The 139240-nt window shown below is 38.9% G+C and overlaps 1 protein-coding gene and 2 long non-coding RNA genes across 3 annotated transcripts; 1 reads left to right on the forward strand and 2 right to left on the reverse strand.

Annotated features, from left to right (window-relative positions):
* Window positions 1-2622: 2622 nt before the first annotated feature.
* On the reverse strand, window positions 2623-84612 carry LOC125261526. The gene is made up of 17 exons (XM_048180083.1): window positions 84542-84612; window positions 84338-84395; window positions 83489-83497; window positions 51388-51448; window positions 51038-51139; window positions 50326-50466; window positions 50049-50180; window positions 49860-49925; window positions 49720-49764; window positions 49524-49597; window positions 49351-49384; window positions 6305-6334; window positions 5350-5439; window positions 4957-4986; window positions 4830-4868; window positions 4583-4612; window positions 2623-3012 (listed from the first exon to the last, which is right to left on the reverse strand). Exons 4-17 carry the CDS (start codon window positions 51440-51442, stop codon window positions 2981-2983), a joined length of 900 nt encoding a protein of 299 aa, XP_048036040.1. The 5' UTR covers window positions 51443-51448; window positions 83489-83497; window positions 84338-84395; window positions 84542-84612; the 3' UTR covers window positions 2623-2980.
* LOC125261528 lies at window positions 14665-36177 on the forward strand. Its single transcript, XR_007183341.1, has 3 exons — window positions 14665-14715; window positions 28474-28563; window positions 35187-36177. It is a non-coding gene; the product is annotated as an uncharacterized LOC125261528 (long non-coding RNA).
* On the reverse strand, window positions 20442-21512 carry LOC125261527. Its single transcript, XR_007183340.1, has 2 exons — window positions 21010-21512; window positions 20442-20917 (listed from the first exon to the last, which is right to left on the reverse strand). It is a non-coding gene; the product is annotated as an uncharacterized LOC125261527 (long non-coding RNA).
* Window positions 84613-139240: the final 54628 nt, after the last annotated feature.

Genomic DNA, 139240 nt, shown 5'->3' on the forward strand with positions numbered 1-139240 from the left:
CAAAACACTGTCCTGTTGTCTAGAATACCACCGTCTGACCACAGCTGCTTCCGAGTAGATTGTTTCACACGTTCTTCGTGTGAGAAGTGTGTTTTCTATGGAGTCAAATTAATGCCTTAAAGTTTTGCACAAAAATAAAGTTTTGCAAAACACAAAAAAGAATTGAGCAATAAAAAAATGTTTTGCAAACAAAAATAAAGAATTGCAAAGGAAAAATAAAGTATTGAGCAGAAAAAAATAAGTTTTGCAAACAAAAATAATAAATTGCTAAATAAAATAAAGTAGTGCAAAAATAAAAATATAATCAATTACAAAAATCAATGACAGCTGTAATCCTATTTTATCTTTGCCACATATTTTTCATGCTCAAACCTACTAAATCATTTGCAACGCTCATTTTATTCTGCGTTTCAGTCAAGCGTGCGCTCACGATACCGGCTTTCGTTTGCGCTGCACTGTTCTGTGCGGATATCTTTATGGCGCTGGTTTGACGTGGGGGTGGAGTCAAGAAACGGGGGCACGTCCCCGCGAAATGCATTGGAGGGGAACGTAATCAGCGACAGGTGAAATAATTCTTTGACATGGTTAAAAATAATGAATGGTTTGTTTTTGTTGGTTTGTTTAGCATATGTTGTCGCCAATTACGACCCATTGTAATGAGTCAGAAAAGACAAGGAGGCAGCATCATGCATTACAAAGTCAATGGAGACGGTTGGATTGATTTTTCCCCCGGTTGGATTGTTTTCCCCCGGTGGGCATGGTTTTCAGATTATAATAAATGCGCTCTGTCTCTATGCTTGATCTGTTCTGTTGCGATCTGCGTCTCCTGTCGATGACGTGTTTCGCGGGGGCGTGCCCCCGTTTCTTGACTCCACCCCCACGTCAAACCAGTGCCATAAAGGGAACCGCACAGAACAGTGCAGCGCAAACGAAAGCCGGTATCGTGAGCGCACGCTTGACTGAAACGCAGAATAAAATGAGCGTTGCAAATGATTTAGTAGGTTTGAGCATGAAAAATATGTGGCAAAGATAAAATAGGATTACAGCTGTCATTGATTTTTGTAATTGATTATATTTTTATTTTTGCACTACGTTATTTTATTTTGCAATTTATTATTTTTGCTTGCAAAACTTATTTTTTTCTGCTCAATACTTTATTTTTCCTTTGCAATTCTTTATTTTTGTTTGCAAAACATTTTTTTATTGCTCAATTCTTTTTTTTGTTTTGCAAAACTTTATTTTTGTGCAAAACTTTAAGGCATTAATTTGACTCCATAGGCATATCATTGTTTTCAGAAATTCATTGGCTATCAGATAAGACTGTCATTTTCAAGCTCTGACATTACTGGTTTGCTGTGCTGTCAGTCAAATAGAAGGCGGTACCTTTCGTCTTACTGGTCCTCTTTGGCTATTTCTGCCTAGTAACAGCGACCAGAGGCTCCAATTGGTCCAAAAGAGGTGTCAATCTTTAGGTTAGAGTTCAGCGGCCATTTTGAGATAGAGAAACGGGGTATGTTGTGAAATGAAAATGAAACTAAACATCTGGAAGTGTAATAGCTATAATAGCATTGCCGGCTAACTTGAAATGATACTACTCTGCTCCATGGATGTTTATTGACATATACATGTGTTATGGACTAAAAATTACACTGAATTGGATAGACTAGACCCTTTACAGTGTAACTACACCGTTTTTGTTGGAATGTTATGGATCAGTGCACTTTGAGGAAGCTTCATATGGTGAGTTCGTTCAATTTTGCGATTTTTTTTGTTGGTTGGTGGTCTGACAAAGACACTGATTGTACCTGCTGTGTTGATTGTATCTTAAAATGGTTTACATCGTTCGAATCACAAGAATCTCAGCTTTCTGTAGATATGTGACATGTTCAGATGTTTTAATTTAAGTTTTTATTATTCTCGTCTTTAAATAAAATGATCAATATCTGCCAGTGTGGTAATAAAAATAATCTTAATGCAAACAAAAAGAAGAGTGTCTGAGTGTCTATTACGAAGTACAAAACTACAGTAGCTCCGCCCACCAATGTCAGACCAGGTTAAAATTGATGCACGTTCTTGTGACTGCAGTGATGTAGGCAGTAGTGTATTGTGTGCGGAGAATTAACATGTGATGAGATTGACTGGGTTCGAATCCGCCTTCTGCTGAGTACGCCATTCTCCCTTATCACATCAGAAAGGCATTTATTTTCAATAAAAATTAAGAAAATGTTCTAAAAGTGTAAGTAAATTGCCTAACAAGTGTTTATTTATGATAAAATCATTTAAATTCCTATTATTGCATCCTATTAAATTATTATTATTTTTTCTTTTTTTTTTTTTTTTGCATGTGGGGAAACCATGAAATTGAATATTAGTTAAAACAACTTACCATTCTACCAGTTTTCACCTTTAATATTATAACAGTGATAAGAATTAAACTTGCATTGACTCAGAAGTATCCGGACGTCCTTTTGTCATATGCTGTTGCCATGGTGAATCGTAATATCGGAGCTCCATTGATGATGGCTTTTAATAGATGTGGTGCACGTGCTTAACTCAGAGTCAACCTACTCAGAGTCGATTGAACTAATGCAATTCAGCTGTTCTGAAACAGAAAACTCAGAGTTTCCCATTTCAGGGTAAGTCAACTCAGAGTTCAAGTTTTAACTCAGAGTTGGTTGAACCTCTTTATTGAAACTGGCCCCTGATGTAACAATTGCTTAGTATATAACGTACAATGTTAGAGACAACTAGACATTCAAACATTATAAAAACAGGTGAACCAAACTGTAGCATATTGAATTCAAACAATTAATAATTTAAAAGCAACTGATTTATACACACTTTAAATAGCTTATTTGCATATCACACACCTTACATTTAACTTTCACAGTGCTCTGCTCTCCACTTTATGAACTGAAATGTATATACTGTAGATTATACATTTTAACATCCCTTCTCATCCTCCTGAACAACTTTGTATTTAACAACTTGACTCCATCTGCAGTGTGCCATCTGAAAATGTAAAACAAGAACTTAAAACATCAAAGAAAAGAGAAGAAAATAAGAAAAAAGGTATAGGTCTATTCTATATTTTAAGTACTGTTACTTTTACACTCACAGTAATTCTCATAATTTTCCTCAATGGCCAAACGGTGTGGCGGTGAGTGTAAAAGTAACAGTACTATATGCCGTTGTTGAGAAATCTTAAAGCCCCCCTGTGGGTAAAATCAAGTATCTAATGTTGTTTATATAAACCATGTGCAAATTCATATGTCACTACCATTCACTCTCAGAAAAAAAGGTACGGCGCTGTCACTGGGGCAGTACCCTAGGGTACAAAAGTGAAAAGGTCCATCTTTGATACCTTACTTACCCCTAAATGGTACATATTAGTACCTTAAAGGTACATATTAGTTCTTTAAAAGTGCATATTAGTACCTTAAAGGTACATCACTTTTGTACCTTAGGGTACTGCCCCAGTGACAACGCCATACCTTTTTTCTGACAGTGTTGCTGAGTATTTTCTCTTTAAAACTGCAGTAAACCAAAGACAGTCTCAAACCTGTGGTTTGAAATCGCTGGTGTTTCTGACATCACAAACTACCTTGTAACCAATTACGTCAATGTGCCGGAGGGCTTTAGCATATCATAACTGACTGCTAAAGGAAGTCTCAAAATAATGTTATCCCGGTCTATTTTTCTTTTTATATGAAAAATCGTGTAGATTTAGCAAAAAAAAAATAAAAAAAAATAAAAGCGATACCATTGTGCAAGCGTTTACCTCAGTAAGTTGACCGGGTGGATCTCGTCAGAGCTTGTGTGAGTGAGTGGAGGCGGGGCTTATTATCATATTCATAGATCCGTGTATTTAAATGAGGCAATGGTGTAGAGTAACATTCAAGCTATTTTAAGGCATTACGTTTTTTTTTCACAGGACAAAAACGTTTAAATATATAATTTTGGTGATCAAAGATATGTTTTAAGGGATAAAATTATTGACTTAAGAGGGACTTTAAGCAAATCTTAATGTATAGATGTATAGCTACCCTCTTGAATATTTTCATGCTTTTTTGTTTACATAATTAATCAACAGATGGATGCAAGATGATTACCAAGTCACTGAATATCCCTTGGAGTAGTTGGTAATTAAAAAATGGAAAAAGTGTGTCACAGCTGTGAATTTAAGCTCAGGTCGTTCTCAGAGGCATGCAGAAGATGACTGGTGAGGGAGGCCACTATGAGACCACTCTGTGCATTCAACGACTGTTACCTGACTGCTCCACTAGACAAAGATTTATAGGAATAAGAAATAACTTTCTCACATGGTTTAAGAACCTTTCATACATGGTTTGCTGCTGAAAATCTTAAAGGGATAGTTCAACCAAAAATGAAAATTACCCCATGATTTACTCACCCTCAAGCTATCCTAGGTGTATATGACTTTCTTCTTTCAGACGAACACAATCAGAGTTGTATATTAAATATATTAAATTATAAATTAAATTATAATAATGATATTAAATAATAGCCTGACCTAACCCTTTAATGTATCAAATATACACTTAACTTTACTCTTTCTCACCTTGAGATTGGGGGATGGGCTCTGCAGCATCTGAAAATGAACAACAGTTACACTACTTTGTTGCTGTTCTGTTATTTGATGTTGACACATCTTTATAACATATACACTTTAACTTTAGTTTTTCTCACTTGAGGTTTGGGGATAACCTCTGCAGCTACTCAAAATAAACATCAGTAACATTACAAATGATCTCTGCTGTTAGCTGTTGACATATTGTACTGTACACATTTTATAACTTATCTCTCACTTGCTTGAGGATCATCTAAGCTGCTGTCTGCTTCAGCATCTGAAAATGAACAACAGTTACACTACTTATTGTTGTTTTTCTGTTATTTGATGTTGACACATCTTCATAAAATAGTTGTCTTTCTCACCTTGATGTTGGGAGATGGGCATTGCAGCATCTGTGAATGAACAACAGTAGCACTACATATTTAGGGGTCTATTGTGTATTGTTATTTTCTGTACAGTGTTAATGTGTCACAGACGAAAAATCGCCTTGGTGACGTGGTCTCAAATCCCACCCACTAATCAGAAATCTGGTTTTGAGTTAAATAAGTGTGAATAAATACATTTATTAAGCATTGATAACATGTGAGTTAAAAATGGCTCACTATTTGGCAGGTATTGCGTTAAAGTCGCCCTTTTTATTCATGCAGTTATAACTGCTTATTAATGATTTTTAATGCATTTGTTAATGACTTATTACTCATTAACAAACACCCTTATAAACCCTTTACAAAGGGAACCTTAATGTAAAGTGTTACCATGAATGTTTACACCTGGTACTCCTAACAGTGGGGCTGTAGGAGGACTGTTGATTGTAGATGATTGTGCATCTCTTTCTCTTTCAATGCCTGAAAAAACAAAAAACAAAAAAACAAAACAAACAAACAAACAAACAAAAAAAAAGTGGGTTGATTTTTTTTTAATTTTTTTTTTTAAATATATAAAATGATTAGCAAAATAAATGTATACAGTCATGTACAATTGATATCCAAAACTTTAGTGTTAGAACCCAAAGATGAATATTTTAAAACAACTGTAATTTGTATCAGATAAATGTGGGAAAAATATATCAACATTTGAGATAAATAGCCCTGAAAAAATGAACAACAGTCTGTTCCCGCCTCCTTGTTTCCAGTTACCATGCCCTCTTGTTTAGTCATTGTTCAGTCCTCGTTTGTATAAGTGTGCTCATCTGTTCCTTATGTTCTCTGCTCCCTTTATATTGTGCCCTCTTTCCCTCATGTTTTTGCCAGTTTGTTAAACCTTGTGCCTCTGTGTACTAGTTGCCTTGTTACTAAAGTCTGTCATGTTTTTGTAGAAATTACTTATAGCCTTTTGTTATTCCAGTCGTGTCTTGATCTGCCTTGTCTTGTCGAGTCTAGTCCTGTTTACTGTGTCTCTGGTCTCCACTAGTCCTGTCCAACAGGCTGAGCTTCCCTGGCTGCTCTTTCGGTCTACCAAGCAGACCTGTGCAGTGCCTGTGAGACCACAAGTGACTATCTTCTCAGACTGTGTGTATCTGCCTGGGCTACGCTGTTTCTCTCCAGTCTTGCACTGCCATACCATCTCTGCTCCTCCCTCATAGATCCCTGACATAAAAACTAAAATAACTAGCTTTTGATTGACACCTAGTAAATCATGGAGTAATTTTCATTTTTGGGTTACCTAACCCTTTAATGTATCAATTATACACTTAACTTTACTCTTTCTCACCTTGAGATTGGGGGATGGGCTCTGCAGCATCTGAAAATGAACAACAGTTACACTACTTTGTTGCTGTTCTGTTATTTGATGTTGACACATCTTTATAACATATACACTTTAAAGGCCTTTGCACACTGAAGGTCATTGCACACTGAGTCCGAAATTCGCATGCGAAACTTTCGCACGTTAAAAAATAAATTCGACCTCACGTTATGTGAATCGCGTTCGCACACTGCCTCCGAAACTTTCGTCCGTCAAAAAAATATTCGGATAAGGTTCGATTTTCTGCGTTTTTCGCATCCGTGGCACGCATTTTGAGAGACGTTTTGATAATTCAGAGCCACCGTACGCGAACGCAGAAATCCAGAATGCCATCTGACAAGTTGATCCACGTCGTCTACAGCACAAAACAGCAGCACTGAATGACAAACAACGTGAGGAATACAAGAGACCGAATATAAAGACAGATTGTGCTAGTAGTAAAGCATCAAACAGAGCCAGTGACATCCTGAAGTAAACTTTGAAACGCTCGGATAATCCCGCAGCTCCTTGATGAGGTGAATTCTTTTTTCTCTCTATGCAATCTCGGGATTGAACGCATCGGACTCAGTGTGCAAGGTCTCTGTGCGTGACGAATTTTTAGGATTGCGAATACGAAAAAACGCATGCGAAAATTTCGGACTCAAGGCCTTTGCACACTGAGTCTGAAATTTTCGCATGCGTTTTTTCGTATTCGCAATCCTAAAAATTCGTCACGCACAGAGACCTTGCACACTGATTCCGATGCGTATTAATGAATGCGTTGCGAAAAAACAAAAAAACAAATCGCAAAACAATACAAAATGAAGTCTTCAAGCAGTGAGCACGATAGTTGTCTCCTCTCTTCTTAAAAAGAGAAAAATAAAGAGGAAATATTGGGTCCATTCAATCCCGAGATTGCATAGAGAGAAAGGAGAATTCACCTCATCAAGGAGCTGCGTGATTATCTGAACATTTCAAAGTTTACTTCAGGATGTCAGTGGCTCTGTTTGATGCTTTACTACTAGCACAATCTGTCTTTATATTCGGTCTCTTTGTATTCCTCACGTTGTTTGTCATTCAGTGCTGCTGTTTTGTGCTGTAGACGACGTGGATCAACTTGTCAGATGGCATTCTGGATTTCTGCGTTCGCGTACGGTGGCTCTGAATTGTCAAAACGTCTCTCAAAATGCGTACCACGGATGCGAAAAACGCAGAAAATCGAACCTGATCCGAATATTTTTTTGACGGACGAAAGTTTCGGAGGCAGTGTGCAAACGCGATTGACATAACGTGAGGTCGAATTTATTTTTTAACGTGCGAAAGTTTCGCATGCGAATTTCGGACTCAGTGTGCAATGACCTTAACTTTAGTTTACTTCACTTGAGGTTTGGGGATAATCTCTCCAGCTACTCAGAATAAACAGTGACATTGCATATCCCTATGGAGCCCCTAAAGTGGTGGTGGAAAACATTTGGGATGGGAGGAAAAACTTTTTTTTTTTTTTCCGAAAACTTTTGTGTTCCCTCACAAATATATTTGCGTTCCCTCGCAAAGATGTAGGCTGCATCCAAAAACCTAGGCAGCTGACTTGTTGCCTTATCAGGCAATAACTTGTAAGTCAGTGTTTGAGCATGAAGGCACCTCACGAAGCTGATTTCAGACAGACTTCTGAGGCAGCTTAACAGTTTAATGATCTACCGCAAAATGGCGTGAGCTTTGGTGAAAACTAAACAAATATTTAATTACTACAGTAGTAATTTCTTGCTAGAAATGACATCAAAAGTGGAAAATGTTGGTCAAAAAAGTACATTTACACACAAACTGACCAGCAAATGCAACTTTCAGATGCCATCTTTATTTTTCTATCTCAACTGTCACAGAATGGAAAGCACAGGATTGTGGGATCAAGGCAGTGAAGGATACATCTATGCTGCCTTCAAAAGTCGATCAGATGAAAGTATCTCAGGAAACAGGAAGTGAAGCTAACATTGAATTCGGATGTGCCTTCATACCTTGAAATGTGTCCTCTGAAGGCAACATTTTCCAGTTTTCAGACACAGCCATAGTTCCCTTACAAAACCTGCTGTAAGCTCGGACAAACACTTCCTGTTCAATGTCCCGCTGACTGGCAGTAGTATTTTAGTCATCTCCGTATGTTAATAATGCACACAAATAATGCGCGGCTCATAGAGTTTGAACTTGTTGGACTAAAATATAAAGAAATGCAATCAGTGCTTAACTCAAGTAGTTCAGTAAAGTTGATATATTCACAGATTCAAACTTTTCGGATCAATAACTCGTGAGCTAAACGTTGTTAATACACAAATGACAGCTATTTGAATAGTAACGCAGACGAGCTACAACAACCTATTTTTCCTCAAACAACCTTTATAATACAAATTGTTTTCTATTAGTAGGCGGTGTTGAGACAAGTCCGTTACACACTAGTGTAATCAAATTCAGTTAAAACATCACTGCTTTCCTGCTGGTTATACTACAACACTTAGTTTGGCAAATAATAGCACATAAAGGCCTTATTTACACAAATGATGTTGGTACATACAACAGCTTTTGCATAATTGCTTACTGGCATTACAATTTATGGTAACGCTTTAGATTACAGCCCGGAAAGTACTGCGTAATTACAACAAATTTACAGCATAACTTTTGATAATTATAGTGTACCTATAAAGTATGTGTAAGTATAGGGGAACAATATGTAATGTGTTGGAAATAAAGGGGTAACAACCAGTAACCAATAACATTATTTGTACTGTAAGTATTTTAGAACTAAGGGGTACTTATACTATTATGATAGACAACAATTTTACTTTTGGGAGTAATTTAGCGAGAAAGTGCACTGATTAAAGCTGTGGACACACTAGACTTTGAATGTGCAAAATTTCTTTGGATGCTGTAACGGTAGTGATATGACCTCACGGTCTACAGTGTCTTTTTTATAAACAAGAATTCAACATAACTTTTAAAGTAATATTCAAAATGTAAAAAATATAGAACATACTCAACTTTACTGCAAAAATATAATTCTTTTAATTCAGTCAAGAGGTCATGCCGTGACGAATCGATCTTCTACTGGTCGCACGTCTTCATGTGATGCGAATTCGCAGGTCAGATTTCACCAAACTTGAACTTTGGAACGCAGCAAAATGCGTAATTTTTTCGCACAAGCTTGCGTTTCCGGTCTGACGCATTCGCATGCATTTGAATGGAAGTCAATGGAACGAAAAGTGCAGTGTGACCGCACCTTAAGTTGTTTCAAGGCAAATAGAAAGAACTATTGCAATCTCTCTTTTTTTTTTATACAAGGGGAAATATACTTTTGTTTCATGTAGTTACAGGGTAAGTATGACATTGCGGCCTGTAAATTAAAGTGGTGCTTGCTACATTCTTATTTCATGTAGTTACATGTAGTGATGGCCGATTTCGAAACACTGCTTCATGAAGCTCCGAAGCTTCATGAATCTTTTGTTTCGAATCAGTGATTCGGAGCATGTATCAAACTGCTAAAGTCACGTGATTTTAGTAAACGAGGCTTCGTTACGTCATCACTGTTTCGAAACAGTTCGAAATGTCAATGGCTCACCGATAGAGGGCGATGATAAAGTGAGCCCATGAATCATGCAGATTCACTGAGAACTATTGAACAAGTGTCTAGGGCTTTACCCTATGGTTTTGCCTGATCTCCGATCAGTTTTATACATTTGTAGATGTTTTAATTATACATTAGAATAATTAAAATTAATAATGGTAGTTATTAATCTCTTATTGGCCTGTTTAGCTTGAGCCATGGAACAAAGAAACAAGCCTTTAAAATTGATAAAAGAACACATATTATACAGACACTCTATATTTAATCTTATTAGATGATTAGTTAATTCCATTTAATTGATTTTACTTTCCATAAAACTTTTGCAATACATTTGTTAAAGGGTATTTAATGCATGTTTGGCCTGAGTTTTGTTGCATTTCCACTGTTCTGACCACTAGGGGTCACCGTGGAGACGGGTGTCAGATTGTTTCGAAGCCTCGAATCATTACGGCACATTTGCTTCAACTGCTTCAGTGTTTCACGAAGCCTCGATCTGCCCATCACTAGTTACAGGGTAAGAAATAAAATAAAAAAGCAAACAATATGATTTCGCTGACTCCGAAACCTTTATTTGAAAAATAACTTAATTAAAAACAGGCCTACAACACTTATTATTCATTTATTCATTTTTTTTAAAAATCAACTTTTCATTTCAAATTCTAAAGTCCTGACAGAAAATAACACGTTTTGTCCCTTTTTTTTTGTTTGTTTCTCTTGCTTCGCTTCCTCCTCCTCTTGTTTCTCAACTGATGAATCTTAAGAAGGAATCCCATTAAAAGAAAATACAGTACACCCAGAAATTTTCTCATGGTTTAGGCTATTCATCTTTTCGCTTCCGACCAACTGTTACCAGCGTCTGCATGAGAGTTGACCTTGCGTTCAATGAAACATATTGTAATGAGCAACGTGAAGCTTTCATGACGTTCTCACAGGAGATTCATGTGAAACTCACGTGAAAACTGCCATCTCTGTTATTCTGTCTTGTTTGTTTCTCATTATCATTATCTGTTATTCTGTGTATTTTGTTGTGTGCATTAATAAAAACGTAAAAAAAAAAAAAAACTGACGGCATCAGACATCCACGTGACTTTTTGTGCGAGTTTCTCGGCATGCTTACGTCACGCTTCAAGTTAAGTCAAGCATGAACTCTCAACCCTTGGGGCAGTTCAAGATGGCACTGTAGCAACATGTGAGTTGATGTGCTCTGCAAACTCCAATGGTGAAATTGATTTTAGTGCCATCAGAATAAGACTATATCACTTTCTTTTAACTTCTAATAGCAATTTATAGACAACGTCCTTCTAGTAAAGAGTGACACAATGGGCAAGTCTGAAAAAAGAAAAACAAAAAGCGCTTCACAGCCTTATACTAATCCTGCTATCAAAACCAATCATGAAATGCTGCAAGCCTCTATTGATCTTCCAACAGAGAATCTGCATGATTACGTCAAGAGAGACTTGGATGCAATTTCTGACTAATTCATGTTGTGCGAGGAGGAATTTCCTACACTTTTAGACACGCCATGCAAATCTCCTGCTGCCAAACAACGAAAGACTGAGCGTTCTGACATTACTGATGTACTCTCACAACTTGGAGCACTTTCTCAATTAATAAACACTCAGTCTGATTCCCTGGAGAAAATTATAGGAGAAAATACACCTGCGATTACTAACATGAAGGAGGTAATAAATAAAAATACCAAGCAAATCACAAGTGTCAAGGAAGCTATCGAATTTATGAGCGAGGAAGTTAACTGTCTGAAAAGCAAGCACGGAGTAGTGGAGGGCGGGCAAAATGGAGCAGACTACCTTTGAGCAAGAGAGAAGACTAGCACATCTGGAAAGTTATTCTCAACGGTGGAATTTAAGAATTTACGGAGTCCCAGAGAAGGAGAAAGAAGATGTTCGACTACAGGTTATTCAGTTGTGTCAGCAACTCCTGCCAGAAGACAGGGACAAACTTCCGAACGCCATTGACATTGTACACCGGCTTGGTCGCAAGCAACTGAACAAAACCAGAGGAATTATTGTTCAATTTTTCTCCGGGGTTCTATTGTGATACTGTGTGGTGTGCAGCAAAGGAGTCTACTTTTCTCAGGGAAAATATCTGTGGAAATATCTGAGGACTTATCTCCAGCAAATAAAGAGATCAGGAACAAATTATGGTCGGCAGAGGAAAAGGCAAGACAAAATAACAAGTGTGCTTACTTTACTGGTGGTAGGGCATTTGTAGAAGGAATCAAAAATATTCCCTCCAGCCTGAAACTTAATGCAACTGACTTGGATATACATGAAACTTGTTTCACTATGTACTCAAACAGTGGGCTAACAAGAGTCTATTTAATTTCGAGATTGTTGCCCTTAAGTGTTTTTTTTTTTTTTTTTCCTTAAAATAAGACAAAGAAAAAATCATTTATTTGGTATTTTGAAGGAATATATTATAATTACTGTCATCCTAAGTTATAATTGTTTATATAATTATGAGAGTATAAATACTATTGAGTATACTATTATTTATTTATTTTCCCCCTTTAGTTATGACTTAGAAGGCATTCTAATCTCAGGTAATTAGGGGGCCAAGCACCGAAGGTGCGGAGGCACCTATTGTATCCGTTGGCGTTCTTTTTATTATTATTCTTCCGTTTCTTCTTCTTCTTCCGCTCTTGAAGTCTATGGCAGCCCATAGAACCGCTTGCGGGAAAGTTGTGAAATTTGGCACACAGTTAGAGGACAGTCTGACCTTTGTCCACAGCAAATTTGGAGTCTCTAACTCAATCCCTCTAGCGCCACCAGCTGTCCAAATTTGCACTTATGTTTATGTTAATAACTTTTGAACCATAAGGGCTAGAAACAAAATTCGACGAATCGATTGCACCATATGACGTCATTTTCCGGCATTTTGAATTTTCTGAAAAACGTACTTTTTCGAACTCCTCCTAGGCCGTTACTCCAATTTTCACGAAAATTGAACCAGATCATCTTCAGACCATGCCGACAAAAAGTTATGGAATTCAAGTTGATTCCTCAAACCGTTTTCGAAAAACACGCAAACGAATTGTACGTAGTGCTTGTGAAAATAGACATAAGGCTGTATCTCCGCAACGCTTTATCGTATTCAGACCAAACTTGGTACATGGCATCACAAGCATGACCTGAGGTACCATGCAGTGTTTCGGCGCAGCGCCACCTACTGGTGCGGAGATATGAAAAATTGATATTTTTGCTTATAACTTATGATGGGTTTGTCCAAAAATCATAAATTTGGTCTCGTTGGATTCGGGGAGTCATGCCGAGTCGAATGTTATCCAATTTTCCAATATCAGACATTTTGGCCGTCGGCCAGTTTGAATTTTGTGCTAAAATGCTGTATTTTATGAACGCATTAACATATCTTTACAAAACTTGGTATGGGTCATCAGAACAAAGTTCTGAAAGAACCTGAGAAGTTTCGGAACTGTGCCACCTTGTGGTCAAAAGTTATAACAAAATTTACAAAAATGCTAATAACTTCTGACTATATTTACCTATTGTAATGAAACTGGTGTCAGTAGATTCCTTGGGTGATGGTGAGAATAAAGATATCAAATTTGCCATAGTCAGCTGAACTTCCTGTCCGCCATATTGTTTTTCTTTAAAAACCTACTTTTTCGAACTCCTCCTAGACCGTTGCTCCGATTTTCACCAAAATTGAACCGTATCATCTTCAGACCATGCAGACAAAAAGTTATGGATTTCAAGTCAATTCGTCAAAGCGTTTTCGTATACCGGAGCAATGAATTTGAGGCATGATGCAAAAATTACTCTTGAAGCTGTATCTCTGCAATGCTTTGATATATTGACACCAAACTTTGCAAGTGTCATTGTCAACTCTCTCTGACCATACCACATTAATTTGGTCACAGCGCCACCTATTGGTCGAAAGTGATAAACCAGTAAAATCCTCATTTTTGATCATTTTTCAGCTCTTTTGCCTAAAATGATCTTAATAGGTCTCTAATTGCTCACTGCTGCTGTTGGTCTGATGCTCCCAGCCATGTTGGTTGGCTTCTTGTGCCGTTTTTATGCTTGGCCCCGTAATTGCTGCTTGCAGCTATATTTTTTCTTGTAACTCTCGTTCCTTATGGGAAAAAAACAAGGACTTTGATGGTTCTATTATTATATTGGCTGAATATGGTTAAGATGTCTTATAATATGTCTTAATGCGGTTAATGTCTTATACAGATAAGACCCTTATTCCTCGTCTGGTATCGTTTAAAGCCCTTTGAAGCTGCACTGAAACTGTAATTTTGACCTTCAACCATCTGGAGGCCATTGAAGTCCACTATAAGGAGAATAATCCTGGAATGTCATCAGAAACCTTAATTTCTTTTCAACCGAAGAAAGAAAGACATGAACATCTTGGATGACATGGGGGTGAGTCAATTATCAGGAAAATATTATTTTAAAGTGGATTAATCCTTTAAACTATGTCAGAGCGTGTACACACTTCATGCACCGGATGCCGTGCGCAAGGCAGCTGGACATAGTGGTGTATTAGAGGTAAAACAATTATATAAATACTGTTTGGTTTCTTGCACATACTGATTGTTTCATGTCTTAGGACATCAAAGTGTTGTCACGAGCCGCAGGGTTTAATTTGGATTTGTCTGTGCATGTTTTTTTTAATCTTATAGATGGTGTTCCCATTGACATGCATTATACGACTGACAAACTGCAACGGTTGGAGTTAAAAATCATAATTTGTGTTCTACTGAAGAAACAAAGTCACCTACATCTTGGATGCCCTGGTGGTAAGCAGATAAACATAAAATTTTCATTTTTGGGTTTTAAAATATACTTGAAGTATACTTAATAAAAATTCCACTTGAAGTGTACTTATGTTTTGCAAAGGCAAAGAATCAGTGGGCGTGTATCATTTATCAAATCAGATTTATCAAATTGTTTGATGAATGTTGAATGTGAATAAAAGCCTAAATTGAATTTATTCATCCGTCCTTCGGATGAGACGTTAAACCGAGGTCCTGACTCTCTGTGGTCATTAAAAATCCCTTCGAAAAGAGTAGGGGTGTAACCCCGACATCCTGGCCAAATTTGCCCATTGGCCTCTGTCCATCATGGCCTCCTAATCATCCCCATACACTGATTGGCTTCATCACTTTGTCTCCTCTCCACCAATAAGCTGGTGTGTGGTGGGCGTTCTGGCGCAATATGGCTGCCGTCGCATCATCCAGGTGGATGCTGCACATTGGTGGTGGTTGAGGAGATTCCCCCTTCAATATGTAAAAGCGCTTTGAGTGCCCAGAAAAGCGCTATATAAATGTAAGGAATTATTCATCATATAAAGCAATGCGCATGACATCTCCTCTGACATCTCACACTTTTGTCAAAAGGTGCTGCTATAGAGGCCCTCCTCCCCGCCCATTTCTATTGTTTTGCCCATGTCTACTGGTAGACATCTCTGACGTGTGTATCGAGTTTCATGTATGCTAAGAGTCTTAAAAGCATCCAAAATGAATATTACATTTTGATGTGTTGCCTTGGCAACAGTGTTTGAGACATCACAATTCTTTTTACAGGAGTACATTGGTCATGTCTTGATTATTCTGATGAAATTTGAAGCAAATCGGGTAAAAATAAGAGGGTGATCTCAAAGCATTTTGAAAGTGACACGCTGCCAGTTGGTGGCGCTATAACTTTGACTGACAATAGTCACACCCATGTGATCAGCCTAGTACAACGAACACACAGCTGAAGTTTCATAAAATTCAACCAATGTATGCAGAAATTATGACACACTTCCTGATTCGCTTTTCTCGCCATAAATTTGTTGCTTCGCCACGGCCAAACCGTTTGAGATATCAAAAATCTGCTTGCATTGTGTATTTATCAGTGTCTTGACTTCTTGCTGACTGAGTTTGGTGATGATCGGATTAATCGCCTAGGAGGAGTATATCAAATTCCAGAGCATGCATTTTTCAAACAACCCATAATAACTGACTTACAGTTGAGCTGACGTATAACTTAGAGCACGAAAGTTTTTCAGCCCAATGAGGTCTATATGTCTACCGAGTTTCATACTAATGCATGCAAGCATGTTTGATATATGGACCAAGTTTTCAGAGCCCATTCAAGGGGGCGCTGTCGAGCCCCCCTGCCATGCCCGGGTACCAGCTTCTGCCCGGCCTTGATGGCCGCGGATTCCGATGTGTGTGCAAAGTTACCCCCACATTTACTGCAGCAGCTGATGCTCCTATGATCACAAACCACAACAGCCACATCCATGAGGTCATTTAAATCATGTCATAGGATGTCATAGGTCACTTTGAAATGAGTGCAGATATCTTTTGCAGCTCAAAATTTTGTAAGTCTAAATCCAGTGTAAATCTCAGTCCAGTGTTTATCTTAAGTTTTTTATATATATTTTTCTAAACCATTAAAAGTGTCACTGACACCCTCCCACAAACACACACACTTAACGTGACATCACACAAACACACACACACACACACGCACGCACACACAGACACACACACACTCACACACACACACACACACACACACACAGAGAGAGAGAGAGAGAGAGAAAGAGAGGCAGAGTGAGATTTAAGAACCAGTTGAACATAATTCAATACCATTTTAAACAATAAGAATAAAATCTATACTGTGACAGAAATTAGTCTTTGATAATCTCTTATATAAATATAAATATATAAAAGAGCTCTTTTCCAAAACGCTATAAATCCATTTTTAATAGTTTTTTACCTAGACCTATACATTTTAATATTCAATTTATCCTGTTAAAATGGTCTATTGGCTCAGTCTGAACATGTTAAACAATGATTGTTAAATGAAACAACATTTTGTTTATTATAAATTCAAAGTTTTTTTTTTTTTGTTTCAAAACGCTACAAATCCATCCTTTTTTTTTAGCCTTTTTATATAAAAACATCTAGAATCTCAGTATTGAAAGGGTGACTATACGTTAGTTTACTGAACTGTTTGATCACCTGATACGATGTCTCACACACACACACACACACACACACACACACACACACACACAAGGCGAGCCTCTTAAAGCAGCCGTGAGTTGAGCGCCTCTTCTTAGCCTTTTTATATAAAATCATCTAGAATCTGAGTATTGAAAGGGTGACTATATGTTTTAAACGGTTTACTGAACAGGTTAATCGCCTGATACGGATGTCGATGCGATGTCGATTAATCGCCTGATACGAGCCGAGTCGAGACACCCTTATATTCAACGAACCTTATCTCGGGAACCGAGCCGAGTTGGCACTCCGGTCTCCGGCCCCCAGGTGTAGGTCTCACTGGCTCATCTGGGCCATTAAAAGTGTTAATAGAGTTTAAAGCACTCATTTTGAAGACTGAGCAAAAACAAACTCCCTCGCTTCAAAGAACCACCATGTTAGATTGCATCGAACGCTCGCCGGATTCAGATTGGTTGAGAGGACATATCGCATTTAGGCTAAAAACAGGTTCGGCGCTTATAGCAGTTTGGAAAGAAACTGCATCTTGCAGTACATTTTAAACAAGGAAATATAGCGATTTGGCATGAACATTGATGGAGCAAAGAATAGGTTCAGTACACAGCAAAATGGCATGACGAACTCATTTTTTTTAAAATATGGCGTTTATCGCGTTTTGGAAAAGAGCTCTTCACACATATATATATATTCAAATGTTATACTAACTAAAGGCATTTATAGCAAAGTCATCATTAGCAGTTAGAAATGTTATACGTCCAGATGAATTTATCTTAAGGTCTTTTATGTTATTATTAACCAGATTATTAAACTAATTATATAAAACTATATAGTCAGTGCACTACAAATGAACTGGTTCTATGCCTTTATTTTGTTATACAAATTTATAGAAGAGAAGGCCTAAGAGATTTCTATCCTATAATGCAGTCAAAAGGACACAGCAATGAAAGGTTAAACCTGCAAGACTCTAAAAACACACACACACACACACACACACACACATACAGAGAGAGAGAGAGAGAGAGAGAGAGAGAGAGAGAGAGAGAGAAAGATTTTGAGATTTTACAAAAACTTTATTAAAACAGTTATAAAAAAACAACAACAATCAAATAAATATAGCTGCAAGCAGTGATGATGGGCCCAAGCCTGGTGGCACCGCCACCCCAGTGGCTTCATGGCAACTGTGCATGGCGGGCAATGGGTGTTTAAAATGGTTAAACATAAAAGGTCTATGTCAAATACACACCTTATTTACTGCAGCAGCTGGTGCCCATATGATCAAAACCACAACAGCCAAACCCATGAGATCATTTAAATGTATATGAGTCATAGGTCAATTTCAAATGAGTGCAGAATACCGTCCTAATCTGCCATGTTTGCGTTTTTCTCAGACAACCACTATAAAAATTCCAGAGCAAACTACCTACTGTTATTTGTTCAAACTCAATAGTACTCTGAGAAATTTAATCCAGTGTAATGTGAATGTCTGTGATTGTTGATGTTGAATTACCCTAACATACATCCATGTGTTTTTTGACCTCCCTGAGCTGTTGTTTGCACAATAATCTTATGCACCAAAATCATGCTTTAATTTCATTTCAGTATGGGTAGTATTTGATGTAAAAATAAAAATAATATAAAATCACTAATTAGAGCCAAATCAAGAACCTGCAAAGATGATTTTAATATCTGTCTTTGGTAAAAGTACAGTATGTGTCTAGATTTTTCTGCTCACTTATACAAGTTTGTTAGAAACAGCCACTTTTATAAAATCATGAGAAATTTATGTAAATATGGGTTTTGAATAAACTAGAATTATATAAATAACTAATTTAAAGACATGCGTCATACGTGATGCTCGCAAACACAGCACATGACCTTCTGTAATGCCCATGTCTACAAAACACAAACTCTCCTCTATTTAAAAAAAGTTTCGTCTGAATCAGTATATCTACTGGTTGACATCTCTGACGTGTGTATCGAGTTTCATGCAATTTGAAGCATGCTAAGAGTCTCAAAAGCATCCAAAATGAATATTAAAGTTTGATGCGTTGCCATGTCAACAGTGTTTAAAATATCAAAAATCCTGTCTCAGGTTTACATCTGCTGTGTATTGACATTACGCTGATGAATTTTGAAGCAAATCGGGTAAAAATAAGAGGGTGATCTCAAAGCTTTTTGAAAGTGACACTTCCTGCTGCCAGTTGGTGGCGCTATAACTTTGACTCACAATAGTCACATCCAATAGTACATCAGCCTCCTATAACGAACACACAGGTGAAGTTTCATAAAAATCAATCAATGTATACAGACATTATAACACATTTCCTGTTTCCCTTTTCTCGCCATAAATTCATTGCCTCGCCACGGCCAAACCGTTCGAGATATCAAAAATCCGCTTGCACTTTAGCATCATCAATGTCTTGACTTCAAGCTGACCGAGTTTGGTGGTGATAAGATTAATCGCCTAGGAGGAGTATATCAAAATCCAGAGCATGTGTTTTCCAAACAACCCATAATAGCTGACTTCCTGTTGAGCTGATGTATAGCATGAAAGTTGTTCGACCCAATGAGGTCTATATGTGTACAGAGTTTCACACAAATACGCGCAAGTATGTTTGATATATGGACCAAGTTTTCAGACTCTACTCTTACTTTTCGGACGCTGTCGAGCCCCCCTGCCACGCCCGGGTACCAGCTTCTGCCCGGCCCTGATGGCCATGGATTCTGACCTGTTTGCAAATTTCCAAGAGTTTTAGAGCACGTTAAGGGCCCAAAAACTTAGGAAAAAAAAAAAAAAAACGTAAAGAAAACAAAAACAAAAGGGCCTTCCCCCTTTTAGGGCTTGGGCCCTAATAATAATCCTTAAGGGACCAATAGGGCCCTGTGCCTTAGTGGCTTGGGCCCTAACAATAGGGCCTTCGCCCTTTGGGCTTGGGCCCTAATAATCCTAAAGGAAAACAATAGGACCTTCGCCCAATCAGTTGGGGTCCTCTGGATGCTGCATTATCATGCTTACTGTTATTACCTTGTCAATTCATAATAAAAGACCCATGTTTGCAGTTGTGCCACCCTGACATATGAGAATATGCAAAAGTTTTTCAATTATTTCAACAGCTTTAAAACTACTGATAGTTGTAGATGAAAGGTTTAAAATATAAAATTATGGCATTGTATTTTATTTTGAATTTATTATCATTAAAACACCATTTTAAATACTTTTCTTAGTTTGTTCATTTGTGTGGATGGTTGCACCACCTGACATTTTGGGGATTTAAGATACCAAAACATAAAATAATATTTATTATTTGAATGTACTGAAAATTAATTCAAACTAAATAGGTTTTATAGAATAAAATGATACATGTTATGAAATTATCAAATTATTTTAAAATAAATAATGCACTTGGACACAATAATATGCACATTATGTCATTGACCCTTGTATCAAACTTCATATATTCACACCATTATATTTTTGTGCTGTAAATATTTGTGCTACATTTCATTTGTGTTGTTCAGAGTGCATTTATTTGAGCCAAATAAAAAGTGAATGCTTTTAAATGCAAAGTTGACAAGATCTCAATGAAAGTTTATTATTTACAAATGATCTATTTTATATGATAAAAGCTGTTCATAGCAGTGATGAAAACTAAGCTCACTCTTTATTCCAGAGAAATATTTAAAGCTCCAGTAAAACTTCAAATGATTAAAACTTATTTAACAGATCATTCTACAAAACCAAATCTCCAAAGTCTGACCAGTAGCAATGATGATGATTAATCACATACACACCCTGAATTTTTTACACGTTTGTTAATCTGCACAACGCATATTACACCAGGTGATATGGAGAAAGACAAAATAAAACTGAACAACAAAACATGAACATCAGCCCAAAGTATATTTTGTTTCATTTTCATCAGTCTGATCCCCCTTCAAGTCCTTAAAGCCAAGTTTTTCAAGGGGTTCCTTTGCCATTAACTGTCTGTGAAGGAAATAAAATGTTTACGATTAGTTCCTAATGTATTTGACCTTAATTTTCCAACTTCAGGTTAAATCATGTCAGGAAACACTCACCTGTCCATCCTACACTCCAGATACTCCTTTGACTCTATCCGACAGCATGAGTTGTCAAAATGGTTGTCTCTGAGGCATCGCATGTATATCTCTTTGAATGATTTACATTCACCTATGTAGACAAAATATAGTATGATTTTCATAATAGTATTATTGTGAAAATAATAAATGTGAATTCAAAGTCTTATGCTGCGTCCCAATTTACGTACTATCCGTCTTCTAGTATTAGTGTCCCAAATCACAGAATGTTAAAATGAGTATTCAAAAGATACCTGGATGGTTTTCCGGTAAGAATTTGAAGTGCAGATCCATGCACACTCTAAAGGCTAATATTGCCCACAATCCACTGCACGTTGAACGAGGATTCGATTAGAACTACAAACATGAATAGAGAGTTAAAAACTAAAAACATTGCAGATGGTTTACGCCGACTGTTAAGTAGAAAGATTTGAGCTGTGTTCATGCAATGTTGTAATTACCTTAATTCCGCAAGTGCATTAGTATTGATAAAAAACAAAAATAAAAAANAGAAATTCAAAATATCTCACTTCCTGTTGGGTTTACAGATTTTGCACACAGGCACTTTTTTATGTATTGGGCTGTTACATCTGTCTACCGAATTTCATACCTGTACGTGAAAGGTAGCACGAAGGCCGCTTAATTGAAACCCATTTCAGATGTAAATTTTCACCACTTCTGATGCATATGCAAAGTTTCATGAGTTTTCGAGCATGTTTAGGCCCTCAAAAATGCGATTCATTCGGAGAAGAAGAAGAATTGGCCGAGCAATTACAATAGGGTCCTCACACCATCGGTGCTCGGGCCCTAATTATAAAGTGACGAGAATATTTTTTAATTATTTTTTATAAAAAAACAACTTATATAGTGATGGCCTATTTCAAAACACTGCTTCATGAAGCTTCAGAGCGTTATGAATCTTTTGTGTCGAATCAGCGATTCGGAGCAGCAAAGTCACGTGATTTCAGCAGTTTGGCGGTTTGACACACGATCCGAATCATGATTCGCTCCGAAGCTTCATGAAGCAGTGTTTTGAAATCGGCCATCACTATATAAGTCGTTATTTTGTTTTTTTGGCGCAACAAAAATATTCTCATATTTTCGTATTATAATATTAATATTGAACCACTGTACTCACATGAACTGATTTAAATATGTTTTTAGAACATTAATGGATCTTGAGAGAGGAAATGTCATTTCTGGCTATGCAGGCCTTACTGAGCCATCGGATTTCAACAAAAATATCTTAATTTGTGTTCCGAAGATGAACAAAGGTCTTATATGGAAGTAAATTAATGCCAAATGTTTTTGGAAAAAAAAAAAAAAAAAAGCTTGTTGAATTGCACTAATTGAAAAAAAAAAAAGAAAAATGCATTGTATTTTTAAGGCTTGCATTTTTATGGGCTGAAATTCAACATGGTCATATATTTAAGCTGTGAATATTTCAGTTAAAATATTTCACACACATTTTCATTATTAAAAATTCAATAATTTATATTCACCTTTCAGATTTCACTTCCAAAATATTAATTCTGTTTAAAAATACAACCTATAAAATTCGACTAGCAATTTTCAGTCCATTTTATTTCACTTTACAAATTCACTTCCACAAATTCAGTGGTTCAAATTCGGCAGAAAAAAAAAAGCAGTAGAGTACTGATGCATTATCTCCATCTGCTGTTAATCGACCTCACCAGCAGGTGCCGATAGCGGCTGTTTATGAAGACCAGAGCAACCGAACGGCTAGTAAGTGATCATTCATTCATAAAAATGGATTTGCAGAAATAGAACAAGCGGTAAGTGCATGTGTGATGATTATCAGGGCCAGTATGAATGCAGAAAAGCTGATAAAGACACAAAAGCTGCATTTATGTTTAATTCAGTGTCTTTACGGTTACTTTCCCTGTGTAGGCTACAGCTTTCTCTACATTGAACGAGATTATAACGTTATTGCCCGATGCTGGTGTACAGATCAAACGTTAAATCTGAGGTATATTTCTCTCTGTTGTTAAGTTTCCTTAACTTTATATCGCGGCACTGTGTTGTAATACTAGGGGTTCCCTCATAGGTCATAGGATTCCCCTGCCATCAGGACATGTAAAACACTTAACACAGCGTAATGGACTCGTACAGTGATATAAAAGACCAAACACAAACCTTTTGTGATGTAGGTTATACTATATAGGATCCAAGAAAGCAGATACTGGCATAAAGTTAGTTTGACGCTGAACGTTTGATATTCGCAAATTTAGGGACCGTCTCTAAAGTTACGACATTGGTATTCACATTTCTACCTTCAATAGTGTTTAAAGAGAATGATTTACAGTCACAAAACCAACTGTCAAGTGTTCATCTAGGTATCAGGTCGAACAGTGATGCGCCCTACTCTCTCTCTCACACACACACACATTTCTCTTTTTTTTACACGTTCATCACACAATTCGTTCTATTTTGTTCATTTTTATTTTTCCTGCTCATATATTATCCTGCTTATACAAATTTTACATTGCGGTGCCAAAGCATTTATATGAGCAGGAAAAATAAAATGAAAAAAGTAGAACGAATTGTGTGATGAATGTGTACAAACCCGATTCCAAAAAAGTTGGGACACTGTACAAATTGTGAATAAAAACAGAATGCAATGATGTGGAAGTTTCAAATTTCAATATTTTATTCAGAATACAACATAGATGACATATCAAATGTTTAAACTGAGAAAATGTATAATTTTAAGGGAAAAATAAGTTGATTTTAAATTTCATGGCATCAACACATCTCAAAATAGTTGGGACAAGGCCATGTTTACCACTGTGTGGCATCCCCTCTTCTTTTTATAACAGTCTGCAAACGTCTGGGGACTGAGGAGACAAGTTGCTCAATTTTAGGAATAGGAATGTTGCCCCATTCTTGTCTAATACATGCTTCTAGTTGCTCAACTGTCTTAGGTCTTCTTTGTCGCATCTTCCTCTTTATGATGCGCCAATTGTTTTCTATGGGTGAAAGATCTGGACTGCAGGCTGGCCATTTCAGTACCTGAATCCTTCTTCTACGCAGCCATGATGTTGTAATTGATGCAGTATGTGGTCTGGCATTGTCATGTTGGAAAATGCAAGGTCTTCCCTGAAAGAGACTACGTCTGGATGGGAGCATATGTTGTTCTAGAACTTGGATATACCTTTCAGCATTGATGGTGCCTTTCCAGATATGTAAGCTGCCCATGCCACACGCACTCATGCAACCCCATACCATCAGAGATGCAGGCTTCTGAACTGAGCGCTGATAACAACTTGGGTTGTCCTTGTCCTCTTTAGTCCGGATGACATGGCGTCCCAGTTTCCAAAAAGCATTGGGGGAATTGGTGATCCTCTGCCCATGACTTCTGAGAGACACTGCTACTCTGAGAGGCTCTTTTTATACCCAATCATGTTGCCAATTGACCTAATAAGTTGCAAATTGGTCATCCAACTGTTCCTTAAATGTACATTTAACTTTTCTGGCCTCTTATTGCTACCTGTCCCAACTTTTTTGGAATGTGTAGCTCTCATGAAATCCAAAATGAGCCAATATTTGGCATGACCTTTCAAAATGTCTCACGTTCAACATTTGATATGTTATCTATATTCTATTGTGAATAAAATATATGTTTATGAGATGTGTAAATTATTGCATTCCTTTTTTATTCACAATTTGTACAGTGTCCCAACTTTTTTGGAATCGAGTTTGTAAAAAAAGAAAAGAAAAAGTACATGTGTATGTGTATGTACTTTGAGTTGTGTGTGTTTGAATGTTTGTGTGTGTGTGTGTGTGTGTGTGAGAGAGAGAGAGAGTAGGGCGCATCACTGTTTGACCTGACACCTAGATGAACACTTTACAGTTAGTTTTGTGACTGTAAATCATACTCGTCAAATGCTATTGAGATTTAAATTATGGCATTTTTTGTATGATCCCATACAGTAGTGAAATACATAGCAATATTTACATATTACTTGACAGTTTATTTGGAAACACTTTACAATAAGGTTCATAATGTATTAACTAATGTGAATTATCCATGAGCAATACATTTGTTACTGTATTTGTTAATCTTTGTTAAAGTTAATAAACATACAGCAGTTCATTGTTAATGTTAGTTCACAGTGCATTAACTAATGTTAACAAATACAACTCTTTATTTTTAATAATGTATTTGTAAATGCTTGAATTAAAATTAACAAAGATTAATAAGTGCTGTAGAAGTGCAGTTCATTGTTATCTCATATTAACTAGTTAATATAAAGTGTTACCTTTTATTTTATAAAAAAATCTAAAAGTTTTGCATCATACCGGATACCTAGATGAACACTTGACAGTTGGTTTTGTGACTGTAAATTATTATCTTTAACCATCTGGGGTCTGAGGATTTTCGGGGCCCTGGAGAAGTTTTGACATGCCCTGACATTTGTGCTTTTTTCAGTTGTTCATAAACATATTAATGGAAAAAGTGTCATTACACTGTATTCAGCACAAAGTAGGCTACAATAATAGGTGAGGAACATGTATGTACATGTTTGTGTTTTTGAAGGAATAACGTTTATGCGGTGGTTATTGAAAAAACAAAAAAAGTCACTGAAATAAAGCCAAAAAATGTATATCAAATCTGTGTTCACAAGCCTTCTGGGTATTTGAGGTTGTAGACTAGAGTTTTTGCTTCAAAATGATGTAAGAATTATCCTGCCTACTAGTATATTTATAACAATATATTGATTTCGTTTTTGTAAGACACAAGACAAAAGAATCGCATAAAGAACCTCTAATGACCTGCATATTAATGAGGCCTTTCAGTCAGGTAGGCTGTGAAAAACCCTCTGTGATCATGTCTCAAGCTCATCATGGTGTACATCAAACATACAGAAAAAACAGCAGTACTGTGAAATATTATTACAATTTTAAATAATGGTATTCTATTATATACTTTAAAATATAATGTATTTCTGTGATGCAAAGTGTCTGAATTATGTTACCTCTATGGCATTTCATATAGCCTTTTAGATTAAAAGCATGCACATTTGGAGAAATATTGATGGATTCTCATATGTTTATGTCAATTTTCTATACAGAGGAGTAATATTTATTTAATATTTATTGTCATCACTATGAGCGCTGAATACTGTGTTTTCAATTCATACTTGCAGCCGGAGGGCGCTCTGAGCACATTTAGTCCACAAATTAATCTAAAGAAGAACAGGATATTCCAGGAACTAACAAAGGCTTCCAGAGGTCACTAACCATGGCTTTAACATCCAGATAAACACTTTTCAAGACAATTAATACATGATTGAGACGATGTATACATGTATTGCCTCAGAATTTGCGTCTGAATAGCGCTGGCTCTGTGGGCGTGGCTGCATTAGCGGATAATGAGCTGAATCACGGGCGTCTGACATGTGTCTCTTTTCATACAGATTACATAAACACAGAATTTTTTTTTTTTGATTTGACTTACACGATTTAAAACCTGACATTTCAACGTTTCTTTAGACATAAGTCTAATTTTTTTGTGATTTGTATTCACTAAGTTACAGTAATGAACTGTAACTTAGTGAATACTAATCACAAAAAAATTAGAAATTGAGAACTATCAGATTGGACTTCGTTCAGAGGGAGACGAAAGATCACACAACATGTTAGTTTTCTTTATTTTGCAAAAAGCACAACATTTTGTTGTTACTCTGAGTGTACACAAATAAAAGAAGATATTCAACAGATTAAAATGGTGTATAACTCTTAATTGTATGTGCAACATTGACGGAGTACTTTGAGTCTCTTTCACACTGGTAAGAAAAAAAACGAGGTGGTATCGCCGGCGTGACTGCCGACCTGAGAGAGTTAAACACTATTGAAGGTAGAAATGTGAATACCAATGTCGTAACTTTAGAGACAGTCCCTAAATTTGCGAATATCAAACGTTCAGTGTCAAACTAACTTTATGCCAGTATCTGCTTTCTTGGAGCCTAAATAGTATAACTTGTATATGTTCTGATGGCAGGGGAATCCTATGACGTATGAGGGAAACCCTAGTATTACAACACAGTGCTGGGATATAAAGTTAAGGAAACTTAACAACAGAGAGAAATATATGTCTACCCCAGATTTAACGTTTGATCTGTACACCAGCATTGGGCAATAACGTTATAATCTCGTTCACTGTAGAGAAAGCTGTAGCCTACACAGGGAAAGTAACCGTAAAGACACTGAATTAAACATAAATGCAGCTTTTGTGTCTTTATCAGCTTTTCTGCATTTATACTGGCCCTGATAATCATACCACATGCACTTACCGCTTGCTCCATTTCTGTAAATCCGTTTTTTATGAATGAATGATGACTTACTAGCTGTTACTCTGGTCTTCATAAACAGCCACTAGCGGCACCTGCTGATGAGGTCAATTAACAGCAGATGGAGATAATGCATCGGTACTCTACTGCTTTTCCTGCAGTTCCCGGATGTGAAATGCTGAATTTTCTGCCGAATTTGAACCACTGAATTTGTGGAAGCAAATTTGTAAAGCAAAATAAAATGGACTGAAAATTGCTAGTCGAATTTTATAGGTTGTATTTTTAAACAGAATGAATATTTTGGAAATGAAATCTGAAAGGTGAATATAAATTATTGAATTTTTAATTATAAAAATGTGTGTGAAATATTTTTAATTGAAATATTCACAGCTTAAATATACGACGATGTTGAATTTCAGCCCATAAAATGCAAGCCTTAAAAATACAATGCATCTAAATGCAAGCATAGCTAATGTAATGCATATATATATATTTTTTTTCAATTAGTGCAATTCAACAAGCTTTTTATTTCAAAAACATTTGCCATTAATTTACTTTCCTAGTCTCACGGGTGTAGAACGATGTGAGGGTGAATAATATAAATTTTGGGTGAACTAGCCCTTTAAGCCTTTAACTAAAGGGTGTCTTAGATATAAAGATTAATTTCTAAATTGGGTTTCAGAGGTGTATGATCATTCATACTGTGTACTGTACCTTAACTGCAACCTTTCAACGGGGTAAAGTGCTGAAACGCTTTTATACTGTATTTAATGGAAACTATATTAACCTGACAATATATTAAACAAAGAATGATAACAAAAAGCTTACACAACAACTATTGCTTACTGATATGAACAAGTGATTTATCTTTCATCCAAAGCCACATGAAGCAATTTTGGATTTAGAATCATAGTTACAACCATTTAATGGACACTTTTCACATTTCTGAAGTTCTCAGAACTGATATAATTTTGGCTGGGTAAACATAGATACTGTTTAGTGGAAGTATAGTGGTAATGTAGCGGGAAACTACAGCAAATATAACTATGTGTTATCATTTTTCCCCAGCAGCTACAGCTCCCTTAAAATAATAAATCAAGTTAATATAGTATCTGGTTGTCACTGTCTGTAGCATCTTCCGCGGACTCCATTTGCCAGCATCCCTCTGGTTCCTCACCTGCACTCACTCGCCAATCACCTGCACCTGAAACTCATCACCTTGGTTAGTACTCTTCAGCACCACTATTTAAGCCCCATCTTCACTCCACAACATTGTCTGGTCTCATCTATGGATGTTTCTATGTATTCCCTTACCTTATGGACCACTTCCCTGTTACCCACCTGTGTCATACCTACCGCGCACTTCTGATGCCGCGGCCGCGCAGAAAGAATAATTGGCGCACAGAGGATATCAGACATGAAATCACGTGTGGGCAAATCCATTTGATTTTAGTTTAAATGAGAAATAATTGCAGTGCTCTGGACAACCGCTTTAGAGTTATTGTCGCTATAAAGTTAGAACCGGTTAATGCGGTTTACAGGTTTCATAGAAAGAGAACGATTGAGCGCGTGTGAGCTGGCTGGCTCTGAGCCAAATCAGTCGCGGGAACAATACTGTCATGTTTGCGGACCAAATACCTCAATACGAGAGGCAACGCAAAACGAAAAGAAGTGTGAAATAAAACGTCATATTTTAATGAAAAGTGGTGGAAATAATGGATGATGGGCACAGAATGCTAACAAAACTCTGAGACATTTACAATTACACTCCCACCATACCACAGGTGTGGCTTGCAAACTCAAAATACATCAGTTAGCCTATATACCTCAGTTTAACCCTTTGAGCGGTACGGTCCCACATATGGGATTTTTATTTCTGTGCCCCTGGGCGTACGGTCCCACATATGGGATTTCGAACGTTCAGCGACGTCACATAACTGCCAGATTCAAACTGCTCTTTCGCGCTCTGGCTGAGAGACGGATGCGCGCAGCTCTTGTCATATATCACAACTATGCAGTGTTTTCAGCCACATAATGTTTCTTTTAAGGTTTCAGACATTTAAATACGCATAAGCACCATTAAAACAATATATTTAGAGTTATAAAATACACACTTATGTCAGACATCAGTGGAAGGAGCAATAACAATCCATTCATATACAATTTGCCGACATTTATTCATATCAGACACACACACATAATGGGCCTAAGTAACTACAAAGTTTACTCTATTATTCTTCCAGTTCACCAGCCACTTACTTGCATATATTTCGGGAGAAAATGATGAATTCACTTGCTGTAAATCCGACTGACAGGACTCTGCGAACTGCGGGGCAAACTAAGATGGTGGCGCCCATCTCGCGTTATAGATCAAGATAAAGATCATTTATAAAGGCTTTTAAACGACAAAACACACTCACTTACACATATTTGAGGATCGGAATATCAGATAGTTGATGACATGGTAAGCAAGTTTGTGAATATTTTAAATAAACAAGGAAAAACAAAATAATAGCGATCCATCTGTCATACAGTGTTATTGTGGCTGCGCTCAGCGCTCGTGACACGCATGACGCGTCGCTATGGAAACATTAAAGGCAAACGTTCTAAAATAACGGTCGCCTTAAAAAAACTCACTCTGGGGGGACAGTTAGAATATTTTAAACTCACGCTCGAAAGGGTTAAATAGATTATTGTGTGTGGTGGTGGGGTGGAATGTTTAGATAACTATAAAAGAGTTAACATGTTCACTTTTCTATTAATATTTAGCTGTCAGATCTGTTTAAATGCTTCAGTTTGTTTTCATATTATAATATATTAAAACAAATTAATAATAATAATAACAATAATAATAATAAGAAGAATACCTTTATTTTATATAGCGCCTTTAAAAGTGGCTTTCTTAAAGCGCTTTACAAGAAAACATAACAGAGAAAACAATACAAAAAATACACATCAAAGAAATAGAAACAAAATAAAATGATAAATCAAGTAAAAGCAATCCTAAAATAGAATGTCTTAAGAAGAGATTTAAAAGTCACTAATGTGTTTGCTTCCCTGATGTCAGCTGGGAGAGAGTTCCAAAGCCTAAGAGCATAAGAAGAAAATGCTCTATCAGCCCTGGAGCAAAGCCGTGTCTTAGGAACAACTAATGCCGAGTTCAGACTGCACGATTTTAGCCCCGATTTTGGCTCGCCGACAGGTTTTGAGAAATCGCCGACAAATGCCCGAAATCTCAGGCAAATCGGTGCTCGTTCACGCGAGTGACAATCACGCAGTGTGAATGAGCAAAGACGCGATCTGAGAGAATCGCCGACGAGTCGCCGACGCCCGTGAGATATTTGGCATGCTAAATATCTGGACCTGTCGGCGATTCAAAATCCTGCTGTGTGAAAAGTGTTCTGACTGAAAACTACATCGGCGATGACCGTCAGCCAATGAGAGAGCAAGATACAGAGCAGCGGGGAGTTCGGGGAGGAGTTATAGACCACAATATCAGCAAGCATGGCTTCATTCACATAAACATTACAATTCTATCAAACTGAAACAAAACACAAACATTTGCTTGACCATCCGCAACAGCAGCACATTGAAAAGTTATTTATTTACCTCCAACTCACGATGCAGAACACACAATCCACAGTCTCCCCAACTATTTCCTCCTCCATATTCTTCTTTTCTTTTTCTTGTTTTCGCTGCAAATCCGCACACAGGCAACTCGTATTGCAAGCTTCTTGTGGGCTACCGTTTTTAATAATAATAATAATAACTCCGGTCCTGCACGCGTGATATCGCGTTGTTTCCTTGTCACATCTCGCGTGTGTTTGGTTGTGAAACGTAGTTTGCGTGCCAGACAGAGTTGTCGGCGATTCTTCCTATTGTAAAGTCATGCAGTGTGAAACCCTCTGTCGCCGATCCATCGTGCAGTTTGAACACAGCAGCGACTGAATGCTGGCCAAGATAGTCATGCAGTGTGAAAAGAACAGTGACCCGACTACTTTGAAAATCGTGCAGTCTGAACTCGGCTTAAGAGTCCACTCTGAGAGGAACGCAGATTTCGACATGGAGTGTAAGGCATTAAAAGATCAGTCAAGTACTGAGGAGCCAGATCATGCAAAGCCTTATATGTTAACATAAGGACTTTAAAATCAATACGATACCTGACAGGAAGCCAGTGCAAAGACTTCAAGACAGGGGTAATATAATCACCAGCCCTGACCCCAGACAGTACTCTAGCAGCCGAATTTTGTAAATACTGAAGTTTGTTGAGTAATGATTTAGATACTCCAGCTAAAAGACCATTACAATAGTCCAGATGTGAAAAGACAAAAGAATTTATCAACTGCTCAGCCACAGCAAAGGACAACATAGGACGTAAAAGCGCTATATTCCTGAGGTGAAAAAAGGATGTCTTAACCGTATTCTGAACAAAAGGCTCAAATGACAGTGTGGCATCAAAGATGACACCAAGATTTTTTACTTTGCCTTGAAACTCCAAGGTGACACCATCAACAGACAGATTAAGAGAACCACCAGCATTTCGCAGTTGATGAGGAGAGCCTAAGAGCATAATGTCCGTTTTAGAGCCATTTAAAGACAGAAAATTATTAGACATTCAATTCTTGATCTCAGTGATACAGTTGGAAAGATGCACAATGTCCAAATGCTGACCTGGTCATGAATGGATATAAATCTGTGTATCATCGGCATAAAAGTGATAATTAATGTCTAGAGATCTGAGTAGTTGACCAAGTGGATAAATATACACTAAACAGTAATGGACCCAATACTGACCCCTGTGGGACACCAGTATGTACAGAACCAACTTTGGACCTATAGCCACCCATAGAAACAAATTGACTGCGGTCAGTAAGATAGGACCTAAACCAGTCAAGAACTGTCTCTGACAAACCAAATACAGTTTCCAGACGATTAAGTAATAATGTATGGTCAATAGTATCAAAGGCAGAACTAAGATCCAAGAGAACGAGAAGAGACAGGGAGCCTGAGTCGGAAGCTACTAGCAAGTCATTAGTGACATTAACCAACGCGGTCTCTGTGCTGTGCAGTTTCCGAAACCCCGATTGATGGGGCTCAAATAAATTATTTTCAATTAAGTGATCGTTCAGTTGGGCTGCAACCACACCCTCCAAGATTTTAGCCAGGAATGGAATATTTGAAATTGGGCCATAATTTGAAAGAGCGTTCACATCAGAATTTTGCTTTTTTAAAATGGGAGTGACAGCAGCAGTTTTAAGTGCTGCTGGCACCACACCAGTTGACAAAGAGTCATTTATTATAGCAAGAACTGAGGGACATAAAGGACCAAAGCAAGGCAAAGGATCAAGTATGCAAGTGGAAGCTTTCATACGAGAAACATGCTTGCAGAGTAACTCAGGTTGTAATGCAGTAAATTTGGAAAATGGAGTGCCAGAAAAGCTTGGTGTAGTATCTGTTTGAACAGTAGATCCAGAAGAACTACGAATATTTGTGCGAACATTATCAATCTTCTCACTGAAAAATTAGAGAAACTCATTGCACAACCAATCAGATGAAATCAAAGAACTGACACCATCTACATTAAGTAGACTATTAATTGTGTGAAAAAGTTGTCTAGGATTGTTTTGATTATTTTCAATAATATTTGATAAATATGTTGATCTTGCTGTTTCAATAGCTACTCTGTATTGTGTCAAACAGCTTTTCCAAGCTTGATGAAACACATTTAGACCAGAGCAACGCCACTTTCGCTCCAATTTCCGACATGCTGCCTTCTGGGAACGCAAATCATCATTATACCAAGGGGATGACTGTACAAATGAGACATTATGTGTTTTTATGGGAGCAAAGTTGTCCAAGTTGGCTGTAAGGACATTGTTAAATATAGAGATTTTATCCTCAAGAGGAGCAGAAGTCATAGCATTTAAGGAAGAGACAATTGAATTAGCAAAAATAGCATGATCAATTGATTGCCATTTACGGAATGAAATAGATTGTGAAGTTTCTCTACTAGAAAGTGATACCTCAGTATTAAAAAAGATAGCAAAATGGTCCGAAAGACCAACATCCACAGCAGAAAAATTAGAGAGAAAAGAGTCATTTGCAATGACTAAATCCAGTGTATGCCCCTTACAATGAGTGGGAACATTTACAAACTGAGAGAGATTAAAACAGTCCAAGAGTGACAGAAAATCCTTGGCCATGCTACAAGCTGTCTGATCTACATGTATGTTAAAATCACCCAGAATCAAAATTATCTTAAATTTGACAGACAATATGGACAGTAGATCAGCAAACTCAGACAGAAAATCCTTATTTGGTTTTGGAGGTCTATAAATAGTGACCATAGCAGCACTGTGAGAATGCCTTGTTTTAAATGTATCTGACATTTAAAACAAGGCATTCAAATGTTTTAAAAGGAGGCACGGACACAGGGTGTATCTTGTATTGTAGTTTATAGACCACTATAATACCCCCACCTCTACCTGTAGTCCTGGAGACATCAAAGAGTCCATAGCCCGCTGGAGTCAGCTGATTAAAAAGAAGACCATCGTCCTGTTTGTGCCAAGTTTCCGTAAGAAACAATAAGTCCAGTTTTTTGTCCATGATAAAATCCGACAGAAGCAAGGGTTTATTGTTCACAGAGCGCACGTTTAATAACGCGGCATTTAAGGGGCTTGCAGTCACCGCACCAAAGGTCCAGGCCAGCACCAAAAGAAGCAAAATCCTGGCGTACATAGGTATAATGCACCGCATCGCGGCAAAAACGTAAGATGATAGAAGATGTTTACATAGCACATATTCGGGGAGCGGAGCGGCAGCCAAACGCGCCAGCGTACCCAGCTCAACCGGAAGTCGGAACAACATGAGGGTGAGGCATTTAAACTGATAAAATACTGTATATCAGTTTAAATCCTTCAGGATTATATTATATTTTATTATATTATATTATAATGTAAGCCTAATAAAAAAAAATCGATCTCAAGGGGATTGTTTATGGCTCCTTGCCACTAAAAATCTTAACTTCCTGGTATAGAAAATCTGGGAAATTCATAAGCAATAAACATGTAAATTTTGATGGTTTAACACTGTCTGTTGCTAATAATTTACGGTACAAAAACACATTATGGTTGTCCTAAACCATCAGTGTAACTGCTCATATTATTATAAAGAATAACTGTCCTGCAGGAGATTTTTAAATTATTTTTAATAGAATTTCTTGGTAAAGACTGGTACAGTTAACACAGCAATGTGAAAAAAATCTCAAGTAACCTAAAATGTGCTTAATTTAGTGACTGTGACTTAATATATCACTCAGTTACATCAAGGGTCAAATAAAATAGAAATGGCTTAAAGTTAAAAAGTTACAGTTGCATGTTAAATCTTATCCGTCCCCGAACTTGGTGGCCGAGCCTGGGGTCTGGGCCAAGGCCAAGGAGCCTACCCCGCCGTGGCCTCCCGAGTGGCCAGCACCATCCTGGAGACGACCTTCCCTGCATCGTCCTGGATCACCCGTCACGTCTCCAGGACGCCCGCCCTCCCTCCTGGTTATCTATCCATGGTCGCGCCTACCGGGAAGGGGGAGTAATGTCACAGTCACCGTCTGTAGCACCTTCCCCAGACTCCATTTCCCAGCATCCCTCTGGTTCCTCACCTGCACTCACACTCCAATCACCTGCACCTGAAACTCATCACCTTGGTTAGCGCTCTTTAGCACCACTATTTAAGCCCCATGTTCACTCCACCACATTGTCTGGTCTCGTCTATGGATGTTTCTATGTATTCCCTTACCTTATGGACTTCTTCCCTGTTACCTACCTGTGTCATCCGTCTTCTGTGTTCCAGCTACTGTCACCCACCATCCATCTGCCAGTCTTCCATCCACTCTCCACTCCTGCAATAGAGACATTGTTTACCATTCAAGCTAAGTTCCATCTCAAACGTTCTTCAGCATCTCTACTTACCTGTATTCTCCTCTGCCAGATCCATGCCTCTGTTTAAATAAAACTACCTGTTATTCACTTACCTGCCTGCCTCCATCTGTGTTTGTGTGCCTGACACTGGTAAGGACATATTATAATAATGCAATAAAGTTTAACTCACTTGCATCTGGTCCATTGATGAAGCCATGGCTGCGTTCAGCCCTGACAAAATGTTGCAAAAAGATTTTTAAATGGAAACGGTGATGTGTTGAACACCCTGTTGTGATGACGCAAGAGTTGCAACTATGGCAGCTGAGAAGGCCATTCTTTGTGTTCTTTCAGAAGAATTTTCTGAGCCTGATGAAATCGGTATAAATGTGTTTAATACTGCAAAATATGCTTTGTTACAGTCAGCGCAGAGGTATGGCAAGCCAAAAGGGTCCGAATTATGCTATAGATTAATCACGTCTACAGTCAAACGCTGTCAAATAGGGCGTTTTAAACCGTATTTGTGCCGCAAAATACGCCGTTGTGATTACAAACGCAGTAAAAAAAATGTGTGAAAATACGTCAAAGACGCCAAATTTGGCGGCGTTTTAGTGTGCATGAAAAGCGCCACTTTATGCCATCCATCTTGCCATATGACACAGGGGGAAAAAAAACAGTGCACGCGTCTTTTACGACGTTTGCTTATAGCAGGGATGGGCAACTCCGGTCCTGGAGGTCCAGTGTCCTGCAGAGTTTATCTCCATCCCTGATAATTCACTTGCCTATAACTTTCTACTAATCCTAAAGACCTTGATTAGCTGGTTCAGGTGTGTTTGTTTAGGGTTGGAGCTAAACTCTGCTGGGCAGTGGCCCTGCAGGACTGAAGTTGCCCATCCCTGGCTTATAGTATGAGTTATGCCCATGATTTCCACAGCCAGTAGGTTTAAACGTTTTCCACCCAATCAATGGTAAACTGAGTCAGACCAGACCAATTCAGCATGGATCAGTTTAGCCAAAGGAGTGCCTATGAATTGATAGGATATATACAATAGCCTATAACTTTGTGGATATTTTCATTTAACATTAAACATATTAGGCCTAATTAAAGATCACACCTCTTTTTTAATGTAATTGCTAAGATTTCATGTTCAGCAGTACCTATCCCATTCTATGTATTCAACTTATTACACAGATACTTTTCACGCTAATAAAAAAAACTGAACACTAGCTTTAAGTAATATTTTACAATTAAGGAATTGTCCCTTGTATAACAGAAGATAGTGTTTAAAAGTTGTGCAACATATCATGTGGTAGCCTAGTTAATAGCCTGCTTGTTCCGCATCGATCGCTGGTTCGTGGTCTGCTCTTAGCAGGTCTAGTTTGAAAGAATGTATTTGCTATGTTAAAGAAACAAAAAGAAAAGACCCTAACCTTTTGTTGTGAGCTGATTTTTACGATATCCACCTTGTTTTGTTTATCTATTAACATATTGTAGAATTTGGTGTTTCAGTTACATTGTCAATATTTAAAAATAGAACATCGTAGTAATTATTTTTTATTTGATAAACATATTCAAAGGCCATCGAAAGACAACATCCAGCTGATTGAGCTATATCATAATATCCATTAGAACTCATTTGAAATGTGCAATCCCAAAATAATAACGTTATGAAAAAAAAATAAAATCTAACGTTATATTTCCATTAAGAAAACTTTCCAAAAACAAAATTCAAAAAATAACGTTTTGGGAACCAAAAACCAACATTCTGGGAACCAAAAATTAATGTTTAGGGAACGTTCTGACAACCAAAAATTGTTCTCTGGGGAAAACGGTATCATCCGTCACTTGGTCAGTTGCTGGGGGAAGAGGATGACCTCATCCAGGAGTACAAAATAAGTATCAAGAACAGTTACTGTTCTGGGATGCGTTTCTCAAAAGCATTGCGAGTTGATCGTGGAGATTATTGTTGCTAATTGGTGCTACAATAGCTAAAATGACAGCGAATATGCTATTTACGATGCTTTTGAGAAATGCACCCCTGGATGCATTTTGTACCTATATGTTCCCTTTCAAAAGGGAATTCGCTCTGCGTTTGCAAAAACGCTACGGGGAACGTCACGTGACCCAGGTGTCTGAAAGCAACTATCCAACAACTCCAATCCCTATTGGCCAGCGACAGCCTATGACGTAATATGGCGCGACACGGACGTATAAAAGGAGCGCCTGGAGAAACAGAAGACAATCTCATCATCTTTCGGTCCTGTTCTGTCTGATCGTGACTATATCAACTCCGGTAGGGTTTTTATATATGCCTTACAAACGTTCAAGAGAGTGTGTTTTTCCGTGTCCCAGGTTTTGACACTTGATATACACATTTTTCTGGGCGTTTTCTGTCTGGAGAGGAGCACGCATAGACAGTGCTTGATGGCGCTGGCTCTGTGTGTGTCTGTTGTTTACTGTGAGCGTCTCCCTATCGGGATGCTCCGTTCTCATTGGCACTCTTTCAGAGGGAAGAGGTGTCTGCATCGATGTCTGATGATTCTAGCACCGTTTGTGCTGAGGCACAGCGGTGGCTGCGATCATAGGGCTCGCAGATGAACTCGTTGGGAGGTTTGAGAGAATTGTATTCTTTCTAACTTCCCCGTGGCTGGCGAGAACGAGTGGATGACGATGACGTTCGTGTTTGATGTCATCGCGTCCGGCGGCAAGCGCTCCTCTGGCTGTTGTGTGTGTGCGGAGCTGCTGTGTGTTTGGGACGCGGCTCTCGGCGGGCTGCAGCTGCCGTGAGAGCGCGTTAAGAAAGGGGCCGCGCGTGGACGGCTTGACGAGCGGTTCCTTTCTGTCCATTTATGCAGCGGCTTCCATGACTTTCCATTCCTTTCTGATCTCCGCCATTGAGATCGGGAGGGCATGGAAAAACCCTTAGCCGTTCAGATTTGTATCTGAACCCAGACAGACAGGAGGAGGAAGAAGAAGCGAAAGTGAGGTGGGTGATCGATTGTAAACACTGTTGTTTATAATCAATTCCCCAGCTATATAGGGTGATTTTTATCTACCCTCTCCTCTTCTTCTTCCACCTCCTGTATATATATATATATATATATATATATACAGTATATATATATATATATATATATATGTATATATATGTATATATATATATATATATATATGTATATATATATATATGTGTGTGTGAATAATATATTTATATGCATGTGTATATATATATATATATATATATATATATATATATAATCATATATCATGCTCAGATGCTTCTTATGGTCAGACTGATGGCTGGGCCCATAGTGATTATGTCAGCCTGCTGTTTCTGTTTGATAGTAAGAGGATCTTTTAGGCTTAAAAGAACCTTAGATTCCATCTTTTCATGTAAAAAAGTAGCATTAGGAGACTTTGGTCTTTGAGCCGCAGGAGGGTCTATATTTTATGTGTTTAAAATAAGACCTTATTTTCCTGTATAGTTTTCTGAGCATGTAGTCAAGAAAATTAGGAGGTTTTTGGGCAAACTGAAGTAATGACAGACTGGCTCGAGTATATGTTGTGCAGGCCACAAAATGGCCGCCTCTTAGCCACCTGTTTAGAGTAGCTTCTCATCTGCTGTTTTCTAGAGTAGTTTGAGTTAGCACTCGTCACTTCAGTTATATGTAAGTTTAGGTCGGCCCTAATCGGCTGCCTGACATTGTTTGCTTGTGAGCTTCACTTTCTTTCTCTTATTTATGAGATGTGGAGGTGAAACCCAGGCTTCACTAGGCTTGTGGCCCTGTAAGAAGGCCCGTAGCTTAGCGGCCAGGCTAGAGCTAGGTTAGGTGTGTTATTTACATATAACCCTATGTATATCCCTTGTCAGGTTGTATAGTTCCTAGTTCTGGCCTCCTCCCGAGGGAGTTGTTGGGCCAATTTGCCCATTATCCCCTTGCTATGTAGGTGCAATTGTTGAGTTTAACAGCTAGGTTGTAGACTGTTTTAGACTTCCTGATGCTGTTATCTCAGGTGGTAGGCCCTTATCTTTGCGTAGATAAGTTATGCAGTGTTGCTAGGCCCCACTTTCTAGAACTTTTATGCTATGGAAAATGTGTTCTTTCCTCTGAGCTACTTGTTTTATCAAGTTTGAGTTGACGTTGCTAGTGTTTAGCATCCGTCCTCTATGGTTCAGTACAGATTTGAGAATCTTTTTCAAAAAAATTATTTGCTATGTTAAAGAGATAAATAATCTTTTTTTTTTAAAAATTATTTTCCCTTAAAAATAGCATATACATCAAAGCATTGTGTAAAATTGCTTTGAAGTTCTAGACGTTTGCCCTTCATTATATATGAGCTTACTTATGCTGCCACAGGTTAGCACCTGTTTTCATAATAGCAGGCTTTTTCATGTAGCTGCTTTTGGAGACATTGGTGACCTAATATTCCCCATTTGTAGGTTTATTGGTGTTACTGAGTGCATCACCTGTTGGATTGCATACTCAGGGTAGTATAGAACCACTTTTTGAGAAAAGCTGGTTTCTATTAGCTCCCTTTTTGTGATCTTGTTAACAGCTATATTGCATATAACTTTGATTGTAGGCTCTTATGTTAATTAGCCTCCTTCTAGTTAGCAATTGTATTTCTAACAAGTGCTGTTAGCTGATCATAGTTTGCTCACATAGTTTACAGTATTTCACGAGCTGAAGCCACGTGTCATTAGAATGGTAGGCCCCAACAGGCCTCCTTTCTAGTTCACATGTTGGCACAGTTGTGTTTTATTCTGCAAGCAGGCTGAACGCCACTTGTTGCTGAGATTGTAGGCACCGCGGGCCTCCTTTTTTAGCTGACTTGTTGGCAGGATGCCTGGGAATCCGAGAACCCATATCACCATCGGCCACGCCCCACCTCTGTTGAGTAGGCCTTAAGCAGGCCTCTCGTGGAGTATGGCGGCGTAATGTGCATTCCTTCTTTAAGTAGTGCGTGAAAGGTTTTCCACTGAATGCATGGCCTGATGGTTGATATGGTCTTGGACTGGCTGATGCCACGTGTTTACTATGGTAGGCCCTAATAAGGCCTCCTTTTAGTTTACATGTTGGCACAGTGTGTTTTATATGAACAAACGGGCTGAATGCCACTTGTTGCTGAGATTGTAGGCCCTATAGGCCTCCTTTTTAGCTGACATACTGACAGGATGCTTGTGAATCCAATACCACCATTGGCCACGCCCCACCTCTGTTGAGTAGGCCTTAAGCAGGCCTCTCTTGGAGTATGTGGTGTAATATGCACTCTTTTTAGAAACTAATCTTTGAATGCATGGCCTAATGGTTAGTATTGTTATGGTCAGTATATGCTAGGCCCTATGGGCCGCCTTTTTCAACATAGTGGTACATGTTGACGTGTATTTTACTCTGAGAACCTTTGTATACACTTCTGGTTGGCCAGGGGCCCAGATATTTAACCTCCTTTGTGTCGGTTATTTATCGTTCTTCGGTGCCTAAGAACACTGCCACAAGCTGATGCAACATGTCTGTTGAGGTGATAGGCCCGCACGGGCCTTCCTCGACTATGTGTTGGCGTATGTTGTACTCCTCTTGCTTGAAAGAGTAAAAAGGTGCTTTTACTGAGTACACTGCTCGTTGGATTGTGTTGGGTAGATTATCATGCGGGCGCTTTTCAGCCTCTTATGCTGTCATTGAAGTTGCCTGTCTGCTGCCAGCAAGACAGGTGTTCAGGGTGGCCCCTCCAGGCCACTTTCTGGATATACTTTCTGGATATATAATATACTTCTGTATCATATTCAGTTATTTTCATGCTGTAGGCCCTCTTGGCCTCCATGAGTATGTGCTCATTGCATGGTCTACCTGTTAGGTGAAGCTTAGTACTTCCCTTTCGGGTTATGTACGTAATAGTGCTTAGCTCCCTAAGCTGATCATGGTGGTAGCCCTAATAAGGCCTCCTCCTAAGATTCAGCCGTAGGCTGGTTTGTGCTCCCCTGAAGCATCAAGTGTTCTCCTCAGTGCATTAATTAAGTGCTGAGTAGATCCTAGGATGAGTGGATCATACTCCCCTCAATATGAGGGTTCATAGCACTCAGCTGAGTTCTGCTCTCCAGGATGACCGTCTCTACGCGTGGGTTTGAGATGTTCCTGCCTTTCTGCAGTCACTCTTACCTGCTCTCTTCTTTGAGAATGCGTTTTGGAGATTCTGTACTCAGACAGGGTTGCCCAAGACTAAGTTTGTCCTATGACAGACCAGGTCGGCCTCCCTGGTGACATTGAGGGTTGACTTTGTTCCCCTCTAGTGACTGGACAGGGTTCCCTTCGGTTCCCTGGCCTCATTCCCTAGAAGAGACCACTTTGTCTGCGGAAAAGTTGGTCTCAGATGCTCTAGCGGCCTTATTAGGCCTTCTCTCTCTATAAAGGAAGGCCTTCTGTAGGCTCAGCTTGGGCTGTTGGCCATAGGGAATGCCGTCACTGACAGCCTGGTGTGACCCGAGGGTGAGTTGCTAAGCGTTTCCTTCGAAACTGCTCGACGTTTGTCAGCCATATTTTTTGGTATGCACTCTCCTCAAGCATGGCGGCGTGGGTATATCGTTCTCCATAGCGTTTTTGCAAACGCAGAGCGAGTTCCCTTTCGAAAGGGAACGTCTCAGGTTACTTATGTAACCATGGTTCCCTGTGAACAGGGAACGAGACTCTGCGTTTCCTTGCCATGCTTCAGGTTGCCTGCCTGCAGAACAGTCCCTCAAGACGATAGATGTCCTCTGTTTCTCCAGGCGCTCCTTTTATACGTCCGGTCGCGCCATATTACGTCATAGGCTGTCGCTGGCCAATAGGGATTGGAGTTGTTGGATAGTTGCTTTCAGACACCTGGATCATGTGACGTCCCCTGTAGCGTTTTTGCAAACGCAGAGTCTTGTTCCCTGTTCTCAGGGAACCATGGTTACATACGTAACCTGAGACGTTTGTTATTTTCTATTTTTGTAACATGAAGACTAAAATACTTTTGCCCTTTCGATCATCCAGTTTAAAGTAAAACAAATGACTTGAAACAAGTCCACCATTTGTGGGAGAAATTCGGTCTGAACAAAGCCGTTAACCACATTTTGAAGGATAATGCAAAATAATTTCCATAATTTTAAAAGATAAAACATAAGATTTCTGGTCTATGACAAGGTCGGCTTGGTCTTTGGTCAGACAAAGACTGACTGTGAAGGGAGAACTTATATAGTGACTCAAACAAGATGATTAATGACGTGCACCTGAACGGAATGAACTAATAATGAGGATCAGCAGAACTGAACAAAGGAACACGTGACAAATGTAAACAAACTGAAAGTTTATGGTGATTAAGAATGAATATATCTGTGTTAATAATATTAGTAGTTTCAAGCTCCAAACTATAGGCTAATTTTGCTGCTTGTTTATACCTTACTGTATCTGCTTTTTCCTGATTAATCTGCTTGCTTGACTGCCCCATTAACATTAATCGTTTGGGATGATTCCCTCAGTTTTTCTGTTAGTTGAAAATATAAAATTAAGCTATAGGCTATTTCACATATTTGGATAATTATTCAAAACCCAGCAGATCTTCCATTTGGTGTCGCGGACACTCTCAAAGCCTCGAATTCAACATGAATTTTTTCATTTCATGTCATGGGATTAGCCTATGAATGTATACATCGACCAATGTCATTTTGATGGTGTTTATCAACCACGATACACCTACCATTGCAGGAGGATGCTTGCCTTGAGAGCCCCGCAGTGTAAATTTTTAGTTTCCCGTTGTGACAGTGGAACACTCAAGTTTACTTTAATATTCTAATCAAATCACAATAAACTATAGGCTATATCGTTATGTATAGCCTACAAGTCTCAGAATACATTTTTTACAATATAAATTATGTAGGAACATTATTTGATTAATTTCTGACAAGAGTGTGCATCTAAAAAAAAAAAAGCTTAATGTTGTATGAAATAATGTATCCTATCCTCATGTCTTGAATCAGAATTATAATGTTAATTTTCTAATTAAATTTTAAAAATATATATATTGCAATAATATACTAGTTTCTATGTTGATGGAGTTATCTGGTCTCTAGCAGCTAAAAGTTTCTCAGAAAAATCATTTTTTACATAAAACTTGGTTAGACTTGATATTATTTATTTATTTTCGGGCTAAAACACACATTATATATATATATATATATATATATATATATATATATATTTGCCAAATGTCTTCTTTTAAAATAGACCTTAGATCTATATTCCAAAGCATTCATGAATTACAACCATTTAGTTCGCATGTCGTCTACACTAGGAAAAAAAAACTTAAAAAAAAAAAGATTATTTATCTCTTTCTTTAACATAGCAAATACACTCTTTCAAACCAGACCTGCTAAGAGCAGACCACACCAGCGATTGATGCGGTTTGGGAGTTGGGCACTTTAACAAGCAGACTATTAACTAGGCTATCACATGATATGTTGCACAACTTTTAAACACTATCTCTCTTCTGTTATACTAGAGACGATTTCTCGTTTTGGAAATATTACTTACTGTAAAGCTAGTGTTCAATTATTTACTAATGTAAAAAGTATCTGGGTAATAAGTTGAACACATAGAATGGGGTAGGTATTGCTTAACATGAAATCTTAGCAATTACATTAAAGTATGATAAAGAGGTGCCATCTTTAATAATATGTTTAATGTTAGTAGAGATGAAAATATCCAAAAAGTTATAGGCTATTGTACATAAATATATCCTATCAATTCATAGGCACTCCTTTGGCTAAAATGATCCGTGCTGAATTGTTCTGGTCGGACTCAGTTTACCATTGATTGGGTGAAAACCGTTCAAACCTACTGGTTGTCTAAATCATGGGTGTGAATCATTATACTATAAGCAAAACACCATAAAAGACGCGCGCGCTGTGCAACCAAAATATTTTTTTTACGGCGTCATATGGCAAAATGGACGCCGTAAAATCGGTGCTTTTCATGCACACTAAAACGGCATTAAATACAGCGTCATTGACGTATTTTATGTATTTTCATTGACATATTTTTTACGGCGTTTGCAATCACAACGGCGTATTTTGCGGCGCAAATACATTTTAAAACACCGTATTTGACTGTAAACGAGATTAATCTATATTGTAATTCTGACCCTTTTGGCTTCCCATAGATCTGTTATCCTCTCGTGGAAGTGATTTACTGTGCGCGTAACCATCAGCTGTGCCCTCGGTTATTAATTGCATTAAAATGCCGTCATACTGAGGATTATGTTATGTTATGTTTACCGAAGTAGATCCACTCTACAAAATCAAAGTAAAAGCTATTCTTGCTGTCTATTAATGGCTTGTTTACTCAGAAAACCCAAGTTAAGATCAATTAATTTGATGTTGATTTTCCTAAAAAAAAAATATTTTTTTTCTTTTTTTACTTACCATGATGGTTATTCATGTTCCCTTTGGTTAGGCACTTGGAACTTTGTTAAAGACTTTATAATTCTCTCCATTTTGGTGCAGTCATGCATCAAGAAATCACAGTTTGTGGTTTCAAAGAAAGATAAGTAATAGATAGACCACTTTTAAGAGGTGATCTGATTTCTAACTGAATGTTGTTTAGTTAGATGTTTAATTTTCTTATTCAATAGTGATGCTTTAAAACGTTTGTACTAACACTAATGTTATCAACATCTTGTGAAACTTTTAACTGAGGTTCTGCAACACTAGCTTACAGCTGACCACACTTGAGCCACGCACAGATCTCAACATTCAGCATGCAAACCACAACAATGGTAACAATAAAATTTTATTTAAAGTAAATTAAGAACTTTCTACAGTTCTTTTTTAGTTAGTAGTACTCTCGTGTAAGTGAACTAGGCAATACTAACAAAGCTTTTGTCAGTACAACATATACTATTCCTCTTTCACTTTACTTGAAGAAAATGTGGAACCAATTGCACATAGTTTTCTAAATCTCCATATCTTAAGATGGCAGATTAAAACCATGTTGAGATTAATAGTATTTAAGATGTTTGCAGAACACAAAACACTGTTAGTTAAATGGAATTCCTCCAGTAATCTTACTGTTAAATCTTAAGTAAGATTAGTAAATATTCTAGAGAATGTTAACTAGAATTGACAATAAACTAACTATATATTTTTTACTTAATTTACTTGTGAAGAGTTTGCTTTCTTTACTTTTAGCAGATTATTAACTTAAGTTTTCCCTTTTAGTTTACTTTGCAAAAATAAGGCAATCGGTTTCCAAACTTTAAGTAAACTGAACTTGTTAGAATTTACAGTGTACCACATTAAACTGAGTGCTATTATACTAATGATTATGAATGATACTAATGATGATATACTAATGATTAGCTAATAGTGAACTACCACATTCAACTGAGTGCTATTAACACTTAAGAATAACTCACGCTATGAAGCATTAGTTAAGCATTAGTAAATAGTTAATTCATCATTTATAAAGCATTAACAGACATTAGTAAGCAGCGTATAAATACAGCTATAAATGCTTTGTTCTTCATTTATAAGCATATCCATAATGTGTTTAATAATTGTATTTTCATACTTTATTAATGAACAATTTATCATTTCTAAATTATGTATTACAGTATTTACAAACCAGTTATTTAGGAGTTGTCAGTGGTTCATAAAATCATTTAGAAAGTGTAAGTAAATGATTAATAAACTATTTAAATGTACATTTATGCATTTTATTATTTAGACATATAGTAATAGTTACTCAGTGTTAATAAATGCTTTATTAACACATGTTCCTACTGTAATTCATGATTGATTCAGGTAGTTATAAAACATTTAGTAGTTGTCAGTTAACTATTTTTGTGAGCTCATCTAAAGTGAGGACTATTTATGCCTCGTAAAGTTTTTATTAAAGGAGATTTAAAGGATACAGAACAGAGAAATATTTAGTTCAAGGAAAAAAATGAAACTTTACAATGGGTAACTTGATATAAAATTAAAAAATAAACCTGTGCAGTTTCACAGAAAATAAAAATCCCTGTACTCCTCCAGAAAACATAATTGTGCAGTAAAATGAAACTAAAAATTTACCAGTGCCAACACTGGAATAAGGAGTGCCAAAATACAACAAATAATGTTTTTATAAAACAATAATAATATAATAAAATATTTCACAGTGTCAAAACTACCTCAGTATTAACTTTAAAACATTAGAGAACAGCAGTGCAGAAGATAAAAGCTTTTGAATCTCCTTTATAAAAGCTTTACGAGGCATTAATTGTTACAGATCTAGTAGCTTAGAAAACTCACAATAAAGGTAATAGCAGAAAATACAGTCTTTTAATCCAACAGGAGAGCATAACGGGTTACACCAGTAACATCAAATATTAAACAATGACTGACAAAGAACACAGAACAGGCAGGAACTTAAATACACAGACAATGACTACTAAACGGGAACAGCTGATGAGACTTAATTAGAAATCATAATGACTAATGAGGACTAATGCAGACAAGACAGAACTGAGGTAAACAGAACATATACGTGACATTACGCCTTCGGTGGAGGGTGTGAAGCTGGTGACAGACAGCAACCTGGAGGAGTAGACCACAGGCACCATGGTGGAGTTGACGGTGGGAGAAGCCAGGGTGGGGTCCTGACTGCAGGGGCGGACGGAACCCTGGGACCAATCAGCGGTGACGGAATCATGGTGATTGGAGGTGCCGGCGAAACGTAGCAGCTGACGGACCTAGGCGACATCGCAGGCCTGGAAGCCTGGTGCTGAGCTGCTGGCTTACGGGACCGAGGCGATGACGGGGACTCGGATGACCGGGGTGACGATGGGGCAAGCGAGCACGACGGGGAGGTCGGAAGAAAGGGAGGAGCCCGATGTCACTGTAGGGGTGCAGGGTTCCGGCGCAGCTGGAATCCCGGAAGCTGGGCGTCGACTGCCGGAGACCGACCTGGAGTGATGAGTGAGCCCAGTGGAGCATCCGGACAGACGGGCCACGGAGACGTTGAGGGAGCAGTGAGCCGAGGCGATGGTGACGGGCTGACAGGTCGAGATGGAGACGTAGGCCTGGAGGCCTGAAGTGGAGGTGGGAACTCTGTCTCGAGCCAAGCTGGTGGAGGTGATGCCCGAGGCGAGGGTGATGAGCCGCACGGAGTGAGCGGCGGAGACAGAGCCAAGGAGCTTGACGACACCCGTGGTACCAACGGATCCTGGGGACTGGCCGTGACCAGTGATGGAGACGGGATCAGGAAATCAGACAGGGGAACAGGCAGAAGATTTCCGGATGGAACCGGAGCATCCAGATAACCGGACAGGACCAGCAAAGACAAGGAGGATTCGAGGGTGGGGACTTGGGTGGGAATAGAATCCGCAGACCACAGATCGATCAGGTCTAGATCTGCTCCTGGCTCTGTGGGGGACTGACCCGCTTGCATCGACTCCGGGGCTTTGATGTTCTCTGGTCCTGAAACGACCTCGGTGGGCGCCTCGGACTCGCTGGCTGAGGGAAAAAGGCTGCCGTTTCGGAGGATCCAGACCATGTATTCTAAATACGGCCTGCTCTCCGGGAGGAGAAGGAGATGCAGCGCTGGTGAGTCCATCTTCGTTACTCAGTTTGAGGGTCAGTCATTCTGTTACAGATCTAGTAGCTTAGAAAACTCACGACGAAGGTTATAGCAGAAAATACAGTCTTTTAATCCAACAGGAGAGCATAACGGGTTACACCAGTAACATCAAACATTAAACAATGACTGACAAAGAACACAGAACAGGCAGGAACTTAAATACACAGATAATGACTACTAAACGGGAACAGCTGACGAGACTTAATTAGAAACCATAATGACTAATGAGGACTAATGCAGACAAAACAGAACTGAGGTAAACAGAACATTAATAGTCCTCACTTTAGATGAGCTCACAAAAATAGTTAACTGACCACTTCTAAATGTTTTATAACTACCTGAATTAATCATGAATTACAGTAGGAATATGTATTAATAAAGCATTTATTAAAATACTGAGTAACTATTACTATATGTATAAATAATAAGATGTATAAATGTATGTTTAAATAGTTTATTAATCATTTACTTACATTTCCTAAATGATCTTATGAACCACTGACAACTCCTAAATAACTGGTTTGTAAATAATGTAATAATTTAAAAAGGATGAATTGTTCATTAATAAAGTATGAAAAAACAATTATTAAACACATTATAGATATGCTTATAAATCAAAACAAAGCATTTATAGGTGTATTTATAAACTGCTTATTAATGTCTATTAATGCTTTATAATTGATGAATTAACTATTTACTAACGCTTAACTAATGCTTCATAGCGTGAGTTATTCTAAAGTGCTACCATGATGGAACAATGTTTTAAAGTGTTACTGGACATGACATTATTCATGTTACTGTTGTTTGCTGTTGACGTTGCTGACATTTGCTGTTGCCAAACTGAACTGAATGGGCCAGAATTGCAATTGTTTTACCCCTGATTGCTTTCAAATGGTAATATGGATTTTGATTTCAGTCAATAAGATTTTTCTATTTATGAAGTCTCATTTAATTTTGTATTTCCAACTTCCTAGGCCATTGATCCGATTGACACAAAATTTGGCATATATGTACAGTATATAAGTGTGTTCTTAGGGGACTGAACTACAAAACTGTGACTACATCCATCATTTTTTAAGTTACATAACCTGTGGGGACAGCAACAATTACACCTTTAAAAATTGTATAGGCTAATTATATCTAAGCTTTCAGAGGGTTATCACTACCCCTGATCCAAACCCCAACCCTAATCATAACTTGATTTTGGGTTTAAAATGTAATTTAACAGGCATTTATTTAAGATGGATCTCAAAATCATGTAGGTAAAATATGTGGTAACATTTCATCAATTTCATGTTGTCATATAAAGAGCTAGACAACACCTATAATTATATTTAAAATGATTATAAGAGTCATTGTTTTGAGAGTCTAACTGCACATTAAAACCTTTTTTCAATTACAATGAAACTTGTTAACCCTTTTGTAAAGTTCCAACAATAACAGGCCACATCTCAAAATAATCTTACCTTGTCCATACTTGCAGATTTTACATTTATACCTCTAGAATTAAAACAAACAAACAAACAAACAAACAAAGCATTAAATTCTGTGGCATGGCAAAAGACACAATTTTGTGTTTGACTACTGTTATATAATAATATAAATGTATTGTTACTCAGAGATAATATGTGCATCTTACCCAACATAAAACAACAAGAAAAACTGCTATAAGAATTCCTAGAACTCCAACCACAAATCTTAGAATTACAGTTTCTAGAAAACAGAACAGCAGAATGAAAATGGTGGTGGTGGTTGTGTTGGTGATGGTGGGGGGTGGGGGGTATGTTTTTCCAAACATATTTGGAAAAAAAAAAAAAAGTAATTATGTATATCACCTAATCGTTTATCGGTGTTTGGACCAAGATCATTGTTGCTTGCAGCTATTAGGAACAGAAATTATTGAATTTGAATGTTACATTTAAACATGTAAACCAAATCAAGGAATATACAGAATACTATGGTGTAACAAACATACTTGCAGATTTCATTGTGCAGTTTATGGGTCCTTGAAATTTTCCATTTTCTTTAATACATTTAGCAACTGAATAAAGAAGACATCAATTAGTATAATGTTATATCATATAGATATTTGCTTTATAAAGATATAAAATATTTGATTTTTTTTTTTTTTTTTCTATTATTATACTGCATAATAAAACCTCACTGTTATGATGGAATTTGCAATATCTCTTGTTGTGCTTGCTTCCAGACAGTATGTGGTCGAGTTCACATTCTGCTTTTTCACATAGGTATATAGATTGATTACATGCTACAGCAAGGCTACATTTTACCTCTCCTAAAATAAAATAAAAACAAACAAATAAATAAATGTAATTCAGGAATTAAAACTTTAGGATACTTAAAACTGAAAAGGAAAGGTTTATTGAGATACAAAAAAAAAAAAAAAGAAAAGAAAAAAAAGTACATTTTAATTTATGTACCATCTGTGTTTTTGCAGGTGATACTACCAAGTAGAGTTTCTATAAATTTCAGACCCTTTTTCAGGCCACATTCCTCCAATGAGCTGCAAATTTTTTTTTGAGATGATTTTCCAACAGTCTTCAAACACTGTATTTGTAAAGCTGAAAAACATCATGATGAAAAGTTATAGGCCTACTACAATACATGGGCAGGTTTCCCGAAGCAACATTTACGTTAAATAATGTAAACTGTAGGGATCCTTACAGTTAATTTCCCAGCCCTTGTAATTAAAAAGGAATTGTGGCCTTGTAGATCATTTTTATGCTTTACACCTTTCCCTGTCTCCTGTCTTCTATCTGTCTGCATCATAACATCCAATGACTGAAATCACATATGTGGTCAAAAATGGATGCTATGCCTGTAATGGTTCATTCGACTGCTGTTTTACTTGGAACTATTTTCCTCGATGGAAAGTATCATCAGGTAAGTTACTCAATATTAACTTATTGCTTATTGAACTGTTGTTTAAAGCTACATCACACTGGTAATCATGCTGTTGATATTTGTATATTTGTATATTGCTTATACTGTATATGCAACTACGTTCTGCTTCGGGAAAACCTAGCCCAGCATCTGATTGATATTTATCCCTTAACCTTACCCCCACAACCATATAGGGACTGTTTAGAGTAATAATCTTTAATAATCACCAGCTGAAGCCACAATACTTACTAGAACACATTGCTAGGCTATTATTCCATTCACATGAATTTGTGTGGTTGCAGTTTTCAGCGTGACTCTGAGTTGTACAGTTGACCACCATTTCCTTAAAGTCTAGACAAAACAAAGAGTTTATAAAACTGTGTGATATAAGTAATAAAGTAGCTACTACAAGCTTGTTTGATGAAAAAAAATATTTTATCATTTTAGAAGAGAGAGAGGACAACAACGAACAATATACTACAATTGGTACACAACTTCAGTTTGAGCAGTTTTGTAGATGTAATAATAAATGTAATTTATCTGTCAAAACATATCACCATACAAAAAAATATATATATTATAAAATTTGAGTAGCTTACCAGACATAATAAGAGAAGGCAGACATAGAGAGGCAAATAGAAACAGAACCCTCATTCTGTACTAAAAGAAAATAAAAAAATAAATACAATTTATAATCAGAATTTATGATTTAGTAAAACTAAAAGTAAAAGTAGAACTGTTGTTTTTGTTCATGCTTTCATGTCTTTTATTTTGAAATTTGTCTTGGTCTTGTTTGCTGGTTTGTCATGTGATTCCCTTGCCTGCCCCTCATGTGATCTTTTCATGCAATAGCGTCTAGCTGCAGCCTAAAGGGGCGAGTGGAGCTCTACTCTCGAACAGGGAATACGTCACCTCCACTAGTTAAGTAGATAGCTACAGCCGCTGGGCATGCACACTTAGTCATTTAGCAGCCGCTTTTATCCAAAGTGACTTACAAATGAAAATAGTACAATAAATTCAAATCAACATGAGAACAACAGTACATAAGTGCTGTGTGAAATCACAGTTATGACAGTAATGTGCTCGTAGCAAGGATTTTTTTTTTTTAAATAAATAAATACACAAATATATGGAAGAAGAACAGAAATCAAGGTAAGTGCTACTATTACTGGGTTAAGTGCTGACAAAAAAGATACGTCTTTACCATTTTTTTGAAAATGGCTAGAGACTCAGCTGCTTGGATCGAGTGTGGCAGGTTATTCCACCAGCCAGGAACAGACCCGGAGAAGGTCCATGAGAGTGATTTTGTGCCCCTTTGTGATGGCACCACAAGGCGCCGTTCACTTGCAGAACGCAAGCTTCTGGAGGGCGCATAAGTCTGAAGTAGTGAGTTAAGGTATAGTGGTGCAGAGCCAGCGGTCGTTCTGTAGGCAAACATCAGAGCCTTGAATTGGATGCGAGCAGCTACTGGCAGCCAATGCAGACTGATGAAGAGAGGAGTGACGTGCGCTCTCTTCGGCTCGTTGAAGATCAGTCTTGCTGCAGCATTCTGGATCAGTTGTAGAGGCTTGACAGTGCATGCTGGAAGGCCAGCCAAGAGAGCATTACAATAGTCCAGTCTGGATAGAACAAGAGCTTGGACAAGAATTTGTGTGGAATGCTCCGATAGGAAGGGTCTAATCTTCCTGATGTTGTACAAGGCAAATCTGCAGGACCGGGCCGTTGTTGCAACATGATCTGTGAAGCTTAAACAATCATCCATCACCACTCCAAGGTTCCTAGCTGTCCTGGAAGGAGTAATGGTTGACGACCCAAGTTGAATTGAAAGGTTATGATGAAGTGTTGGGTTGGCACCGACCACAAGCAGTTCCGTTTTTACAAGGTTGAGTTGAAGGTGGTGGTCCTTCATCCAGGCAGAAATGGCTGTCAGGCAGGCTGTGATGCGACCAGCAATCGTCGGATCATCTGGTTGGAATGAGAGGTAGAGTTGTGTGTGGGGTAGGTGTACACGTTAATAAAACTTGTATTTGCATTATTGTAAAGGGTAGGTTTAGGATTGGGGTAGGTGTAGACGTTAGTAAAACACAAGTGGAGGTGACGTTTTTCCTGTTTGAGAGTGGAGCTCCACTCGTCCATGGTCTGCAGCAGCTAATGCTCCGCCTCTGGCGGTACGCAGATAAGGAGACCAGAGGTCGTTTTTTGAATGGATGTCAATGGATGAGAGGCTTCACTATGCTGATTAAACAGCTTTTGTGGGGAAATAGCTAATCATTTAATTAATCGACAACCTGTTTGCTAATCTTCAGCATGTTTTACACTAAACAATACTTTCGTTGGGAACTATATGTAGATTTTAGCTTGATAAAAATGTATTTTTTTAAGAGAAGGCAGACTAGAAATGTTGCGACTGATGTCACTGCCATTTCATGATGAGAGGTGCTGCACGTGATTAAGTTAGCCGTTACGCTTTCTCCAATGGTAAGAGATACAGACCCTCTCATCTCCCTATAATATACAATCTCTGTCCTTAGTACTTCTATCATGTTCTGATAGGTTCAAAAAGCGAAACTCAATAGAACATCCCATTGCAACACCGGCGCCCAGCAGCAGCCCTACGCTTCCACCATTTTGGGGTGAAAGCGACTCACAGTCCACTAGTTTCTATGGCAATATCAGCTGCTTTAAAAAAAAAAAAAAAAAAAAATCCAAACCTCAATGATGACAACACAGAATAAAATACTATCACTAGTGATCATCAAATCCTTTTAACAGTTTATTTTTCAGACTTTGTGTTTAAGTCTTCCACTTTTTTCACAAAACCTTTGCTCTCTAGAAACCCAGTCAGTTAAAATTATTTTAAGTTCAAGTATTATACACATTATAGCATTATAAACACTGAATTAATACCAACATATGAAATTAAATTAAGGACATGCATCAGAAAAATTGGGAATATAGGACAATAAATATATAACAATATAACAGCTTGACATTAAACTGTTTTTGCAGTGTTGTCTTATATTAATGTCCGTTAAAGCAAGACTATGTAAACAAAACAAAAACAAAACAAAAACAAAACAAAAAAAAAAGTCAGGGATCTGTGAGGGAGGACTCAAATGCAGGATGAGTGTTACAGGTTTATTGACAAGACTTAAGATATTGCATGATTGCGTCATGAAGGACATGTTAAATCAGTCCAATGCCGTGACGGAACGTCATAGGCGGGTGACGTCATTACCAGAAAACTACAAACCTGATTCAAAAAAGTTGGGACACTGTACAAATTGTGAATAAAAACAGAATGCAATGATGTGGAAGTTTCAAATTTCAATATTTTATTCAGAATACAACATAGATGACATATCAAATGCTTAAACTGAGAAAATGTATCATTTTAAGGGAAAAATAAGTTGGTTTTAAATTTCATGGCATCAACACATCTCAAAAAAGTTGGGACAAGGCCATGTTTACCACTGTGTGGCATCCCCTCTTCTTTTTATAACAGTCTGCAAATGTCTGGGGACTGAGGAGACAAGTTGATCAAGTTTAGGAATAGGAATGTTGTCTCATTCTTGTCTAATACAGGCTTCTAGTTGCTCAACTGTTGTAGATCTTCTTTGTCACATCTTCCTCTTTATGACGCGCCAAATGTTTTCTATGGGTGAAAGATCTGGACTGCAGGCTGGCCATTTCAGTACCCGGATCCTCCTTCTACGCAGCCATGATGTTGTAATTGATGCAGTATGTGGTCTGGCATTGTCATGTTGGAAAATGCAAGGTCTTTCCTGAAAGAGACAACGTCTGGATGGGAGCATATGTTGTTCTAGAACTTGGATATACCTTTCAGCATTGATGGTGCCTTTCCAGATGTGTAAGCTGCCCATGCCCCACGCACTCATGCAACCCCATACCATCAGAGATGCAGGCTTCTGAACTGAGCGCTGATAACAATTTGGGTTGTCCTTGTCCTCTTTAGTCCGGATGACATGGCGTCCCAGTTTTCCAAAAAGAACTTCAAATTTTGATTGGTCTGACCACAGAACAGTTTTCCACTTTGCCACAGTCCATTTTAAATGAGCCTTGGCCCAGAGAAAACGCCTGTGCTTCTGGATCATGTTTAGATATGGCTTCTTTTTTGACCTATAGAGTTTCTGGAAGTATTCCTGAGCCCATGTTGTGATTTCCATTACAGTAGCATTCCTGTATGTGATGCAGTGCCGTCTAAGGGCCCGAAGATCACGGGCATCCAGTATGGTTTTCCGGCCTTGACCCTTACACACAGAGATTGTTCCAGATTCTCTGAATCTTTGGATGATATTATGCACTGTAGATGAGGATAACTTCAAACTCTTTGCAATTTGTCTCTGAGAAACTCCTTTCTGATATTGCTCCACTATTTTTCGCCGCAGCATTGGGGGAATTGGTGATCCTCTGCCCATCTTGACTTCTGAGAGACACTGCCACTCTGGGAGGCTCTTTTTATACCCAATCATGTTGCCAATTGACCTAATAAGTTGCAAATTGGTCCTCCAGCTGTTCCTTATATATACATTTAACTTTTCCGGCCTCTTATTGCTACCTGTCCCAACTTTTTTGGAATGTGTAGCTCTCATGAAATCCAAAATGAGCCAATATTTGGCATGACATTTCAAAATGTCTCACTTTCAACATTTGATATGTTATCTATATTCTGTTGTGAATAAAATATAAGTTTATGAGATTTGTAAATTATTGCATTCCTTTTTTTATCCACAATTTGTACAGTGTCCCAACTTTTTTGGAATCGAGTTTGTATAAAGCACACCTGAACCAAACAGAGTTAGCGTCTGTGTCTTCAGTAAGCACTCTCTGTGAAACTGTCTGTCTTATTTACTGTTGTTTGTCTCTCACATTATTAAAGCATTCAGAAGAAGACATACATACATATATATATATATATATATATATATATATTACAATGGCAAGTAAGCAGCAATTCAAGCCGTGTGCTTCTCCCTGCCCTCGTTATATCACGGGTGGGGATTCACACTTTGTGTTGTGTGCTTGGGAGCGGAGCATGCCCAGGCAGCCCTCGAGGGGGCAGGGTGTGTGCATTGCGAACAGATGTCTCTCAAGACGCTCCGCTCCCGTGGGGGGCTTTTTGAGGAAAGCGGTTCGGCTCGCGTTCCCCGCGGCTCGGGTCCCGCTACTGCCGAGGCACAGCAAAGGCTTGTGATGTGGGGCTCGCAAATGGATCTTGCAGAGGGGTTAGAGATGGGCCCCGCCCTTTCTCTGCCCTTACCTGCTGGATCCAGCGCTGCATTTCAGGAGGTAGAAGCATGCTCTGCGGTTTCTTCTGCCCCTGGTGAAACGCCGGTGTAGCAGCAATCTAGTTCTGAGGAACTGGACGTTGTTAGCATCAACCCTTGTGATATAAATACAATACAAATTTCCAATTACAGCAATATTGTAGGGCTGAAAAGGCATGGCTATGGGGAGTTGCCTTGGGTGGAAGAGACACTTGCAAGCTATCTCTCCCCTGAATCTGCATCTTCCCTTAAAGCCCCGAAGTTACCCACTAAGCCATTAAGAACATCATCTGCTTTAGTGGGTAAAGCGTACTCGGCAGCAGGTCAGGCAGCGGCTTGTTTACACACTATTGCCGTCCTACAAGCATATCAGGCTGACCTGCTAAAAGACCTAGATGAGGGTGGGGAAGTCAGTCGCGAGGCATTCGCTAAGCTCCGGAAAGCTACTGATCTGTCTCTCCGCGCTACCAAGGAGATTGGGCGGTCTATGTCAGCCCTGGTAGCCACTGGCTCAACCTCGCAGACTTGAAAGAGTGTGACAGATCTTTCCTTTTGGATGCCCCTTCGGCGACTCAGTCAACACAGACATCGAGAGGTTTCAGGAAGCTAAGAAACAGGTGGCAGCATTCCAAAAGTTCCTTCCCCACCGCTCTCAGGTCTCAGGGACTGCTGGGCGGGAGCAGGGAACGCATATCTCAGTGTCCACCCAGCAATATAGTGGCGCTAGGATGTTCCTTTCGAGGAGGGATTAAAAGTGGCCAGTTCAGTTGCTCCCTGACGGTTCGCCGTTTCAGGGCACTGGGCTGGACACACATCAAACACCAGAGACTCTCAAGACTGATTCCCTTAGTAGATTTTTTGGCAGAATGGAAACTTCTGTCAAATACATCTCAATGGGTCCTCCACACAGTAGAATTTGGGTACAGAATTTAGTTTGGATTGCAACCGCCCAGGTTCAAAGGGGTTTTGTTCACCGAGGTGAGCCCCGAGCAGGCTCTGGTTATGTAACAAGAAGTACAGACTCTCTTGCGAAAAGAAGCTATAGAAAGGGAGTCAGGGTTTTACAGCCGGTACTTCATAGTTCTAAAGAAGGATGGAGGGTTGCGTCCTATTCTAGATCTGCGCCTACTAAATCACTCTGTCAAGAAGCTCAAGTTCAGAATGCTAACTCTGAAACAAATTGTGTCACAAATCAACTCCGAGGACTGTTTTTTTCACGAGAGATCTGAAAGACGCATACTTTCATATATCCATCCTTCCTCAACACAGGAAGTTCCTAAGGTTCGCTTTTGGAGGCGAAGCGTACCAATATCGGGTTCTTCCCTTTGGCCTAGCTTTATCTCCCCGCACCTTCACAAAATGCGTGGATGCAGCTCTGGCTCCATTGCGGCTCCAGGGCATCCGCGTATTGAATTACATAGATGACTGGCTGATACTGGCAAAGTCAGAGGAGTTGGTGGTTCAGCATTGAGATGCTGTTCTCGCCCACATGAAGTGTCTGGGGTTACGGCTAAACGCAAAGAAGAGTGTGCTATCTCCAGCTCAGAGAACCTCTTTTCTAGGCATAGTTTGGGATTCGGTCTTGATGCAAGCACGTCTATCTCCGGCTCGCGTAGAGGCGATTCTCACAGCCGTAAACAAGCTGAAGCTAGGCCAGTCACTCACTGTGAAACAGTTTAAGAGACTGTTAGGTCTGATGGCAGCTGCATCCCATGTGATACCTTTTGGCCTGCTGTACATGAGACCTTTGCAGTGGTGGCTAAAACCAAGGGGTTTTCCCCGAGGGGAAATCTGTTTCGCATGATCAAGATCATGTGGAGATGCCTTCGTGCTTGTGTCATGTGGAAAAAAAAACTTGGTTTCTGTATTACTGTTACTAAAAAATAAAGCTGCATCTGATTATGCTATGTTAGCTACTTGACAAAATAGTGTTTTTCTCTGAGGCATGGTAAAGCATGGTACTCGCAAGAAATCAAGAAAATTAGATTTAAACAATAAGACTAAACGTGTTGAGCTATATAACAAAAATTCGTTTTCTGTCTATAAACGTAACCAAACAGTTGCTCCCTTGTCTATTAAAATATGTAAAACTTGTAATATATTAAAGCGTCTTTGTTGTTTCCATGGTTTCTACAAAATAAAACCGGAAACCGAGGGTAACGCGGGTATGACGCAATTGACAGGCGACTCCTCACATGTCCTGGAGCCTTGGTTAAAATTGCAATTTTCTCATGATTTACAAATAGTTGCAAACATTTGGGATGTTGTAAGTACTCAACTGAACAAAATATATAACACGGGCCTAGTGGTTTTTGGATATCTTACTGCAAAATATATTAAAAAACAAATATATATATATATATATATATATATATATATATATATATATATATATATATAGGTGCTGGTCATATAATTAGAATATCAAAAAGTTGATTTATTTCACTAATTCCATTCAAAAAGTGAAACTTGTATATTATATTCAATCATTACACACAGACTGATATATTTCAAATGTTTTAATATATATTTTGCTTTTACTTTAAAATCAGTTTGCTTTTAATATGAAATCAAATACACTGCTGAACAATAACCAATATCTAATATTTTTCCCTATATTTTATGACAATTTTATGATTGGTTTATGTACTACAAATACTTGTGCATTAAATCCTCATGGATATTATACAATGTAAAATAAATAAATAAATAAAGATCACAGAATAAGGCAGAAAATACAGTACCTATCAAAAGTTTGGGAACATTGCAATTGTATTTGTACAACTGAAATATCTCTGTCTGGGTTTATTTAATTGTGAAATAGTATTACAATTTAAATAGCTGTTTTATATGTGAATATATTGCAAAATATACAATATATGTGGTCAAAGCTTAATTTTCAGCATCATTACTCCAGTCTTCAGTGTCACATGATCCTTCAGAAATCATTCTGATATGTTGATTTGCTACTTAAGAAACATGTCTGATTATTATAATACAAATGTTGAAAACAGTTGTGCTGCTTCAGATTTCAAACATTTGTGGTAAGATTAAACAGAGATAAATTAATACTTTTATTCATCAAGGATGCATTAAATGTATTTGAAATGACTGTGACAATAAATGCAAATGCTGTTCATTAAACTTTCTATTCATCAAAGAATACTGAAAAAATAAATGTATGATGGTATCCACAACAATTTTAGGCAACTGTTTTCAACAGATAATAATCAGCAATCTTTCTTGAGCATTAAATCATCATATTTGAATGATTTCTGAAGGATCATGTGACACCGAAGACTGGAGTAATGCTGAAAACTCAGCTTTTCATCATAGGAATAAATACATATTAAAGTATATTCACATAGAAAACAGCTATTTTAATATGTAATATTTCACAATATTATTGTTTTTACTGTATTTTTGGATTAAATAAATGCAGCCTTGGTGAGCATAAGAGACTTTCAAAAACACTAGTTGTCAAATAGCACTACATTATTCATATACACTGTAAAAAATGACCGTGATTTTAACAGTAAAAGACTGTAAAAATGCTGCGGTGAAAAACTGTCAATTGGTTTACAGAAAGTTTCCGTACTATATACGGTGAATAACTGTAATAGATTTAACTGTACATTTAATGTAATTTTACGGTAAAATACCATTAAATTCACAGTTTTTGGAAGTGAAAAATAACAATTCATTGTAAAATTTACAGTGAAAAACCGTATATTGACATTCCCACAATTCCCTGCGTGACACTTCACATTTGATATATTTTCGTTGAAATAACTCTGTTTCTTCTTAGTTTTTCTAATTTTTTTCTAATCAGTTACGTACATTAGGGTTTTATGTTACATCTAATGTTGTTAAATTAATGTTTATTGCATTTTTAAAATGTCATGCATGTTACCATGATGGTGTTTAGTGTGTGTGTGAATGACACTGTGTGCACCTTCTATATGTTAGTGTTGTTCTTGTCAGCTTGTGGAAAAGCTGCTTGTGATGAAAATCAAAATGTCTGCCACGCAACCGAAGAATTGGGATAGGACTCGGGAAGAAATCATGTTCATGGATGCGATTATTAACATTACTGTAGTATGATGCAGAGCAGGACCGTGTTGATGAATGGCATGCAATTAATTTTAAAACGTATTGCATGATGGAGAAAATGCTGTATTACTGTTACTAAAAAATAAAGCTGCATCTGATTATGCTATGTTAGCTACTTGACAAAATAGTGTTTTTCTCTGAGGCATGGTAAAGCATGGTGCACCTTCTATATGTTAGTGTTGTTCTTGTCAGCTTGTGGAAAAGCTGCTTGTGATGAACTTTGATTCATCATGTGACTCTCATCACCACTGTGTTTGGTGACTGTCAGTATATTATAAAGGTACAAAACAGATATTAGTACTTCATTAGGTTGGTAAATTAACATTATATCAGTTAATGAAATATGTTATTTTACCGTAAATTTAACAGATTTGTTTTACGTTGCTACTGTATTTTTTACGGTAAAGTTCTGGCAACCACAGCTGCCGGTTTTTTACCGTAAATTTTACTGGGATTTTTTTTTACAGTGTACTTTATTGTCAATAAACTTGATATAGCTTGAAAAACACACATAATCCATATCTTGTTGCAATAGTGTGTTTGTTGTCTTCACGTTTCATCAGTCAATACGTTTCTGCATTTTATTCAGCAGTTGCTACAGCGAATAGCTAAATTACTTCTATGAAACTATTTTGGACATTCTGCAAGAGAGCGCCCTCTGGCTTCCAGTATGAATGAAACATATATTGCATGTGAGTGAGCGCTCCATAATGTTTAGATCGCCTATTTTTAGTTAAGAATAAAACGACAGGTCATGCATAGACTGTCTTGTCTCTTTGAATTTAAATCAAGATTTATTCAAATTGGCCTATATGTGAACACACCTGCAGGGGATGAATTTACATTTTATTAAAAGTGCGGGGGACATGTCCCCCGGTCCCCCACGTATTCTATGCCCATAGGTCCGTTTCATTTGCAGATCCTTTATGTTAAAAATGACAGACCAATATTTAAAAGCCTACATCTTGAATAAAAACGGAGTGCGAGATGTAGTTGACTTGACATTAGTACAGCAAGGTATTTTTCATCCTAGGCCTAATGTTGATGTTGGTATGAATGCTGGGGCAGATGACGAAGTTAAAATTGATGCTTCAGGATCTGATCCTATTTTGCGTTCACTTAGTGGTGTGAACTTGGAGGATTTGAAATTAGCTATCTAGTTAAAGCAGTTAGATCTTGAGATTAAACCTCAGGAGCACACTACTCAACTTTTACGTTTTAGGCAATGCGAATTAGAGATGCAAGCTGGCTGTGTTTCAGGGTGCTGCATTGCAGGCTAAATTCTCTGGAACCTACATCATTGATAAGAAGCTGAGTGACAAAAATTATATTGTTCGAACTCCTGATCACCAGAGAAAAACTCTTGTGTGTCATGTTAACATACTGAAGCTATATGTTAGTCGTGAGGAAAATATAGGGTCAAAAAGCTCTGTTACCACTCCTGTAGCTTCAGTCGTGACTGTTTCTGACAGTGATGCCGATGTTGATGAAGATGGGCATAATACCCTAGTTTCAGGAGGTAGACTGAATAATTCCAAGATTTTGGAGAGCTTAAGTTCTCATTTGGAACATCTGTCTGACCCTCAGCAAACTGACATCATACAGTTGATAAATTCTTTCCTGGGATTGTTCTCAGATGTTCCCACTCGCACTCATGTACTGAAACACAATATTAATGTGGGTGATCATCCACCCATTAAGCTTAGTGCTTACAGAGTGAACCCTGTTAAACGTAAAATCATGGAGTCTGAGGTAAAATATCTTGTTGAGATTGGACTCGCAGTGCCGAGTTCTAGTGCCTGGAGTTCACCATGTTTATTGGTTAAGAAATCTGATTTTGTAGTGCTGATGCAAAATCGCATTCGTTTAGTTCTGAGTAAGTCTACTATACATAGATTCTTTGGGTATGGGAGTGTTATGACCTGCGTTCTTGTATTTGGTATGTGTTGTTTGTATGCTCTACGACCATATTTCATCTAGTTTCTAACAAACTAAAGAAAAATCACTAAAAATAATAAATATGTGAAATAATGTAAACTTGTTAATCTCTGTTTTTTTTTGGGGGGGGGGGGGGGGGGGTTGCAGGTTTTTTTTTTTTTTTTTTGCAGTTTTTGCAGTTTTTAAATAGTTTTTTTATTGATAATGAACACAAATTTACGGAAGCCCTGAACCGCATTGTGAAAAAAAAAAAAAAAAAAAAACTTGGTAGGGAGGAAAAAAAAAATCGAAAAGTTATCTCGTTATTTCAACATAATAAGTCGTTATAACGACATAATATCTCGTTATTTCAAGATATTAAGTCGTTATAACGACATAATATCTCGTTATTTCAACATAATAAGTCATTATAATGACATAATATCTCGTTATTTCAAGATATTAAGTCGTTATAACGACATATCTCGTTATTTCAACATAATAAGTCGTTATAACGACATATCTCGTTATTTCAACATAATAAGTCGTTATAACGACATATCTCGTTATTTCAACATAATAAGTCGTTATAACGACATATCTCGTTATTTCAAGATATTAAGTCGTTATAACGACATAATATCTCGTTATAACGACATATCTCGTTATTTCAACATAATAAGTCGTTATAACGACATAATATCTCGTTATTTCAAGATATTAAGTCGTTATAACGACATAATATCTCGTTATAACGACATAATATCTCGTTATTTCAACATAAGAAGTCGTTATAACGACATAATAAGTCGTTATTTCAACATAATAACTCTTTATTATCTATCAAGTATGATAAAGGACGTTCCCGTGATAATGTCCCCAGTGGCGCAATGCTGAAATATTGGACTGCCAGTCTAGCTAGCTTTTACTGCGATCGCCGCGGTTCGAATCCGCCTTTTGCCGAGTTCGTTCTTCTCTAGTTTCACATCACATATCAAAAAAGGCATTTATTTTCAATAAAAATTAAAACTATGTTATAAAAGTGCAAATAACCTGCCTAACGAGTGTTTAATAACATTAAAAGTATTTATTGGGCAGGGTTAGCAGCATGTTCGATATTACCCACTAGAGGGCAGAATAAGACAGGGAATCAATTAAAGAACGCAATAGTTATGTTGAACTACTGTTACAATTTGGTGCTCCAAAATCCCAGAGGTTTATCATGGGAATTTGCGTTCATCCAGGCTAACCTTCATTGAGGTTAAATTTATTAGACCATAGTAAATAAAACAATTTACAGTGCAAATGTCAGGGGTGTCAAACTTACAGCCCGGTGTCCAATCTGATTTGAACTATAATAAAACATAGAGATGCACTAGTCCAGGGGCCAAAAACGTTTTTAAGCGGTTTTTTTTAATTATTATTCTGGGTTTGCAAACAAACTGCTTTGTAATATTTTCTAAAGATATAAAAATCAAAATAGGTGCTAATATATTGAAATAATAGGACACGGAGTGTCTATTTACAGTAAGTGCAAATAGCGTCCCTTGTTGACAAACACTCTTTACAGTATAGCTCCAATGTCTGGTTGGGCCACTGAAGTTTAAAAAGGGACAGTTGTAATTTGATGTATTCAGTGGCGTAACAATAGCATGAAGGGTTTCAGATTTTGGCTTTTACAGCGATCGCTGCAGGGTCGAATCAGCATTTTGCAGAGCTCACCCAATAAAAGAGCTCACTCCTATTTTCTCATCATATACATTTTCAATAAAATGAAAATAATGTTCAAAAAGTGGAAATAAAATGTGAACAAGTGTTTAATAATATTAAAAGTGTTCATTGAGTAGGGTTGGTGGAAAGTGGAGGGGTTTTATTCTCCCAATAATGCAGCATCCATTTAATAATTTTAATAAATATAATCACTCTATATGATATTATTGCATCCTGTACAAAAATACTGAGGTACAAATAGTATCTGCCAATACCAGCCTACAGCATCTAAATACTATTTACACTTCTTGCAAAGAACTGATAGGCTACTTTTACATGGTGTCAATAGAATATATCGCTATTTTCACCTAGTATAAATAGCATATCGTGAAAATGCTGCTATTGTCATTTAGTATAAATAGGATGTCTAATAAATTTATGGTCTAATAAATTTAACCTCAATAAAGGTTAGCCTGGGATGAACGCAAATTCCCATGTTAAACCTCTGGGATTTTGGAGCACCAAATTGTAACAGTAGTTCAACATAACTATTGCGCTCTTTAATTGATTCCCTGTCTTATTCTGCCCTCTAGTGGGTAATATCGAACATGCTGCTAATCCTGCCCAATAAATACTTTGAATTTTATTAAACACTCGTTAGGCAGGTTATTTGCACTTTTATAACATTGCTTTAATTTCTATTGAAAATAAATGCCTTTTTTGATATGTGAAGTGAAACTAGAGAAGAACGAACTCGGCAAAAGGCGGATTCGAACCGCGGCGATCGCAGTAAAAGCTAGACTGGCGGTCCAATATTTTAGCATTGCACCACTGGGGACGTTATCACGGGCACGTCCTTTATCATACTTGATAGATAATAAAGAGTTATTATGTTGAAATAACGAGATATTATGTCGTTATAACGAGATATTATGTCGTTATAACGACTTAATATCTTGAAATAACGAGATATTATGTCATTATAACGACTTATTATGTTGAAATAACGAGATATTATGTCGTTATAACGACTTATTATGTTGAAATAACGAGATATTATGTCGTTATAACGACTTAATATCTTGAAATAACGAGATATTATGTCGTTATAACGACTTATTATGTTGAAATAACGAGATATTATGTCGTTATAACGACTTATTATGTTGAAATAACGAGATATTATGTCGTTATAACGACTTAATATCTTGAAATAACGAGATATTATGTCGTTATAACGACTTATTATGTTGAAATAACGAGATAACTTTTCGATTTTTTTTTTTTTTCCTCCCTACCAAGTTTTTTTTTTTTTTTTTTTTTTCACCATGCGGTTCAGGGCTTCCGTACAAATTAAGCAAGACAAACCTAATTAATTTAGCCTATACAATAAATGAAACCACAAAGCTGGTGGTCATTTTAATAAGTTGTGTGACAAAGCCGTTTCTGTTACAGCTCCAGCTCTCCAATGTAGTGTATATGTCAGTGTCCGAATTCAATCACTTCATTTTATTCACTCTGCACTCAAATGCCATACAATATATAGGGATTAGTGAATGAGTAAAGGAGTGAGCGGTTTCGGGCACAACTTATATTTACATGTAATCTCTCAACCAGTGTTTTAACCACATCAAGACATCAATGAAACAGATTGAGAATAATATCTCACAAAGCATTACCTCAGGCAAGTCATTTAGTGTCCACAGTTTGTCCATACCAATATTAACAAAGAATTATTGACCAATACCGATATTTGTCAATTCCTCTCTTATTTGAAATTTTGTCATCAAAATAGATATACTAGCAGTTTTATTGCTGCATCATCAAATAATTTTTAATGAACATGGATTGGATCCATTTAACATTCAGTAGGCATACATAAAGACAACAGAAAGATGCATATGAAATAAACTGTGCTTTTTAGGTAGGTTTAATAGTTTTCAGATACAGAAATAAAGTAAACAAATGTAAAATAGCACTGCATATTTTGAAGAATGTGTTAAACTGAATAGTTTTGGGGCACATTTAATTCCATAGTAGTTTTTTTTTCCTACTATGGAAGTCAACGGTGCCCCAAAGTGGCCTGGTTACAAATTTTCTTCAAAATATCTTTGTGTTCAACAGAACAAAGAAATTTATACACATTTGGAACAACTTGAGGGTGAGTAAATGATGACAGAATTTTCATTTTTGGGTGAACTATCCCTTTAGGAAAAGTCACCACCAATTTATTTACACCAATAGATATCCCCCCTACAGGGTTCTGTTGTGCTAATAAGGCTGCCATGAACACCCTTAGAGTCGCTGGGGACTGTTCAGTGTCCAATAAATGTTGTAAGATTTCCAGTACTGGACTAATGGCACAAGTGACTGGGTTAAGAGACGGCTCTGTACACCACGAAACCAAAAATATCCATTTACTGACATAAGTGCGACGTGACGATAGAGCTCTAGCATTCATGACAGTGTTCTTCACTCCAGCCGAACACTGCAAAAGCTCTTGCTCAACCCCAGGGGCCACACACACAACCTCAACTTGCTCGGTGAGGGGTGCCAAAGTGTCCCGTTCATTTGCGATAGCAGGTCCTTCCGAACTGACAATGGTTGGTGGGGGACCAGTCGTAAGGGCCAACAGCAGACTGAACCACGGCCTTTCTGGACACCAAGGCGCCACTAGAATAAGCCTGTGGTGTCTCTCCTGCACATGCCTCAGGACAGGCCAGAGAAGTGGAATTGGAGGGAAGGCATAGAGGAAGAGATCCAGCCAGTCATGGGCCAGGGCATCCTGGCCTAGTAATCCCCGCTCCTCCTGCGCTGTGAACCACAGCGGGCAATCTATTGTCTCTCTGCTGGCAAAGAGGTCCACTGCTGCGGTCCCATAAATTCCCCAAATTGACTGAATGACAGCTTTGTGCAGACACCACTCCCCTGGCCTCGGACCCGATCGAGAGAGTGAATCTGTCACACTGTTGCAGTGACCGGGGATGTGTGCCAATCTGATTGACAGAAAGTGCTTGCTCACCCACAACAGCAGCACTCGTGAAAGTCGAAGGCAAGATAGAGACCTCGTGCCCCCCAGTGGTTGATTAAAGGTGCCCAAGAATGCTTTTTCACAAGATGTAATATAAGTCTAAGGTGTCCCCTGAATGTGTCTGTGAAGTTTCAGCTCAAAATACCCCATAGATTTTTTTAAATTAATTTTTTTAACTGCCTATTTTGGGGCATCATTAACTATGCACTGATTTTTTCAGCGCGCTGCCCCTTTAATTTGCGTACTCCCTGCCACACGAGCTCTCGATTATATTACAGCACATTTACAAAGTTCACACAGCTAATATAACCCTCAAATGGATCTTTACAAGATGTTCGTCATGCATGCTGTATGCATGCTTCGAATTATGTGAATAAAGTATTTATTTTGATGTTTATATTTGATTCTCTATGAGTTTGAGGCTATGCTCTGTGGCTTATGGCTAATGCTACACTGTTGGAGAGATTTAAAAAGAATAAAGTTGTGTTTATGAATTATATAGACTGCAAGTGTTTAAAAATGAAAATAGCGACGGCTCTTGTCTCCGTGAATTCAGTAAGAAACGATGGTAACTTTAACCTCATTTAACAGTACATTAGCAACATGCTAATGAAACATTTAGATAGACAATTTACAAATATCACTAAAAATATTATGCTATCATGGATCATGTCAGTTATTATTGCTCCATCTGCCATTTTCGCTGTTGTTCTTGCTTACCTAGTCTGTTGATTCACCTGTGCAGATCCAGACGTTACTGGCTGCCCTTGTCTAATGCCTTTCATAATGTTGGGAATATGGGCTGGCATATGCAAATATTGGGGCGTACACCCCGACTGTTACGTAACAGTCTGTGTTATGTTGAGATCCGCATGTTTTCCGGAAGTCTTTTAAACAAATGAGATTTACATAAGAAAGAGAAAGCAATGGAGTTTGAAACTCAATGTATGTCTTTTCCATGTACTGAACTCTTGTTATTCAACTATGCCAAGGTAAATTCAAATTTTGAATCTAGGGCACCTTTAAGAACACCACTGTGGTGTTGTCGGTCTGCACCAGAATGTGCCTCCCTGATAGGTCCTGTCTGAAGTGTCTTAGGGTAAGAAGCACTGCCCACATCTCCAGGACACTGATGTGAGATGTCGTGCAGTATAAATTACAGTGAGAAGGTTCTAAATAGAAATGATGACATATATGTTTGTTCAACTGTATTATTTTGATAATGAACAATCTGCGATGGCACGTTTGCAGTGCTTTGTTGTGTGTGTGTGAGGCGCCGGCGCGATCAAACAGCAGTCTTTGCAAGGGACTTGCTCATCGTCATGGCAATGGTTTGTGGCCAAGTCAGATTACGTCAGAGTTTGTCATCGTTTGTCATCGTTTGTTGGAAAATCATACCATTGCTCAGACATTCTCCGACCCAACATACGCCAATTAAACATGTTCAGTCAGGTGAAAACAAACTCCGACCAACGGCAACAGACGCTGTCAAGGGTATCACACTAACTGCGTCTCATTTCGGAGGCTGTGTCCTGATCTAACAAACTCCAACAGACGTGTTTGTTGGCGTTTATCTGTGCAGTGTGGACTGGCCTTTAACTTTACCTGCATTCGTCATGGAACTTGCTAACTAGCACACTATTAGGAGAGATTCATAAAAAAATCTATAACATTACTCATATCTTCTGGAGTTACTGATCCATCCTTTAGGAACTTTTTAGCAAAACAAACTTTTTAGCACAGACGCATATAGGTAGATCTGGGGGCGCATTCCCTTGAAAAAAATTAATTCACTGCGTCTTCAGCGGCTCAGATGTCAAGAGTAAAGGACGACTGCCATGTTCATTCTTATATACAATAACAAAACACCTCAGTTGCTCAGGAGACATTCTTGTCTGCACCTGTGCGGCGTCAAAACAACAGCGTACTATTTACAGCTCACTCAGGGCGGGTCTATCCTAAAACAGCAGTGTCCGTCAAGAGTCGTGGGAGGAGCCTGTGCAAATTTACATCACTTTGCCAAGAATCTGTGAATAGCTTGATCTGACAAAGTGCTTATGATTTGTGGGGATCTGGGTGGATTTTATCATTATAGGGTGGTTGTGTAGACACACTGCAAAAAAAAAAAATACCACTGAAGAAGCAGCATCCTGAAGGCCAGAGCTGTCGTCGCTATGGGAACATTGAAACTGGGAATGTGAAGGCAACGTCTCATCCAAGGGTGTATAATAAATTTGCTCATCCCTATCTAATGAGTCAGAGGCCACAAGAGACAAGGTGTCTGGTTCCCCTCTGGAAAACTGGATGTTAACTCACACCTGGACAAGGGAGAAGCCGATACACATGCCCTTGTCCCCTGGCTCACATTCCGATGAGTAGGGGGTGCTGATAATAAAGCTTTAATGCCCTGAACTGTGTTTGCAAGCTCAACTACTTGATGGGCCAATGTATCTGACTCTGAGGATGTCCGCTTCTTCTTTGAAGGCTTTTCAACTCCACTGGCCGCACGCTTGCTACCCACATGCAATGCTGTCACCGCTGGTGGAGCAGAATTTTTAAATTCAGGATCCAATTCAGCCAATCGATGCTGTCTCGTCTTCAAGGACATTAAACTACACTCAGGACATGGATCTATGAAAATGATCAATGCCTAAGCAAGTGGGACATGGTATATGAGCATCCATAAGATCCATTGGACTTGAGCAGAGAGAGCATGAAGCTGCCATAACTTCCCACACCAGTAAATGATAAACCCCTGGTCAACCAATAGGGTTATAACAAAAATTAGAGGCAGAGAAAAACATCAAATTTGAAGAATACGCTGTTACAGTTGGTATGGTAACCCTTATCAAATGAGTATTGATCTGGTTCACCAATGAGTGCTCATATAAAGTAGTCGTCTAAAGATAAACAATACTACATGCAGTCTGACAGAAACCTGGTTAACCACAGTTCAGTTCAGTTCATCTTTATTCATTTCCCGAAGGCAATTTGGTTGCAGCACACAAGCATTTCACAATATAAACATTAAATGTCCATTTCCTTCCTAAAACGTTCTTACCTTAAATTTAAAAACTTTACTGCTGAGGGGATAAATGAATGTTTGTTTTACTAATCGGAGTTCTATAACGAATGCCAGAAGGGAGAAGGTTAAACTCGCGACACATTGGGTGGGAATCATCTAGCAAAATGCTCTGGGCTTTACCCAGAACCTGTCTATGATATAACTGGGCCATAGACACATCTGCTTACTCCCTTTTATTTTACTTCCCTGATTTACAATCCTATCAAGACAATTCTTATTTTTCACATTTAGAGATTAAACCAGCACAACAGTGAAAAAGATAACAGTGACTCAATATAGGATCTGTAGAACATGCTCATCAATATTTTGTCCACATTAAATGACATTATTTTCCACAAACAATACAACCTTTGCTGCCCCATCTTAAATATAACCTCAGTATTGGGAGAAAAGGACAATTTATTATCCAAAACAATACCCAAATACTTGTACTGTTCAACACTCTCGATACCTACTCCATTAATGCTTGTTTGCTTATCATGAATAGATTTCCTCCTAGACTTAAAATCAATAGTCATCTCCTTAGTTTTAGAAACATTAAGTTTTAAGAAAGTATTCTGACACCACATAATAAAATCATCAACCACAAGACCATGCATAGAGTCCTCCTCACTCATTAAGCTAATATTTAATCATCGGCAAATTTTGACTACTATAACTACTCTTACAGTCATTTGTGTACAGGATAAATAATAAAAGAGAAAGGACACATCCTTGAGGTGACCCAGTAGATGACACCAGCCATTCAGAAAAACATTTGCCATTTACTTTAACTCTCTGAGTTCTCTGCACAAGTAAATTTAAAATCCATCCTACGAGACTAAAATCCAACCCAAATTCATTTATGAGCTTCTCAACTAAAAGATGTGGCTGAATGGTATGAAAGGCAGATGAAAAATCAATAAAAAGTAATTTAACAAATGTTTTCGGCTTATCCAAATGCTGAAGTACTAAGTGTAAGAGAGTCGCAACTGCATCCTCTACCCCTCGCTTAGACCTATAAGCAAATTGTAGGGAGGCAAGAGAACTCTGTGTCCTTTTCATAATTACTTTCTTAACTAATCCTTCAAAACATTTCATAACTAGGGATTTAAGCGCCACAGGTCTAAAGTCATCCAATACCTGTACATTATGCTTTTTTGGTACTGGAATCACTTTAGACTGCTTCCAGAGTGCAGGTACTTTTTGTTGTTGAAGAGACAGAGCAAAAATTTCATAAAATATTGGACCTTACTGCTCAGCACATTCCTTCAGTAACCTACCCCCTATATTATCAGGCCCAGGTGCCTTCCTGACTTTACACTGTTTAAAAACTTTCATCACATTGCTCTCATTAAAAAAGATTTACTTTACATTTACTTTACATACATTTTTCAACCCATCAGTTTCCTCTTTAAAATCATAAGCATCAAATCTTAGATAAAAATTATTAAAATCCTGCGACAAAACTGCATCTGAACTGAATCAATTTAAACTAATACTATTTTTACTTTTCCTACTATCCTGACCTGTTATCAAATACATCCCCTCCCAAGCAGAACCTAAATTTCCCATTCTCAATTTTACCTCAAGATCTTCCTTGTAAACTGATTTAGCCCTCTTAATTTCACACTTAATTTCTTTTTTTATCCTAAAGTACTCAACTGTTTCTCCCTCTTTAAAGGCCCTATTTCTTTTTGACAGAAGAATCTTGAGTGATTTTGTGACCCATGGTTTGCTGTTTGGAAATTTCTTAAAAGATTTCACAGGTATTAACATATCCTCACAAAATGTCACATAACTACAAATTACATCTGTCAATTCATCAATGTCCAAACCAGAGTCCATAAAAACGTTCCAATCTGTACATATTCTTAGCGTCGCATCTTCAGACCAGTCCTTCCTCTTAATTAACTGCGCTTTTTCACATTTCAAAATACGTTTTATATGTAGGAACAAGTAGTACTGTATTGTGATCAGAAGTTCCTAAAGGTGGCTTACCAAATTATATGTAAGCTCCTTTGATCGATCCATAACACAAGTCCAAAATGTTATCCTTAAAGGTGCTAAAGAGGATGTTTTGTTTTATACATTTTTGCAAAATTACTTGAAATTGTCTTTACTAACTGATAAAAGACTATTTATTAGGTGCACCGAAAGTAAAAATATTAATATACATCATCTGTGCACGAGGTAGGGCCTTAAAAACATCAGCCAATCGTTTACGCGATCATCGCGTAAACGATTGGCTCTCTGGCTTGTCAATCACTGCCGTGACGTTCCTTGTGAGAGACGTGCGCGGATTGGCCCTCTGGCTTGTCAATCACTGCCGTGACGTTCCTTGTGCGAGACGTGCGCGGCTGCGCGCTCCAGTAACTTTCCACACTCCACAGGCGCCGCATGCAATGTTTTTGTCAGAAGACAGGAATAACAAGTGCAGATCATGAGTTACCTGCGGTGAGTCCGACATAATGAATCCAAAAAACACCACACAGCGAATGCCGATGGTAAACACTTGTGTTCCAATACTCGTGCACCAGTTTTGGGAGGCGTTCCTTTGAAATGAGCAATGAAGGAGGGGGGCTGTTCTTACGCATGCGCTCATTTCAAAAACTCAGTAACAGTCTTTGGATTCTCAGTTGACGAAAAAATCCTCTCTATCACCTTTAAGTGTTGGGCAAGTTACATACTGGTTGAAATGTCCCAGTGATTTCTCCAATGTACAATTATTAAAATCTCCCAGGATAAAACTGGGTGCTTCAGGAGATACAGATTGCAGTTCATGCACCACGCGTTCAATCTCCCTTGCTGCATTTTCCTCGTTTGCTTGGGGATGAATGTAAACAACCATGACAAACAGCTCATCAAGCAAATATTCTTGTAGTCATTCACATGAAACACTCACCTCAGCACTGCAAGTAGTAATCGATTCCAGTCAAACCCTGGATAACCAGTGGGAATCTGCTCCGATGATTAAGTCCAATGCACGTACGATAATTCAATATAATCCAATATGAACTCCCGAGGCAAAGAGACTGACCGTGACATGAACGGAATGGATATGCTGCATTCACGCGACCTCGTATTTACTGGAATCTTGAGATGACAACATGTGACGTTATATAACAACGCCTAAATGAATATACAGTGGACAGGTGGCACAGCGGCCACGTGGTACATGTGGGAGCTTTCAGAAAACTCCCAGCTTACAAACTGTAATTATGAGCTCTACGAGGAAGTGAACACTTTTTACGAGCCAGAATCTCATAGTTACAGGAATTATGATATAGCGTGAACGCACCTATAGCTTCCGACACATCACTGGTCAAGGTCACATGTGACAAATTAATGTGGGATTCTCGATATGGCTCGCAAGACGCGACTCCTTCCACTATGTTTGACTGTCTCTGGCGGTCTGTAACAGTGAAATAGAATGGTGGTGAGATGTCATGATTGACAGCTGAGGTTGACAGCTTCTCTGAGTGAAGTAGTCACTGAGGCTCCAACAGACTTTTTTCTGGATCTTCGCAAGATGACTGGAGCTTTAAAGGTCCTATGACATGCTACTTTTTGGATGCTTTTAAATAGGCCTAAGTGGTCCCTAGTACTGTATCTGAAGTCTCTTTCCCGAAATTCAGCCCTGGTGCAGAATTTCAGCCACTACAAGCTAGTCCCACAATGACCTTTCCTCAGGACGTGCCGTTTCTGGGTCTGTAGCTTTAAATGCTAATGAGGAGGAGAGAGGCGGGGCAAGGTGGAGGGTGGGTGTGCCCTTAACTAGCTTGCGGCCACTGTACCATGCGCTAATGTTGACAGTGGATGTATCGCAATGGCTCGTAGACACGCAGTTGTTCAAGCTTTCAGTTTGACCCAGAATCTGATCCCGATGAAGAAGTTGCAACTCAGCGGCTACAGCAGGATGACTCCAAATGGTTAGTTTAAAACATTGTGTCTGGATACGGTACTTTAGTTGATTTATGTATGCTGTTACAGTTATTATCATGTAGCTAATGCTAGCCTACATTGTTGGCTCTTCATGTTGCTCTGATTTGCTATCGTATATATATATTATATATATAATTATCAGCTATAGACACTAACCAGCGCAACTAAATTAGTCCTCTGCCATTATTATGTTATGGTACACAGGAGGCAGACACAGATGTAACAGGTATTGGTAGTTTTATTGACCACAGTAGAGCAGGAGATAACAGACAGGTGAGTGAACTGGATGAAGATGGTATAGAACTGGTAGTATGAGGAATAGTTACTGTCTTTTCTGTTGCAGGTAGAGATACGTTGGAGCGTGGAGATCGCTGGATTAACTTGGAGCTGGCTGGAACACACAGCAGACGAGGCACACGAAGGGAAGGAGACACGCCGGAGACAGGTGAGTATACGAAGAGGAGTCCTTGAGGTAAGCATAACAGGAAGTATATGCGAACGAGACCGAACATAGAGTGCTGTGTGAGTGTGTGCTTTATAGTGCTGTTGATGAGTGGGGTGATGAGGTGCAGGTGGCGGTGATCAGTACTCTGGTGATAGCGTGCGTTGTGATTGGGTGATGTTGGAACCTGACGTGTCTGTGACAGTACCCCCCCCTCCACGGCCCGCTCCAGAGGTCCGAGGACCCCGACGCCGTGGTGGTTGTCCTCTTCCCCGCGGTGCCGGTTTCTCAGGGTGACTGTCGTGGAACGTCTGGAGTAAGCTGGGGTCCAGGATGTCGTTTCTTGGGACCCAGGAGCGTTCCTCGGGGCTGTATCCTTCCCAGTCCACTAAATATTCCAGCTGACCACCACGACGCTGGGAGTCCAAGATCTCATGAACCTCATACGCAGCTCCGTCCTCCAGGATGAGTGGAAGGGGGGGTTCGGCGGGAGCCACGTCAGGTCCTGTGGGAAGAACAGAAGGGTGGTGAGCTTTCAGCAGTGACACGTGGAAAGTGGGGTGTATACGATACCCTTGTGGGAGTTGGAGTTGGTAGGTGACTGGGTTGACCTGCTTGACGATGGGGAATGGGCCAATGAACCTGGGACTCAGCTTTCTGCAGGGCAGATGCAGTCTGATATCCCGGGTGGACAGCCAAACCATCTGACCAGGCCGGAAGACCGGAGTGTTGGAGCGTCGAAGGTCGGCTGCCATCCTGCGTCTGCGCAGGGCTCGTTGCAGTTGATGGTGTGCTGAGTCCCAGACCCTCTCGCTCTCTCGGAACCAGTAATCCACTGCCGGAACGTTGGAGGGTTCCCCGGTCCAGGGGAACAGTGGGGGTTGGTAGCCGAGTACGCACTGGAACGGTGTGAGTCCTGTAGTCGACTGCCGGAGAGAGTTTTGGGCATACTCGGCCCAACCCAGGAACTGGTTCCAAGAGTCCTGGTGGTCATGACAGAAGGTACGGAGGAAGCGGCCAATCTCCTGCACCTTCCTTTCCGTCTGCCCGTTCGACTGCGGGTGGTATCCGGAAGTCAGGCTGACGGCCACACCTAGGAGGGAGTAGAACGATCTCCATACTCTGGATATGAACTGGGGTCCTCGGTCAGAGACTATGTCTTCTGGTATTCCGAAATATCTGAAGACTTGGTTGAAGAGTATTTCGGCGGTCTCCATGGCAGTGGGTAATCCTGGGAGTGGAATCAGACGGCAAGACTTTGAGAAGCGATCCACAACGACTAGGATGGTGGTATTTCCTTCTGAGACAGGGAGATCAGTGATGAAATCCACTCCTAGGTGTGACCATGGGCGATCTGGAACGGGCAGCGGAAGGAGTTTCCCAGCTGGCAGATGACGAGGACTTTTGGAGATGGCGCACTCCCGGCAGCCCTGCACGTACCTTCTGACATCCGAAGCCATCCCTGGCCACCAGAAGCGTTCTTTTAGCAACGAGAGGGTTTCATTGACCCCCGGGTGACCAGTGCCAAGTGACGTGTGAGCTGAGTGAATGGTGGGAGTGCGTCGTGTCCAAGGGATGTACAGCAAGCCAGGTGGACAGCCTGGCAGAGGGTTCGTGGAGGCATTGGAGGAGGGGATGGTCTCTTCTGACCAGGTAATAGGACTCACGATGAGAGAGCTCGGGATGATGGGTTCAGGTTCTTCGATCTTTTCCTCAGGAGCATGGAGACGGGAGAGAGCATCCGCTTTAACGTTTTTGGTACCTGGACGGTAGGAGATGGTGTAATTGAAACGGGAGAAGAACATGGCCCAGCGAGCTTGTCTTGGGTTCAGCCTCTTTGCTGACCGAAGATATTCAAGGTTCTTATGGTCTGTCAGCACCAGGAACGCATGTTTGGCTCCCTCCAGCCAATGCCTCCACTCTTCCAAGGCAAGCTTAACAGCAAGAAGTTCCCTGTCACCGATGGAGTAGTTGACTTCCGCCGGGCTGAGCTTGCGGGAGAAGAAGGCGCATGGAGGAGTCTACTTGGCGTCCCCTGCTGCTGTGACAACACCGCTCCCACTCCAGTAGTCGAGGCGTCCACTTCAACGACGAACTGTTTCTCTGGATCTGTATGGACGAGTAAGGGAGCGGTGGTGAAGGCTTCCTTAAGGTGGTTGAAGGCGTTGGTGGCTGCCGGGTTCCAGGACAGAGACTTGGGCTTATTACGGAGCAGGCTGGTAAGTGGATGGGTGATGGAACTGTAACCTTTGATGAACCGTCTGTAGAAGTTGGAGAATCCGAGAAAACGCTGGAGCTCTTTTATGGTGGTGGGTTCTGGCCAGTTGGTGATAGACTCCACCTTCCTCTCGTCCATCCGGATGCCACTGTGGTCTATGTTGTAACCAAGGAATGAGACCGAAGGTTGGTGGAAGGAGCACTTATCTGCCTTGAGGAACAGGTTGTGTTGTCAAAGACGGGTGAGGACCTCCGCAACGTGTTGGCGATGTTCGGCCTGGCTCCGGGAGTATGAGTATGTCGTCGATGTAGACTAGGACGAAGCGATGGAGAAACTCCCGGAGCACCTCATGTATGAAATCCTGGAATACGGAGGGGGCGTTGACCAGACCATACGGCATTACAAGATATTCGTAGTGGCCAGTAGGGTGATGAAGGTGGTCTTCCACTCGTCCCCCTCACGTATCCGGATGAGGTTGTACGCGCTGCGGAGGTCCAGCTTCGTAAACACAGTGGCACCACGGAGATGTTCCAGGGCCGCTGGGACGAGAGGAAGGGGATACCTGAACTTAACGGTTATCTTGTTGAGTGAGCGATAGTCAATGCATGGCCGCAAGCCTCCGTCCTTTTTAGCCACGAAGAAGAAGCTGGAAGCAGCAGGGGAAGTAGACGGCCTGATGTAACCTTGGGCGAGGGCTTCCTTGATGTAATCGTCCATTGGCCTTCTCCTCCGGGATGGAAAGTGGGTATATCTTACCCTTTGGCACTGGTTCACCCGGAAGCAGGTCGATGGCACAGTCCCATGGCCGGTGTGGAGGCAGCTTGGAAGCCCGTTGCGGGCAGAAGACATCGCTGAAGGGGGTGTAACACTTGGGGATGTTGACGGAGCGTTGTTCGACTGGACTTTCGATGGACGTGGCGCAGAGAGAGAGGTCAGGCGAAGGAGATGGTGGAACAGGAAGTTCAGCCAGACAGCGAGAGAAGCATGTGTCGCCCCACTTCAGGATTTCGCCCGTTTTCCAGGAGATGGTGGGGTTATGCTGCTCCAACCAGGGGCGCCCTAGAACCACGTCAGCGGTGGAATCCTCCAGAACCAGCAGATGTATCTCTTCTTGGTGTAATAAACCAACTTGAAGTGTCACTGGTCCAGCCACGGTGCGGACGCGCTTACGACTCAGGGGTTTGCCGGTTATTGAGTTGATCTTGTAGATGGTCGGAGACGGAGAGGTCTTGAGACGTAGCTGCCGGCAGATGGCGCCGGAGACGAAGTTGCCGGCTGACCCTGAGTCGAGGAGCGCGACCACTGAAAGGGAGACAGTAGCGGCAGTAAGATTGACGACAGTGGTGAGTGGTTTCATTTTATGAGTAGCAGGAATAAAAGCACTCACCAGGGGTCAAGGTGGCCGTGTGGGGCATGCTGCAATCACATGCCCAGGGCCTCCACAGTACAGACAGAGATGCAGGGTCAGCCGACGGCGGCGCTCTTCAGAAGATAGACGAGAGTTTTCCACTTCCATGGGTTCTTGGGCTGGTTCTGGAGTGCTGACGGGTTCGGATCGGCAGAGGAGCATGTTGGAGAGGGACTGGTCCTGGTGCTCTTGGATGCACGCTTGCATGCGAGTGGCGCAGCGAATGGAGAGCTGGATGAATTTTTCAAGGCCGATGGAATCCTCGCATGCAGCGAGATGCAGCCGTACCCGAGGTTCTAATCCTTGACGATAAGTTGTTATCAGGGCTTGTTCATTCCATCCGCTCAGTGCTGCAAGCGTTCTGAAGTGCAAAGCATAATCGTAAATAGACATTGATCCTTGTTTCAAATTATAGAGTTTCTCACCAGCTGAAGAATCTGTGATCGGTTTCCCGAACACTTCCCGGAAGTGGGAAATAAACGCAGAGTAGGATTGGGTTACAGCGCCCCGCTGGGACCAGATGGAATCGGCCCACTTCAATGCTTTGCTGCTGAGCTGAGAAATGATGAATGCAATCTTGGACGTATCGCTCGGGTACAGGTGCGGCTGCATCTCCAGGACCAGTGTGCATTGCAGCAGGAATCCGCTGCAATCCTCCGCCGATCCTGAGAAGGGCGCCGGTTTGGCCATGGGACTGGCGTACGGCGGTAGTGAAGGAGAACCGTTGGCATTGGTGGTGGTGTTCGCTGGTGCAGGTGAAGGGACAGTGACTGGAGATGGCGGTGGTGGATTGGTGGTTAAAGTTCGCCGAAGCGCTTCCACCAGTTCCTGAAATGGATCCGGCTGGCTCATACTGGGTCTGCGGTGTGGGTCCGGTCTTCTGTTACGGTACACAGGAGGCAGACACAGATGTAACAGGTATTGGTAGTTTTATTGACCACAGTAGAGCAGGAGATAACAGACAGGTGAGTGAACTGGATGAAGATGGTATAGAACTGGTAGTATGAGGAATAGTTACTGTCCTTTCTGTTGCAGGTAGAGATACGTTGGAGCGTGGAGATCGCTGGATTAACTTGGAGCTGGCTGGAACACACCCACACAGCAGACGAGGCACACGAAGGGAAGGAGACACGCCGGAGACAGGTGAGTATATGAAGAGGAGTCCTTGAGGTAAGCATAACAGGAAGTATATGCGAACGAGACCGGACATAGAGTGCTGTGTGAGTGTGTGCTTTATAGTGCTGTTGATGAGTGGGGTGATGAGGTGCAGGTGGCGGTGATCAGTACTCTGGTGATAGCGTGCGTTGTGATTGGGTGACGTTGGAACCTGACGTGTCTGTGACATATTACAAATACCTTTTCGGATAGGTGCCGTTGTGGAAAATGTGCTACCATGCCAACATCATTTATCTGTTTACATATTTTATATTTCATAAATCTTAAAAGTTTTTACAAACTTTTTACAATTACATCAAGCTCTGCAATCTGGAAATGTGGATATCGCGTGCGCCATAACAGCACAACGGTTTCAAACAACAAAGAAATGTACAACACTTGCGTTACAGTGTGTGCATTCACACACATACTTGATGCTGTCTACCTTTACATTAGCGACAGTAACTGGGCTGTATTGGCACACGTTGAGGAAACTGTGGTCGGTGAAATGTGTGGCGCAGACATACAAACTATGGTAAGTTGTATCGACGTATTACCAGAGAAAATAAAATTAACCCACTATTTCTTCATAGGCTCGGATGAAGGAACTAAAAAAACTAAGGTGTTCATTTGTATATCCAAACACTGAGCAACTGCCATGATTCGCTCGTTTACAAGGCATGATGTCTCTCGAGGAAAAAAAAAATATTGTGCTCGAATCACACTGTAGTAGCTCATTTTCTCATGGGTGGGCAAAGCAGAGAAAGGTGAGGTAACCTTTCCCCTTATGACGACATATGGGGAAGATTCCAGATTGGGTCGTCTGAGCTTTCATATTCTCAAACGCGAAGCAAAACACCCAGTGCTCAGTTTACACCCATCACCTTTTCTAGCCACTGGGGGACCATATGCAGGCTAGGGGATCTCATATTAATGTTAAAAAACCTCATAAAGTGAAATTTTCATGCCATGGGACCTTTAACTTTAATTTCTACTTTTCCATAACTGTTTATTTCACAGCGAAATAATGAGTTGTTCTGAGTTTGGGTGGAACCTTGACATAACGGATCCATTTCGTGCTCACTACTGCGCAGACTCGGGTTTCAAGTTCTCTATGCGTAGACTTGAGACTCAAGATGTCAGCACCATATAGACACACTGGCGGCTTCAGTTACTACAATGGAAGAGAGGGAATGTGCGTCATCCATTTTTTTTTTTTACATTCTATGGCTGGGACCGGGAGCTGAAACGCTACTGTTGCGCCACTGAAGACATTGAATTGTACGCGTCTTTTATTAAACCTAATATACAATAACGAGTTATGTCGAAATAATGACTTAATATGTTGAAATAATGAGATATTATGTCAAAATATTGACATCTCAAAATAACGACTTTATCTCGAAATAACGACTTAATATTTCAAAATAACGACTTAACTCGAAATAACAACTTAATATCTTGAAATAACGACTTCTGTCGAAATAACGACTTAATATCTTGAAATAATGACTTAATATCTCAAAATAATGACTTGTTATCTCGAAATAATGACTTATCGTAATAACGACTTATTATATCTAAATAATGACTTAATATGTCAAAATAACGACTTAATATCTCAAAATAATGACATGTCGAAATAACAAGATAAGTTTTCTTTTTTTTTTTTCCCTCACCACCATAAGTTTTCTTCTTTTTTTTCCAACATGCAGTTCAGGGCTTCCGTATGACAGTAATTATGTAAATGATTATATTTAAAAAAAAAAAAAAATGAACTGGAGTAAAAAAATAATTGAAAAATAATTTTATAATTAGATTTAGAAAGTTAATGCAAAACCTGCCTTATGTGCAATTTACATTTTATAATTTAGTGTTGATTATTATATCTAAAAATAAATAGCAAATGAATTGAATAGTTTGAGCTCTGTTGTTAATTGTAACCTTTAATATTACAGTAATGTTGAAGAAATGACTCACTGTATATAGTTTACAGCATTAGCTGAGCATTAGCTTTTTTTTATCCTTCAGAAAATGTTAATTATAATTGAATTCATTTAAAGAGACAGAATTTGTACAATAAACCACTGTTTAATAAAAAAAGAAGAAAAATTAGGCAATTTTACATTTAGTTTTCTCCCCTGATGTACCGAGGAACGTAATGAACAATCATGTTTGTGTACCTTTATACCCATATAAGAAATATCAGTTTAAAATGTCCAAGCTGCATAAGGAGCTGTTTTGTACAGCTAAAAAACTGGAAGCGGATGACACTAGAAGCCAGACACATTGAATTTACAAATGGACAAATTAATTAACTTATATCTTTGCAATGCTTCAACAAATCAAAATGTGTGATTATTTACTGAGATCAGCACAAATGATGAAACAGAGGCAAGCAGAAATAAGTGCAAGTATTTTCAAACCATTCACTAGAATTGCATTTCAAAAAGACCCTAGTTTGCTTCTGATGATCATGACGTTTTAATGGGAGGTTTTGTGCTTTTTTGTCAGTTGTACACATATGGCCGCACCTATGCTTACATGCCTATTTTGGTAAAAATTGGACCAGCAGCCTATGAGGAGTTTGAAAAGTTAAGACAAAAAAAAAAAAAAAAAAATCATGTGTGTTTTATGAAAGGATTGGCTAATCAGGCAAAATAAATGACAGTTAACTTACTATTCTTCCTTTTTTTATTATACAGATGTGTCATTAAAAATGTCTACATTATAAAGCTGATCCCCAGCAATGATCCATAGAAATTTTGAAACATTTATGACATAACAAAGTCACATTTACTAAAATTACATGACTTTGGCAATTTGATATGCACTCTGAACATTCTGAATTAGAATTGTTTCTGTTTTGCTTACTGTTGATGCATAAATATCCTTGTGGGTGGTAGTATTTTCTTTGATCATTTTATATTTTTACACTGTTTATCTGGACATGGAGTAAGGGACGTAAAAACAATCCTTTATGTTCGAATTTATATTTTATAAACAAATTGCAGTTAAAGGTAAGAGATATTAAAGTTTTTAAAGTTAAAGATATTAAAGTTTTAATGTCCTTTCGTCTAAACCCCAACCTCCAAAAATTAACCGTGATATGTGTGTTGTTACATTTAACATTTTAAGCAGTAATTTAATTAATAAACTGATAACTGACTTCATTTTGACTGAGGTAGGTATCAGTCCTCCATAGTAAATGGCAACATTAGAAAATCACATTCTGTGGTGTATTAATTATAATAGCAACATATAAATAACTGATTATGCCTTGTGTCTTGCATATTTTATGCTTGCATGCACCACAGTCCTGCCTAAACGGGCTTACCATACTGGGTTTAATTCCATGGGAAGCATTTTATAGTTACACTATACTGTCTCCATTCTTACTATGCTAGATTTTACTGAGATCAGCACAACTGATGAAACAGAGGCAAGCAGAAATAAGTGCAAGTATTTTCAAACCATTCAGCAGAATTGCACTTCAAAACAACCCTAGTTTGCTTCTGATGATCACATGCCGTTTTAATGGGAGGTTTTGTGGTTTTATGCTTGTTTGTACCAGTTGCAACTGCTCACAAGGACAGAGGTATCTCAGACTACAAGGATTACATATTCAGATGAGGAAAAAACCATGCTTTTCAGATCATTGTCATTTGTGTGTTTTTTTGGTGAGACTAATACCTATATTTACCTAAATGCTTTATTTATTTAAATGTCATAATTCAATTATGTTAGCATTTTTTTATATACAGAAATTTCAAGACTGCTATTCATTACATGCCATTGATTTCTGTTTGTTAAGTTTGTGGATTATGAAAAAGTATGTTTGTATGTGTCCTTTAAGGTCTTGGATTTGCAGCAGTAAACACAAACCAAGGCTCCCTCTACAAGAAATATGAAGTGGGTGATTCAGCAATTCTCTACTGCAACATTACCACTGATAAAGAAATCGTAACAAGCTGCACAATTATATGGGAAATTTGGAACGAACCTACAAACTATGGTGAAGAGATCACAAAAATACCAAAATATCACCACAGAGTCAAAGTGATATCCCAAGACATTTCTAGCTCCATGACCATACATGATCTAATGGTCACTGATACTGAAGAGATATTGTGCACAGCAGTATGTTTTGTTGATGGGGATCTCCAGTACATCAGTGGGAATGGGACAACTCTAACAGTGACAGCAACAGCAACAGTAACAGGTGTGTTAAAAATATCATGCCTATGTATTCTCCGTGTGCAGAATTGATTTTCTGATCATATTTTTTTTTTTTCCAGGCACATTTTACCAATTCCAAACTACATAAATCTTAATAACTACTATTAATTTTGTATTTAATCATTTATGAATCATATATAAGTGATTTATTTTTTTTATTTAGTACTTACCTGAATAAGCTATTTTTAGTTTACGCACACACACACAAACATAGAGAGAGACAGAGAGAGAGAGAGAGAGAGAGAGAGAGAGAATTAACAATGATAATTTGTGTTGTTGTTGTTTTCAGAACAAGAGGAAAAGTCTGGACTTTCATGGTTGAAGTACCTGATATTCTCAATCAATTGTCTTATTTTCAGCATTGCAATGGTACTCTGCATCTTCATTGTTAAAAAACGTAACCGGAGTAACCGGAAATGTCTCCAAAATGAATGATAGCTACTCTCTACATTGGTCTTCGCCTTAAATAAACCACCAGAATATTTAGCCTAGTGATTAGGCCTATGTTTAACCCGAAATTTAGATATTAACCATGACATTCTAGCTGATGTTTCCATACACGGCTACGATTAAAATGGAAATAGTTCAACAACTTTAAAACCTTAAATCCACTGTCATCGTTCAAATAGGCTAATTTGTATATGTGCAAGATGAAATGAAATCGAAACTGAAAACAGCTACAAAAACATTTAGATATCTACGTTGTTTTACAACTTATTTTGGTTTGTCATTTTACCCAATTAACAGTCTTTTTGATTTCACTTGGTCCAGTGCATTTCGCTGATTAACCGATCAGGGGTGCGTTTCCCAAAGCAAACTATGGTCGTAAGTTCCGTCGTTACCAATAGAGATTTCAATGAGATTTACAACCATGGTTTGCCAACGATGCTTTCGGGAAACGCACCGCAGCTTGTTTCTGATCATAACATCATAAAATATTTAATCCTCATGAGTAACTTTCTCTTTTTATATTTTATTAAAGTATCAAAGTAATATAGATTTCTAAAGCAATATCTTACCTCTATAAAGTAGCTGATGAGTTTATATAGCCTCCTTCCAGCCGTCTTAAGAAATAACCTTAAAAACAAACAAACAAACAAACCTAAACTTGCTTTTAAACAGTAAGCTAAGCTACCATATTCAAGTGTGCAGTTATTGCAGTATATTCAAAATTCAAAATTTGTTCCTCAAAAGAATATATGAAATGTCTTGTGTCAACTAACCTGCTTGTTCGGGTTTCGGAAACGAAGTAGGCAATATTCCAGAAGTTTGAAGGCGGGATCAGTCGGTTGTAGGCTTCTTTTTTTTTCTTTTTTTTTTTTTTTTTTCTCCTTTGGTCAAAAGATTGTAAAGCCTTTTTGCCTAACTGACTGTTTCACATGATTTCATATCACAGCTAGTTTCATGTTTCTTAGAATACTTTCTTTCTTCTCATATAATAAAATAATTAAATCTAAATGGGTGTTTCATGTCTGTTTATTTGATTTAGCTAGTAGTAATGTGTTGTATTGCAAAATAAACCCATTGATGGTGATGACATTATCTTTTGAAGGTATCATGCGATCTAAAGTTTAAAAAACACTTTCCATGTATAAGTTAAAAAAAGGTATAATGGGCCGAATGCCCGGTTTTTCAACCCAGTCTCACGGCAGTTCGTGACATAGTTATTTTTTAAATAAATCATCTGGGAACGTTTTATAATGCAAGCTTATGTGTTCCTAAAAGTCACTTGGGTAAAGTTGGTTTTATATTCGCACATTCGGACTTTCCAATAAATGTGCAATAAATTAATGTTTGCAAATTTTAAGCAGCGACATGATATTGACAACCAACGATTGTCAACTTACAACATTTTTCACAGTCGATAAAAATAGGCAAGTATTGTTTTAATGGCATATTTACTTGTGAATGTCCACTGAATGTCCAATGTAGTGTGATTAACAAGGCTATTGAATACGGATGTCCGAATGTGCGAATATAAAACCAACTTTACCGAAGTCTAAAAGTCGAAGCATCAAACAACAGCAATAACTACAGTAATCCATACGACCCCAATGGATGAATCAATGTTTTCTGAAGTGAAACGATACGTATTTGTAAGAAAAATACCACATATTTTAAAATTTTAATCTTTGACCAACTGTCACCTCGCGTATATGCGAGGGTTGAGAGTTAAAGGTGATAGAGAGGATTTTTTCGTCGACTGAGAATCCAAAGACTGTTACTGAGTTTTTTTAAATGAGCGCATGTGTAAGAACAGCCCCCCTCCTTCACAGCTCACTTCAAAGGAACGCCTCCCAAAACTGGTGCACGAGTATTGGAACACGAGTGTTTACCACCGGCATTCGCTGTGTCGTGTTTTTTGGATTCATTATGGCGGACTCACCGCAGGTAACTCATAATCTGCAGTTGTTACTCCTGTCTCCTGACAAAAACATTGCATGCGGTGCCTGTGGAGTGTGGAAAGTTACTGGAGCGCGCAGCCGCGCTCGTCTCTCACAAGGAAGGTCACGGCAGTGATTGACAAGCCAGAGGGCCAATCGTTTACGCGATGATCGCGTAAACGATTGGCTGATGTTTTTAAGGCCCTACCTCGTGCACAGATGATGTATATTAATATTATTACTTTCAGTGCACCTAATAAATAGTCTTTCATCCGTTAGTAAAGACAGTTTCAAGTAATATTGCAAAAATGTATAAAAGAAAACATCCTCTTCAGCACCTTTAATAGGCTTGTTTGAGATGCGCCTAGCCTCGCCTGAAGTTCAGCCGAGAGTAGGCGGCTGCAGTGAGGGGAGGAGTGAAAAAAGTGCAGGACAGACGGAAAGTTCTCTGTTCTCGTAGTGGATCAGAACCTACGAGATCAAAGGCGGATATCGCGGGATTCACACTCGTGCGCTGTGTTGCTGATAAACTGGATGTAATTTAAACAAGTACAGGTCTCTGCGGAACAAAAGAGTCTCCCAATTTTGGGGTGATTTCTAACTGGGAGAGGTGTTTTTAACGATCCAACCAAAAAAGTACGGAAGCCAGGATAGGTGTGTTTTTTTTTTTTTTTTTTTTTTTTTTTTTAAGTATGGAATTTTATTTTTTTCTTGTTTTCTCATGATCATGAGATCATGAGAAACAACTTATGTCGAGATAATGAGAAATAAATAAAATATTGCTGCATGCTTGACTTCCGTAACAGGGAAACTAGATACTTTTTTCCCAGAGTGCCTGCCTAGATATGGAATTTTACTATTAATATATTCACATATTTTGAAGAGTATGAACTATTATACAAGACCTGTAGCTTATAGCTCGATTAGGCTACTCGGTTTTTTTTTGTTTTTTGTTTTTTTAATTGCTTATTTAATTATTTATTTAGCATAAACTACGAATTATAATGACATGGGATGTAATTTTGTCACAATATGGCTACTATAGTCTATTTTACATAGGCTACACATTTCGTAATTTGTCTGAACTTATCCAATCGGCGTCATTTGAGGTTGGACATGGCTCATAGGTGAAAAAATACTATAATAATTGATAGTATACGTGTTTTTGAACCATACTAGTAAATTGTAGTACTGTATTATAGTATTTACAACACTTTGTTAATGAATGCTAGACAGCATAGGCTGTAGTATAGTTTTTACTACAGTAAACTTCGTATATTGTAGTATAATATACCCTATAGTTTAAAGAAAACTAAGTACAGTATTGGGTAACGTAATTTGTTTGTATTACTATAGTTGTTATATTACCACAGCAACTAGCCGAATTACCACAACAAATTAAATCAAGTACTTTACTACACTGTAAGGGATTACTGTAATTTGAACAGTATTTTACTGTAATATGTACAGTAAGATACTGTAAAATGTGTATACAGTATATTACTGTAAACAGCAATGGATTATGGGAAAATATATGGTCACTACTGTAATTTTTCTGTACTGTAAATCAATTTACAGTAGTGAATTTGCCCACGAAAAACTGACCAATGGCAAGAGATTACGTTTTTTTTTTTTTACTCGGTGGTGGAAGTGGCTATTAACGGAGAGAAAAAGAATGTACCAGTAACTCACTAAAAGGTTAGTATATTATTTTAATTTTATGTAAAACAAACACAAATGTTTTCATTTGTAATGTTAACAGCAAAATAATCGTGTCGTTTTTCATGTCGGAAGGGTTTGGTGCCTTTTTTCTTGACTGTCGGCCGGATCGCCGTTATAACGGTGATAACATGAACTAAGTTCACTTATTAGCTGAAATAAACTTTATTTAAACTTAAAAAAACATAACTTTTGCATGTTTCGCTGTCTCTCATGGAAACTTAACGTTAACAGCAGCGAACTAATGTGACATATGGCACGAAATCAACAGCCCAGGGGCGGATCTAGAAAATTATTTATAGGGTGGCAAAGAGGTGGCATGAGGTCTATGAGGGGTGGCAACACCAAAGCAAGCGCCCATGCATAGTTTTTGGAGATTTATGGCCTGACATACACAATTGTGTTCACAAATATTGCATTACCACAAAGTAGTCATCTATATACTGTTTAAAATGAAAAAATAAATAACAAGATTTCAATATCCATCATGGCACCAAGTAAAGACACTTTATGAAAAAACATCAACAGATTCTAAATGAGTCTGAGCTTGTATCACTAAAGGAGATGAGCAGTTTTATTAATATTACACAGGCTACTTTGATGGTATGAATCACATGTTTTAGTGCAAGTTAAAGAGCAACAAAACATTTTTTGAGTTTCTGTTATTAACAGAGGTGGGAATGTCTGTGTGTGTTCACCCAGAACACCCTATCAACTACATAGGCTACTCTAGCAATACCCCAGCAACTGCACAGCAAGAGCCTAGCAACCACCCAGAATCTCCAAGCAACCACCTAGCAACACTTTAGCAATCACCCAGAACATCTATATTCTGGCCTAACTGACCAAAGTTTTTTACGTTTTTAAACAAGACTTTAAGTTGACTTTATGACAAGCCAACATAAATTTATCTTTCAAACTTTTCAGTCTTATTGTTTTTCTTGATTGCTAACTCACAATTCATGAAACAATTCAACATTTTCTCACAACTATAAACACACTCTCAAAATACACCAACTTGTACAAACCACAAAATCAAACTTTGGCATCAGATGACACACAAAATGTAACAAATACACAGACTACTGCACTGCCCAGTGAACACTAGTGAGATCATATAACACTGTAACAAAAATACCTCTTACTGGGATTCAGGAATTATTATGCATATAAATTTCATTTCAGTATATACAGTACTATAGCAGTATACTGGTCTTCTGACACAAGACTATATCCCTAGGCAATTATTTCTCAGTTCTGCAAAAATACAGTAGGCTATACATAACAAATGGCTACAAAAAAAGTTGACAATCACAACATTAAGGTTGTACAACGTGCTCCAGTTTACTGTACATAGAATAGTGAAATTTCCCTCATCTAAAGTACTGGTAGCCTACTGTGTAGCCTACCCCTGTAAATAATTCATTCAGCTCTCTCTCAAATTTTGACTGGTGTGTCATCAGTTTTGCTACCAAATGTTATCATTGTTAAACATTTTGAGAAATGTGTCTTTATTTTGAGAACTGAATGAATGGTTTGGGAAACTGGGCCAACTGCATCACTTATAATGTGTTAGCAATCGAGAAGAGCTAAAATACATAGATTAATACATAGATTACCTAACTCTGCTATTATTTTCTGTGATCAGTATCCTCTAATTGATTTCATGTTATTGTTTCGCCGGATGACAAAAAGACCTTTATTCATGATGAAAGTGGAGCGGGCGGTCGGTGAATCAGCTCGCCAAAAAATTGCGAAAATGAATCTCAGACATATTCGGATGGGATTACATTTCTCACAGGACTTCTGAGTTTGCCGAGAAGCAGTAATTTTCCGATTCACGTATAAATAGGGGAAAAAATCGTAAGTGAACTTGGCTGCGCTGTGTTTTTGACTCTCAAAGAACCGGTTCATAAGAGTAATTTGTTAATGAAGCTGAATACACTGGCCGCGCTGCGTGCGCGTGCAACCATCATGCACAGTTTATTGAAAGAGGTGTTTTCTTGCCATTATTTTGCATTACGCTAACTTTATTTAGGTCATCACATTGAAGCGCCGCTTCTGAAGAAGTACTTGAAACACTGCTTAAATTTATATTTTATTCTGTGATCATTTTGGGGTGGCAAAGCTTTTTCTTAGGGTGGCAGTTGCCACCCCGTGCCACCCCAGGAGATCCGCCCCTGCATCTTGTCTGGAAAATCCAGTTGACTTTATGACAAGCCAACCACTGTACCAGCGGATGAGTCTGGTCGGCCAGTGAATCAATTCGATTTTCTAGGGTTAGGGTTAGTGACGCAAACACCGCACTAGAGTGATGCTGTTTGCGTCACTGAAATAAACAAATCCGATTCGTTGGTACGTTTTGATGTTTGGCTCGAATCGCGACGGATGGCAGACTGACCAGACTGATATATCTTGTAGAATATATATCAGTCTGGCCTTGCCAGGCAACCCTGCAACAGCCTATTTTATTTAAATCTCTTGCATTCCAAATTTCACGTGCATAGTGTAAACCTTCGTCATAAAAGCTATTAAAGTGACACAACTACTGCACTATATCAACAGACGAGCACAGAGAGCCGAATAGGTTTAAGCTAGCTAGACAGTGCTTGTGATTTATATATTAACTTTAATATTAAGTGTAATTGTTTTTTATAGGCTATCAACCACACAGAAACACATGACTGCCTCAGCGAATATTAAATATAATATAATATTAAAAGTGTGAGCTTTATTATGTGCATTAATGAGACTATTTACTGACCTCATGTAAGCATTAAAATAAAGAAAATATGTTAACCTGAAATGATGACTCTGAAGACTTTAAACTTTATAATCATTTTATTGATCACAGACAATGTAGCCACAACCCTTATGGTAAAACTGTTCTGTTGTTTAATAGGTACAACGACAACCTTTGTAATGGAGGACGATGCGACAGCCAGCCATAACTTCTGATGACTTCTTCATTCAACTTCCCACAATACTGTAACACACTCAATATCAGTTCCACACCTGGTTAATGCAATATTATGTTACCGTATAGAACCTAATACTACATCCCCCTTTCCAAATAAGATTCTTTCTTTTTTTTCCTTTAGGGGAGCAAAATAAACTTAGAAATATTTATCTTCTTATTAGACAATTAACATTTTTATGCAAAGCAGTTCAATTAACAATTCTGTAAATTTTGGACAATTCAACAATGTTTTTTTCTTTTTTTCTTTTTCTTTTTTTTTTTAACAACAAAATGATAGCAAAACGTTTTTTGTATGATTATTCTTCTAGACTAGAAGGATGGGGTGGACTACCCAAAACCTTCAACTGAGTGTGGGGATTATTCTGCCCCATTGATCACTCAGTGTTTCTCCAGGGCATCTCTAACTACAATCAAAGTCCTTTAGATACCCAGGAGGAGCTCTAATCCTGGAAAGATACCATTTCTTGCATGGTGAAGTCTGCTGGCATATCTTCTGAATTTCTGGTGTGACAGGTGGACTTACAGAGCGTGGAGATGAATGTACCTCTGTTGAGTCTGGAAAAACAGATGTCACAGGAGCTTTTGGAGTTGTTGAGAGGTGAAACCTATTTCTCCTCATGATACCTCTGGGTGTCTCTATGAGATAAGATCTGGGTGTGCCAGCTGTGGAAAACAATACCCCTTTCAGAAGTGTCTTTGACCCCTACATGTTCACCTGGTTGAAAGTGCTTCATGTTGTGTGCTTTGTGCCTTTTGTCGAAATTTTGTTTCTGTTTCTGTCTGTAGGTCAGTTCTATCTTTTTCAGCTTTTCCAAATCTACACATTTTGGACCAAGCTGTGATGGAATCACAGGAACTTGTGTTCTTATTTTCCTTCCCATGAGGAGCTCGGCAGGACTGTACCCATTGGCAAGAGGGGCTGCTCGGTAAGCCATAAGTGCAAGGTAGGGATCCTTTGACTTTTTGAGGAGGTTCTTGATTGTCCTCACCGATCGCTCTGCCTCTCCATTGCTCTGCGGAAAATGAGGACTCGACGTCACATGGTCAAAACCCCAGTCCTGTGAAATCACACAGAAATACTCTGAAGCAAACTGTGGCCCATTATCTGAGCGCACCACCTCGGGCATTCCATGCTGAGCAAAGATGGACTTGAAATGCTCTACTACAGCTTCTGCAGTTGTTGATGTCAGTTTTGCAACCTCAAAGAATCTAGAAAAGTAGTCCACAATGACCAAGTAATGTTTGTTGTCTTTTTGAAACAAATCTGGTCCTACCGTAGACCATGGCCTTGTTGAAATTCAGTGGGCAGCATTGTTTCTTTGAAATTTGTTCTCTCACGTGCACATGTGTCACAGTTCTCAATCATTTTTGTGAGGTTTTTACAGAGGCCTGGCCACCAAACTGATTGTTTAGCTCTCTCTCGACACTTCGATATGCCAAGGTGTCCCTCATGCAGTTTTTTCAGAATCTCAGCTCGGAGAGACGTCGGAATAACAATCCTGATTCCATTCAATAACAATCCGTTCTGCACAGAAAGTTCTCCTGAGAATGACAAGTAAGGCTGGAAAGCTTTGTCAATGGAGAATTTATCTGGCCATCCTTCCACACAGTATTTTTTTTTAGCTGTTGGAGTATGGAATCCATGTCCTGGTGTTCTTGAATCTCTCTGAGCCTTTTTTGTGTAGCTGGAAGACTTGCCACGACGGAGTCAACATACAGATTGATGTCTTCTTCGGAGAGCCCTTCTGCTGTACTGCTCATGGGCACTCTAGACAACACATCTGCTGTTGCAATGTTTTTGCCAGCCACATGTGATATAGTGTATGAAAACCTCAGAAGACGCATACGAAGGCGCTGAATACGTGGAGGGAGTTCATCCAATTTCCTTGAACTAAGCAGAGGAACTAGAGGTTTATGATCGGTTTCGATGTGGAAACTTTTCCCAATGAGAAACTCTGCAAACCTCTCAAAGGCCCATGTGGAGGCCTGCGCCTCCTTCTCTATCTGCGCGTATCGCTGCTCCGTATTACTGAGAGCCCTTGAAGCATACGCCACGGGTTTCCATACATTGTCTGCTTGCTTCTGAAGGAGAACCGCTCCCAGCCCATATGAAGAGGCATCTGCAGAAACAACTGTATCCTTGTTTGTATCATACAGCGCCAAACCTGGGGGTGTTGTCAGTTCCTCTTTGATTTTCTCGAAAGCCTCTTGCTGATGTGACCCCCAGACCCACATGTTGGATTTCCTCAATAAATCTCTGAGTGGTTGTGTTTTTTCTGTCAGATGTGGTAAGAATTTACCAAGATGGTTGACCATTTCTAAAAATCTCCTCATTTCACTGACATTATGTGGTTGTTTCATGGCTTTAACTGCCTCCACCTTTTCCGGATCTGCACTCACCCCTGATGCCTCAACGATCTGTCTGAGGAACTTGATTTTCGTTTTCGCAAACTCACATTTGTCATTGAGTGTGACCCCTGCTTCCTGAAGTCTTGAGAGCACCTTTCGCAGCCTCTTGTCATGTTCACTCTGTGTTGACCCCCAGACGAGCACATCATCCATTTGACAAACAACACCGACCAGTCCCTCTAGAATTCTGGACATGCGCTTTTGGAAGTGATCTGGTGCAGAAGAGATTCCAAAGCACAGACGGTTATAACAGTATCGGCCAAATGGAGTTATGAAGGTGGTGAGTAACGAGGATTCCTTTGAAAGTGTAATCTGCCAAAAAAAACAGCATTGGCATCAAGTTTGGAAAACACTTTGGCTCCTGCAAGCTGTCCTAAATGTGCTTTCCACAGAAGGAAGGGGGTGTTTTTCTCTCATTACTGATTTGTTCAGTTCAGTGAGATCTGTGCAAATTCTCACTTTGCCTGTACGCTTTGGCACCACAACCATGGGAGCACACCATTCAGTTGGCTCTTCCACTTTTGAAATTACACCCTGCTGTTCCATTCGCTTTAATTCTTCCTTCACCTTTGGTAAAAGAGGGAGGGAAATACGCCTGGGTGTTGAGAGAGAAAAGGGTGTTGCATCCGGCTTTAGCACAATGCTGTACTCACCCTCCATTTTACCTAAACCACTGAAGAGTTTTGGAAACTCCTTTTCCACTTAAGCTATGAGGTTAAGCTGACATCATCCAGCCTGGCTACCAGCTGAAGTGCTGTGACTGCTGGTCAGCCTAGCAGTGGCATGTACAATCCGTCAACAACATAAATGTCCTGTTTTGTACATGGATTGCGCTTGCTAAGGGTAGCTGTGAATTTTACCTTCAGTGACACACCACCTGGCCCCTGGAGGATTCTTCCTGGAGGTTTCAGCTTGTTGAACTGGCCTTGGTTGTACAGCGTAACAGGAACAGCTGTAACATCTGCTCCAGTGTCTATTTTGAACATCGTTTCGAAATTGTCCATTTTTATTTTAGTCATCCATGGACTTACAGCCTCATCAGTCATTTGTGAGCCAAGGAATGCAATGTCCTAATTTGTGTTTGCAGATATCGTGGCAATATTCACTTCATATACCATCCTGGACTTGCACATTCTAGCATAATGTCCCTTTTTATGACAACGATTACATATCGCATCCCTTGCGGGGCATTGCTGCAGATTATGGATTTTTGTGTCTCCGCATCTTGTACACAATATCCGCTTTCTAGGTCTTTCCTGAGGTGATTTCCTTGCTAGCTGTACATATTGTGGCTTCACTTGTTTTGATTTCACATTACTGTACTGTTTAGCCTGCACACTATCCAGCTGTTCATTTGTAATTTCCCCTTTGAAGTATGACTTGTTCTTGTTGTTTTATTTTATTAGTTCACTATGTCGTACTCGTACAACAGCATTCTCAAGTGTTAATTCAGGGTCAAGTTGTAACTGTTCTGACAGCCTCTTGTCTGTCAGACCCACGACGAGTCTATCTCTAACCATCTCATCGTGCAGATCTCCGTATCAACAGTGCTCGGCTAGACAATGCAGTTCCGTTATGGGTCATTCCACGAAATCTGTGTCAACTTTGAAAAATTAAAAAATAAAATAAGTTTAATTTTTTAAAAAATTCTATCTATGAAATGAAGACAACTTAAAATTCTTGCATTGTCAATACAAGATCTTAACCAAAAATGTATGTACCTCCTGATGGAAATGACATCAGAACATTTATTTCCATCAAGAGGTGGTTAGTCTTACATTGACCTTAAAGTCAGGACTCAGAAGTGCCCATTCATGTGTGAAAATGATTCTTTGTGGACTCTGAACCATCCTTTAACCCTGATGAATATTGGCAATGTCATCTGGAATATGGCCATGATACAGTACATATTCCAACATGGTTGTTTAAGAAATGAAAAGCTACACACTCTGTTAGGGTTAAGATATATTAAATTTATATAATACATTTAAATAGTTCATACTTGAATTACGAGATTCCTGTACCAACAATAGTACACAGCAAAATCTCCAGAGTTAAATCAACTCTGCTCAGAGTACATATGGTCCCTCTCTAAATAGTGTTAAAATAACACTAAAGCAGAGTTAAAGTTAATGAGATAATTTATTCATTTATTATGAGATTAGTTCGCTCAAAAATAACATTTCGAGCTATGAAGTGATCATTCAATCTGTTCTTTACAATTTCGTAGTCACTCGCTTCTTGAGGACTTAAATGCAGAGAAGTTAATGTCTTCTGCTTCCTCACCCATCGTGTAGATCAAGGCATTCACTTGATTTCATTGATACATTAGGGCATTGAATGCACGCATGCACTACGTGATGTAGTAGGTAACTTTAGACTAGTGTGCGTGCATATTTAGTGCACGATTTCACTGCGTGATTTAGTCAATTAAAATGCCCCCAGGATTCAAGATATGGCCCCCAGGATCCGCAAGACGTGTGCAGTTCTGTTTATTAACCGCTAGAGGGCCAAAAATTGCAAACTGCAGCTATAAATAAAGTTTAATCTATAGTTAATACAGATTACAATTTCTGTACCTGAAACAGGTAAAAAGCCTAACCTGAAAACCATAACTAGGCTTATTTTATAGGCCTTTTTTCTTTTCTTTTCTTTTCTTTTCTTTTCTTTTCTTTTCTTTTCTTTTCTCTTTTTATTATTTTTTTATTTTGGGGCCAGTGAAAATTTTGGCAGGGCAAGTAAAAATTTGAATCAGTGGAATTTTAGGAAGGTGGTCATAATGTTATGCTTAATCAGTGTGTGTGTGTGTGTGTGTGTGTGTGTGCGTGCATATATATATATATATATTTTGTGTGGCCACCATTATTTTCCAGCACTGCCTTAACCCTCTTGGGCATGGAGTTCACCAGAGCTTCACAGGTTGCCACTGGTGTCCTCTTCCACTCCTCCATGATGACATCACGGAGCTGGTGGATGTTAGAGACCTTGTGCTCCTCCACCTTCCATTTGAGGATGGCCCACAGATGCTCAATAGGGTTTAGGTCTGGAGATATTCTTTAGCAAGGCAGTGATCGTCTTGGAGGTGTGTTTGGGGTCATTATCATGTTGGAATACTGCCCTGCGGCCCAGTCTCTGAAGGGTGGGGATCATGCTCTACTTCAGTATGTCACAGTACATGTTGGCATTCATGGTTCCCTCAATGAACTGTAGCTCCTCAGTGCCGGCAGCACTTATTCAGCCCCAGACCATGACACTCCCACCACCATGCTTGACTGTAGGCAAGAAACACTTGTCTTTGTACTCCTCACCTGGTTGCCACCATACACGCTTGACACCATCTGAACCAAATAAGTTTATCTTGGTCTCATCAGACCACAGGACATGGTTCCAGTAATCCATGTCATTAGTCTGCTTGTCTTCAGCAATCTGTTTGCGGGCTTTCTTGTGCATCATCTTTAGAAGAGGCTTCCTTCTGTGACGACAGCCATGCAGACCAATTTGATGCAGTGTGCGGCGTATGGTCTGAGCACTGACAGGCTGACCCCCCACCCCTTCAACCTCTGCAGCAATGCTGGCAGCACTCATACATCTATTTCCCAAACACAACCTCTGGATATGACGCTGAGCATGTGCACTCAACTTCTTTGGTCGACCATTATGGCGTTATTTTACTGTCAAATGTCGAGAGCACATTATTGTGATGCGAGAGCATATCAATGTAATGCGCGAGCGCAAATCTGTCCGCTCATGCGCGGATTTCCTTTGCTCTCGCGCAAACCTGGACGCGCGCTTTCAAATATACAGTGCTCTCTTATGAACTGCCTCTCCTCTCGCTCAAATATTGCGTGGACGCTCAAACTGTTTCCTGCATGCTCAAACGTGTCCTGCGCGCTCAAACTGCACCTGTGCGCTCACGAATCTCTCCGTGCTCTTGCAGAAATGAATATGCTTTTGGATTAAACGCTGTCAAAAGTTATCAACCAATCAGAAGAGACGACTGATCCATGAAAATGATACGTGGAATCTTATTGGCTGAGAGTGAACTGCGCCTGGAATTCTTTCTACAAAAAATGTATATTTCATTTCTTTACAATTTAATAATATTTATCAAATGTAACCTATAAATGCATCACATTACAGGTCAAACCCCGATTTATCTAAACAAACAAACAAAAAATGTTTCTTAAAGTTATTGTGGTCATACGTTTTGTGCTGAAATTTATATAAAAAATAGGTAACATTTTACAATAAGGTTTTTAATGTATTATCTAACATGAACTAAAAATGTGCAATACATTACTGTAATTACTAATCTTTGTTAATGTTAAAAATACAGCTGTTTGTTGGTTGTTTACTTCACAGTGCATTTACTAATGTTAACAAATACAACTTTTGATTTTAATAATGTATTAGTAAATGTTGAAATTAACATTAACAAATATTAATAAATGCTGTAGAAGTGCAGTTCATTATTAGTTAATTAGTTCATTATTAGTTTAACTGCATTAATATTTAATGAAGTTTAAATAATGTTAATGAAACCTTATTGTAAAGTATTACCAACAAATATCTTCTGATTTAAGACCGAACAAGATCAGGGTCAAATCATCATTCCCTTAATACTTAAAATGTGGAGATCGCATATACCACCATAGTCAATGAGGTCTGGTATAAAACATGACATACAAAAATACTTAAGCTCTTATGTATACACAATTAATCAAAAGAACGCAATCTTATTCCTAAATGACAACGATTCAGTTATGTCTATTAAACCTCTGAAATTACAATTATACCGGAATATTTAAACCTGCTTTTGAATTGCCGCTGAAAGCAGTGGTCATGTAAGCTATATGTTTTAAACAGCTTCACAAAGTATTTTCAACAACACACTATTGCTATTTCTGTGTTGCAAACATTAAATAATAATGCAGGTATTGCAATAACAATTTATAGTCCGAATATACACTGATTTCAGCAATAAATGACCTTTGAAACTAATGTTATTACACTGTTCTGCCAGTAGGTGGTGACCAGTGACTGTTAAAATGTATTTGATGTATCAGAATCATTCATTCAAGAAATTCGTTTAAAAACACTGGACGAAACATGTCATCATTAATTTCAAACGATATTGTAATTAATTCATTTAAATTAATACATATTTTTCAATAGGCTTTATAACATTTTACACATTTCTAAATAGACTGATTTATAACATTAAATTAGTAGTTTAATCTTTTGTTTTTAATTAATGTTTAATTTAATGTTTTGGTCCATGATATTGGCTAATATGATGGTTTTGGATAAATAATTCATAAATCAATCGAAGCTTATTAGTATAGAAAACATCCAAGCGCCCTATTCCAAGCCATTTCTAAGATATGACCTGCATTTTGATTAATATGATTAAATATTATTAAAATGTAAAGAAATGAAATATCCATTTTTGTCGAAAGAATTCCAGGCGCAGTTCACTCTCAGCCAATAAGATTCCACATATCATTTTCATGGATCAGTCGTCTCTTCTGATTGGTTGATAACTTTTGACAGCGTTTAATCCAAAAGAGCATATTAATTTCTGCAAGAGCACTGAGAGATTCGTGAGCGTACAGGTGCAGTTTGAGCGCGCAGGACACGTTTGAGCACACAGGAAACAGTTTGAGCGTCCACACGCAATATCTGAGCGAGAGGAGAGGCAGTTCATAAGAGAGCACTGTATATTTGAGAGCGCGCGTCCAGGTTTGCGCGAGAGCAAAGGAAATCCGCGCGCGAGCGGACAGATTTGCGCTCGCGCATTACATTGATATGCTCTCGCGTCACAATAATGTGCTCTCGACATTTGACAGTAAAATAACGCTATAGCCCATGGCGAGGCCTGTTCTGAGTGGAACCTGTCCTTTTAAACTGCTGTATGGTCTTGGCCACGTGCTGCAGCTCATTTTCAGGGTCTTGGCAATCTTCTTACAGCCTACGCCATCTTTATGTAGAGCAACAATTCTTTTTTTAGATCCTCAGAAAGTTCTTTGTTCTTTGAGAGAGTGAAAGCGATAACACCAAATTTAACACACTGGCTTCCCATTCACACCTGAGACCTTGTAACACTAAAGAGTCACATGACACTGGGGAGACAAAATGGCTAATTGGGCCCAATTTGGAGATTTTCACTTAGGGGTGTACTCACTTTTGTGGCCAGTGGTTTAGACATTAAAGGTGCCCTAGAATCAAAAATTTTATTTACCTTGGCATAGTTGAATAACAAGAGTTCAGTACATGGAAATGACATACAGTGAGTCTCAAACACCATTGTTTCCTCCTTCTTGTGTAAATCTCATTTGTTTAAAAGACCTCCAAAGAACAGGCGAATCTCAACATAACACTGACTGTTACATAACAGTCGGGATCATTAATATGTATGACCCCAATATTTGCATATGCCAGCCCATGTTCAAGGCATTACACAAGGGCAGCCAGTATTAACATCTGGATCTGTGCACAGCTGAATCATCAGACTAGGTAAGCAAGCAAGAACAATAGCGAAAAATGGCAGATGGAGCGATATTAACTGACATGATCCATGATTACATGATATTTTTAGTGATATTTGTAAATTGTCTTTCTAAATGTTTCGTTAGCATGTTGCTAATGTACTGTTAAATGTGGTTAAAGTTACCATCATTTCTTACTGTATTCACAGAGATAAGAGAGCCGTCGCTATTTTCATTTTTAAACACTTACAGTCTGTTTAATTCATAAACACAACTTCATTCTTTATAAATCTCTCCAACAGTGTGTAACGTTAGCTTTAGCCACGAAGCACAGCCTCAAACTCATTCAGAATCAAATGTAAACATCCAAATAAATACTATACTCACATGATCCGACGCATGCATGCACTATGCATGACGAACATCTTGTAATGATCCATTTGAGGGTTATATTAGCTGTGTGAACTTTGTAAATGCACTGTATTATAGTCGAGAGCTCGGGGGGGCAGGGAGCGCGCAATTTAAAGGGGCCGCAGCTTGAATCGGTGCATAGTTAATGATGCCCCAAAATAGGCAGTTAAAAAAATTAATTAAAAAAATCTATGGGGTTATTTTGAGTTGAAACTTCACAGACACATTCATGGGACACCTTAGACTTATATTACATCTTGTACAAACTGGTTCTAGGGCACCTTTAATGGCTGTGTCTTGAGTTATTTTGAGGGAACAGCAAATGTACACTGTTATACAAGCTGTACACTCACTGCTTTACATTGTAGCAGTGTGTCATTTCTTCAGTGTTGTCACATGAAAAGATTTAATAAAATATTTACAAAAATGTGAGGGGTGTACTTCTGTGAGATACTGTAACTGATAATATGCTTATAGATGCTGAACAGCTTCGTTATAGATATCTTGGTAAATTTAGACATAAAAGATTTATCAGCCACCCTCCTTGTGATTTTTGTGACTATATCGGTACAGGTTCAGCTAAGTGCTGACATCTGTTAAACTAGTCATAGTTTTTCGGAAAGAAAGATGAAGGCAAGTGTCAGAAACTCACGAGAGACTACAGAAACCCATACCAATGGAAACAGATGTGGAAAGGGTTAAACGGAGCCACGACTATGTGAAATAAACCACTGTCGAGCCTGATGAACAGCCAATTCATGAGATGGCAATTAACAGCCCAGCAAAAATAGCAGTAAGAATGGAAATGCCTAACAACACCCTGCTAGCTGCAATCAACAAGATTGGAGAAACACAACAGTAATTTCTGGAGAAATTAATGTCTGTTGAGAATACCATAAAAGAAATTAAAGAGCAAGTGACTGGCATAAATGACAGATTTGAATCATACCAAAGACGCTGGAATCTCAACATATCTGGAATCCCAGAGCAGGACGATGAAAATGTCAAGATGACGGTAACTGATCTTCTGTCGCGCATCTCTCCTGCCATCACGGATATTTTGCAAAGCCCTTTACAGTCATTGTACTAATCATTCTGGTGGTGTAGTGTTGTGGCAAAAATCAAAAGGACTCTTACTGCATAAGAGACAAACACGTCCAATTGTCTTTCGACAGTCATACAGAAACACAAGAAACACAAGTAGCTGCAGAGTAGCTGCTATCAAGTGTTTAATTGGGAGATCAACTTAAACTAGGCCAAACCCACAGTCACTCTCCAGATATCAAATCTTTTATCATATCTTCAATCATATCTTCTTTTTGCTCTGAATGGTATGTAGAAAATACTTGAGGATTGCCACAGACTTGTCCCACCACCTACAACACAAACAAATGTTTCTTCAAATGCTTCCTTGCTTGAAAAATGCGCAGAAAACTACTTTTAAACAGGAAATAACAGAATTTTACCGTACATATTTACAGCGGGTCTATTCGAATTGGATTAGTATTACCTGAGGTTATTTTTCCGGACCTTTTTACAAAAGGTAAAAGTCGCCATAATCTTTACTGACATTGTCCGTACTGATTACCGAGATGGCACATTCGGACAGGACTAAAATCACAGAGAAGCTCTGGTAATAATTACTTTACCCCCACCTCCCCATGTAAAACTAATCCCGTCCGAATAGGGCTTTAGTTGTATAACATCTTTTCACAACAGATCCATTTTGTAGCCCACGATGTGTCATCATCGAACCAACCGTTAGAAAGGATAGAAGACATTTCTTTACAATAGTTCAACATGTCATGTTCACACAGTTACGGTTGGTTCACACAGTTCCTCTCCCGTGCATGTACTCACTTTAACTTTTCAAAAAAACATCAGTTATTTGTAACTTTCTGTTATTTAAAGTGTCAAAATATCATGTAGTGCGACCATCCGGCTATAACTTCTGTTTTGGAAAGGTCTTTGAAATTACTCTAAATTTATTCAAATTAATTTTTTGCATTATTTGGCATGAATTCTAACATGTTTTGTAATCCTTTACAAAATTGCAAAGCATTTGTATTTATATTTCCATCATAATATACAAACAAACTTTGTCCATTTTATGATATATCATGTGGTGTGACCATCAAAAAACTACCACTTTGAGACTTTCATGTTGAAATTCATTCAAAGACAGGAAGTTCCATCATATATCAATTGGCGAAGGACCAATGGAAGCAGCGAGCGAGTCTTAATTTGGTGAAAAAAAGAACCTTTTTAATGGCTGGTATGTAGTTCCCACATTTGGGTATCATGTGGTATGACCTCAAAAATACAATGAATATTAAGTTATTTCTGCAAATATATACTTTTATTACAAATTTCATTGTGACCTTTTGTGGGAAGCTAGCTTGTTTTGTTTAGGTGGACAGTTCTGAGTTTTGGGTACCGTTGGACTCCGAGGAGCCAGCAGCGGAACAGAAACAAAAGGAAATAAAAAATTCTCCACCCAGCCCTCCTCTGGGGGAGGAAGCAGTGCCTTCTCCTGAAGAGCCATCTCCACTTCCTCCAGGTTGCCCATCTTAGGGCGGCTTATAAGATCTTTTGCCACCTGGCTTGGCTGTGGGCTGAGCAGGCTGGGCACCACGTCCACAACCGGCTCCCTGCTGGCTGCTACTTGGCAGATATAGTGGGAGTGGAGGACAACAGAGGTGGGCACCCTCAGTGATGAGCAGGTGGAGGGGCTGCGGCCGGTGGATGGGTGGAGGCAGTAGCAGTCCGTCAGGGCAGGATGTGCCGGAATGCCTCCGTCTGCTTCTGTGTGACCCAGAACTGTTGAGCAAAGCTCTTGACCGCATCACAGAACAGGCCAACCTGGGAAATGGGGAAGTCCAGGAATAGATATTTATCAGTCTCCCTCATATCTGCGAGGTTAAGCCATAGGTGGCACTCCTGGACCATGAGTGTGGCCACAGGCACTGTAAGCCTTTTCTATTTAATGAGTTTGTTTGCCCATATAATCTTTAGGGTATTAGGTTAGCTAATTTGGCTTGCTGTCCACTGAGGAGGGGCTCGATGAAGCAGCTTCAACTCCAGCTCTGATATACCCCCCAGTGAATAAATAGGATATGATTACATAGGGCAAGGTACCTGAGATAAAGGTGGAGTTTGGGGAGGTGGAGGGATGCTGGAACAGCTGAGACTGAAGAGAGGTAAGCAGCTGCCTATATACTCTGGCTGTTGATTGGAAGATTAGATGGGCTCGCTCCTCCTTAAATTACGTTTAGGAACTTCACTTAACGAGTTTGTTTGCCCATATAATCTTTAGGGTATTAGGTGAGCTAATTTGGCTTGCTGTCCACTGAGGAGGGGCTCGATGAAGCAGCTTCAACTCGAGCTCTGATATACCCCCTAAAAAGTGCCGAATAAATTTGGGACAGCAAGTTGTATTTAGCATGGTTGAAAATGCTTAAGGATATAAAGTATACGGGATACCCAGATGCTTAATGCTTGTTACCCCCCAAAAGGAGTGAAAGATTGAAGCGGTATGAAGAATAGAGGTGAGAGGTGTCGACTGGCACTATTGTCTCCTACGCCAGAACACGAGGAAGCTGCGTTTAAATCGGTCTGCATTCATGAATGAACACTGCTGCGGCAGTGAGATTTAACAAGGCTCCTGTGGGAGCTGGGCTGGAATGCTTCGCCCTACTATGTCCACCATGTGGAGCTATGAGCGGGCTTCTGCTGCGGCAGTATTATTTAAAGAACTCCATCAGGAGCTTGCGTTCATTGCTCCGAAAAGGGAGAGCTCTCACTGCATCAAGATGAATATGAGCCCTGCAGGGGCTTGGTAAGTGGGGAGATGCAAAAATAGTAGGGAGAAGCGGTCCAGACTCAGAAAGATGCTAGTGTTTGTGATGTAGATCCGATCGAACATATGTTGTTTTAAAGGCGTGTGACAACCATCGACGGGTCATTTTAATTTGGTGTTCAGGATAAGCCCCTCTGGGCTGCTGTGTTGGCTGCACCTATGCAGAAAGATGAAGAAAAATGGATGGATAAAGGTTGTCTGGTGTTTGGCTGAGGGGGATTGGTTTTGTAAACCTTTGATGAGGAGGGATATCTGAGGACTTGAAAAGTCGGGGCACTGTTGGCCATGGATGAACTTGCAATGAGCAATGTATGCCACTGAGGTAGACTTTGATTGTTCCTGGCTGAATTTAATTGGTATGATGGAGGTAAGAGATGAAGGAGGATATTAAGAGGAGGGAAAACTCTGGGGAAAACCATGTTGTGAGCTCTGTGGAAATTTTTTGATGGAACTACAAGCTGTTCGGTAGGTTTGCAGTGTTCTGGGAGAAACGGCTTGCAGTATGGTACTTGTGGATGTGGTATGAAGATGTCTTGAGGGAATGAACCAGACAAATGTGAGTTCTGAATCAGGAGGTATTGGAGTTGGATTGGAGTCTGCTTCCAGAGCCAATGTTCTAAATTTGAAAAATGAGATGTGACCTGGGATATGTTCATCTATGATGATGAACTGGTAACAGGCAGAAATTTTAAGGGGCATTTAGCATTTCAGAACCCCATAGATAGGCTGCTACTACTATGGGATACAGGTTTATGAGAATGATTGCTTGGTCTATGTTGTGGTGGTGGAAAATTCACATAATTTGGTTACGCCAATTTATATGCGGAATAATTACAAAGGTGGAGAATCAAAAGGGGCCGATCATAAGTCCGGAACCTAGTTCTTTTTGATGAGGCCTTCCACTATATCGGGTCCAGCTGTTGCAGATAAGTTATTGCAGATCAAGCTGGAGTCAGGTATACTTTCCAGACTGTGGCTGAAATGTTCTGTCAGGCCTGAAAAAAAGAACTGGTTGGAAATTTTTGTCTGGATGGTGTCCATTTCACTAATTAACTGGGAAATAATGATTGGAGAAGAGAGAGACTGCACACTTAGCTGCAAAGCTTGAGGTAGATATAAAAATGACTGCTCCGAAGGAGGAAGATCAATGGCTGCACCTGGAATTAGGGAACGGTTATGGGTTGAGAATGGAGGTTGTTCCATAGTGACTGCATTGGGAGGAGCTGGAAGAGGGACCGCTGTTGTGAAAGAATGAGCTGGAAAGTGGCTCGGACCTGAAGAAATGTTTAGTGTTGGAAAAAGATGGATGCTGGGCGGAGGGCTCCATTACTGACTGGTGTCCAAGATGGCTGAAGTGAGAGAAAGGGGTTGGTGGGCAAAAGGAGTGTTGAGATCATTTGCGGAAACAACCTCACGCTAGGATCTGTGCTGAGAAGAATGTTAGAAGAAATTGGGGAACAGAAGGGAGGAGAGGAATGAGGTAAGTTGTAGTAGAAGGATAGAGGGAGGGATGGTGAGGGACCAGTACGGGATATAGAAGTAAGTTTGGATAGTTCTTGCCTGAGGAGTGGAACTGCATATGTGAAGAGCTGGAAAAGCAGCGGGACTGTTTTCGCGGCCGCTGTTGTTGACCTGGTGGAAAAACGGCGGACGAGGAAGGGTCTAAACCTTGGCCACCCTGCCATTCAGGATCGTGAAGGTGGAAGAAGGACCAGACCAACTTCTGACAGAAAAAAGGGGTCTTCCAAGATCTGGTCACCTCCTCATGCACTTCCGGAAAGAATGGTACTGGGGCGGAGCACTGAGAACCAGTGCGAGCCGGCCCGAGAAACCAATCATCCAACCTCGAGGGCTCGGGACACGGTGGAGGGTTCCACTCAAGCCGACCCTCTCAGCGGCCCGCGAAAGCATAGTAGTCAATTCTGGATCAGGCTCGGGCAACACTACTCTCCTAGGAGGCAACGTAGCCGAGTCTTCATCTCCAGATGACTAAAGCTCAACTTCGGATGCCGCGATCGACATCTGATCATCAGCAGGTGCACCAGTAGAAATGGCTGGTCACCCATGTGAAGGATCAGTGCGATCCTCTGGAAGCACCACAGGCTGTGATGTGTGTGAGAGGTGAAGGGCCCATGGAGATTGCCTCGGCAGGGAAGCCCTGACCATAATTCTCAGGTCACCCAGCCTATTCGGCAAAATAGCGCTTCTCTGATGGCCAAAAGAGAAAACGCTAGATTGGGGCATAGGGGAGGGTGCTTGACCTTGAGAACCAAGGTAAGCAAGCCTAGACCTTAACATCACAATAGTCATGTTCCCACTATCCACAAGCGCTGCTTCAGCGTGCTGAACGCCAAAACACGTGATGCAGTGACTGTGAGCACCAGCTGGTGTCAGGGAACGACCACAAGCACATTGCTCTTTTAGGAGAAAAGGAAATGCTCTTTTTAATGTGCTGAAGAACACGAGAACAACCGCGGCGCTTACTGTGAGAATAGTGCAGCCTGCAGTGCGCTCTCACTGTCAAACCGGCCCAAATCAGAACACTTCACACTTGTTGGGGACTTGCAGATAAATGCTGCTAAAACAGCAGCTTAGAGCTTGTGAGCTCACGGCCGCCGCTTTAGCTCTGTCACACCAACAGACAAAGAGTTTCTGTTCTCTAAAATGAAGTAATATAAGTTTATTAACAAAAACATTTGATGTTGGGGGCAGGGGCGGATCTACCGGGGTGGCACAGGGTGGGAACTGCCACCCTAAGAAAAAGCTTTGCCACCCCATCTGCCACCCCAAAATTATCAGAGAATAAAATATAAATGTTAGCAGTGTTTCAAGTACTACTGCTTTTCAGCAGCGGCGCTTCAATGTGATGACATAAAAAAGACAGCGTATTGCAAAATAATGGCAAGAAAACACATCTTTCAATAAGCTGCATGACGGTTGCACGTGCACGCAGCGCGCCCAGTGTAGTCAGCTTCATTAACAAATGACTCTTATGAACCGATTTTTTGGGAGTCAAAAACACAGCGCAGCCAAGTTCACTTACGAATTGTTTTCCATTTGTTCGTGAATCGGAAAATTACTGCCTCTCGGCTAACTCAGAAGTCCTTGAATTTTCGTAATTTTTTGCGAGCTGATTCACCGACCGCCCGTTCCACTTTCATCATGGATAAAGGTCTTTTTGCCATCCGACGAAACGGTAACATGAAATCAATAAGAAGATCCCGATCACAGAAACTAGTTAGGTAAGAATCTAAATGTATTTTATCTTTTCTCGATCGCTAACACATTATAAGTGATTCAGTTGGCCCGGTTTCCCAAACCGTTCGTTCAGTTCTCAAAACAAAGACACATTTCTCAAAACGTTTAACAATGACTACATTAGGTAGCAAAACTGATGACACACACCAGTCAAAATCTGAGAGAGAGTTGAATGAAAAATTTACAGGGGGTTTTAAACTTACACAGTACCAGTATTAGATGAGGGAAATTTCACTATGTACAGTAAACTGTAGCACGCTGTACACCCTCAAACTTGTGATTGTTGTTCTTTCTCTGTAGACATTTGTTATACTGTATTTTGCAGAACTGAGAAATGACTGTCTTGTGTCAGAAGACCAATACAATGAAATAAAATAATAATAATAAAATTTGGCCAAATGTGCAGAGGATGCTGAATTTAGTTTTACTGTAATTAACAGTACTGTATTGTGGTGCATACCAAGTTCATACATATCTACTGCCAGATCAATTTACAATAGTATAATGAAAAAAAAAGAAAAAAAAAATCACTGCTGTATTTTACTGTATCCGTAAATTTATTTTTGTATAGTGTAGTAGACAGTGAGATGCAAAATAATTCCTGAATCCCAGTAATTTTTGTTACAGTGTTACATGAATTGATCTCACTGGTGTTCACTGGGCAGTGCAGTAGTCTGTGTATTTGTTAAGTTTTGTGTGTCATCTGAGGCCAAAGTTTGATTTTGTCAGACAAGAATAAGTTTTTGACTAAAACATTTTATTTTGACCTGGAAGTTTGAGGTTTGTACAAGTTGGTGCATAGTTTTGAGATTGTTTATAGTTGTAAGAAAATGTTGAATTGTTTAATTTCAACTAGATTAAAAGTTTGAAAGACAATTTTTTGCTGGCATGTCATAAAGCCAACTTACAATCTTGTTTAAAAAACATAAATAGTTTGGTCAGCTAGGCCAGAATATATATGTTCTGGGTGATTGCTAAAGTGTTGCTAGGTGGTTGCTAGGAGATTCTGGGTGGTTGCTAGGCTCTTGCTGTAATTGCTGGGATGTTGCTAGAGTATGTAGTTGATAGGGTGTTAGCTGGGTGAACACACACAGACATTCCCACCTCTGTTAATAACAGAAACTCAAAAATTGTTTGCAAAAAACAAGTTTTTATTGTTCTTTAACTTGCACTAAAATATGTTTTATGCCATCGAAGTAACCTGTGTAATATTAATAAAACTGCTCATCTCCTTTAGTGATACAAGGTCAGACTCATTTTAAATCTGTTGATGTTTTTCATATAGTGCCTTTACTTGGTGACATGATGGATATTGAAATCTTGTTATTTATTTTGGTAATGCAATGTTTGTGAACACAATTGTGTATGTCAGGCCATAAATCTCCAAAAACTATGTATAGGCGCTTGCTTTGGTGTTGCCACCCCTCATAGACCTCATGCCACCCATTTGTCACCCTATAAATAATTTTCTAGATCCGCCCCTGGTTGGGGGGTTTGTTAGTCTCTCTACAGTGACAAAAAGAATGCGGGTGATGTTTAAGTTGCTGTTTATAATATTTGAGAAGAAGGTCTGTCTAGCTTTTCCTAGTTCCACATTAAAAGCATGAAGGCTCTTTATAGATGTTATAGTGGATTTCAAGTTTTGTCTTTCGCCACATACGCCCAGATTTTCTGCATTGCCTTTTCATATTTTGCACTGCTGTTGAGTTTCTCACTCTTCTTCCTGACTTTTACAGGAGCAATACCACCAATTACAATCTTAACTTTTGAGTTAAAAGAATCAAGGAGAAAATCAACAGAGTCTGCAAATATGCTTGGTGTTAAAGATATAGTCTTCATAAACAATACACTAGTGTTCTCATTTAAAGTATATTAAAATAGAAAACCATTATTTGGTTAGAGACTTAAGACTTCTTTTAAAAACATTTGTAATGCGTCCAATCTTTTGACTGGTACTGTAATTTAACATAGGCCTATACAAAATTTTCTTCATATCATGTTTTTTGTCAAGAGTGGACATTAACCCTCTGGAGTCTGAGGCTGTTTTGGGGCCCTGGAGAAGTTTTGACATGGCCTGACATGTTTCAGTTGTTTATAAACATAGTAATGGAAAAAGTGTCATAACACCGTATTCAGCACGAACTAGGCTACCATAATATGTGAGCAACATTTATGTACATTTTGTAGTTTGTTTGTTTGTTTTTTGAAGGAATAACATTTATGCGGTTATTGAAAAAAAAAAAAAAAAAACTTAAGTCACTGTAATAAAGCCATAAAACTAATGTTATATATGTGTTCACAAGACTTCTGGTTATTGGACGTTGTAGACAAGAGTTTTTGCTTAAAATTATGTAAAATTTATCCTGCCTACTCATTCATATACAACAATATATTAATTTAAATTTTGTAAGACACTTTTTGTCAAGAAACACAGTATGGTGTGGAGGCGTGAATCTTCATGAATAATGCTGTGATTCGCACCTGAGAAGACAAAAGATCTGCATAATGACCTGCATAATGAGCCACATAATGAGCCCTTTCAGTCAGGTAGGCTATGTGAAAAAACCCTCTGTGATCATGCTGATAACAGTGTTAAGCATCGCTTTTTGACCGAGATAGATCAAGCTTCAATAATAGGAGAGATCACAATATATCAAAGGAAATACAGATATGATCAGATAGAGCTACATCCTTAATAACTATTGATGAAATGTTTAGACCCTTACTGATAAGTAAATCTAGAGTGTGTCCACGATTCTGTGTGGGTCCATGTACATGCTAAATCAGATCAAAAATATTCAAAACAGTTATAATTTCTTTTGCTATATTGATTTCTGCATTATGCTTTTTCATTAATTTTTGTGTCATCTGACAAGATCAAGCAATAAATCTGACATGTCTACAAAAAATCGACAAGACATATAGACAATTTGGCAGCAGATGTCACAGTTACATACTATGGTGGAACAAAAACAGTAGTAGAAAGTGGAGAAAAATGGGCAAAATCCATGGAATAAGGAACTGTTGTGTTGTTGTACCTTTGAATGTCAGATTCGGAATGCAAAAAATGATGGTCTTCTTTTTTATAGAATACTGTCATCAAAGACGCCCTTTGAAACTGACGTTTATGTTTGCAAGCCATTGAATGGACAGACTAGATTGATGAAACCTGCGATGATTACCCTACTATTAAAGCATGAATTTGATGTAAACAATAGATCTACATAATATTCACATATTCAGTTCATAGAGGGCATAATGTATTATCCCTACAATTACAGCATGAAATAATATATAAACCTATAACATTTTACATAGATAACATTTAAACCTATAACATTTTTTTTCTCAAAATTCTGAGAAAGAATAAAAATCTTTAGAAAATATACTTTTCTCGCAGTTGTAACTTTACATCTCATAATTCTGAGAAAAAAAATCAGAATTGCAAGATATAGTCCTGCTGGTTTCACAGACAGGTCTTAGATTAAGCCAGGATTAGGCCTTAGTTTAATTAGTACATTTAAGTAGTTTTATTGCCTTAGAAAAAAATGAAAAAGAAAAAAAAAAAAAATGTGCATCTTGAGACAAAACAATGGCACTGACATATGTTTAGATATGCCAGTGCAAGTTAGTTTCTTTCAATTAAAACAGCTTAAACATGTATTTTAGTTTTGGACTAAGCTCTATGGAATTACATTTGATCCAAAAATAATGAACGTAACTTTTCAAAAAAACTAATAAAAATATAAATTGAAACTGAATAAAATGTCTTTGAAACTTAAAAAAATAAATCGCAGGCAAAATGTTTGACTTTGTTTTTAATACACTGCATGTTTTGCTAACAGTTTCTTTTCTTTCTTTCACTGACCTTTACTTACAAAAGCATTTCCAGAGTTTTCATTTATGCTTCTGAAGTTTTCGTTTACAATCCCAGAGTTTTCGCTCGTCTTTCTGGCACAAATCTCTCGCAGGGGCGGGGCCAGCAGTGGTGTGTTCTCATTGGCTACTGAGTTTTTGATTGACAGCTTCTTCTTGACTTGGAAGTGAAGATGTCAGCGTTGTGTTTACAATTACATGTGTGGAGGTGAGCGTCTGTAAGCGGCTTCTTATTTCATTTAAAGATATGAGTTTTGTTTTTGAATTTTATCTGTATTTATCTGCGGCTTCTATTTTGTCGACATAAACTTTTAGGAGCGTGAGAGATCAAACGCGAGAGAAAATGAATGTCTTGAAGTTTAATTGTACATTAAAGGTTATAATACTGAAGATATTGCATAATGTCCATTGTTTTTGGAGAATATTTGATTATTTCTGATGATTCTTCTCTATTGTTGGGTCTGATTAGGTTGTACTGTTACAATTTAAAGAGAATACTAGTATCATATACATGTATATATTCAGCCGTCAAGAAAGTCTCACTCCAACCAGGTAATCAAGGTTGGCAAGCATGGCCATCACTCTACCCATTGTTAGCATGCACATACACCATCACAATTAATGATCACTCAATTCTGAAGGATTCAAACAATATGAAAATAACAGTCGTGGCTTAAGACGGTATAGACCTCAAAGGGCATTTCAGTACTCCACACAAAGAATGATCTTGTTGCCATTTTTTATCATTCTAATAATTTTATTTAGTTATTTTATTTAGTTAATATTATCATATAACATATAAAAGTAGATTTTTTTTTAACAATCATCAACAGTTTCAATTGTGACATATATATATATATAAAAAAAAAAAAAAAACAGTTGAATAAATGTAAATGAAAATATGAATCAATTCAAATAAATTTAAATTCTTTATTGTCACTACAGCATACACACAGGTATTAAAGTGAAAGTGTTGGATGCAATTATGTTGTGAAAGGAACGACCAGAATCCACAAAACACTAACTGCATATTCATGTAATGCACAGTATTCTCATGATATACAGTACATTACTATAAAAATGCACAAGCACCTATTATAGAATACACGTGTAAAATTCATAAAATTCATTTTATTACCATTTTTTTAAAATATAGTGAATAAACTGTATTAATGAATGGAATTAAATGTTCATGCTGTCTTAATACATTTTTGGTTTGACTGTATGACTTTCATTCTCCACATAAGCACAAATATCTTTAAGAAAATAGTCCATCTCTGTGAGCCCATAAGTGGACTGTAACCCATACACGTATGATGGTTGGTGGGAAACGATTGTTAATAATTAAAACAGTTTAAATTATTAGTATTTTTCTCATCTATTGTTTCACTTTAGAAGACATTGATTCATCCACTGGGGTTGCATGGATTACTGTGTCTTTCGGACTCGAAGACATGTATTATTTTCCTAAAAATCCTAATTCATGTTTATCTGTAGAAAGAAAGTAATATGCATCATGGACGGCATGAGGGCGAGTAAAATATATGAGAATTTTTTTGGGATGAACTATCACTTTAACATTCATATGTTGTTGGTATGCTAATCCAAGATCAGTATGGACTAATAAGAATAAAGTACAACCTCTTGTGTGTTTGTGAACTGTGTCTTGTTTTAATCTAGAGCTCCAAAAAAATTTAAATATTTGCATAATATCATGTATCTGAAGATCAAGATCCCAGTCAGTCAAAGGTGATGTGTCTAAACAAAATAAGATTCTTGTCTGATGGGGACAGTGGATCTCTGGGGCTACCACTCCCTCCTCTGGGTCAGCATCAGAATTTTGTTAATGGAAAAGTTGCTCCACTCCCTGGAAAATAAGAAATCAGATGCATTATAATCTAACAATACAAACTGCTTTGAATTCCCACATAATAAATTATGCAGACTTAAAATATTTATTTCAAACTAATTATATAATTTCAGCCATAATTACTTTCATGTATTAGGTTTTGCATTTGGCCATACAGTACTGCGCAAAAGTCTTAGCTTTGTTGTTTTAGCAATGTTTTAATGACCACCCATGTTTATTTGTTGGTCTTTATTACAATGCAAACAATAAATACAGGAAAAATGCACACAAAAAAATCAGAACAAAATTGATTCTATAAGCAAAAATCAGTATTTAACGTGACCTCCTAGACTTCCAGTTTTTTCAAAGGAGAAACTTCTGATCAGATTTTGAAAGTTTTCTTTTCTTTTCTTTTCATTTCCCATTCAATTTAGGTTTGAGAGAGCCAGGTTCTCACTATTACTCAAGTGTAAGGAGAGGTCACTAAATACTTGCCACTTTAGCCTGTAGAAGTCTTTTTTCTGTTTTTCAATAATGTTTACAAATTTAAAGTATTTCCTGGTCACATTCTAATAAGAAGTCTGAAAAAAAAATTATATGGTCACTATACCATTGCTAAAACAACATCTAATGGTGTCCTAAGCAGTGGTGTAGTCGGGGCGATACGCACGCATACGCCGTATGCTTACTTTTTGCTCAGGGCTGTTTGCGTATTACAACTTCTAAGGATCAGTATTTGGGTATACCCACTTGTTCCCTTTCGATACTTCACTCGTACTGCGTATGGGGAAAGGTCTCCTTTTTCCCCGTTACTGAAGCCTTTTTCAATAACGCAGTGTAACTGCATCGTCATTGGTTCACTCATAGACAAGTTGTTGAACCAATGACGGCGCGGCATAGCTGCGCGACCTATGGCGACAGAGCGCGCGAATATTCCCGCCGAAATGGGCGGGGTTTAGGGCTATATAAGCGGGCGTTTCGCCATAGGATATCAGTTCTCTCTCCTTCAGCGACGACTTCACATCGCTCCTCGCTGATCTCTGAGCGACCTCATCTCTTTTGGCGGTTCTGAGGACGAGCCGCTTGATGACGTCATGTCTCTCGCGGCCTCTGAAACCGAAGGTTGGACCGGTGATTCTGACCCTGCCCGCCTTCCCTCGCTGGAGCCCATTGACTGCAAGCCGGGTATGGATGCCGAGCTCTTCCGCATCCTCTCGAAAGCAGTAGAGGTTTTGGACCTCGAATGGGCTCCGCCAGAGGAGCCATCACGAAGCAGGCTCGATGAGTGGTTCCTGCCGGGTTCCCGCCAGGCCCCTCGTCAACGCGCCGCACCGTTTTTCGCAGAGGTTCACAACGAGCTGACAAAGTCGTGGCGTGACCCGTATTCTGCCCTCCTATGTACTACGCATTATTCAGCTCTCACCTCTGTGGATGGCTCTGAAGAGAAGGATTACGAGCATCTACCGCCCCTGGACGAAGCGGTGGCGCCACCCAAGGAACAGCGCCATCGTAAGCGCTCCTCCTTCCCGAGGCAACGTCAGGGACCCCGGCCTAAGATTACGCTGGACCCGATGCCTCCTAAGCCCTCCTGATGTTTCAGGAAGGAAGAGGATGGGGCAAAGTCTCGCCACGGCCGGACCACCCCAAAAGCTCTTTCGTTCCACCCCCCTCCGCCTCGTTCAGCTCAGATATGTTCAGTGTTGTGCTAACTGGGCCCAGTGCTGCGTCCATGCAAAACGCTATTCTTATGGCGAACACTATGAATATTCTACCTTTTCTAAGAAAGAGCGAAGTTCCTCTTCCACTCTCTCCGGTGCACGGGCTCCCGATTGGCGGCCCGTCACCCGATACCATTCAGCCCCTTGTCACGCGGGCCGAGGCCTGGCGGGCCATCCCCGGAGTGTCAAGCTGGGTTCTGGGAACCATAAGTCGAGGCTACTCGCTTCAGTTCGCCCGAAGGCCCCCACGCTTCAGCGGGGTGCTTCAGACTTCAGTCAACACGGACGACGTTCATGTCCTCCGAGCCGAAGTCACGTCTCTTCTGAGGAAAGGAGCTATAGAAATAGTCTCCCCCTCAGAGAGCAATTCGGGGTTTGTAAGAATTGAAAATATCCAAAGATATTTTAAAATGAACAAAGACATTTGCTTTACTGTTTCACACCCCTCTCTCTTGCCAAGGGCCATTTGGGAGGCACAAAGGTAATAGTGATCAAGGCCTGTAGGCCAAGATGTGTGTACATCGGGGTCTACAAATGGTCACACCTTTAGTACAGTGGGGGAAGTTTTAATCTTCTGATTGGTCAGTTTGAATGTCTCACATTTGAGTTTTGGTCACATGGTCAAGGAAGGCATAAAAGAAGATTGTAACTGTTGCTCTGGTCTCTTTGATACTCTGCTCTTCTTTCTTGGATTCTTGGGCACTCTCTGGCCCTCTCTCTCTCTCTCTCTCTCTCTCTCTCTCTTTCTCTCTCAGGTAACTTTTTCATACATGCTGTGTACGATTAATGGTATATGATTTTATCATCTCATACATCTATTTTGTGATTATTTTAAGTGTAACCATAATCAGATATTGTCATTAAACCCTTTCAATTACAAATGATGTGCTAACTAGTTTTGATTTAGTATGAACATGAATGTTCTCCCTATTGCAATACAATATTGTCACACTATAGCAACGCTCTCCCACATATTTTGCTATTGTAACTGCGCTTATTTCCGTCTTTGGTATAAGTTGCAGTGGGTGGTAATAGACAAGAAATGTACAGTATTCTAACATCTTACTGATAAAGTTTCTTTAGTCGCTCGGCAAACCTTACAGTCTGAACCGCTGTAGGAGTTCCACCCTTACAGATGGTGCCGAAACCCGGGATCCCTTGCAGTGAGTTTTCTGAAATCTACTTTGATCGGTCGTCAGAATGAGGACATTTTTTCACAGTTGATCTTGTGAATGGATTAAAGCTGACCATCTCACCAAGGAATGGGTAAGTCTGTTTTAATTGTTTAATGGTATGATATTCAGATCTCCTCAGGGATGGAAGGGAAAATTTCTGGAAAGAGTGAAGTATTGTTTGCTTTATGGAGCAAAAAAGTTGAGCCTACCTTGTGCAAACTCAAGAAACAATACATTGGGATTAAATGTTCAGATGATGAAATGCTCAAATGGTGGGACATAATTGGCAAACACCAAAAGAAATCAAAGCGTGGTGAAATAATAGAGGCTTTAAACTTCATAAGTTGTGTGCAGCTGCGTGATGTGACAACACATCTATTTTCATGTATAGATGCTAAATGTAAAGAAGTGCATTCTAAAAATGCAGAGGTACAAAAGTGTGAGGCAAAGATTCAGGATCTTCAGTCACAGCTAGATAATTTATTAGCTGAGCAGTTAGCTCTGACTGAAAAGTGTAAAAAATACAAAGAGACCATTGCAGATCTCAAGGCTAAGCTAAATGCTCAAAAGTCTCCCAAAACGCTTAACAGCGATGGGGCTAAAAAGCATGTACACTTCTTAGATGAGGTGAATTGCTCTGATGAATCTGGAATGTTTTTTTCAGAGGTCACTGCTCAAGAAAGTGTGCCTATTTCAGTTCTTAAGGTGATGCAGCACCAGAATAGCGCAGAGTCATGTACCAGAACGCATGGTGTTCAAGCATTAGAGAGTCATGAAAACCCTCAAACTCCAGGAGAACACAGCAAACAACCCTGTGGCAAAAAGAACAGGTTTTGCAGTTCCTGTCAGAAAATAGGCCATACAGAGGACAAATGCTGGTCACTGGGTAGGGGTAGGCCTCCACCTTATTTTCAGAAATATAGGAAACCACGTTTTAAGAGCAAAGATCAGAGCTCATTTGCAGGTAAAACTCTAAGTGAGTTAACTGCATTGTTCATGCAAGGCCTCCAACTTTTGACTTCACTTGCTAGTGGATTAGCAGCCCAATAGCAATGATCCTGTTTGTATTTCCAAATTTGTAATTGTGCTAAACACATTGTGCGCATAGAACACACATTAAAGTTGTTTGTGATACTATATGTACACATAGACTAGCTGAGTTTATTCTTTAAAACACATGATTGCTTTACTGTAAGTGTTGTATGAAACACTTAGGTTAAAGGTTGTAGATGTTATCCATTCTAGGCCATGTATCTTGTGTAAATTGGAATAATAAGTGTAGTACTGGAATTGTATTGCAATTTCTAGTTGCATGTGTGACTATGTTGAATTTGTTTGCCCCCTAAATGGAAAACTCTGCTGTTTTCCATATGGCTAGAGTAAAACCATGTACAGGAGCACAGAATTGCCATGTGGCCTACAATGTGATTCACAATTGTATTAACCATGAAAATGCTTTCCTCACAACAGGATTCAGAAACTCTGAACTTTGCACTTTATCATGCTCCTTAATGAAAACATTGGTGTTGAAGGATTTTGAGCCAAATCACACCTCATACTCATATTCTCATGCTGGCTCCCTGTTACAACAGGACCAAATTTGCATCACAATTGTAAAACTCCCTCACCTTTGTTGGAGCATGATTGAATTTACACATAGCCACAGCTAAATGCAGCCACATAGATTTGATCTTCACACAAAGTCAAATCTACATCTACCTATGCCTCATAAAATGTATACATATAATGTTTTTTTTTTAAGTCTTTAAGTCTAGACTGCAATATAACTGTGAATTTCATCCAGTTGTTGTTGTTGTTGTTTTCCTTTGGACTTACTAAATCACTTAGTTATTTGTCTCACCAAATTAAATATCAAAATGTATGTTAGTATTTCTCATTCTTACTTAAGCACAAAATTTGTATTATCATTAATGCATTTGAAACAATTCTGAAGCTTATTTCATTTGTTTCTTTGTATTTTGTCCATTTGACTTGTAACAATGTTTTTGGACATTTATTCAATTGAATCTCTGTATTTGGTTACACTGAATATTTTGTTAATACTCTTCATGAAATGGGGTGTTTTAAACCAACATTTGTTGTTTTGTTATTATGCAATTTATTTCAATGTTTCCAGAAACAGTGTAAGAACTTGTAAGATCTTCTTTTATTCTCGCCTTGACCACTTTATCAAGTACATCAATTTAAGGGCGCATTGCCAGAGACAAATTTAATCTGACCACATCAAACCTCTGACCAATGACAAATGCTATATGTATGCTTTTGCTGTTTGTTGTGTTATATGTTCTTTTAAATCACAGGATCCCTGCTGCCAAAGTTCAAATCCTGTGTATTGTCTCAAAGGAGGGACAACTGAGTCATACCATCATCAGTGCCTGATTCTTGTGGAGGTGTGAAGTGTTCGATGGATGATTTGCATATATATGAATGGTGCAACACCATTTGATGGACCTTCTCATGCAGGACTGAAAGGAGAACAAAGACTGAAGACTGACCGACTGCTATTGCAACAAGTCTGGACAAGAAGTCTGAAGTTGACATTTACACACAACAGAAAGCATGTCTTCATGGATTGTGCCACCTTTTGACACATGAGTGTGGCCAACGGTGCCAAGGAGGGACTGTAAGAATTGAAATATCCAAAGATATTTTAAAATGAACAAAGACATTTGCTTTACTGTTTCACACCCCTCTCTCTTGCCAAGGGCCATTTGGGAGGCACAAAGGTGATAGTGATCAAGGCCTGTAGGCCAAGATGTGTGTACATCGGGGGTCTACAAATGGTCACACCTTTAGTACAGTGGGGGGAAGTTTTAATCTTCTGATTGGTCAGTTTGAATGTCTCACATTTGAGTTTTGGTCACATGGTCAAGGAAGGCATAAAAGAAGATTGTAACTGTTGCTCTGGTCTCTTTGATACTCTGCTCTTCTTTCTTGGATTCTTGGGCACTCTCTGGCCCTCTCTCTCTCTCTCTCTCTCTCTCTCTCTCTCTCTTTCTCTCTCAGGTAACTTTTTCATACATGCTGTGTACGATTAATGGTATATGATTTTATCATCTCATACATCTATTTTGTGATTATTTTAAGTGTAACCATAATCAGATATTGTCATTAAACCCTTTCAATTACAAATGATGTGCTAACTAGTTTTGATTTAGTATGAACATGAATGTTCTCCCTATTGCAATACAATATTGTCACACTATAGCAACGCTCTCCCACATATTTTGCTATTGTAACTGCGCTTATTTCCGTCTTTGGTATAAGTTGCAGTGGGTGGTAATAGACAAGAAATGTACAGTATTCTAACATCTTACTGATAAAGTTTCTTTAGTCGCTCGGCAAACCTTACAGTCTGAGCCGCTGTAGGAGTTCCACCCTTACAGGTTCTACAGCCGTTATTTTCTAGTTCCCAAAAAAGATGGCGGTCTCAGACCCATCTTAGATCTCAGGCTCTTGAACCTCTCCCTCATGAGACGGAAGTTCAAGATGCTAACGCTGAAGCAGATCCTCGCGCAGATTTGCCCCGGGGACTGGTTCTGCTCGCTGGACCTGAAAGATGCATACTTTCACATCCAGATAGCCCCCCATCACAGGCGATTCTTGAGATTCGCGTTCGAGGGTGTGGCTTACCAATATACGGTCCTTCCATTCGGACTGTCCCTAGCTCCTCGCACTTTTACCAAGTGCATGAACGCGGCGCTTTCCCCACTGAGACAGATGGGAATCCGGGTTCTCAATTACCTCGATGACTGGCTCATCCTAGCCCAGTCACGAGCCGAGCTGAAGCATCACAGATCCGTGTTACTCAGCCACTTGGAGTGCCTGGGTCTCAGGGTCAACTTTGCCAAGAGCTCACTGCTCCCCAGCCAGCGTATAACGTTCCTGGGTGCGGTTTTCGACTCAGTCCGTATGACGGCTGTAGTCTCTCCAGAGCGCGCTCTGGCCATTCAGCAGCTCGCGGCATCGGTCAGGAACAGAGCCAATTTCCCTCTGAAGTTTTTCCAGAGGATGCTAGGGCTGATGGCTTCCGCCTCCCCGGTTCTGCAGTTCGGCCTTCTTCGGATACGGCCTCTGCAGTACTGGTTGAAGTTCCGGGTCCCTCCTCACGCCTGGCGGCACGGCCGTCTGCGTCTCAGGGTCAATCAGGCCTGTTTGGCAGCTCTGAAACCCTGGATGAACCCTGTATGGTTCAGCCAAGGGGTACCCCTACAGGCGGTGTCCAGAAGGACGGTGCTCTCAACGGATGCATCCAACACAGGTTAGGGCGCTCTTTGCGAGGGCAGACCGGCCTTCGGCTCGTGGTCTCACGAGGAATGCCATCTGCACATCAACTGCCTCGAGATGTTGGCAGTGATTCGAGCCCTTCATGCATTCCAGGCACACCTGACAGGGCGCCACGTCTTAGTCCAGTCGGACAGCATGACAGTGGTGTCATACATAAATCACCAGGGCGGTCTTTCGTCCAGCCGCTTATGCGCTCTGGCGAAGCGTATTCTGGAATGGGCATCACCGAGGTTTCAGTCGCTCAGGGCGACTCACATACCCGGGAGAACAAACTTGGGAGCAGACATGCTATCTCGGAGCAATGTCCCCTCAGACGAGTGGATGCTCCACCCCCAGACGGTTCTCATGATCTGGGAGTTCTTCGGAAAGGCAGAGGTAGACCTCTTCGCTTCAGAAGGCAACTCTCACTGCCCAATTTATTTCTCGAAGGAGGAAGATGCGCTGGCCCATGTCTGGCCCAGCACCCTCCTTTACGCTTTTCCCCCGATCGCTCTGATCCCACAGGTCATCAGACGAATCAGGGAAGACAAGCACAGAGTCCTCCTGGTGGCCCCGCTCTGGAGGAGCCAAGTTTGGTCCTCAGAGCTGTTCAGGCTTTCCACAAGAGCTCCGTGGCCGATCCCCCTGAGACGGGACCTCCTCTCTCAGGCGAACAGGACGATTTGGCATCCCCAGCCAGAACTCTGGGCTCTGCACCTCTGGTCCCTCGACGGGAGCCTGCTAACCTTCTCGGGGACGTGCTGAATACCATTTCTCAGGCGAGAGCTCCGTCCACGAGACGCCTCTACGCCCAGAAATGGTCGGTCTTTGTTGACTGGTGTTCTACACGCAACATAGACCCAGTGGAGTGTGATGTATCTCCGATACTGTCTTTTCTCCAGGAGCGTTTGAATCTGGGTCGCACCCCTTCAACGCTCAAATCACTTAAGCACAAAATTTGTATTATCATTAATGCATTTGAAACAATTCTGAAGCTTATTTGATTTGTTTCTTTGTATTTTGTCTATTTGACTTGTAACAATTTGTTTTTGGACATCAATCCAATTGAATCTCTGTATTTGGTTACACTGAATATTTTGCTGATACTCTTCATGATAAAGGGTGGTTTAAAACCAACATTTGTTGTTTTTGTTATTATGCAATTTATTTCAATGTTTCCAGAAACAATGTAACAGTTTGTAAGATCTTCATTTATTCTCACCTTGACCACTTTATCAAGTACATCAATTTAAGGGCTTATTGCCAGAGACAAATTTAATCTGACCACATCAAACCTCTGACCAATGACAAATGCCATATGTGTGCTTTTGCTGTTTGTTGTGTTATATGCAACCTGGTCTCATAGGAGAGACGTACCCGTGGGCACGTTTTCGCGGGACACAAAATTACATACCGACGAGTACGTCTCGCTGCAGTTTCCGACAGAAACGAACGCTAGAGGCCGGTAAAACGTCGATAAGCGCTTTTGCTCGTTTTCACACACGGTTTCGATGACAGCCGGGGTCGGATTATCGATTCGTAAAGATCGTTTTGGCGTCTCCTCGCGCAATATCATGTTACGACTTCAAAACGCATCTGACCAGAGTGCCCGATTTGTAAACGAACGTACTCCGGCTCTATGCGTTTCGCTTTTTTTGGCCATAACCAAGCTTGCTCGGTAGCTCAGCCGATACGGAGTTGGACTTACGGCGAGGAGTCGACTCCCCCTGCCTGAGTACGAATCCCGTGAAAGGCGACTGATGGCAAAAAAAAAAAAAAGAGCTCAAAGAGAGATCTAAACGAGCTGAAAAACAGACGCTTCTTACGTCACGTTTGCTTTTGTTAACACTATCGGGTAGGTTTAGGCGTAGTGTCGGTGGGAAGTTATTTTAAAACGCAATGGAGCACAAATGTCAAATCGAGAACCGCGGCAATTCGTCTAAAAAGCAACGTCATAAAAACGTACCGCATTCACCCTATTATCTGCTCCGGCAAAAAAAAAAAAAAAAAAGAACACGCTTTTAGCGCCGCTCAGTGGACATTTCAGAGCGAAACTGCAGCGATATGTACTCATAGGTACGTATTTCGCGACTCGCGAAAACGTGCCCACAAGTACGTTTTCGTCATGAGACCAGGTTGGTTATATGTTCTTTAAATCACAGGATCCCTGCTGCCAAAGTTCAAATCCTGTGTCTTGTCTCAAAGGAGGGACAACTGAGTTCTACCATTATCAGTGCCAGATTATTGTGGAGGTGTGAAGTGTTCGATGGATGATTTGCATCTATGAACGGTGCAACACCATTTGATGGACCTTCTCATGCAGGACTGAAAGGAGAACAAAGACTGAAGACTGACCAGCTGCTTTTGCAACAAGTCTGGACGAGAAGTCTGATGATGACATCTACACACAACAGAAAGCATGTCTTCATGCACTGTGCCACCTTTGGACTCCATGATTGTGGCCAACGGTGCCAAGGAGGGATTTGTAAGACTGAAAATATCCAAAGATATTTTAGAATGAACAAAGACATTTGTTTTACTGTTTCAACCCCATCTCTCTTGCTACAAGAGCCTTTTGGAAGGCACAAAGGTGCTGATAGTGATCAAGCCCTGTAGGCCAAGATGTGTGTACATCGGAGGTCAACAAATGGTCACATCTTTAAATTATGTGTTAACTAGTTGTGATTTAGTATTAACATTAATGTGCTCCTATTGCAATACAATATTGTCACACTATAGCAACGCTCTCCCACATATTTTGCTATTATAACTGCACTTATTTCCGTTGTTGGTATAAGTTGCAGTGGGTGGTAATAGACAAGAAATGTACAGTTTTCTACCATCTTGCTGATAAAGTTTCTTTAGTCGCTCGGAAAACCTTACAGCCTGAACCCCTGTAGGACCTCCACCCTTACACAAGATAAAAGACATTAAATATCCGAAGATCACAGCAGAGGGGGATTAAACAACTCCACAAACAGCTATACCAGCTTCACTAGACACTTTAGAATTAGAGTTTGTCAGTGTTGTTTCTTTGAACAAATGAAAAGATAAGAGCTCATTTTCACTGAAAATGCAATTAAGAATTTGAAAATCTATAATCAATAATAAATATCTTCATGTAAATAAAGTGCTTCAAGAAATAATAGAATCCCAGTCATTTGAAAACCTGTGTTGTCTGTATTTTTCACCTGTTCTGGACATGTTTACATGCAGATCATCTTCTGTAACTCCTGACATCTGTTGGTTCATCATCCTGTAAGAGATGCTTCACAGTCCTGAGACTCTCTTAATTATATGAGGCTCAAACATTGATCAAACTTTCAGGTTGAATTCACTGTATGAGCCTTTAGACAAAACCATCTGTTGAAGCATAAATGTAAATTGTTGGATGGGACAGTGGAAAATGACATCTAATGTTAAAACTTACGTTTATAATGCAAGCACTTTAAATACTGTGCTCATTTCAAAAATTGAGGCTGCATGAAATAGGAAAAAACACTTGATATTTTGTTTTTCTGCATTATATATTGCAATGTGAAAACTTCACCAGATGACTTGAACAGCTCTGTTTGCAAGGAATTGATCATTCTAGAATGACTGAGGTGATTTTGTAAGATAGAAAATAAATTACAAGCATAAATATATACAACAGAACAAATTTTTATTTGAAAGAATTTAAAGAGCAGTTCCATGTCTAACCTTTTATTGTTTACATGGTCAAGTTTGATATGGGATTTAAAAAGTATATTATGGATAAGTGATGTAATAATTTTTAGAGACGGAGACGGTAACCTAAATACACTGTTGAAGATGCTTGCATCTAGCATGCACAAAACATGAATCCTTTAGCTGCGTCCCAACTCAAAGGCTGGATCCTTCAAGGTGCATTTAAAGGCTGATTGCGTCACCACAACATGACGAACGCTGTCCCAATTCAAAGGCTCCTTCAAATGCAGCCTCAAAATGTGCCCTTTCTTTCCAGTGAAATGAAGAATAAAACAGATGGATTCTTCACGGCCTACTCCTACCCCTAAATTCATTGCGCAATGGTGACGAAAAGATTGTGTGACACTATACACTTTTAAATTTAAGTATTAGGTTCTACTTAACCTAATGTATCTAATGATACAAATTAATATATAATTATTATTACAAATTAATATATATGTAACCTATAAAGGATGATGCAGCCTTTGAATTGGGACACAGCTTTTGAGCACTTCTCTAGCATACTGTTTAATTGTATTTTTCCAGTAGATGGCAGCAGTCTTCCACTAAACCATGGCACATTTTTCATGTTAAATACCATGAATAAAACTGAGAAATGTAGATATTTTTAAAGTGAATTTACATAAATGATGCTGTTTTAATGTAAAAGTAACTGTTATATCTAGCTAGATAGCTAGCTATTTCAACTTAAAAAAAACTTTACTAGTATCATCTACACCAGTGGCTCTCAAACCTGTCCTGGAGGACCTCCAGCCCTGCACATTTTGTATGTCTACCACATATATCACACCTGATTCAACTCATGTGCTCAGTAGTTGAGACAGCAAGATCTGAAATGGGTGTGTCAAAAATAGGAAGACATACAAAATGTGCAGGGCTAGGGGTCCCTCCAGGACAGGTTTAAGAACCACTGCTCTACACACTTATACAATTACATAAACTGTTTTTCATTACATCACATTACCTCTGTCTTTACCCTGTTCTCTTCTCAAATCTCTGATTTGTTACTTAGATTTGAGTGAACTAACATTCAGCCAATCACAGAGCGAATCATCTCTTGGGCGCGTCTGCTATGAGCTTCAAATCTCTTGTTGCTGTTGTGTGTTTTCGTTCGTTCATTCACTTTGCTATTAGGCCGTCTGGGATAAAATGCACCCCAGAAAAAAGCAAAGGACGATTACATCCTTTTTTCAAACACACACTGTAAGTATGTTACAGTATGTCGCGATGACACGAATCACGCGATAAAGTTTTCATGTTATGATTTAAACTACTGTAACGTCAAAAGACAACAGAACCCGTATGGACCTCGTCACGTCGCGCCGGATTCAGTAGGTGCGTTCCATTCGACCGCAAGTGGACTGCGAAGTGGACTTCACAGGGTATTTCGCCATCTTAAGTGAGATTCCATTCCGAAGGGAGCGAACATGTTCAGTTCGAAGGGCACTGCGAACGGGATAGGGAATAAGGGAACATCGATACATCACTTCACAGGAAGTAGAGAGGTAAAATCACCCAACTGTCATCGCGCACCGCGTCACCATTCAGAACTACGATGGAGCAGAGCAGAGGTTTTAAACGGCTCTCCGATGGAGGAATTTACATATGTGTTTTGAGTATTCATACATTTTGTTATTATTATACGAACGGAAGTATGAATGGTTATAGCGATGAGTGTATTTGCATATTTTATTGTATGAATAGGCATGACAAAGTAAAAGTGTTGAAAAGCAGCTGAGGCTGTCATTTTTTATTTTATTTTCATATGGCATGAGAGGCTACAGCTTCAAATCTGTTAAGAGTCCATTTTAAATTATAATATCTTGTTATATCATAATCTGCGTGACGCTGTCGTTGACTTTCTTTGATGACGTTTGTAGTGCGTTCCAAATGAGTGATTATTGTCAGCGAAGTCCACTTCAACGGATATACCGTGCTCAAGGAGTAGGGAGCAGTGAACACTGCGTAGGGACCCTGTCGAATGGAACGCAGCTAGTGTGTTAAATCTCTCCTACTTGTCGCTTAGTATAAAAGCGTCTGCTAAATGAGACGTAACAAATTATTGGTTTCTGCTGTCTTTTGTTGCCTACGTGCTGCTCGCGGAGTAGAATTATCCTTTCACAATAAATCAAATTTGTTTTGCACCGAATATCTTAAAATACTTTATCAAATTTAAAATATATATTTGTTATGCTTTATGTAAATATTCTACTTTATGTCCTAACTGGTCTGTAGGAAAGGCAGGCTGTGACATCACTGACAGAGAGAGGGGACAGTTGCTCAACCTCTCCAGAATGTGTACAGGTGAGATTTGTATAAAAAAAGCAGATTGACTGAACATCAGCTTTGGGTCACAAAGCTTTGGGTCACATCACCATACAGCTGTCCCCCCCACTTTTAAAATGGCTGCTACGCCCCTGATCATGTGTCATGGGAATTCGCCATCCACCTCAATCAGGAAACTGTAGTCTGTACTTGCCTGTACTGCCTATTTCACAGACTGGCCCTGCAGTTTTCTAGTATATGTCACCAGCGTTGAATACAAAATAATTATCTAAAATTTATAATTATTCTGTTGCAACAAATAAAACAGCATCTGGCATTATATCATGCTGGTCTGTAGTCTAACAAATTACACTTTACTACTTTTTTTTTTTTTTTTTTTTTTTTTTTTTTTTTTTTTACATTCAGTAAAATTTGAGAATGAATATTCAGTTAAAATGTATATTTTTGGCTCTCTTTTATTTTTATTATCATTTATTTTTCTTTTCTTTTTTATGACGATTCTAATAATTGTTTAAATTTGTGTTTTAAATTTATATAGATATTACAACAATATAAAGGGGGCTTGAAAGTCAAATGCCAATTGTTATCTTATTGTCTATAAAATAGCCATGTTCAAATTAAATTGTCCTGTAGTGTGGCGTACAAATGTACTTGTAAAAAAAATAATTTTCAGTAAAACACTTTACAATGAGGTTCATTAGTTAAACATTAGATAATGTATTAACTAACATTAACTAACCTTGAGCAATACATTTGTTACTGTATTTGTTAATCTTTGTCAATGTTAGTTAATAAAAATACGTCTGTTAGTTTGTTTGTTACTTCACAATGCGTTAACTTATGTTAACAAATACAACTCTTGGTTTTAATAATGCATTAGTTAATGTTGAAATAACATTAACAAAAATTAATAAATGCTGCAGAAGTGCAGTTCATTATAAGATTGTTAACTAATGAACCTTATTGTAATGTGTGACCGAATTTACAAATTGTACTATAATTCTTAAACATGCAGTTTACTTTCATACTTTAAAAAAATAAATAGTTAATTCATCAACTGCCCTTTTAGCAGCCTATACAGTCATTAATTGCATTCATAATTATTGACATACATTACATAAATATTTACATTTCACATTATATACATTTATATTTCTAAGGTTTTCTAAGGAAATATTATACCTGTATGTCGACATGTCATCGTGTAGATATTCAAGTTTCTTTCCTTATTGCCAACATTAAAGCTGTACAGTATGTGCGGGTGGAGTCAGTTACAGTACAAAGGTTAAAATTTTTTACTGTTGTGCAGATCAAAGTTGCAAAGTACAGTTTCTGTGGAAATGTGACAGTGTGAATAAATAAAAAAACAGCAGCTGACCATAAAGACTTTCAACAACACAAATATGTACATAATAGTGAAACATAACAATAAAACAATGTACTATCTCTACTGATTTTAATGTTACAATTACATCACACCTCTCACCCTGAGAGATTCAAGATTTACATTTGCATTTGGTTGACTCTTTTCTTACAATGCCCTAATAAGAAAACTAATGATTTGCTATTATTTACTCAAATGTTTGAGTATTTTCTTCATATTCCTTTTGGACTTCACTGGTATCGAGGTTTGAGTGTGCTGAGGTTTCACCTATAACCTGTGGGAGTTTTTTCTTGTGTAGCGGATTGAAATTGGTTTTAATTGGTTGTAAAGTGGGGAAATGTCATCCTCATTTGTCTATCATTTTTTCATGTTCTTAAAGTGAATTTCTGTTCCACTTCATTCTTTGATTAGTGGGGTGCATTTATCCTGTTTTGCTGTTGCTTCTGGCTAATGTTTTAGATCTTGTTCTTTCTGTGTTTTAATAATTTGATTTTGGTCTAGCTTGAGTTTTGTTCTGGGGTTCAGCTGGGCATGTTTGAATTGTGAAGTCTGGCCAAGGTGGTTTCTCTTTGGGCTCTCTTTGTTACAGATACCATTCACTTTCAGAAAAAAAAAAAAAAATTTATAAAAGCTGTCACTGTGGTGGTATACCTTTTCAAAAGGTACACTTTTGTACCTTATAGGTACTAATATGTACAGTTGAGCTCAAAAGTTTACATACCCTTGATTCTTAATACTGTGTGTTTACCTGGATGATCTATGACTGTTTTTATGTTTTGTGATGGATGTTCATGAGTCTCTTGTTTGTCCTGAGCAGTTAAACTGAGCTCTGTTCTTCAGAAAAATCCTCCAGCTCCTGCAAATTTCAAATCTCCATATTTAAACTCTTTCCAGCAGTGACTGTATTATTTTGAGATCTATCTTTTCACACTGAGGACTAATAAAAAAGGTTCAAACATTCACTGATGCTCCAGAAGGAAACACGATGCATTAAAAGCCGGGGGGTGAAAACTTTGGATGATTTTTTTTTTTTTGTAAGTATTTTTTTTGTAAGTAATGTAAGTATCTTCTGTAGTTTCCGAAGGGCAGTTATAAATTTAAAAATATGATCTTAAAAAAGAAAGAAAGAAAAAAAAAACCTGCACATTATCTTTTTGTTCAAAAGTTTTCACCCCGACTACATTGTGTTTTCTTCTGGAGCATCAGTGAATGTTTGAACCTTTTTAATAGTTGTGTTTGAGAACCAAGCATATGTAAACTTTTGAACTATTTTCTTTTGAACTATTTGAACAATTCAGCTTTTTTGTTTGTTTGTTTGTTTGTCTTGGACTTTATGTAAACATCTGTTATGTGAAATCGTTTATTCAGGACACTAAATAAAAATAACATTCAATTTTCATGATCCTTCTTATTTTGTTAAAATTATTAACATTTTTGCATATTCTGCAAGGGGTATGTAAACTTTCAAGATCAACTATACCTTTTAAGGTACCAATATAGACCCTTCAGATACAAAGGTGCTGAATTATACCACAAATAACCCACAATGTTACTGTAAGTGCACATTATCAGTAGACACAAAGAGGAATTTTATCATTGTGATAAGAGCTTCATAATGCACTGTTCTTGCTTGCTATTGAATATGGATTTAAGGGCTTAAATAATAGTGATAGCTAAGTAAACAGCAGTAATTATTTCAAAGATAATTTCATATGTAATGCGTAGGTGATCTGGTAATCATCTCTAAACTCTCTCAGTCTCTGATCATGGCTTCATAATCACCATACAAAATCACTGCTGTGAAATAAAAGTCAAATCAGAGTCGAGGAGGTAAATGGAAACACCTGTGCAGGAAACGTTGAGGTTGAAGGTCACAAGCTAGAAGCTAAACACACACACACGCACACTTACTTTACAGCGTCTATGAGAGTTTTATCAGGTGATAAAATTAATGTAGCAGTGACTTTCTATATGAGTCATGTTGTTTAAAGGGGAATTAAACCCTTATAACCGTCTCATGTCTTCCTAACACAAAACTAGTTATATAACATAAAGGTCAGGTCACCTATGCTACATCCACATTTACAAGGTGTTTGGATATAAATGTGTTGGCAGTGTGTGAACACAACCACCCTACAATGATAAAAAATTCACCCTTTTTTTTTTTTTTTAAATCCCCATTAAACCAAAGCAGTCTCATTAGACAAGCTGTTTTGAGTCTCTGAGTAATTTGACGTCACATTACTCATGCCCCGCCCACGCCCAGTGACTGACAGTCCTGCCCTTCCGTCCTCAGCAAAGAGTATAGAACCCAAGAGGCAACACTTTGATATTTTTTGGCTAACAGCCACTAAATGGCACTCCGGTAGCGTGGCCGCCATTATGGGGTGAAAATACTAACTGGATGTCATAATGGCACAGAGACAAGAAGGTAAGATCCAAATGCAGCTTTAATGGGGTAATCCAAAAACGTAATCCATACAGGCAAGGGTCAAAATCCACAAAAGCAGTCCATACAAAACAAGAAAACCAGACAGAGAAACTAGTGACAAATGAAACTTCCGTAACAAAAGCAGAAACAAGCTAGGTGTAAATAGACAGACACTAATGAACAAACACAAAACAGCTGGGTGAAGGGATAATGAGTCCAGGAGTGAGTATGGGAAATGAAGTCCAAGGGGTGAAAACAAGAGTCCGGGTTGGAGTGCCCTCTAGTGGCTGATTAGGGCACTCCCACTAGTAATCATGACACTGGACCATTGAATCCTTCACATCTTACGCACCCAAAATCGGCGAATTTCACTGCCAAATCAGAAGCGCAATAGAACAGTTTTTTTTTAAATGAAGTCACCAGTAAATTTTATGGCTCCTACAATAAATGTTGTATTGTCTTATATACGTTTTATTTTACCAGTTGTGGAATCCAACCATTCATCCATCTGAGGTAACGTAGTTAGCCAACTTTATTGAGTATTTCCATTTTATGCAACTTTACACATTTATTAATAGTAAATTAATAATTAATAAATTTAAGATCATCATGTTTGCAGCGAACAATATATTTCAGACCTAGTGGAGTAATAGTAATAATAGTATCTAGGTCTGAATTGAAATAGGCTATATTGTACATTTTAATGGATCACGCTACAAACATAATGATCTTATAATACATGATGCATTGTTGTGTCCGTTATCGCATAATTCCCACTTTTGGACACTTTTGCTTTAACAGACATTAGACAACACTGCAAAATCAAGCTGTTGTATTCATATATTTATTGTCCAACATTACCAATTTTTCTGTTGCATGTCCTCAATTTAATTTCATATGTTGGCATTAATTCAGTGTTTATAAGCCTTTTAAATCATTTTAACTCTCAGGTGTCTGAGGCTGATTTGGGGCCTGGAGAAGTTTTGACATGCCCTGACATTTGTGCTTTTTTCAGTTGTTCATAAACATATTAATGGAAAAAGTGTCATTACACTGTATTCAGCACAAACTAGGCTACAATAATATGTGAGGAACATGTATGTACATGTTTGTATTTTTGAAGGAATAACGTTTATGCGTGGTTATTGAAAAAACAAAAAACTTAAGTCACTGAAATAAAGCCAAAAAATATATATTAAATCTTTGTTCACAAGACTTCTGGGTATTTTAGGTTGTAGACTAAAGTTTTTGCTTCAAAATGAGGTAAAAATTATGCTGCCTGCTTGTTCATATAAAACAATAGAGAGATTTAAATTTTCTAAAACATCTTTGGTCAAGAAACACAGTATGCGTGGAGGCGTGAATTCTCACCTGAGAAGACAAAAGAATCGCATAAAGAGCTCTAATGACCTGCATAAATAATGAGCTCTTTCAGTCAGGTTGGCTGTGAAAAAACCCTCTGTTGATCATGTCTCAAATCTCATCATGGTGTAAATCAAACATACAGAAAAAACAGCAATACTGTGAAATATTATTACAATTTAAAATAATGGTATTCTATTATTAAAATATAATGCATTTCTATGATACAAAGTGTCTGAACAGTTATGTTACCTCTATGGCATTTCATATAGGCTTTTAGCTTAAAAGCATGCACATTTGGAGAAATATTGATGGATTCTCATGTTTATGTCAATTTTATTCATTATTATATTTATTATTTATTATATATTTATTATTATTTATTCATTGTTTATTGTCGTCACTGTGAACGCTGGATACTGTGTTTACAATTCATACTTGCAGCCGGAGGGCGCTCTGTGCACTTTTAGTCCACAAATGCCAATGCTAAAGAAGAATAGGCAATCCAGGAAATAACTGAACTAACAGAGGCCAGAGATCGCTAACTATGGCTATTCAAAACACTTTTCAAGACAATAAATACACGATTGAGACGATGTATGCATGTATTGACTGAATTTGCCTCTGAATAGCGCTGGCTCCGTGGGCGTGGCTGCATTAGCGGATAATGAGCTGAATCACGGACTTCTGACATGGCTCTCTTTTCATACAGATTACATAAACACAGAAGGTTTGTTTTCGATTTGACTTACACGATTTAAAACCTGACATTTCAACGTTTTTTAGACACAAGTCTAATTTTTTTGTGATTAGTATTCACTAAGTTACAGTTCATTTTCTGAGAACTGTCAGATTGGACTTCCTTCAGAGGGAGACGAGAGATCATGCATCATGTTAGTTTTCTTTATTTTACAAAAAGCACAACATTTTGTTTTTACTCTGAGTGTACACAAATAAAAGAAGATATTCCACAGATTAAAATGGTGTATAGCTCTTAATTGTATGTGCAACATTGACAGAGTATTTTGAGTCTCTTTCACACTGGTTAGAAAAAAACGCGGTGACCCGAGGGAGTTAAAGCTGAAATCCAACCTGAATGATGAAAACACAGTATAAAATACTATCACTAGTGATCATCAAATCCTTTCAACAGTTTATTTTACACACTTTGTGTTTAAGTCTTCCACTTTTTTCACAAAACATTTGCTCTCTAGAAACCCAGTCAGTTTGGGTTAATGTACGTTTTTTTTTAAACAAAGCAGCTGATATTACCATAGAAACTAGTGGACTGACGACTCACTTTCGCCCCAAAATGGCGGAAACGCAGGGCTGCTGCTGGGCGCCGGTGTTTCAATGGAACGTTCTATTGAGTTATAACGGTCTCATGTTTTTTTTAAACACAAAACTAGTTACACAACTTAATTGAGGGGGATTCAGTTTGCCTAACAACAAATTAAGAAGGAAAAGGTGCTCACCAAATGAATTAACTATTCTTTTATACACCCATGAAAAAAAAAAAAAAAAAAAAAATCACCACACAAAGAGAAAATACAAGAAAAAGACAATCAATCACATTATTCAAAACAATGTAATGGATAGGTGCATTGCAGAAGTTGGGCAATAGGTTGCACAGTTCTATAATGTGAAAATGGTGGTGTGTGTGAGAGTCTTAACCGAGGGTAGAAAGTTCATCAAACAATGTCCAAAGTAGAAGTTGTCCCTTAGATGATGAATAATCCAATTATTGACGAATTCGCTCCAACCAATAACAGTTCTCAAGCTCCAGACTTTTCCCCATCAGATACATAAGTAAGCCATAAGTAAGCCAAAAACCACAAGCTTACATCCATCTGGGCTTTAAATCCATATTGAGCTCTCACCATACGGTGTTAAAGTCACCAATAAAGAGTCCTTCTAAAATACATACAAATAAACTGTATCAAACTTTGAGCATCAAACCCAACACAGCTTACATACAATTGCTCAGCATATATCAACAAACAAGTACGTTAATAATAACGTCTTGACAACAAACATCATCAACAGGCTGACAACAGTCAAGTTTAAATAGCAGAAAAGAAAATAAATCCTTACTATAAGTTAAATTGAGCTTAAAATTGAACATTTACATTTACATTTATTCATTTGGCAGACGCTTTTATCCAAAGCGACTTACAAGTGAGGAATACAACAAGTGAGTCGTCATGACGAGGCAAATAGACAAGAAGTGCTCACAATACAAGTTTAGGCAGTGCTCAGAGTATCATAAACTACAATAGAGAGGGATTAGAGGAAGTGAAAGGATAGGAATAATAAGTTGTTTTTTTTTTTTTTTGTTTTTTTTTTTAAAGATGAGGTTAAGTGCTCACGAAAGAGATGGGTTTTCAGCTGTCTTTTGAATATTGGGATTCAGCATTCCGGATGAAAGCAGGAAGATCGTTCCACCAGCAAGGAACAGTGAACGAGAATGTCCTGGAGAGTGATTTCGTGCCTCTCTGTAATGGTACCACAAGCCTTCGCTCCTTTAGTGAGCGTAGGCTTCTGGTAGGAGTGTAGACTTGTAAGAGTGAGTGGAAGTAGGAGGGTGCTGAGCCTGTGGTAGATCTGTAAGCAAGCAAACATTTCTCAACCAGGACATAGCACAAGTGAGGAAGAAAACTTCAGACAAAAGACTTAGTAACAGGCTTGTCTGTTACAGAGTGTCACTTCTTGTTAGTGTATATTCTTTGGAGTAATGTGACGTCACATTACTCATGCCCCGCCCCACCCACGCCCACTGACTGACAGTTCTACCCTTCCGTCCTCAGCAAGCTGCACGCTGTCCATCATTTTCTCCACGCTTGAGCAGCTGTAGTGACAACAATAGGCTTGTTTGAGATGAGAAAATTCTGCGCAGAACCGATCACCGGTGATCACCGCGAGATGCATGCCGGTTAGAAATGTGTCCGAGCATAGTGTGACGATTGTACAGTTATTAATCAATTTATGGGTGGAATATGAATATAATAATTCATATAGTCTTATGAATTATTATTATGCACATACCGACCCAAGGGGGAATTAACCATATATGGTGAATTAACTACACCGAATTATAATAAATCACACATATGGTTAGTTCTATTTTAATGATTATGTAGAGAACTACCGGTCCGTCCAGCACACCAGTAAGTTCACAGACTATTACGACAGAAATATTATCCCGTGGCCACAAGGATAAATTTCTAGGATAGCATCCAAACGTAAAGCTAGGATATTAGAATCAGAACGTTAAAGTGACTCGGTTGTTGTTGAACGAACGAGAGAACAAAAGCGTGGATATGATGTGTTTAATATACAGAACGGGTAATACAAAGGTTATACGGATAAATGTACACAAGTAGATACAGATACATACAAGTGAAAGTAAAAGGCAGAAAAGAGAGAGATGATCAAAGGATGGCCAAATTCCAACAGTTAACCTTAAAGAGCCAGCAAGGAAACCCAGTGTTTAAAATCTTAACAAATACTTGCATATAGGTTCGTTGTGGTGCTTCGAGTTTCGGAGCGCTCAGTGTGGTTGGTCCTTCAGGAGGTGATTCTCAGCGAAGTTTCAAACGAAGGCCTAACTGGAAGTAAGATGACCGGAAGATAAAGAAGAGAGTCCGTCTCTACGGCAGGAACGTGTGCAGAAGAACTTGTGCAGGAAGCTTGTGCGTGTTGTGGTATTTTAAAGACAACAGACCAGAATGCCTTCTTGATAACGTCCTCCAATGATAGCGTTGCAATTTGGCGGTTTTCCACATCCCTTTGTCCTGTCCGACGAGTTAATTTATGGTATGTTGAATCAGTGCATTTTCTTCATAGTATTATTAAACATTGAACGATGCATTTGACAGAAATGTAACGTACATGAGTGAATAGCTCGGATTCACAGCTTTACGGAGAGATCAAACTCGACAGGTGTCTCTCGTCATATAAAGAAGATATACTTTCTACTCTAATACTATCGTTTAACATGAAAACTAACCTACTACAGTCAATTCTACGATTCTACATTAGCAACACATACATGCAACAAGCACCATAGTGGCAGATACATTCATATTTGCAGGTATAATATTTGTGTATACAGTCTTTATGTAGGGCTTTGTATGTGTGTGTGTCTGTGGGTGCGTGCGTGCGTGTATTTTCTTTTTATGACCGTTTGGAATTCGGTCCTGTCTCCTCGAAACCCGATCCGTGGTGTTCGCATCTCCTTTGAAGTCACAGAGGAGAGTTTTGGGACTTATCGAAATAGTCATAAAAAGAGTCTCGTGATCCATTAGTGTCTGCCGGGCCGGATGAGATGTAAGATTTACAAACCAAAGTTCCGTGAATTGGGACTTAAACACAGTTTATGGTGGGACCTGCTCATCTTTGAGACTGTGCAGACCCTACAATAGGCGCCGATCCCGTGCGCCGATCCCACCCACGGAAAATTACGAGATATTCTCCATGGATTTTAACAAGAAAAAAAATCGATTGCTATTGCTATCAGAAACGATCCTTATATATATAGTTTATTTAAGGCCGTTTCAATGACGTTATTTTAATGGCAAAAGTCGAGAGCGCGTCCAGTGTTGAGCGAGCACAAATCTCAACTCGGATTTCCATCACTCTTGCGCTCGCTCAGATTCAGAATCAGAACTTAAAACGGTCCTTGCCCTGTCCCTAAAATGGTCTTCTTTCCTGGATTTAAAGTTGACAGAAGCTTTTAACCACCTGACTTTCATGACTGACCGACGAAATAACAGTGTAGGCTACCTTTAGGTAACGTTACTGTCTGATCATCAGATTTCAACGAGAGCACGACAACACTCATGAAAAGAATGTGCTTGTTTTGAGTCGAATTCAAATGAAACATCCAGTTGACATTAATTTGAGTTCCCTGGTATTGATATACAATCATAAATAAACTTCTTTGATCTTAATGAGAGAAAAAAACTATGCGAGGGCGGATTCGAACCGCTGATAATTAGAGCACGGGAGAATTTCTGACTGTATTAACGATAACTCTACCACGAGACCAATGGGGAATACTAAGACAAAATGCGGATTTGTCTAAAATATAATAGTAGTTCGATACTATATTGTAATGTAGCTGTAAGAATGAAACTATAATATCTTATAAAAAATAAAAAAAAAGGGGGGCACCCACCGGCAGAAACATAAATCGGCGCCTGTGTGTCCGAGGGTGGGCCGCCTTGCTCTGATGTCATGCCGACGTGTGTCAAAAACCTCTCGCGAGGGCGAGGCGGCCTCATCGGATTCTGCAGTCGAGCGCAGTTGCTCTCCACCGACTGCGCTGACCAAAAGCATGATGGGAAACGACTTGCTGACGACACAGCTTAAAGCTTATTGGTTTAAACAACCGTGATGTATTGATCTCTTTTAAAATGTTTGATTTTAAAACTCTAATACCATTATTTTATGTGTACAAATTATGTGTGAATATTCCTAAACTCGCTGACACTGCGATCTCTCTATGGGTTATGTGATTGTTGTCAGATTTATAAAAATATATAAAAACATGTCTATAATTAAAGTAAAAATGAGTGATACACACATCTTTTGAATGGAAATAAATAAGTACTTTGGGTGTATTGTTCATTATGTTTATTTTCATATGAAAGCAACAGAACTTAGATTACATAGTCCCTGCGTTCCATTCGGAAGGGCTTATCCCTATGCCCTAATCCCTTCAGAGGGTTTACCTTCCGGAGTGAGAGCTTCGAAGGGATGAAGGGTGTAGGGGTAAAAAAAACTGTTCTTTTGGAACGCACTTCAGCATCTTCTTAACGAGACAATCAAGGAGGATAAATTGTGCAAGCTGCGCCTTTTGTTTAACGTTATTATTTATTTATTTATTTATTGTAGGTTTACCGCATGTAGGCTATATTGTATCTATGTATTTGAAACATTTGAATGGACTGATAAATGAGCCGTAAAGTTTTTTTTTTTTTTGAAGTACAATGTCATTTTGACCATAATAATGTACCAAATCTAACTTGTATAAATATTACAGTAGTACAGAAAAATATTATACATACCTTTATAGTTAAAATCGAACTCCTAACCTCCTGTACCCATTCTGTGACGTCAAACAACTTCCCTGTGCAAAGGATCATGGGGGCCCGAAGTGTCCATCAGTTGTTCCCTTCGAAATCCTTCATTCCGAAGGGCCCTTTGAAGTGGCCGGTTTTGAGCACTTTGGTTTGGAACGACCCTTCAATATGGCGGCCATGATTATTTTCACTCCGAAGTGCCCTTCGGAGGGCGATATATCCCGTTTGGAACGCACCGACAGTTTATGAGCAAAAAAGCGCGAGTGTGAATCCCGCGATATCCTCCTTTGATCTCGTAGGTGTCTGATCCACTACGAGAACAGAGAACTGTCCGTCTTGCCTGCACTTTTTTCACTCCTCCCCTCACTGCAGCCGCCTACTCTCGGCTGAACTTCAGGCGAGGCTAGGCGCATCTCAAACAAGCCTAATGTCTGGTAAGTAATTGGATTTTTTGATGTTGGATGTAAGAGTGAACATAACAATCTTCATTTACTGACATCTGAGCCGCTGAACGCAGTGGATTTGTTTTATTTTTGAATCTGATATACAGATTCAAAAATAACAGATCTGGGGGGTATTCCAGAAAGCAGGTTATGTGACATACCTGGGTATGTTTAAGAGTAAGTAAGCGGATAACCTCAACTTTCGGTTCCAAAAACGGAGGTAACTTTTAGGGTATGTAAGTAACCATAGCAACTTGCTCTCTGAACATAACCTGCTCCGGAGCAGGTTATGTTAAAGGGTTAGTTAGTTTAAGAGGAATGTTATATTATCAATATGGTTATATTAATGTATCTAAATTTGTTATATAGTTACAGTTATATACACAATGTTATATTATACAATATATAACTGTTTATTCAATTCTAATATATGAATGTATTTTATTGTCATCTCACACATGGATCTGCTTTTTATCCTTTATAACAGGACATTTTCTATGCTATAATTTCTATAATAAAATACATATCATATATGTGATATCTTATTTAATAATTAGCATCAAACAATATTAAGAATAAAAAATGATTGCATAACCACCCAATAGGTGGTGATGTGCACCAAGTAGGTTATATAAATCGCCATTAAACAAAAGAAGAAGAATGAAGTAGAATGGCGCGCTTTTTCTTAGCGTCTGTTTCCATGGTGAATCATCGATTCGTCGCTCTGTTGAGAATGTCTTGTCTGTTAACCGGGAACATACTCTGGGTTGGCTGAACTTACTCCCGGACGCATTTTTGGAACCAGCATACCACGAGTAAGCAAGGTTTGGGTTAATCAACCGAGAGTTTAGGGTATATGTGACAGTAAGTTAACCCTGCTTTCTGGAATACACCCCAGGGGGGTATTCCAGAAAGCAGGGTTAACTTACTGTCACATATACCCTGAACTCTTGGTTGATTAACCCAAACCTTGCTTACTCGAGGTATGCTGGTTCCAAAAATGCGTCCGGGAGTAAGTTCAGCCAACCCAGAGTATGTTCCCGGTTAACACACAAGACATTCTCAACAGAGCGACGAATCGATGATTCACCATGGAAACAGACGCTAAGAAAATGCGCGCCATTCTACTTCATTCTTCTTCTTTTGTTTAATGGCGATTTACATAACCTACTTGGTGCACATCACCACCTATTGGTTGGTTGTGCAATCATTTTTTAATCTTAATATTGTTTGTTTGATGCTAATTATTTAATATATATCACATATATGATATGTATTTTATTATAGAAATTATAGCATAGAAAATGTCCTGTTATAAAGGATAAAAAGCAGATCTATGTGTGAGATGACAATAAAATAAATTCATATATTAGAATTGAATAAACATTTATATATTGTATAATATAACATTGTGTATATAACTGTAACTATATAACAAATTTAGATACATTAATATAACCATATTGATAATATAACATGCATCTATATCCTCTTAAGCTAACTAACCCTTGAACATAACCTGCTCCGGAGCAGGTTATGTTCAGAGAGCAAGTTGCTATGGCTACTTATATACCCTAAAAGTTACCTCCGTTTTTGGAACCGAAAGTTGAGGTTATCAGCTTACTTACTCTTAAACATACCCAGGTATGTCACATAACCTGCTTTCTGGAATACCCCCCAGATCTGCCACAGATCTGATATACACATACGATTTCTGTAACGTTGCCTACTATTTACGTTTACAGACAGAACTGACTGTGTTTATGTGTACTGTGTGTGTTTTTG

Source organism: Megalobrama amblycephala, unplaced genomic scaffold (assembly GCF_018812025.1).
Source record: "Megalobrama amblycephala isolate DHTTF-2021 unplaced genomic scaffold, ASM1881202v1 scaffold423, whole genome shotgun sequence".
Taxonomy (NCBI): Eukaryota; Metazoa; Chordata; class Actinopteri; order Cypriniformes; family Xenocyprididae; genus Megalobrama; species Megalobrama amblycephala.

Bases quoted from the DNA above. Each gene is read 5' to 3' on its own strand.
- LOC125261526 (XM_048180083.1), bottom strand. From the start codon at position 51,442: ATGAGGGTTCTGTTTCTATTTGCCTCTCTATGTCTGCCTTCTCTTATT. The intron at 50,467-51,037 runs GTAAGTATTGTG...GATGTTTTTCAG, and splicing joins TAGCCTAGCAATGTGTTCTA to CTTTACAAATACAGTGTTTG. The intron at 4,987-5,349 runs GTAACACTTTAC...GTTCATTCACAG, and splicing joins ACCAGGTGTAAACATTCATG to ATGCTGCAATGCCCATCTCC.